Source organism: Schistocerca nitens, chromosome 8 (genome assembly GCF_023898315.1).
Source record: "Schistocerca nitens isolate TAMUIC-IGC-003100 chromosome 8, iqSchNite1.1, whole genome shotgun sequence".
Lineage (NCBI taxonomy): Eukaryota > Metazoa > Arthropoda > Insecta > Orthoptera > Acrididae > Schistocerca > Schistocerca nitens.
Window position 1 is genome coordinate 555445889 of NC_064621.1, and position 144179 is coordinate 555590067.

The 144179-nt window shown below is 39.6% G+C and overlaps 1 protein-coding gene across 2 annotated transcripts; it reads left to right on the top strand.

The window, feature by feature from the left end:
- Positions 1 to 23068: 23068 nt before the first annotated feature.
- Positions 23069 to 104051, top strand: LOC126198741 (protein AMN1 homolog). 2 transcript variants are annotated; one of them, XM_049935291.1, is made up of 6 exons: positions 23069 to 23248; positions 49537 to 49814; positions 63588 to 63802; positions 82430 to 82595; positions 102962 to 103035; positions 103161 to 104051. In XM_049935291.1, the coding sequence occupies exons 1-5, from the start codon at positions 23223 to 23225 to the stop codon at positions 103027 to 103029; spliced, it is 753 nt and encodes a 250-aa protein (XP_049791248.1). In that variant the 5' UTR covers positions 23069 to 23222; the 3' UTR covers positions 103030 to 103035; positions 103161 to 104051. The 2 variants fall into 2 exon arrangements, with proteins under 2 accessions (XP_049791248.1, XP_049791247.1); XM_049935290.1 differs by having other exon boundaries at positions 102962 to 103030; positions 103161 to 104049.
- The last annotated feature ends 40128 nt before the right edge of the window (positions 104052 to 144179 follow it).

Below are 144179 nucleotides of genomic sequence, written 5' to 3' on the forward strand. Positions count from 1 at the left end.
ATTATCTAAAGATTTTAAATACAATTTCAAGATAAATAAAATTGGGAGTATATTTTAAAATATCAAGAATTACTGAATTATTCAAACAAAAATATCTAAAACATGTGAACTAATAGAACAGTCTGAAGATTAAGAATGTTTTATATGTTTAAATAATGAAAATCACCAATCTGTAAAAACAAAATGTAACATATGTTTCATGAAGAGTGTATCGATGACTGGTTAAAAGGAAAAGTTATTTGTCCATTGTGTAGAAATGTTATTAAGAAAATGCAAATACAATTTCTCATGCCTAGATTCAACATATCATTACAGATACTGGGTACTCATAAATGGTGGAAAAATCGAAATTTTTTATGACTTTACTAAATTCTGTAGTCTTTCCTGATTAGATTGATATACACATTACAAGGTTTCTAAAGAAAAATGACCTATATATACCAAAATTTCAAATTTACAGTCATGTATACTGCCACACCTTCTTTGTATCTGTTACAGAAACCAGTATTAAAGCGAAAAGAACTGTGAACTTTCTGTTTCCTGCGATTATACGTGTGATTCACTGTATATGTTGGTAACAGTGCAGGTTTCTAGTACCTGTAAATGATTATCTTCGCTGGTATTTACCTTTATTTCGCTGCAGCTGTTTGTTCACGTGTTCTCTGTAGTGGATTTGTTGTTGTTGATGTGGGCATCTTCTTTGATCAAGGAAGTGGCGAAATGGAAACTATGTGTTGTTGTAGGCTGTCTGGAAATAACTGAACAACAAAGTAACAGGAAAGGTTTAGCGTCAAAATTAGTTGTTCTGTGTAGATCCTGCGATAAATCTACCTCGAAAATGACTTCGAACATTGTGCATAATTCATATGATGTGGATTGGAAGTTAGTGTATGCAATGCGAATAATAGAAAATGGAAAAAGGCGTTTTGTGGTTTAATGGACCTTATGCCTCCTCTGAGTAGGTTCAGCAAGTACATAAAAATACTTTTAGGTGCCTTGAGGGTTGTGTCTAAAGCATCTATGAAACGTGCAGGAGAAGAAACTGTAAATATTAGTGGAACCAGGGACACTGCTGTTGGACTTGATGGGACATAGCAACGTCAAGGATATTGTTCCTTGAATTGTTTTATAAGTGCTCCTTCTCTGGAAAAGTTGTTGATGTTGAGTGCTTATCTAAGTACTGCCACACCTGTCATGGTAGCACTGAAGGACATATTGATCATGAGTGTTCTAAGAATTATGATGGTTACAGTGGAGGTATGAAGAGTGATGGAGCTCTAAAAATACTTCAGAGGTCAGTGCCTGTTAATAACGTTAGAAATACGAAGTACCTAAAGCTTGAATAAAATTAATGAGTTCAATGTTTATGACGATACCTTGGTAACAAAACTGGAGTGTTGACATGTGCAAAAGAGAATGGATGCTAGAGTGAGGAAGCCACGAAAAGAATTGGAAGGAAAGTTGCTAATGATGGAAAATCTCTGTCTGCCGAGGCAGATTGACAGAAACTGAAATAGACCTTCTTCAGAGTTATTATGGCCTGGCCATTAGACAAACTGGACCTCTGAATGATTTTACATCAATGAGAAAAGCTGTATGGGCCACCTACTTTAATAAGTTGTCCATAGATGACCACACTGTTCTTGGACTTCTCCCTGAAGGAGCAGATTATTGGTGTGATTACCAAAACGCAAATCAAAGTGATCAAATATGCTGTCATAAGTATTCTTTTACTAAGCCTGTTATGAATTAAATAAAACAAATATTTAGAGACCTGAGTGACCCTGTTTTACTGAGTAAATGTCTTCATATGGGCACTCAGAATACAAATGAAAGTTTCAACCATTGCATATGGGAAAGATTACCCAAGAATGTTTTTATAGAACTTGTAAGTAGGCTGTTTAGGTTTTTTTATTGGTAACGCCACCTCAGTATGAAAATCACTGGCTGTGCTGTGTGCAGTCTGTGGCTGCTTTGCATTGTTGTAATACTCGCCATTGTAGTGTTAGGCAGCTGGCTGTGAACAGCGCGTAGCGTTGGGCAGTTGGAGGTGAGCCGCCAGCAGTGGTGGATGTGGGGAGAGAGATGGCGGAGTTTTGTAATTTGTCATGAACTGCTATATATATGATGATATCAAGGTAAATACAGTGTTTGTTCTCTATTAATATCTTTCATTTGCTAACTATCCCTATCAGTAGTTAGTGCCTTCCATAGTTTGAATCTTTTATTTAGCTGGCAGTAGTGGCGCTCGCTGTATTGCAGTAGCTTGAGCAGCGAAGATTTTTGTGAGGTAAGTGATTTGTGAAAGGTATAGTTTAATGTTAGTCAGGGCCATTCTTTTGAAGGGAATTTTGAAAGTCAGATTGCGTTGCGCTAAAAAAATATTGTGTCAGGTTAAGCACAGTCGAGTATAAATTGTTAGAAAGGGGACGTTTCATATGGCGACCCTTAGCCTAGGATACCTCACTGGAATCTTCTGATTTTTTCTTGTAGTTTGTGTAATTAGTGTAGATTTTGTTTATTGCTAGCGCGTAATTGTAGAGAGGATCTCCTTTGTAGTTGCAGTCTTTCATTGTTGTACGGTAAAACAGGTGTGGCACGCATGTAGATTTGCACCAAGTATTTCGCAGCTGCAATTAACTAGATAATATTTTCAGTGTTATGTTAATGTGTTCTCTTATTTTTGCTCTTCAAATTGTGTTTTTCTGTGTTGTCGTGTGAAATACTGTGACAATAATGGCGTGTGAAAAACGTAATTCTAGGCTCCAAAGTAAACTGCGAAATGACAGTGAAAACGAAAGCAGTGTGTTAGCGCCACCGAGTAAAGAATTAACTGATGTTCAAAGTAATAATATGGTACTTGTGCATAGGGAAATGGAGCGGGCGGCAAACAATGGCGTAGACAGTGAAATAATTAGTGAGCAGGGAAGCATTATCGATCGGTCGGTCGGCAACAGCTCGCCCCAGGAATCCGAAATGACAGGACACAATTTCGCAAATACTGTTGATTCAGGTTTTGGGTCATCACCGTTTTCTCAAATAAGTCAAAACACATTTTCTGCTTGTCAAAATGTGAATGTTGCCGGTGCAAATTCACTGCCGAAAAGTGTAGAGAAACAGATTCCAGACACTAACACATTATTATTGCAATTAATGCAGCAAATGAAACAAAATCAGAGTCAAACACAGCAACAGTTAGACGCAATGGGACAAAATCTTCAAAAGTTAGACACAACACTTGAACAAAATCAGAAACAAATGGGACAAAATCTTCAAAAGTTAGACACAATGGAACAACACCAGAGACAAACACAGCAACAGTTAGACACAATGGAACAAAATCTTCAAAAGTTAGACACCACACTTGAACAAACACGTGAGGATTTAACTAATGAGTTACATCACATTGAATCGAAATGTCAAAAAGTCTGTAACGACGTAAAAACACAAATTTGTGAGCATTTTCAACCTATTTTTTCGCGGCATGAAAATGCACTACAGAATCACGAAGCAGCCATAAAAGAACTGCAAACTACTGTTCATGAAAATCACGAGACCTTGCAAGCTAAATTTGACTCAGTTGCATCTACCGATTCGGTTACGCAACTTGCAAAAACTCAGGAAAACTTGATGGACACAGTAGATTCGATTTCAACACAAATGGACACTCTGAAACTTGGTTCAGAAAAACACACTGAGGAAATGTGTTCACTATCGGAGAAAGTAGCCGAACTTTCGGATCAGGTCACTAACTTATCTACAAAGGTAGATGATGATCTGAATGACACAAGACCTGTAGCCTTCACTGACACAGAAGAGTATGAACAAATTAGAAAATTCAAACAAAATCAAAATCAAGTCAATACACAGTACAAAAGAGAAATCCGGGAAGTACAAGATCAGCTGACTCAGGTAATACAAGAATTACGTATTTCAGAGGCCACTCGCGCTCCAATACGGGAAGAGGGACTTAGAAATACGGAAGAACCACAAAATAATAACACAGGACACTTCGGAAATTATGAAAGAAATTGGCAAGGCACACCGAATTTTGAGATGGAACCGCCGAAACGACGTAATAGTGACCGACATGCGACTCGCCGACATGATGATTTTGACTATAAGCTGTTTATTACTACACGTAAATTCAAAACATTTAAGAATTCTGGCAACGACATTCATCCACAAGCGTGGCTCCATCAATTCTCTCATTGTTTTCCTCCCAACTGGTCATTGGAGCACAGGTTAGAATTTATGTGTGGCTACTTGGAGAATGAACCAGCTGAAAGAATGCGATCGGTCATTCACGATTGTCACAGTGAAGGAGATTTTTATCATGCCTTCCTCTCAGCATATTGGTCTCAAGCTACACAAGACCGAGTAAAACATAGCATCATAATGAGGAAACATTTCGAACAATCTGAATTCTCCAGTCTTGTGAAATATTTTGAAGACATGCTGCACAAGAATCAGTATCTTTCAAACCCATACAGCCCCTCAGAACTCATCCGAATTTGCTTAATCAAATTATCTGAACATTTACGGCATATTATTTTAGCAGGACGTTGCAAAGACGATATTGAAGCATTTCAAGGACTCTTACAAGAACTGGAAATTGACACTGACAATCGCGGAACGCACGAGCACAACAATTACAGATCACATCCGTCGCAATTCCGCGATGAAAGAAATAATAACTGGACGCAACAAGGCTGTTCTCACAACACAAATCGTGACCGAAACAGACACCACCCATATAACAACCGTTGGCAGAGTAGTAATAATTACAGGGAAAGATCACCTCTCCGCAGTAATGACTATCACAGAGACAATCAGAGAAACAGGCAATATGGGAATCAAAACAATTATTATCAAGGGAGACAGAATAACTTCAGACGCAACAGTTCGGCGCACAGTTACGATTCAGGGAGAAATTCTCCACCACGTGACGGACAAGGAAGAAACTATGGAACCTACCGACATGACGACAGACGATATGATCGTAACGACAGACCTGAATTGCATCAGAACTGGTGGGATTTAAATAGGGCAGGGCCCTCTCGGCAAGGCGAATTTGTAGAAGTTAGGTCTCCAAATCCCAGTAACGACGCGCGCCAACAAAGAGACAGACAATGACTCGCACAGCAGGCAGCCGCGTGCGCCCGCTGGCTCAGGGAAAAATAACATAGACGCTAACCTTGAGAAAAATTCCAGTATTCTTAACCGACGTATACCACTTGATAATTGCGTTAAAGTTGAAACTCTGAGTACTAGGAAGAGCAAAGGTTTACAAACACATTTCACACACAAAACCGTTTATTGAGAGATAATGTGCTTTTTTAACTTGAGATTTTAATGCAACATTTTGGTTTACTTGAAAATACATTCTGGATTTAAAGTACTTTCAGTGAGATACCAGATGACACAGTGGTTAGTTTATTTGACAGCTACACGACTATATCACGACGCTACTAATGAGTGACAATTTACAATGTTGCTTTTGCGGTGTATTTGTTTTATATCTGCACAGTTTTTCTGAATTCTTCTGGAAAGTAAAACATGTTTTAGTAGTAACTTTTGTGGTATAGCAACAATGAGACAGCCTTTTTCGTGGCACAACAATACGTTACAGCACAGTACTTCCTTCATCACAACAATAAGCGTAATAACTAAGATATCTATACGCAAAGCATTTCACTTTTGTGTATCATGAGGTAAGTACATTGACTTCTGCAGAACTTAGCTTTCGGAGGACGATAACTACGAGACTTCCACAGAGATTATCTTACAACATGATGCACAGTTTAGCGCTACAGTACACGTATTTGAGTGATTAATTTCGCACTTAAAACATTTTTTTAAGATATTTGAAGTGCAATGATACAAGGGTTTTCCGTCATACATTTCATTCCATTGCTGTAATTTGTAACACCTGAAGGTATAATTACATTAACGCTTACTTTGTGTACCATGTGTGTGGCAAACACAAGGAGCCCTAGCTAATATGGTATTTGCTTATACAACTTTACACATCGGTACCATATTTGTCCAACACAGAATTACACAGCTATCTGATTATTTAACTGAGAGAGACAAACTTTTTTACTACGGCAGTGACAGATGTTTACGTAATTACACAGTTGAATAACTTCACACTTATGAAATTGCATTTTGTCAGTACTTTGTGAACTGTTCATATTTTTTCGGAGCCATTGTGGTACTATAAGAGCTTTGAATGATGTATTTGGTATGAGATCATGATTTTTAAGGTACGTTTGAGGTAGATGACACTATTGAAATGAGCAGAGAATATTTTTTAGGGTTTTGAAATTATTCCAGGAAGCTACGACGATTTTGAGATTTGGCTGAGGTTTTATGATGTTATGATGACGATGTGTATTATGCTGCTGAGGTATGTTTATGGTCAAGAAGCTGATGCTATATGAGGAATTTGAATATGCTACGTATTTCATATGATGAATTATTAAAGAAGCGTCGACGAATATATATATATGTGTAATAAGGTAAGGAGTAATGAGTAGCGGTTAGGAACTCTGCCTTGTGAAGACGTATGTTGGAAACCAAGAATCGTACTTTAAGAGTTATGAAATGTGTGTAAATGCGTGAATGTACCACAATGCCTACGAAAATTTTTCGGACACTGTTATATTCATACGATTTTGTTTCTACAGATTTGTAACGCAAATTCTTGACCTATGAAATTTTTATATGAGACTGTCACTGTAGCGAAAACTGCTGTCGTAAATATTTCGTTAAGAAAGGTAAGTGACCGTGAAGTAATTCGTTGTGAGCGGCCAGGTGTGCCAGCCGCCTTGAGAAAAAGCCATTAGTGTGTGGCGCAGGTGGAGAAGAAGACAAAAAAAAAGGGGAGGCCATTATCCTCGCTATTGACGTTCCTTTGTAGAAAGCATCGCAAATGCGACACGCTCATTACTTGGAAACATATCGTACTTTCTGATATTTACTGAAATGCCTAATGAAATGACAAGAAATAGTTTGTCTACACACCTGATTATGACTACTGTCTTTCTAGATGAGATATTTTTTTACTACTTATGAAATGCCACATGGCTATTGAACGATGTTCTTATGCTTTGCTTTGTACATAGTTGTTTATTTCATTTGATATCTAGTTTCCAGCTGTGTTGCAGCATTGCTTTTATAAAATAAAATGCATTTGCTAATGTGAATACTTTCTGTCAACAGATCTATTAAATAATAATTTTGTAATCCACATTCTTAAAAAAAAGGAGCACTTGGAAAGGAAAGAACAATAAGAAGGGACTAGTAACAGTAACTGCATATATAATTTTCTTTTCAACTACTTGGTAATTTTTTTTCGTAGAGTAAGTTTTTGTGATGCATCACTCTAGTGTTAAGATGTGACGTAAGTTTTAAACATGGCCATTTTTACTGTAATATTTTTTCTGCTTGAGCTATGTCATGTTTAGGTATAAGTTGCTGCTGTTTGCCAGGCATAGTGTTATTGAATTTGACTTTGTATTATTCTGTTACGCCAGTTTTACTAATGATTTATTTTTATTGTTGCTGCACAGTGCCTTAGATTAGTTGTAATATTACAATTGCTTTGCTAATTTCTTAATGCTGCTTGCTTCGCAAATCTGCGTTTTTTTTTTCATTGCTGTTTATATTAATTGTTTTATGTGATGCTGCATTGCCTCGTCCCTTAGTTTAGCATCTGAGCTCAGTAGATTTAAGTTAGCTTAAGAGGGGGTAGACTATATAAGAAACTAGCTATGATGGATTGGAAGAAATGCATTGAGAAGCTTAAAGAAAATGCTTTGGCCAAAAAAAAGGGTATTTTGAAAGAGGATATGAACCAAAAAAAGTAGGGTTTAGGGACAACAGATATAGGTAGGATTTTCTTGGAAATAAATAATGAATTAAGAAATATGTGAAATAAATACAGAAAGCATGCTTGGATAGGATTTTTTTGGTGGAAGCAAAGGTTGAAATAAGACGAAAGATCTATGGAATGACGTTTTGGGTTGGACTGCAGTACCAAAAGTTACACTGAAAACGAACCCTGTCCTTTCCATTGTGTTATCCCACTATGTGTTTGTGTACCCTTGTGTATTTGTTTTCTTCCTGTCTTTGTGTAGTTTCATAGAATTTTTTTCTTCTAATACTCAGCTACATTCACTATGATGAGGAATACTGTTATCCTCAAATATAATTGGTATTAATAATATGTTATTTAACTTGTAAATATGCTTAGATATTATTTATTATGTTCTGTTTTAATGCTCATGTGTAAAGTTGATGTTTCAAAAGCTATTCTGATCTTTTATGTATGTACTCATGTCATAATTCCTGTAACATTGATGTATATGTTTATTTCTATTGTGTTGTAAAGCCTGTACTACAAATGTTATCTGTATTGTTATGTTCTTTAATGATGTATTTTGTACCTTTGTAATTGTACTCTCATGTTATAATATTGTAATTGACACCAATTCTTCAAATTAAGTATCATTTCACTGCACACGCTTCTGTTGGCCATAGTATATGGACAATATGTGAGAAGTAGGGACTGATAGTGTTTGCACGTGTGTTAATAATTCAGCAAGGGACTGGATAACAGCATTGCTGGTTCTAAAGACAATTCCAAAAACTTTGTGAGTGCACAAGTGGTGGTTATGGACTTGCTACATTATCCGCAAGACTCTTCAATGGTGATTGTGCACCTGATAGTCACAACAGATGGCTGCTGGCCATCTCTACAAGGACTACAGTGGGTCTGCACCTCTGGTGGCCCACCAGTACCGTCATTTCTACAAGGACTACAGTGGGTCTACACGTTTGATGACTCACCAATACCATTATTTCCACAAGGACTGCAGTGGGTCTGCACCTCTGGTGGCCCACCAATACCGTAATCTCTACCAGGACTACAGTGGGTCTGCTCTGTGATGATCTACCCACCAATACTCTTCAAAACGTCGAATGACTCGGCTGTGGGTTTGCTCTGTTGTGGCCCATTACCTGTCAGCATGTCAAGAGTCAGCACTGTCTTTCCGTTGGAAGGGCAACACTACTTCTTCAAGACTGCATGGAAAGCCACTACGTCTATGTGCATTGTCTTTTACTGCTCAGATTTTGTGAAAAACACGGCAATTTTACTGTGATCAACGATCAGGACTGTCTTTATGGACTGTGAGAAAATTTTTGCTTTTGACCAACATTGTATCAATAAGTGTGTGCATTTGATTTCTTTGTTATTGTAATTGTGAAAAAAAATTTTAACAAATATGTATTGGCCAGTGCCCAACAAAATTTGTAAAATTTTTTGTGGGGAGCATGGGGGCTATGTAAGTAGGCTGTTTAGGTTTTTTTATTGGTAACGCCACCTCAGTATGAAAATCACTGGCTGTGCTGTGTGCAGTCTGTGGCTGCTTTGCATTGTTGTAATACTCGCCATTGTAGTGTTAGGCAGCTGGCTGTGAACAGCGCGTAGCGTTGGGCAGTTGGAGGTGAGCCGCCAGCAGTGGTGGATGTGGGGAGAGAGATGGCGGAGTTTTGTAATTTGTCATGAACTGCTATATATATGATGATATCAAGGTTAATACATTGTTTGTTCTCTATTAATATCTTTCATTTGCTAACTATCCCTATCAGCAGTTAGTGCCTTCCATAGTTTGAATCTTTTATTTAGCTGGCAGTAGTGGCGCTCGCTGTATTGCAGTAGCTTGAGCAGCGAAGATTTTTGTGAGGTAAGTGATTTGTGAAAGGTATAGTTTAATGTTAGTCATGGCCATTCTTTTAAAGGGAATTTTGAAAGTCAGATTGCGTTGCGCTAAAAAAATATTGTGTCAGGTTAAGCACAGTCGAGTATAAATTGTTTAAAGGGGACGTTTCATAAACTAAAGACATTAAAAGTTGGTCTACTAGATGCAGTGATATGTTTCAGTGATGGAGCGATAGGAAGGTTGGAAGTTCTGAGACATTTAGGCATAAAATGTGGCTTTAATATGGAAGATCAATTGCTTGCATGTGACAGACAACAGGTGCATCTAGCTGAAAAATTCGCTCTTCGAGTTACCAAAAAAGCAAGAAGTGCTAAAACGAATGCCAGGAGGAAGCTTGAAGATGAAAAAATGCTGCAGTATGAACAGTATGCATCAGGAATATTCTGAGGCCCAGTTTTATTGGATTCTTATCTTCAAATGCAGTTCCTGCAAGTTGTATTTTTCGGAATACAGGTACAAATATGTCGTAAAGTTTATAAAGCATTGCTCTAATTTTTTCTGTAACTAGCAATATTCCGTACTTATATAGTAGACCTAAGCTTTATTGCATAATCACCTAAATTATAGAAAAAGTATCACTTTTATTAGGAAAAATGTTATAAAAATTAAAATGTGAGATGTGATTTTTTTATCCTAGTTATATACATAATAGGTGGAATTAAATAGGAATAGTACCTCAGCCATCATGTCATGCATATCTGGTAAAAATTTGTTTCCTTCAAATTTATGACCTTGAATTAAATGGTACCTCAATTTGAGGAAGCATTTTGGAAAAATTTGCATCAGTTTTTTTTGTATTTTTTCAATAACCCAACTAGATTTAAAAATATTCAAAATACTTCTAATTTGTTTAGAAAGTGTGATGCATTACCTGATATCAACAAAAAATATGTGAAGAATATACATTATAAACAGTGCGTGAAAGAAATAGGTGTTGATTTTGGCATGATATTGAGCCAGAAAGGTAAGTTGTATGCTTAAACAATCGTTCTTGAGTATAATAATTTAATATGTTAAAATAATTGTGTCAACAAATGATACTTTAAGTTTCTTTCATTCATTGATATAAATTTATAGAATTAGGATTATAACTAAGTCTTAACATTTCTTCACAATTAGGATGTCTATCTTCGATTCTATACAATTGTTTTTGTAAATTTATTCATTATGTTCTAATGACATAATAAGAATATTCAGAATCATTGTCAAACACTTTTAAAAGAATATAAGTAGGTCTCAAATTTTCATTTACTGTTTGATAAACAACATAAGGTAATAAAGTATTTATTTCTTTGTTGCTTTCATATATAGTTACTGAACCAATATAAAGTGTTTCTCTCAAATTTAATATTTGTTCCTCCTCTAATTTAATGATTTCTTCATTTTTATATAATTTTCGTAGTTGTTCTCCACCATAATTTTTATGATTTTTCTGATCTTTATAGGAAGGCATTACTTCTTTTCTAATTTAATATTCTCCATATTTTCGAATTGATGGCAAAACTTCTTGATAAACCCAATCTTGAAAATTTTCTGCTGATCTCATTCTTGATTTCATGATTAATGAATATAGTTCAGTTTCATTAAAGAATTTTGTTTCAGAATACAAGGGGAACGAATAGTTCCCCTTGAAGTTATTATAATTAATATGATGTTTTTCTCTAACATGATCTCTAATTGCCTTTCTTGTGTTTGTAAATTCAAAAGTTAGCAACATCTTTTGCTTTAAACCATGGATTACTCTTTAATCAATAATGATAAACACTTCCTTATTGTGACATGTAAGATTGCTGATGAATATGTCCCTAATCTACTCCATTTAATAGAAAATTTGTTATTACATTTTTTATTTCCCTAATAAATATTTTCTATGTAAATGTATAGTTTTAACATCAAGGAGAGCGTCTTGTATCAAATTCATATTTTGCAAATGTTGTAAGACTGAGAAGTGAACTGATAATTTTACTTCACAGACACATACAAAAATGGATATAGAACAATATGTAGACAAGTGTAAAGGAATATCATGTAAAAAAGTATAATAGTAAACAAATTCCTTGTGTATATGGTCAAAAATATTTCTAAATTTTATAATACAAACCATTAAAAATTCTGAGTGAAGCACATTCGAAAATATTACTATCGATGAATAATGGTCAAAAACAAGACATTGATACATCGACAAAAAGTATGACAAGCTTGTCAAGCAATTAAAAGCTTAGATTCTTTCTATGTTAATCCATCACATAAAGATAATCACAACAATAAATGTACAAATGTGCTTAATATTTAAATATGTATTAAATAATATATCTTAATAGTCGACATTTTGGAAGTTATATTTTACAAATATAATGAGTTTTTCCCTATAGATAGGAAATCCAAATAGAGAAATTAACAGTTGTTTGACTTCGTGATTATTGTAAAAGAAATAATTTATGATGTTATAGTTAATCAAATAAAGGTGATGTAATTACATTTATTAGTAGACATCAACTAATGCAAGCAAAAATTTAAAGGGATGATGATTTTTTTTAATTATGAAGGTAAATCTTTAACAGAAATATTTCCAGTTTCTAACGATGTGTTTGCGAAAAATTAGGACTACCGTTTTATATTGATTTAGTTGAGAATTCAAGAGACAGAAGAACAGTTCACGATTATCTAGGTGTTAATACATTTGGAAGCAGATTACAAACTACAAATTTTCCAAATAGTATAAAATCAATTAAACCTAATCATTTCTTTACCACCGTAACACCAAAAATTATGAAAATTGTAAAAGGCATTTAAGAATACCGTGTGGTCTGAAAGTAACATTTAAACTTTTTTTGTGAGTACCAAATGCAGACAATTAGAAATAGTATGGAATCTCATATCGAGACAGATAACTATAAGATTACAAATGAAAGAGAATTAATTAAAAAATTTAAATCTGGTAAACAAAATATTTTTTGAAGAATAGGTTATTGTCAAGTGGGTTGATCAGGATGGAAGTTAAACAAAATATCAGATTACAGATAGTAATTAATAGATACTTTCCATTGAGACCACCATCTCACATTTAATTTCCAGATCAACTAAAAAATAAAAATTCATGTATTAATGCAAAAAACAAAGATGAAAGATGTTTTGTGTGGGCTATAAAATCTTTTTATATCCTGTAGCTAAAAATTCAGAAAGAGTTACAAAATATAGAAATGTTGGTCTTGATCTCGATTAGAAACTTGAAAAATTTTGAATTTCCTGTAGTTGTTGATAATAGTTCAAAATCGTGTGTACAATTAATGTGTTTATTAATGTTTATTCATTTGATAGGATATAAAATGCACCCATTCAAATTTACAAAATGTAAGAGAGAGAAACATGTAAATCTCCTTTATTTCCAGGATGGAATTAATTCACATTATTGTTATATAAAGAACTTATCTAGACTTGTTTCGAGTCAAATTAGTAAACATGAAGAATCAAAATTTAGGTCTGATTTATGTTTACTGCCTTTCACTGGTAAAGAAAAATTAGATAATCACACATAAAACCTGTTTAATTAACAAACCATTAAAAGGTAGATATGCCAAATGAAGATTCATATGTTCTTTTTAAAAATTATCGACATGCACAAAAAGTTCAATTTGTTATTTATGCTGATTTTAATGTTTATTGTTGAAGATGAACAACTATCAACCGAATCCATAAAATTCATATACAATAAAACATAAAAAACATGAAGCAAGTGGATTCTGTTACTATATTAAATATATAAGTGTACACTATTAAGATACTGCCATTTATAGAGGACAAAATTATCATAAGATGTTTACTGACTGTAGTCAAAAAGATGTTGAAGATACTGGAATAATTTATTCTGAAATTGAAGAAATGAAACCGTTAACTCCTGCCGAACAATCAAGACATAAAAATATGAAGTTTACATGCTGTGTAAATGCCATTGTTCACAGAAAAATAAAAAAGTTCAACATCATTATCATTTACCTGGAAAATATATTAGTCCATTATTTAACAAATGAAATTTACAGTTAAATCATACGAGTTTTGTAAAAATTTATTAACATAATTTATCAGGATGTGATTCGCACCTGATTGTGAAAGAACTTGGTTATGAAAAAAGAAATATATTTAATGCCAATTAATGAAGTGTGCTAAGAGAGCGGAAAGTATGAAAATTAGATTTATTGACACATTTTAGTGTATGGCTTCTTCACTCGATAAACTTTCATAAAATTTGAAGAAAGACCAAATGAAAAACTTTAGAAATATTTTACAGAAGAGTTTTTTAATCTCATGATCAGAATCTGATTCTTGGAAGAATTTTGAAGAGGCACAATTACCAACAAAAGAAGAATTTTATAATAAACTGAATGACTGTGAAATAAGTGCTGAACCTTAAAACATGCAAAAATGTCTGGGAAAATTTAATGTTAAAAGTTTTGGTTAATATCATGATCTGTGTCTTAAAATGGATATATTGTTATTATCCACTGTATTTGAAAATTTTAAGAAAACTACTATAAAAGCATGTGATCTTGATCCCTCTTGAAATTTTACAGCATCAGAATTATCTGGGGATGGAATAATAAACATGACTAAATAACCATTAAATTTATTACATAATTGTGATGTGATTTTAATAGTGGAAAAGGGAATAAGAGGAGAAGTATCAGAGTGTTGTAAAATAGAAGTTAAAGCAAACAATAAATATATGAAGGATTTTGATAGTAAAAACATATCAAATTATGTAGCTTCTGTAGATGCGAATAATTTATATGCTTATACTATGAGCCAATATTTACCATATTGTGGATTTGAATGGGATGAACCAAATCATTTCGATTGTATAAAAAGTAAGAGAAACATCAGATACTGCTAAAATTGGATATGTTTTTGAAGTAGATTTAGAATGTCCAAAGGAATTACATGATTTACATAACGATTTACTATTAGCTCCTGAAAATAATATTGTACCAGGATCTAAAGTAAGCAAATCGCTGACTACTCTGAATGACAATATAATTATGTAGTTCACTATAGAAATCTTAAATGGTGTCTGTCTCTTGGAATGAAGACTACAAAAATACATGGAGTACTAAAATTCAATCAATCGAATTGGTTGAAGAACTATAGAGATCTAAATACAGAAATGAGAACTAAAGCCAAATATGATTTAGAAAAAAAATCGATAAACTGATGAATAATTCAGTATTTGGTAAGACAATGGAAAACATTAGAAACAGAATTGATGTAAAATTAGTATCAGATTTAGATAAATGTGATCTCACAGATAAACAAAACTTTAAAGGAAGAACTATATTCAATGAAAATCTTGCTGCTATTCATATGAATAAAACAAAAATTATATTTAGTAAACCAGTCTATGTTGGAGTGTGTATACTTGATTTATCTAAAGAACTGATGTATGATTTTCATTACAGAATAACGAAAGCAAAGCAATATTGTGTTGAGTTATCAAGATGTGGACAAGTATCTCTACAAGTGAAGATTTTATTGAAGACATGAAAACAATGATTGATAAATTTGATGCTAGTGATTATGCTAAAAATAATATTTATGTTATTCCACAGGTTAACAAGAAAGTTTTAGAAAACTGAAAGATATATAATGGAAAAGTAATGGAAGAATTTTGTGGTTTGAGAGCAAAAATTTACACTTATAAAGTTGGTGATAAAATAGAGAAGAAATCGAACGAGTTAAGGGATGTGTTGTTAAAAATAGAAGAAGCTTAGAAGATTATAAAGATTGTTTGTTTAACAGTAGAGAACAGTACAGAAAAAGGAATATCATTTGAAGTTCAAAACATGAAAGATAGACAGCTGGAATAAACAAGGAAGTGTTGAGTCCTCGTGATGACATCAAATTTGTTTTGGAAAATAAAATAGATACGTTACCAGATTGGCATTACAAATTTTAAAAATTGTAATAAAAATTTTTCAATGTAAATGGAGACTCTAATCAAGAAGTTCAACAATGTAATTGTCTTTAAAGAGATTCAAAAATTAAGTCACTCAGAGATGAATGTTTATATAACATTACTGGATGTGAATCTTTAAATTCTACATATGTAGAAAAAAATTTGTGGAACTTAATTGTGAGGTTAAGATTATGTTACCACAAAAGTTTTACAATACTGATTGGGACCTTCAATTAACTGAAGTATTATAATATAATTACTGATTGGTACCTTCAATTAATTGAAACAGAATTGATGAAACTGAAATATAAATGAATGAAGAAATTAAAAATAGAAATAAGGAATTTCATGATTTGGAGTTCATTCTGTGATTTTTTTTAAATTTTATTTTTCCTATTAAATTTTATAATATTTAACTGGACAGTGTTTTCTGTCTATAGAGAAAGAATATTAATGACCTTCATAAAGATAAGTAGCGAAAAGATGGATATCATTGGACTTGTAAGGAATGTGCATGTTATTACCAGATAATTAAGTTTAGATGTGAATGTGGTAAAACTGAAAGTAAGTCTTATCTCTTACATTCACCTTTTATAACAAAATACACTGTACTGGAGAGCCAGTAACATTTTAATATGAATTATTGTTAGTGAGAGAGAATTAAATTTTTTCTTACATGCACCTTTTGTTTTAAAAAATATATAATTTATTTTCTTACATTCACCTTTTTTATGAAAAAAACGATTATTTTGCAATAGGTGAAAATGATAGGAAAAATACCCATTTTTATTAATTTTCTAAGTAATATATTATAATTAGTATTTTTAAATGAAATTAAGTGAGTTAGAGCTAAAAATGTGATCTATAACCTACATACCAGTACCTGTATATTTACTAGGATTACCACATATGCTTAATGTCAGCATGCAGGCGGTATTTGTTTTTGATATATCAGAAGAGAGGGATGTGGTAAAATCTTACCGTATTTTCTACCAGGTGATGTTAACTAAGTTTTAAGAGTACATAGTTTTTCTGTGTTGGATGATACAAAATAACAAGGAGGGAGAGAATGTTTGGGTGACAAAGATGAACCCAACCTGAAAACGCAGATATCCTTCAGACTGCAGAACCTATATAAGAAATACCACTATAACTGCTCATACTGTCTTTTCTGCTACCTCGTGTTGCAGGACAAAGATTCGTTTGGCGCTGGCCTTACACATTGTACACCGCGCAACGACAACTGGTTTCCATTTCCACCTAGTGGTCAGAACACGGTATGTCCACATTAACTAAGTTCCAGGGGGATGCAGTAGGTGGTAGATATAGCGCTTTCCGATTTCCACTCAGTTCCGACTTAAACTGGAACAATCATATAGATGAAGTTGCACAGCAGGTGGGGCAGATACTGAGGAATAGTTGAAAGATGCAGAGAGATTGTGTAAAACCACAGTAGAGTTTCGCTCTATCGGGTCCTTAGCTGATAGCTTTGGAAAGGTGACTCATTTCAAGATACGATTGTGCCACAAATATGATTCACCAGTGGCTGTAATCTTTAAACGACATCTCCATAGGATCCAACGCAACTGTGTGGTTGAATGGAGAGACCTGATTCCAAATCGCAGACAGAATTTCTACCAGAACGTGTAACACTATAGATCCGAAAAGCCAGTTTACATTTCTTATAACTTCAGTCTAGCGTTGCATTTAAGCGAAACCTCACATAGCATGCCATCTACTGTATATTATCATTCTCACTCAACTGTCATCCTCTCTCACCTAGAATCCTGTGGATGTATCGCAGAACCTCTGTTACACAGTCTACATGGTATACGTTACAAATGTTGTTTGTTAGCGTGGGAAATATCTAGCAGCAGCATGAGGGAGTAGCAAATATTGGCTTAATACCACATTCCTTACCCTAATCACTTTCTGAATTCGGTGAGAAGTTCATTTTATTACAAGCTTTCACCGGTGGCGACGTGCACCTGCACTTTCAGTCTGTTGATGCACACCCCTGTGAGCACTGTCCATATTCAGTGTCGCAGTATTTGTGTGGAACACCATCTCATTCAGAAGCAATACCATACCTCGATTTATAAACCATGTATAGTTTTTAACATGGATATAATTAACTATACTTGTGTTCCCAGAGCACCAAGACCGCTTTTTATGCAGGGTAACAGTAACATAGTCGTTACGATCGTGTTTCTAACAGCTGGTCGCTTATAAGACGATTACCTCTCTCTTCCTAAGACACACTGGAGCGTGTAAATCAATTGCGGATTTTCGCTCAGTGTTGTTTCGTGCCACCAGCGTTCAGTTCTTAGCAAAGTATCGTACATAGTAGGGGAAGTGTAAAGATTTGCTGTGATCAGCAGGCTTATAAAGTATGTGTTGGGTTGTCAAGTTACTGTGGTCAGTCTTCCGATATGTGCAAAGATAATGACTATGTCCGGTGGTATGAGAGGTATGGATTTGATGTGGAAAACTACGATTTCAGAGCATCGATAACCGTAAGGGAAATGAAATATTTTATGTGGAAAATTATGACCACTCATAAGGAGGATATAGATATTGATATCTCAACGTGAGATTCGTCCCAGAGCCACATCCTTCAGGGGGAGGTATTTCCGATACTTTTGCTCATTATAGAATGTCACCAGATTGGGGTTATAATCGTAATATTTAATTGTAATTATAGTGATGAACTATAGTATAGTAGATTCTGCCATTCATCTGGGTACATGTCGGAGGTAGCCAGTGACCAGAACGAATTGTCATTTCTGGCTGGGGCTGTCGCGATTGGAAAGTACAAAGAAAAATTCTGACTGGCCTGCTAGTCGGTTCTTGCCCACAGCCATGGGGATAACTCCTGGCGGCGGCCCTCACGGCGGCCTCTGGATAGCTGAATAGTGAACTAATACTCAGGATGTGTTGGGCTGCCTCCGCGATAGTGTATATTGTATGTATTCTCCCTGGAAAACTGAGCGATTCGATGTAGATCACTACTAAGTGTTGCTGCTGGCTGTATTAATAACATCCGAATTTCTACCACTCCAATCATCCCTGGATGCCCTCCATGGCCTTGGTGGTGCACTCAGGCAGACAAGTGCGTTCACAATTGCGGCTATAGTTCATGGCGGCAGTAGACTCCAGCCTCTGAGCGTTGGTGCTGACAGTGTACGAGGGGACAGGTGTGCTGTGTGTGGACATCTGGGAGGTGAGTCGGCTGTATGTAGGAGTGCTTTCAGCGATCTCAGCCATCTAGCCACGACAACTACTAGGATCGTGGTTTAGTGCTTCTCAGTACAGTGCAGTGCCTCTGTCTTGTAGTGGTATTTGTTGTTGTTAGTATCCTATCACGTGGTAGACCCTTTCCTCCTCTGTCCTCTTCCTTTTGTATCTGAGAGAACAAACTTATGAATTCTACAGTGCTTTATAAAAGCCAGTGACCAGAGCGACTTGTCGTTTCTGGCTGGGGCTGTCGCGGTTGGAAAGTACAAATGTGACACGATAAATTCTCCCAAAATTTGATATTCCAACTATCATTTTACACAGCATTGCTTCCAATCAACATGCCAAATTCCCTATTGGTCAATTTATTCTTTCAAATAGTGGTACTGCGAGCACACACATCAACCAATTCCTCTGCAGATTGTATGAGGACATAGCATGCAGTTGAGCTGAAATCTGAAATTCTCAGCTTCCTCCAACATAATGGACTTCTTACCAAACGATGTAACTGTGCCAGTATCCACCAACATCTACACATCTACACCTACATCTGCGTGGTTACTCTGCTGTTCACAATAAAGTGTCTGGCAGAGGGTTCAATGAACCACCTTCAAGCTGTCTCTCTACCATTACACTCTCGAACGGCAGGCGGGAAAAATGAGCACTTACATTTTTCTGTGCGAGCCCTGATTTCTCTTATTTTATCGTGGTGCTCATTTCTCCCTATGTACATGAGTGCCAACAGAATGTTTTCGCAATCGGAGGAGAAAACTGGTGATTGAAATTTCATGAGAAGATCCCATCACAACGAAAAACGCCTTTGTTTTAATGATTGCCATTCCAATTCATGTATCATGTCTGTGACACTATCTCCCCTATTTCGCGATAATACAAAAAGAGCTGCCCTTCTTTGTACTTTTTCGATCTCATTCGTCAGTCCCACCTGATTCGGATCCCACACCACACAGTAACACTCCAGAATAGGGAGAACAAGCGTGGTGGAAGCAGTCTCTTTAGTAGATCTGTTGCACCTTCTAAGTGTTCTGCCAGTGAATCACAGTCTTTGGTTTACTCTACCTACAATATTATCTATGTCATCGTTCCAATTTAGGTTATTTGTAATTGCAATCCCTAAGTATGTAGCTGAATTTACAGCCTTCAGATTTGTGTGACCTATCGTGTAATCGAAATTTAGCTGATTTCTTTTAGTACTCAAGTAAATAACTTCACACTTTTCTTTATACAGGGTCAATTGCCACTTTCCGCACCATACAGATATCTTATCTAAATCATTATGCAAGTCGTTTTGATCATCTGATGACTTTACAAGACCGTAAATGACAGCATCATCTGCAAACAATCTAAGACGGCTACTCAGATTGTCTCCTATGTCGCTAATACAGATCAGGAACAATAGAGGGCCTATAAACTTCCATGGGGAACGCCAGATATTACTTCTGTTTTACTCGATGACTTTCCGTCTATTACCACGAACTGTGACCTTTCTGACAGGAAATCACGAATCCAGTCACATAACTGAGGGAGTTCAGTTAGAAGACTCTTGTGAGGAACGGTGTCGAAAGCCTTCTGGAAATCTAAAAATATGGAATCAATTTGACATCCCTGTCGATAGCACTCATTACTTCATGAGTATAAAGAGCTAGTTGTGTTTCGCAAGAACGGTATTTTCTGAATCCGTGCTGACTATGTGTCAATTAATTGTTCTCTTTGAGGTACTTCATAATGTTAGAATACAGTATATGTTCCAAAACCCTACTGCAAATCGACGTTAGTGATATAGGCCTATAATTCAGCGGATTACTCCTACTTCCCTTTTTGGGTATTGGTGTGACTTGAGCAATTTTCCAGTATTGAGGTACGGATCTTTCAGTGAGCGAGTGGTTGTACATGATTGCTAAATATGGAGCTATTTTATCAGCATACTCTGACAGGAACCTGGCTGGTATACAGTCTGGACCGGAGGCCTTGCCTTTATTAAGTGATTTAATCTGCTTTGTTACACCTAGGATATCTACTTCTATGTTTCTCATCTTGGCAGTTGTTCTTGATTGGAATTCAGGAATATTTACTTCGTCTTCTTTGGTGAAGGAGTTTCGGAAAACCATGTTTAATAACTCTGCTTTAGTGGACTGTCATCAGTGACTTCACCGTTGTTATCGCGCAGTGAAGGTATTGATTACGTCTTGCCACTGGTGTGTTTTATGTATGACCAGAATCTCTTTGGATTTTCTGCCAGATTTTGAGACAAAATTTCGTTGTGGAAATTATTAAAAGCGTCTCGCATTGAAGTACGCGCTATATTTCGACCTTCTGTAAAACTTTGCCAATCTTGGGGATTTTGCGTTCTTTTAAATTTGGCATGCTTTTTTCGCTTCTTCTGCAACAACGATCTGACATGTTATGTATACCATGGGGGATCAGTACCATCATTTATTAATGTATGTGGTATATATCTCTCAATTGCTGTCGATACTATCTTTCTGTAAACATTCCACAACTTTCCTACACTTACATGATCAGATCGGAAGGAGCGAAGACTGTCTCTTAAAAAGGCGCTAAGAGCATTTTTATCAGGTTTTTTAAATAGATATGCTTTGCGTTTCTTTTTGATGGTTGTAGGTGTTACGGTATTCGGCCTAGCAGCAACTGCCTTGTGGTCGCTAATCCCTGTATTTGTCACAATACTCACTATCTGTCCAGGATTATTTGTTGCTAAAAGGTCAAGTATGCTTTCGCAACCATTTACGCTTCGAGTGGGCTCATGAACTAATTGTTCAAAATAATTTTCTGAGAAAGCATTCATTATAATTTCGGATGACGTTTTATGCCTGCCGCTGGCTTTAAACGAATAATTTTTCCAGCATATCGAGGGTAGATTGAAGTCACCACCGACTATATTGTATGAGCGGGGTACTTATTTGAAATGAGACTCAAGTTTTCTTTGAACTCTTCAGCAACTATATCTTCTGAATCGGTGAGCCGATAAAATGATTCAATTAATAGTTTAGTCCAGAACGAGATTTTCACTCTGCAGCGGAGTGTGCGCTGATATGAAACTTCCTGACAGATTAAAACTGTGTGCTGGACCGAAACTCGTACTCGGGACCGTTGCCTTTTGCAGGCAAGTGCTCTACCAACTGAGCTATCCAAGCACGACTCACGACCCGTCCTCACAGTTTCAATTCTGCAAGTACTTCGTCTCCTACCTTCCAAACTTCACAGAAGTTCTTCTGCGAAACCTGCAGAACTAGCACTCCTGGAAGATTTCAGCATTAATAATGAGGCCCAATTTCATGGCTATTGTGACACGCAAGAAGAAATTCATTAACTTCTGATGGAGCTGAAACGGAATGGCGAGTAGTGAGAAGTAGCACTCACCTGTCAAAATATCTAGTGATGCGTCCAGAAGTAAGTTATTAACTGTCTCACTTTATTTCTGTCGGAACTGTGTTGCCCTCTGCAGACAGTATGTTTACAGTGATCTGTTCATCGCGTCCTTCCACTCCGTTGGCGGTCTGTGCGAAGGATTTCGTAAACCGACTTCCCACTACCGCTTTTTTCACTCATGTAAACACTTCAAAATTAAATTAATTCTGGAATTACGCTTCTAGTAGCCGGTTTTCCAATTCCGCAATCGAGTTTCGTTCCCATGTAAACACATCTGGTTTTGAAACTTGTTTGGGCTGTCAGGTTTTGTCTTGTTTTTTTAAAAAAAATCGGCTAATATGGACGGAGTGGCTTTGTGTACAATGCAGCAGAAATAGAAATACTGGACTGAAGCTGTTTACATCTCGTCTATCTGAAGAGAAATAGCGGTTGTGCTGACTAAATCATAAACTGCAACAGCTGTTTTCCAGGCGCTATAATTAACTGGGCTAGCAAATCCGCTTCCGTCCTTAACATGTAAAGACGACAGCGGAAAACAGTTTCAGAAATTCGGTTTTCGTCGTCTGGAAAATGTGTCGCATGTAAACGTAATGCATTTGTAAAGTATTGTTGAACGTTTAAAGGATCCGTCAAGTGTGAATCCAAAGATGTTCCCTACCTCATATTTATTCCACATCTCTGACTTGTTGTTGGTACATTGTTTGAAAAGTAGCGCTGTATGATAGTTGTTGGGCATTGTTTAATTAATAGATCAGTCAAACCATTCATACGTTCATGAGACAGTGTATTAAGATACTAAGGTAAAAAGATTTTGCCCTGCACTGTCATCGTGACCAAGAATGCAGATCAGATCGCTGCTTCAGATGTAAGCAATTCATATTTCTCTGAACTGAAAAACTTGTTTATTTGTTTTCGAATTCTAATGATTTACGGTGTTGTAATTAATAATAAAAGAATTAACTATAGGATGAAGTGTGATGTTCACCAGAACACTTGAAGTAAGAGCAATCCTTGTGTGTTACTAGAATTATATGTTCAACTGCGAACTTGTTCAATTTTAATAATTTACGCCTAGACCTCGGACTACGCTGCAGATTAGTCTGTTGTGTCAACCAAAATGTCGAGTACATTGGTGTGGCCCTGTTTTACATTCTAGCCATGTAACTGATATGTATTGGTTATCGATCTGTGTAATGTTTGTTGATATCAATGAATTTAATATGAGATGTGAAATTCATCACACTGCTATAAGGAGATACAATTTCGATGTAGTCCCAGGTCTCTGTCAAGGATTCAGAATGGAGTTTCATATTCTGGTGTAGAGAGAAGCCCTAGAGTAGCCTGCAGTAGATTGGAAATCTGCAGATGTTGAAAAACAGTAAAAAATTATCATATTAGTCGCACCAACTATAAGTTATCGAAATAACTGGACTTTCGGCATAGGGGTTCTGGTTAACACTAATGTGCATGTTTGCAGTAAATAGAAAGCTTATAATGGTCGCTGCAGTTAGTAATGTTACATAGTGTAGTCATTTGCATGTTCTGTGGATTGTTGTACCATGTCGTAGGGTTTCTTCCCGTTCCGCACAGATATTTGGAGCACAATTAGCCTAATCTGGACTTCACAATCCCATGAGAGTGGCATGTAAAAGAGTTGTCACACATTCCCAGAGTACTCATTTAATTATTGTTCTTGAAACTTTGTAAGTAGGCTTGTTGTGTCTATCTTTACGTGTCTGCCAGTTTAGGTTCCCAGCATCACTGTGACACTCTTCAGTGGGCTGAACATTCTTGTGACCACGTGTGTTGCTCTTTCTTATATTTGTTTAATAGGCTGTCCCTCATAAGCCCTGTTGGGTAGTGTCCAACACACTTGAGCAATAATCTGCTTGTGCTTGGCCACTCATGCAGAAACATTTGAACTTCTTCCTGAAACATCATTTCTCAGAGCTTTTGCAACCAGAAACACAGTGACAAATGCTTGTTTTGTATCGTATTGTACACTTTGGTTCGTTATTGGACTTACATGAACTATTGTTATTGGGCTATAAGAACCGTGTCTCCTGTACTGCCTTATACTGCTAGTAATTGTTTCATTAACATCTTTGTGTACCTGTTAGTTTATGTAATTTGTGATGTACCAAAGCCACATTTTTGTTTGTATTACTTTTCTATTTCTTTTCAGACCATGCCCTCTTATTTTGCAGTTTCACAACTCTTTCTCACCACAAGTGTACAGTGTTAGTTTTGCATGCATTACTTTTCATTTCTGAGGACTTCTTCATGACACACTAAAGCACATACACTAATATGCACAGATAATGAGGTCCAACTGAAGTATTCGGCACTGTGTCAGCATTCACCAATGATGTAATCCTGCTGTACATATTCTGTCATATGTGAACAGTTTATTTGGATATTTGTGTGTGAAAAGAGGGCACTATGAAGCAGATATGTCACTTGAGGTGGCATTCTCATATGGTAAATTTTGATGTCAGGAAAATTGTTATGTTAATGTTTTATTTGTAAAACGCCATTGCATATGCTGGTTGTGTGGTGGTTCTAACACTGAAATTTAACAGCCGTATGGTGATAGAAGAGGTGTGTGATGTACTAAGCACCATAACTTTCCTTCAGTAGTATAGTGTGTTGAAGAACATGTTAAATGCCAAAAATGGGTGAAGTCTGTGTGAAGGGTTAAAGTTCTTCCTTCCTGCAGCTGCAGTAACATTGTATAGCATTGTTGTGGGGACAATTTGTGACATTAGATTTGGCAGGGAACCTGATTTGAAAAATCGAGACAGGTGATCCACTGTATTGATTGACTTATTGTTTGTGTCAGGCACTACCTCTCGTACATGTTGTTTTGTGTTCATGGAATGAATGTCATTGACTGTAGACATAGTGGTCCAGAACTGTAAAGGTATTCTGCCAAACATTTCCTGCGCAGACATGCTGGTATATGAAATTTGGCTGCATCTCTACTCTTCTTTACAAGTTCAGCCATCTACTAATCAAAAAGGCGAATCACAATCGGAAGTGTTTTTGACAGTACCAGACCGTAAGATTTGGACTGCCTACAGACATCCAGAGTTGCCACCACATGACTTATTCATGTTTAGGCTGCTTGAGGAAGCTTTTGGTGTAGAACACTTAAGACTGATGCAGAGAAGCGACACTTCATGCCCGATGGTCTGAGGTCATGGATCATATTTTCTTTGAAAATGATGTTGAAAATTATTTGCCTGGAGACAGAAGTGTGCTGGTAAGATGGGTGGTTGGTATAAAAAGCAAAACGAATAAGTTTGCATTAATTTTTGGTAGTATAAATGTTGTTAAGCACGGCTCAGTTGTCATTGATCGAACCTCATATAACGTAGCTTCTCTCAAATGTGACCCTGACTTTGACGTCCTAGGAAATACTATGGGAGTCAAATGCACTGCATGGTTGTCAGAGGCAGATCTTTCACTGCTTCCTTCCACTTATATATAACCAGGGTTTTAAGGAATTCTGCAGCTACATCAACAGAAGTACTTTCCAAGCTACTGTGAAGATCATGGACGAGAGTAGTACACAGCGCGTAGCGATGCTAGAAACAGGACAATAATCCACAGAACAGGATGACATCAGTGTTTAACTGAATGGAAGGCCGATAAATGATGAGTCAAGCAGACATATATGTCTGCTTGTGTCTGTGTATGTGCGGATGGATATGTGTGGGTGTGCGAGTATACCTGTCCTTTTTCCCCCCTAAGGTAAGTCTTTCCGCTCCCGGGATTGGAATGACTCCTTACCCTCTCCCTTAAAACCCACATCCTTTTGTCTTTCCCTCTCCTTCCCTCTTTCCTGATGAGGCAACAGTTTGTTGCGAAAGCTTGAATTTCGTGTGTATGTTTGTGTTTGTTTGTGTGTCTATCGACCTGCCAGCACTGAAATATATATATAAATATATATAAATCACAATAGCACATCTAAATAGAGCAATATTTCAGCTACAGACTGTCATTCTTCCACAGAGTCACCACCATTTATTACGCACTTTTGCCAATGATGAACCAGAGCCTGCATGCTGCGCTTGTAAAAATCGAAACCAGCTGAGGCTAACCATTTCCTTACAGCATGTGAATCTTCAAAATGTTCATCACATAGTCTTTCTTTCAGAGGCCCAAAAAGATGGAAGTCTCAAGGCACTAAATCGGGAATGTATGGTGGATATGATAAGACAGTCCAGCTGAATTTTGCAATGAGTTATTTGGTCGCAGAACTGGTGTGGGACCTGGCGTTATCATGTTGCAGGTGGAAGTTGGCCTTCTTCTCTGACCTTACCCTGGAAATTCAGGCTTTCAGCTTAGTCTCGTCTAGTAGCGTGCTTAATTGACAGTTTCTCCAGGCTCCAGAACATCCAGAAGAACCACACCCTGACTGTCATAGAAGGCTGTGCACGTCACTTTGCCTGCAGACAACTGTATCTTCAATTTCTTCTTTGACGGAGAATTCGGATGTTTCCATCCCATGAACTGTCTTTTGGATTCCAGCTCATAGTGGTGACACCATGTCTCATCTCCAATGATGATGCCACTCAGGAAATTGTCACATTCAGCCGCATATTAGTCCAGCAGGTCCTGACAGATTCTGATTCGATGAGTTTTTTGTTCTCCTGTTAACATCCATGGGACCCGTGTCACACACACTTTGCGATAACCAAGGTGTTCCATCACTGTTTCCAAGGCATTACAGCTGACATTCAGCTTTGTGCACAATTTCCTGGTCATTATCCTCTAATCAGCACAGATGAGTTGATCAAGATACTCTTCATTGCGAGGGATGACAGCTGTGGTTTGCCATGCACACCCTTCTCATTACCTTGAAAATGCCATACCCATCGTCTCACACAGCTCATCTCTGTTGTATCATCTCCATACACCTTTAGCAACCATCAATGCATTTCAAACAGCACAACTTCTTCAACAGTGAGGAATTCATTCACACATCACTGTTTTATAAGCACGTCTGTAGCAGACTCCAGTTTGGGACACTCCTCTGCTGGTGCCAACTACCACATAACAGGTGAACCACTTGCAAATGAAAGAGAAAGGTCAAGAATTAGCACTACACTGACGGCATTGGGCATGGACTTTTGAACTCCCCACAAAAAATAAAAAATAGGAGGATTACTTTCGAGACGACCTTCATACAGAAAGGTGTGTGCAGTACTGCAACAAAAATTTTCTATAACTAACTCAGTGGTACAGAATATCATAGGGAGGAAAGTAAAATTTTGGAAAAAAAGAAACAGAAAAAAGTTACTTTGTGACAATTACTATTTCATAGAAGAATTTCTATTATTGTAATGTAGAAAAGATGGTGGGCAGAATTATGAACGCACATCAATACATTTAACAATAATAATAAAAAACAAAAAACTTACAAATCTTCAGGATGGAGCCATATTTACAAATTAATTTGCCACGTGAATGTAGAATGACTTATTCCACATCATTATGATTTATCATCAAAAGCGTCCATCAGACGTGACACTAAGTAATTACACATTAAGGTTTCTTCCTAGGAGAGTGTTTGTGCCGGATAAGCAGTTGTTAGCATCTCACTTAAAACAAAGAACTGGCATCACTTAGTTCCAGTAAGATTGATGTAGAGGAATTATGGGCAAACTTTAAGGAGATTGTAAATTGAGGTCTAGAGAATTATGTACCAAGTACGTGGATTAAGGACGGAAAAGATCCATGATGGTTTAATAATGAAATTTGCCAGTTGCTGAGGAAGCAGAGGCTGTGACTCTCTTGGTTCAAAAGAGAACTTTCAAATTATGACGAGCAAAGGTTAATAGAGTTTCAAGCGTCTGTGAAAAGATTTACATGGAAAGCATACGGCTACCACCACCATCATCCCTTAGCAGAAGATCTGGCAGAGAACCTGAGAAAAATCTGTCCAATGTAAATCTCCAAATGGGTCTAATGCTTACTTGTTGAACAGTCTGGTGTGGCAGTTGAAGATAGCAAAACAAGCCGAAGTTTCAAAGTTCACATTCTAGAAATTGTTCATGAAGAAGAATGGTACAAACATACCATCGTTTGACCACCAAACAGATGCATAGTAATAAACATCCCTGGCCTAGAGAAACAGCTAGAGGAGTTGAGAAAAAATATGTCACCAGGTCCAGATGGAATCCCAATTTGGTTATTCAAAGAGTACTTTATGGCATTGGCCCCTTACCTGAATTGCATTTATCGTGAATCTCTCATTCAACACAAAGTCCCAACTGACTGGAAAAAATCACAGGCGATTCCAGTATATAAGAAAGGTAAAAGAATAGACCCGTAAAATTACAGACCAATATCCTTAATGTCAGTTTTCTGCAGAATCCTTGAACATATTCTCAGTTTGAATACAAAAAAAATTCTTCAGACCAAGAAACTTTTGTCCACGAATCAGTGTGGTTTTAGAAAACATCACTTTTGTGAAACTCAGCTGCCCTTTTGTAACCTGATATACTGTGAACTATGGATAAAGGGCCACAGGCAGATTCCATATTTCTAGATTTCCGGAAAGTGTTTGACACAGTGCTCCATTTCAGGAGGTTAAAGAAGGTAAGGGCATATGGAATAGTTTAACAGGTATGTGAGTGGCTCGAAGACATCTTAAGTTATAGAAATTGATATGTTGTCCTCAATGGTGAGTGTTCACCAGAGACAAGGGTATCGTCAAAAGTGCCCCAGGGAAGTGCGACAGGACCGCTGTTATTCTATATATACATAAATGATATGACAGATAGGGTGGGCAGCAATCTGCGATTGTTTACTGATGATGCTGTAGTGTATAGTAAGGTGTCATCGTTGAATGACTGTAGGAGAATACAAGATGCCTTAGACAAAATTTTTAGTTGGTGTGGTGAATGGCAGCTAACTTTAAATGTAGAAAATCATAAGTTAATGCAGATGAGTAGGAACACAACCCTGTAATGTTCAGATACAGCATTAGCAGTGGCCTACGTACTTGACACAGTCACTTCGTTTAAACATCTGGCCGTTATATTGCAAAGCAAAGTGAAATGGAACAAGCATGTGAGAATTGTAGTAGGAAAGGTGAATAGACAGCTTCGATTCATTGGGAGAATTTGGGGAAAGTGCGGTTTATTTATTTATTTAATTTATTTATTTATTCCATGTGATCTGATGGTAGACAGTGTGTTGCAGATGTCGGAAAATATCAGTTAACATTGTTAACATATATTAACATAGGCCTATAATATCCTAATGTATCGTATTGCTCAGTGTTTTCAATTTAACACAAATAGCAAGATTACTGTTCTAAGTATTCATTTACAGAGTAAAAACAGTGGCACAACAAATATGACTTCACAGTTTTGCTAAGTTTTATGTTGTCTTCAATAGACTTAATACTAGTGGGAAGATTGTTGAACAGTTGGAGACCCATGTGGAAAGGTCTCTTTTTACACAGTTGAGTGTTTGTATGTAAACCATGCAGATTTGTGTTTTTCCTGGTGTTGTGTTCATGTATTTCATTATTTTTTACGACTGCTTATAGGATGCTAGTGTGACCTATTCTTGAGCACTGCTTGAGTGTTTGGGATCTGTGCCAGGTCAGATTAGAGTAAGAGATAGAAGCAATCCAGAGGCAGGCTGCTAGATTTGTTACTGGTAGGTTTGAACAACGAGCAAATGTTACGTAGGTGCTTCGGGAACTCATATGGGAATCCCTGGAGGGTAGAAGACATTCATTTTGAAGAACACTGCTGAGAAAGTTTAGAGAACTGGCATTTGAAGCTGATTGCAGAATGGTCCTACTGCCGCCAACATGCATTTTGTGTAGAGATCACAAAGATAAGACACGAGAAATTAGGGCTCATACAGAGGCTTACAGACAATTGCTCTTCCCTTGTTCTAATTGCGAGTCGAACAGGAAAGAAAATGACTAGTAGTAATGTGGTTACCCGCCACGTGCTGCAAGGTGGATTGTGAAGTATCGATGTAAAGGACTTTCTAATTTTGCTTTGTTGCCCCCAATTTCATTTCAATTCCTATGTCCTCCGTAAGTGTTTGCACACTAACTTGCCACTGACAGCATCTACATATGGCTAGAAATTCTTTGGTTTTTGTGAGAGATCCTATAATGAAGAATTTCATGAGTGAATGTCTTAGTTGCGGGTGAGTCTCCCAGGTTGTACGGCTGTGGTCCACGAAACTTTTTGGTTCCTCACATTTAATCCAGAACTCCACTGGACGTTTTTGGAGGTGCTCCTGGTGATGCTATCTTGCCCACTGACAAATTGGACATAGGGGAGCGACATAGCATTTGTAAAGAGGGCGTGGTCAAGTTTGCATGTGATCAGGAGAGAGAATCCTTGCCATAGTTAAATTTTAAGTATTGATCGTCACCTGTCGAGCTTAATAACTGATCTATCAATTCTACAGAGCCGCTGTTCATATATCACGAAGTTTCATAGCATCTTCTTTCCTGCCAAAATTGTACCCATGCTTATATGGTTCATGGTGTGGGTTCCTTGTATCATGTCCTAGTTCATGAACCACGGGCAACGTATGAGTGGCCAAGTAAGTGGTCCTGACAGTCGGGATACCAGTTACTTTGGAATAAGGCTGGGCATCTCGGACGTATTCCGAGTCGTGGCCACCTTTGTGCTCAGACGGCAAAGACTACCAAATCCACCAGTTAGTCCCTCAACCGTTAGGGGTAAAACTCAATGGGACCCGGGTACTATAAATATGATGCTGGCAACAATCAGAGCAAAATGCCTCGGACCATTGGAGGTGACGGAGTCCCACCTCTAATTGACAAACCAGGGACTCCTAAGACGACTCGGCAAACGAATGGTAACGAGATGGGGAGCTATTAATATCAATGGGGGCTACTCTGGGAAGAAGGTAGAGCTGGCAGAGGCTGCAAGTAAGATGGGGTTGGATGTTTTAGCTGTTAGTGACATTCGGGTAAGGGGTGAGAAAGAAGAGGAAGTGGGAGAATACAAGGTCTACCTGTCAGGAGTCAAAGCAGGAATAGCACAATGGGGTGTAGGGCTTTTCATCAGGAAAGAAATGAACCCAGTGTAGTTGCAATAAGGTATGTAAACGAACGACTGATGTAGATAGATTTGACAGTGTCTAGCAAGAAAATTAGGATTGTGTCAGTATATTCGCATTGTGAAGGGACAGATCAAGATAAGATGGATAGTTTCTATGACACACTCAGTGATGTAGTTGTTAGAGTAAAGGACAAGGACAGTGTTCTGCTCATGGGTGATTTTAATGCCAGGATTGGAATTCGAACAGAAGGGTATGAAAAGGTTACGGGTAAATTTGGAGAGGATATGGAGGCCAACAGGAACGGGAAACAGCTCTTGGATTTCTGTGCGAGTATGGGCTTAGTAATCACAAACTCCTTTTTTAAACATAAGAACATTCACTGGTATACTTGGAAGGCAGGGGAACCAGATCTATCATTGACTATATAATAACAGATCAGGAATTCAGGAAGGCTGTGAGGGACACACGTGTATTCAGGGGATTCTGTGATGACACTGATCACTATTTAATCTGCAGTGAAATTGGTATTGTGAGGCCGAAAGTGCAGGAGGTCAGGTCCATGTGTAGGAGGATAAGAGTGGAGAAACTTCAGGATAAGGAAATCAGACACAAGTACATAACAGTGATCTCAGAAAGGTACCAGTTAGTTGAATGTAGTCAATTGCAGTCACTGGAAAAGGAATGGACAAGGTACAGGGACACAGTACTAGAAGTGGCCAAAGAATGTCTTGGAACAGTAGTGTGTAAAGGTAGGATGAAGCAAACAGCTTGGTGGAATGACACAGTCAAGGCAACCTGTAAAAGGAAAAAGAAGGCATATCAAAAATGGCTACATACTAGAACTCAGGTAGACAGAGAAAGTTATGTTGAAGAAAGAAACAAAGCCAAACAGATAATTACAGCATCCAAGAAGAAATACTGGGAAAACTTTGGAAACAGGTTGGAGACCTTGGGTCAAGCTGCTGGAAAACCATTCTGGAGTGTAATTAGCAGTCTTCGAAAGGGAGGTAAGAAGGAAATGACAAGTATTTTGGACAGGTCAGGAAAACTGCTGGTGAATCCTGTTGATGCCTTGGGCAGATGGAGGGAATATTTTGAAGAGTCGCTCAATGTAGGTGAAAATACGATCAGTAATGTTTCAGATTTCGATGTACAATGGGACGGGAATGATGATGGAAATAGTATCACATTTGAGGAAGTGGAGAAAATAGTAAGTAGATTGCAGTGCAATGAAGCGGCTGGGGTGGATGAAATTAAGTCGGAACTCATCAAATACAGTGGAATGTCAGGTCTTAAATGGCTACACAGGATAATTGAAATGGCGTGGGAGTCGGGACAGGTTCCATCAGACTGGACAAAAGCAGTAATCACACCAATCTTTAAACATGGAAACAGAAAAGATTGTAACAACTACAGAGGTATCTCTTTGATCAGCATTGTGGGTAAAATCTTCTCAGGCATTGTTGAAAGTAAAGTGCGAGTATTAGTTGAGGACAAATTGGATGAAAATCAGTGTGGGTTTAGGCCTCTTAGAGGTTGTCAGGACCAGATCTTTAGCTTACGGCAAATAATAGAGAAGTGTCACGAGTGGAACAGGGAATTGTATCTATGTTTTATAGATCTAGAAAAGGCATATGACCGGGTTCCTAGGAGGAAGTTATTGTCTGTTCTACGTGATTATGGAATAGGAGGCAAACTTTTGCAAGCAATTAAAGGTCTTTACATAGATATTCAGGCAGCAGCTAGAGTTGACGGTAAATTGAGTTCATGGTTCAGAGTAGTTTCAGGGGTAAGACAAGGCTGCAATCTGTCTCCACTGTTCATATTATTTATGGATCATATGTTGAAAACAATAGACTGGCTGGGTGAGATTAAGATAGGTGAACACAAAATAAGCAGTCTCGCATATGCGGATGACTTAGTTGTGATGGCAGATTCTATTGAAAGTTTGCAAAGTAATATTTCAGAGCTAGATCAGAAATGTAAGGACAATGGTATGAAGATTAGCATCTCCAAAACAAAAGTAATGTCAGTGGGAAAGAGAGATAAACGGATTGAGTGCCAAATAGGAGGAACAAAGTTAGAACAGGTGGACAGTTTCAAGTACTTAGGATGCATATTCTCACAGGATGGCAACATAGTGAAAGAACTGGAAGCGAGGTGTAGCAAAGCTAATGCAGTGAGCGCTCAGCTACGATCTACTCACTTCTGCAAGAAGGAAATCAGTACCAAGACTAAGTTATCTGTGCACCGTTCTATCTTTCGACCAACTTTGTTGTATGGGAGCGAAAGCTGGGTGGATTCAGGTTACCTTGTCAATAAAGTTGAGGTTACGGATATGAAAGTAGCTAGGATGATTGCAGGTACTAGTAGATGGGAACAATGGCAGGAGGGTGTGCACAATGAGGAAATCAAAGAAAAACTGGGAATGAACTCTATAGATGTAGCAGTCAGGGCGAACAGGCTTAGATGGTGGGGTCATGTTACACGCACGGGAGAAGCAAGGTTACCCAAGAGACTCATGGGTTCGGCAGTAGAGGGTAGGAGGAGTCGGAGTAGACCAAGGAGAAGGTACCTGGATTTGGTTAAGAACAATTTTGAAGTAATAGGCTTAACATCAGAAGAGGCACCAATGTTAGCACTGAATAGGGGATCATGGAGGAATTTTATAAGGGGGACTATGCTCCAGACTGAATGCTGAAAGGCATAATCAGTCTTAAATGATGATGATGATGATGATGATGCTTATATATTTTGATGGATTGCATGTGTAGCTGTGGATAATAGTTTGCCGATGACCTAAGCTGTTAAGTCCCATAGTGCTCAGAGCCAATAGTTTTCCATTGTAGATAAAAGTTAGGTTTCAGAAAACTTCACTTCATGATTTCCTGACCTGAGAGAATCCTCTATTATAGCTGATTTTTCTGTGTTTCCTAGTTGGCAAAGAGGGTTACTTTCTTTCAGTCTTGTCTTCACATTTGTCTTGATGGTTCCAATCTTGATTTTCCACAAGTTCACGGAATCTTAAATATTCCACATTGCCGACAAATGGAGGCTTTCATCCTCTATAGATTGGAGTTCTTGACATATTTTCTTGTTGTTTGTTGTTGTTGTTGTTGTTGTGGTGGTGGTGGTGGTCTTCAATTAAAAAGACTGGTTTTAATGCAGTTCTCCATGATGCTCTATCCTGTGTCCTATTCATCTCCGAATAACTGCTGCAACCCACATCCTTCTGAATCTGCATACTGAATTCATCCCTCTGTCTCCATCTACGATTTTTGTGTCCTCTTCATCTCCGAATAACTGCTGCAACCTACATCCTTCCGAATCTGCATACTGTATTCATTCCTTTGTCTCCATCTACGATTTTTACTCCCTACACTTCCCTCCAGTACTAATTTGGTGATGCCTTGATGTCACAGATTGTGTTCTTTCAACCAATCCCTTCTTCTAGTCATGTTGTGCCACTCCTTTTCTCCCCAATTCTGTTCAGTACCTCATATTAGCTATGTGATCTACCCCTCTAATTGTCAGCATTCTTCTGTAGAACCACATTTCAAAAGCTTCTATTCTCTTCTTGTCTAACTGTTTATTTCCCATGTTTCACTTCCATACATGGCTACATTCCATACAAATACTTTCTGGAAAGACTTCATGACAATGAATATATAATTGATGCTAACAAACTTCTCGTCTTCAGAAATGCTTTTCTGGCCATTGCCTGTCTGCATTTTGTATCTTCTCCATTTCGGCCATCATCAGTTATTTTACTGCCCAAATAGTAAAAGTCATCTATTACTTTAAGTGTCTCGTTTTATAATCTTATTCTCGTAGCATCACATGATTTAATTCAGCTACTTTCCATTATCCTCGTTTTTTATTTTGTTAATGTTCATCTTATCTTCTCCTCTCAAGACCCTGCTCATTCAGTTCAACTGCTCTTCCAAGTCCTTTGTTGTCTCTGAGAGAATTACAGTGTCATTGGCAAACCTCAAAGTTGTTATTTGTTCTCCATGGGCTTTAATTCCTACTCCAAATTTTTCTTTGGTTTCCTTTACTGCTTGCTCAATTTAGAGATTGAATAACATCGGCAATAAGCTACAATCCTGTCTCATTACCTTCTCAACCACAACTTCCCTTTCATGCCCCTTGACTCTGATTTCTGTACAAGCTGTAAATAGCCTTTCACTCCCTGTATTTTAGCCCTGCTACCTTTAGAATTCCAAAGGGAGTATTCTAGTCAACATTGTCTAAAGCTTTCTCTAAGTCTACAGGTGCTATAAACATAGGTTTGCCTTTCCTTGACCTGTCTTCTAAGATAAGTTGTAGGGTCAATATTACTTCACATGTTCCTATATTTCTCTGGAATCCAAACTGATCTTCCCCAAGGTTGGCTTCTGTAGAAATCTCATTGTTCTGTAAAGAATTTGTGGTAGTGTTTTGCAACTGTGATTTATTAAACTGATAATTTGGTAGTTTTCACACATGTCAGAACTTGCTTTCTTTAGATTTGGAATTATTACATTCTTCATGAAATCTGAGGGTACTTTGCCTGTCTCATACATCTTGCACACCAGATGGTAGAGTTTTGTCATGGCTGGCTCTCCCAAGGCCATCAGTAGTTCCGACAGAATGTTGTCTACTCCTGGTACCTTGTTTCGAGTTAGGTCTTTCAATGCTCTGTCAAATTCTTCTCACAGTATATCATATCTCTCATCTCATCTTCATCATCTATGTCTTCCTCCAGTTCTACAATATTGCCTTCACCTTCCATGTATAGACCCTCAAATACTCCTTCCATCTTTCAGCTTTCCCTTCTTTGCTTAGGGCTGGCTTTCCATGTGAGCTCTTGACATTCATACAGTGGCTTCTCTTTTATCCAGAGGTCTCTTTAATTTCCCAGCAGGTGGTATTCATCTTTCATCTAGTGGTATATGATTCTAAAACCTACATTTGTCCTCTAGCCATTTTGCACTTCCTGTCAATCTCATTTTTTGTACATTTGTATTCCCTTTCACCTGCTTCATTTACTGCATTTTTATATTTTCTCCTTTCTTCAGTTATATTAAGTATGCAAGAATTTCTACTAAGCCTTGTATTTTTACCTATTTGATCCTGTACTACTGTCACTATTTTTTTTTCAAAGTTACCCATTTTTCTTCTGTTGTATTCCTTCCCCCTGTTCTTGTCATTGTTACCCAATGCTCTCTCTGAAATTCTTAACAGCGTCGGGCTGTTTCAACTATTCATGGCCCATCTCCTTAATTTCCTACCTTTTTGCAGGTTCTACTGTTTTAATCTACGGTTCATACCCTATCAATTGTTGTCAGAGTTCATCTGCCCCTGGAAACGTCTTACAATTTAAAATCTGGTTCCGAAATCTCTGCCTTACAATTACATAATCAGTCTCAAACATCCGGTGTCCCCAGGTTTCTTCCACATGTGCTACCTTCTTTCATGAGTCTTAAACCAACTGTTAGTGATGATTGAATTATGCTCTGTGCAAAACTACTAGGTGGCTTCCTCTTTCATTCCTTTCCCCCAGTCCAAAGTCACTTACTATTTATCCTTCTCTTCATTTTCGTAGTATCAATTCCATTCCCCCATTGCTATTACATTTTCGCCTCCCTTAACTATCTGAATAATTTCTTTTATGTTGTCATACATTTCTTCAGTTCCCTCATCATATTTTGAGCTAGTTGGCATACAAACATGTACTACTGTGGCGGGTGCTGGATTTGTATTTATCTTGACTACAACAATGCATTCATTGTGCTGTTTATAGTAGCTTACCCACATTCCTATTTTCTTATTTGTTATTAAACCTACTCCTGTATTACCCCTATTTGAATTTGTATTTATAACCCTGTATTCACTTGACCAAATGTCCTGTTCCTGTCACTGAACTTCATTAATTCCTACTATATCTAACTTAAACTGATCCATTTCCCTTTTCAAATTCTCTGACCTGTCTGCCCAATTAAGGGATCCAATACCTGGTTGTATTTCAGAAGGTTTTGGCATTGTATTGCACTAGAAAATAATCATTGGATTAAGTTTAGTACTGTCAAGACAATATAAAAGAACAACAGTGAAGATCATTTTTTCATGTCCACTTGTTTGCATAGTTTTAGCACCTTTCATGACAACAATTCTGTCACTCAGCACATCAAATTTTGGAGGAGTTTCATACATATCTGCTATTTTGCTTATTTCTACACTGGTTTTCTTTTGATGTCAAATAATAAAGCGATGGAAAGACAATATTTTCTCTTCATACTCTTGTGCCATTTTCTGAGATATTTTGGTTTTGGTTTGCATGATAAGTCCATGATACTTCTTAAACCTGTAGCACCAACCAACTCCACCCTTAAAGTCTGCTAAGTTCTGCTGTAGTGCTAGGTTACTAGCATGTATTTGAATCATCTTTACATTAATTCCAATGAAATTTTGATGGTATCCTTCAATTCATTTCAATACATCATCTTCCAGTTGTGGCCATTATGCATTCAGTCCTCTATTCGCACATTTAGTTTCCTCATTTTTTCAGTTCTTCTTTACTAGTCGGCCAGCCGCAAATGGTTTTTTTCTGTTGCTGGAAGGCCGAGGTGCCACTCAGTTGCTGTGTTTCCATATTCTTCTGCATATGCTATTATTTTCAATTTACAGCCCGAATCCTCTGAATACCTTTTATTTTCTTCCTTTACAAAACTACCTACTGACAAAAATATTATAATTTTACACATAACATAAATCGCTTTCAGTTCAAGTACACTGGCACTGTAGACTGCAATGAGACATCATAGGGTAAACAGTGTTCTGGGTTTGTGATTGCGGGGTGGAAGGGAGACAGTGTTGGCAAGCTTTTAAATCTCCGCAACTCATGTTCATTGGACCTGTGCACCGCTGCTGCCAAGGTTTCCTGTGGCATCAAATATATGGCCATTTTTAAGACTGGGGGGGGGGATTTTAAACCAAATACTGGACATTTTTATATTAATTTTGATTATGAAATGGACTTGAATTTTGGAAGCAACTTTTTGAAGAAGAAGAAAGTGAATCTTATTCCATAAAATACAGTATGTGATGTTGGCATGATCACTGGTTTTCGGGCCAAGGGTATAAATATTTCCAAAATGCTAAGTGTGTAAACTGTTCGCATGCCACCGTGATTAAAAAGTATACCGTACATGACAAAATAGTGCTATCCAAAACCAGCACCGAGCAACTGTGGTGCATCACTGACCGTAATGGTAGGAGTGAATGATAACTGTTGTGATGTATACGGGCGACTAGATGTGCAACTGTTCAGCAACTGACTGCCCAGATGAACCAAGGTACTGCTAACAGTGTCTCCTCAATGACTGTTAAGTGAACGTTGCTGCGTATGGGCCTCCACGGTAGGCGCGTGGTTTATGCACCCATGCCGACTGCTGTTCATCAACGACAAAGGCTGGAATTTGCATGCCATACCCCAACTGGACGTACACTGAGGGGCAACAGGTGGCCTTTTCTGATGAATCGTGTTTTATGCTGCATCGGTGGAACCATATGAAAACAGTGAAAACAGACACTCTGCAACAACATTCGGAAGGGTCCAGGCGAGAGGAGGGAGCATTATGATCTGGGAAATGTTTTTGTGGCCATCCCAGTGGATGAACACAAATATGCATCTATCCTTGGGCATGCAGTTTGTTTTTCCTCAGCATAAAGGCATCTACGTCCAGAACAGTGCAGTACATGCATGTTTGAAAGAGCACCAGGATGCATTTAACATATTCCACTGGCCACGAAACTCCTTGGATTTTAAATGCAGTTGAGAATCTGGGGAACAACCTCAATTGTGCTGTTTGCGCCTTGGATCTTCGTTTGAGAAACCTAGTGCAGCTGGCCATGGTACTGGAGTCGGCATGGCTCCATATCCTTATTAGTACCTTCCAGAACTTCATTGACGCTCTTAATGCCCGTCTTGCAGTGGTCTGCAGTGCAAAAGGTGGCTAGTCAGGCTTTTGACAGGTAGTCACATTAATGTAACTGGACGTTACCTATTTGGAGGTACCTATTTGCGATGCTACTCGAAGTTTTGTTTGAACCTTGTTTGAATCTCAGTCAAGATTTGATAAAAGAAACCAATTATTAATTTATTCTGATTGTCATGTATAACCTCTACCCATACTGGCAGGAATTTGTACTCCAATTTCACCACAAGAAAAACTACTTCTGAAAGCAACAAACGTGCCACCAACTACTGTTTTAATCTATGCTTTCTGAACACTTTTAGGTTCTTTATAAAAATTTTGGCTGAATTTACCTTTAACTATTTGAGCTTCAGTGCGTACTATGAGGGCCATCCAGAAAGTAAGGACTGTTACTGCATACTGTCTGTGCACCTTTCTTATGGCAGCAGCTCACTGGTTTCTGATGTTCAGTGTGATGCAGACAGGTACCATATCCAGTTGTAGGTCAGGCCCTATCATTTGATAAGTGCAGAGGTAGCTTTGACCATGACTGTGCTGATTCCTAATCCCACCAAGTGTGAGGTGCAAGGTGTTATTAGTTTTCTGCAGGCAGAAAACATTAGACCTTGTGATCTTCACCACCGACTTGTTACCATTTGTGGTGAAGGTTTAATGAATGCTCCCAGTATTGGAAAGTGGTGCACAATGTTTAAGAATGAGAGGACAGGTGTTCATGACAGAGATATCAGGACAACCATTGTCACCATAGATGCGCTGAAAGAAAATGTGGATCGTGTCGTGTAAGAGTAGGTGATTCACGATTAGCGACATGCATGAAAAGTGTCAGGAAGTGTCTTGTCCAGTTGTGCACAAAATTGTCACTCAGCACCTTGCTAGTAAATGCTTCGCAAATAGTGAAGACTTGAAGGTTGCTGTTGTGTCAGGGTTGAATAGACAGGCGACCACAGGGTGCATGATGGGTGCCACACAAGATCATAGATGACCAGAAAGCTGAGAGTGGGTGCTGCATTATATTTCTTGGAGCATTTGCGATGGGTGCCAACACATTCCTTGACCAGATTGTTACAGGAGATGAAACATGGATTTTTTATAACACTTTCACAAAAAGCGACAATCTGTGGAGTGTCATAATCCGGAGTGTCGTCATCCTCGGGAACCACACAAGGACAAACAAACTGCATCAAGTCAAAAACTGATGGCTTCTGTGTTCAGGGCGGGGAATGGATCCCACTCATCAATTTCATGCCCTGCAACACAACATTCAATAGTGATGCTTAATGTGCTATCCTTGAATGTCTTCATTGGGCTATCCAGAACCACTGAAGAGGCAAGTCCTGGCATGGAATAGTTCTGTTTCACAACACTGCATGTCCACATACTGCCCAGCTGACACGAGCCATGCAGTGTGAGGTATTCCGGTGGGACATCTTCGAGAATCCTGCATACTGTTTGGACCTGGCTCCATTGGACTTTTTCCTGTTTCCTGATTTGTAGGAACACCTTGCTAGTAAATGCTTCGCAAATAGTGAAGACTTGAAGGTTGCTGTTGTGTCAGGGTTGAATAGAAAGGCGACCACAGGTTATGCAGAGAGTGTACACAAACTGGCACCAAGGCATCACAAGTGCCTTAATGTCTAAGGCAACTATGTGGAAAAGTAGACAAACTGTGTGCCAGAATGTGTGTTTCCAATTTTTGTGTGTTATCGTAGACTATGTTGGTACAATGAAACTTCTGTTACTGTCTGGATTGCCCTCGTATTAGTACTTGGAACTCGTGTTCTTTCCCGACACAGCTATGACAATTTATTACGAAATTACAATTAAATGAACACCCTTAGCTGCTTACAGGCGTTGACATACGTCAACGGGGACAGATGAAAATGTGTGCTCTGACCGGGACTCGAACCTGGGATCTCCTGCTTACATGGCAGACGATCTATCCATATGAGCCACCGAGGACACAGAGGATAGCGCTACTGCAGGGATTTATCTCTGGCACACCTCCCGCGAGACCCACATTCTCAACGTATTGTCCCGCTCTACATTCGTAGTGCCCCCGCCCGTTATACTGATTACTCGCGGCGCATTGCTGATTCCCATAAGAGTTCGGGCACTGTTTGTGCATTCGCACAGAAGAAGAAGATGGTTAAGTGGCCGGTGAGCTTTATATATATATATATATATATATATATATATATATATATATAGCGCTGGCAGGTCGATAGACACACAAACACACACACAAAATTCAAGCTTTCGCAACAAAGTGTTGTCTCATCAGGAAAGAGGGAAGGAGAGGGAAAGACGAAAGGATGTGGGTTTTAGGGGAGAGGGTAAGGAGTCATTCCAATCCCGGGAGCGGAAAGACTTACCTTAGAGGGAAAAAAGGACGGGTATACACTCGCGCGCACACACACATATCCATTCACACATATACAGACACAAGCAGACATCTCACAAACAGACATATTTCACAAAAACATGCCTTGGTGCACGGCCAGCACATCTTGGCACAGTGTTACACCGTCCGGGTTATCTGGATACTTCCCACCAACACCAACCTATCCGAACTCCGGAGATGGGAACTTGCTCTTCAATATATCCTCTCTTCCCGTTACCCACCAGGCCTCAATCTCCGCTAATTTCAAGTTGCCGCCACTCATACCTCGCCTGTCATTCAACATCGTCTTTGCCTCTTCACTTCCGCCTCGACTGACATCTCTGCCCAAACTCTTTGTCTTTAAATATGTCTGCTTGTGTCTGTATATGTGTGTATGGATATGTGTGTGTGTGCGAGTGTATACCTGTCCTTTTTTCCCCCTAAGGTAACTCTTTCCGCTCCCGGGATTGGAATGACTCCTTATCCTCTCCCTAAAAACCCACATCCTTTCGTCTTTCCCTCTCCTTCCCCTCTTTCCTGATGAGGCAACAGTTTGTTGCGAAAGCTTGAATTTTGTGTGTGTGTTTGTGTTTGTTTGTGTGTCTATCGACCTGCCAGCGCTTTCGTTCGGTAAGTCACATCATCTTTGTGTATATATATATATATATATATATATATATATATATATATATATATATATATATATATATATATTATTTCCACGTGGGAAAAATATATCTAAAAAGATGATGTGACTTACCGAACGAAAGCACTGGCAGGTCGATAGACACACAAACAAACACAAACACACACACAAAATTCAAGCTTTCGCAACAAGGCAACAGTTTGTTGCGAAAGCTTGAATTTTGTGTGTGTGTTTGTGTTTGTTTGTGTGTCTATCGACCTGCCAGCGCTTTCGTTCGGTAAGTCACATCACACACTAAGATGGTATCTGTTCTTTCGGACATGTCCGAAAGAACAGATACCATCGGTGACCATGCAGCTCATTAGAATGAAATTACAATGAAATGAACACCCTTAGCTGCTTATAGGTGTTGACATATGTCAATGGGGACAGATGAAAATGTGCTCCAACCGGGACTCGAACCCAGGGTCTCCTACTTACATGGCAGATGCTCTATCCATCGGACATGTCCGAAAGAACAGATAGAGGGAAACATTCTACGTGGGAAAAATATATCTAAAAACAAAGATGATGTGACTTACCAAACATACACATAAAATGCAAGCTTTTGCAACAAACTGTTGCCTCATCAGGAAGGAGAGGGAAAGACGAAAGGATGTGGGTTTTAAGGGAGAGGGTAAGGAGTCATTCCAATCCCGGGAGTGGAAAGACTTACCTTAGGGGGGAAAAAGGATATATATATATATATATATATATATATATATATATATATATATATATATATATATAAATTAATAGAGGGAAACATTCCACGTGGGAAAAATATATCTAAAAACAAAGATGATGTGACTTACCAAACGAAAGCGCTGGCACGTCGATAGACACACAAACATACACACAAAATTCAAGCTTTCGCAACAAACTGTTGCCTCATCAGGAAAGAGGGAAGGAGAGGGAAAGACGAAAGGATGTGGGTTTTAAGGGAGAGGGTAAGGAGTCATTCCAATCCCGGGAGCGGAAAGACTTACCTTAAGGGGAAAAAAGGACAGGTATACACTCGCACACACACGCATATCCATCCACATATTACAGACACAAGCAGACATATTTAAAGTTTGGGCAGAGATGTCAGTCGAGGCGGAAGTGAAGAGGCAAAGATGATGTTGAATGACAGGTGAGGTATGAGTGGCGGCAACTTGAAATTAGCGGAGATTGAGGCCTGGTGGGTAACGGGAAGAGAGGATATATTGAAGAGCAAGTTCCCATCTCCGGAGTTCGGATAGGTTGGTGTTGGTGGGAAGTATCCAGATAACCCGGACAGTGTAACACTGTGCCAAGATGTGCTGGCCGTGCACCAAGGCATGTTTAGCCACAGGGTGATCCTCATTACCAACAAACACTGCCTGCCTGTGTCCATTAATGCGAATGGACAGTTTGTTGCTGGTCATTCCCACATAGAATGCATCACAGTGCAGGCAGGTCAGTTGGTAGATCACGTGGGTGCTTTCACACGTGGCTCTGCCTTTGATCGTGTACACCTTCCAGGTTACAGGACTGGAGTAGGTGGTGGTGGGAGGGTGCATGGGACAGGTTTTACACCGGGGGCGGTTACAAGGGTAGGAGCCAGAGGGTAGGGAAGGTGGTTTGGGGATTTCATAGGGATGAACTAAGAGGTTACGAAGGTTAGGTGGACGGCGGAAAGACACTCTTGGTGGAGTGGGGAGGATTTCATGAAGGATGGATCTCATTTCAGGGCAGGATTTGAGGAAGTCGTATCCCTGCTGGAGAGCCACATTCAGAATCTGATCCAGTCCCGGAAAGTATCCTGTCACAAGTGGGGCACTTTTATGGTTCTTCTGTGGGAGGTTCTGGGTTTGAGAGGATGAGGAAGTCGCTCTGGTTATTTGCTTCTGTACCAGGTCGGGAGGGTAGTTGCGGGATGCGAAAGCTGTTGTCAGGTTGTTGGTGTAATGCTTCAGGGATTCCGGACTGGAGCAGATTCGTTTGCCACGAAGACCTAGGCTGTAGGGAAGGAACCGTTTGATGTGGAATGGATGGCAGCTGTCGTAATGGAGTTACTGTTGCTTGTTGGTGGGTTTGATGTGGACGGACGTGTGAAGCTGGCCATTGGACAGGTGGAGGTCAACATCAAGGAAAGTGGCATGGGATTTGGAGTAGGACCAGGTGAATCTGATGGAACCAAAGGAGTTGAGGTTGGAGAGGAAATTCTGGAGTTCTTCTTCACTGTGAGTCCAGATCATGAAGATGTCATCAATAAATCTGTACCAAACTTTGGGTTGGCAGGCCTGGGTAACCAAGAAGGCTTCCTCTAAGCGACCCATGAATAGGTTGGCGTATGAGGGGGCCATCCTGGTACCCATGGCTGTTCCCTTTAATTGTTGGTATGTCTGGCCTTCAAAAGTGAAGAAGTTGTGGGTCAGGATGAAGCTGGCTAAGGTAATGAGGAAAGAGGTTTTAGGTAGGGTGGCAGTTGATCGGCGTGAAAGGAAGTGCTCCATCGCAGCGAGGCCCTGGACGTGCGGGATATTTGTGTATAAGGAAGTGGCATCAATGGTTACAAGGATGGTTTCCGGGGGTAACAGATTGGGTAGGGATTCCAGGCGTTCGAGGAAGTGGTTGGTGTCTTTGATGAAGGATGGGAGACTGCATGTAATGGGTTGAAGGTGTTGATCTACGTAGGCAGAGATACGTTCGGTGGGGGCTTGGTAACCAGCTACAATGGGGCGGCCAGGATGACTGGGTTTGTGAATTTTAGGAAGAAGGTAGAAGGTAGGGGTGTGGGGTGTCGGTGGGGTCAGGAGGTTGATGGAGTCAGGTGAAAGGTTTTGTAGGGGGCCTAAGGTTCTGAGGATTCCTTGAAGCTCTGCCTGGACATCAGGAATGGGATTACCTTGGCAAACTTTGTATGTGGTGTTGTCTGAAAGCTGACGCAGTCCCTCAGCCACATACTCCCGACGATCAAGTACCACGGTCGTGGAACCCTTGTCCGCCGGAAGGATGACGATGGACCGGTCAGCCTTCAGATCACGGATAGCCTGGGCTTCAGCAGTGGTGATGTTGGGAGTAGGATTAAGGTTTTTTAAGAAGGATTGAGAGGCAAGGCTGGAAGTCAGAAATTCCTGGAAGGTTTGGAGAGGGTGATTTTGAGGAAGAGGAGGTGGGTCCCGCTGTGACGGAGGACGGAACTGTTCCAGGCAGGGTTCAATTTGGATAGCGTCTTGGGGAGTTGGATCACTTGTGACAGGATACTTTCCGGGACTGGATCAGATTCTGAATGTGGCTCTCCAGCAGGGATACGACTTCCTCAAATCCTGCCCTGAAATGAGATCCATCCTTCATGAAATCCTCCCCACTCCACCAAGAGTGTCTTTCCGCCGTCCACCTAACCTTCGTAACCTCTTAGTTCATCCCTATGAAATCCCCAAACCACCTTCCCTACCCTCTGGCTCCTACCCTTGTAACCGCCCCCGGTGTAAAACCTGTCCCATGCACCCTCCCACCACCACCTACTCCAGTCCTGTAACCCGGAAGGTGTACACGATCAAAGGCAGAGCCACGTGTGAAAGCACCCACGTGATCTACCAACTGACCTGCCTGCACTGTGATGCATTCTATGTGGGAATGACCAGCAACAAACTGTCCATTCGCATTAATGGACACAGGCAGGCAGTGTTTGTTGGTAATGAGGATCACCCTGTGGCTAAACATGCCTTGGTGCACGGCCAGCACATCTTGGCACAGTGTTACACCGTCCGGGTTATCTGGATACTTCCCACCAACACCAACCTATCCGAACTCCGGAGATGGGAACTTGCTCTTCAATATATCCTCTCTTCCCGTTACCCACCAGGCCTCAATCTCCGCTAATTTCAAGTTGCCGCCACTCATACCTCACCTGTCATTCAACATCATCTTTGCCTCTTCACTTCCGCCTCGACTGACATCTCTGCCCAAACTTTAAATATGTCTGCTTGTGTCTGTAATATGTGGATGGATATGCGTGTGTGTGCGAGTGTATACCTGTCCTTTTTTCCCCTTAAGGTAAGTCTTTCCGCTCCCGGGATTGGAATGACTCCTTACCCTCTCCCTTAAAACCCACATCCTTTCGTCTTTCCCTCTCCTTCCCTCTTTCCTGATGAGGCAACAGTTTGTTGCGAAAGCTTGAATTTTGTGTGTATGTTTGTGTTTGTTTGTGTGTCTATCGACGTGCCAGCGCTTTCGTTTGGTAAGTCACATCATCTTTGTTTTTTTTATATATATATATATATATATATATATATATATATATATATATATATATATATATATATATATAAGGCTCACCAGCCACTTGACCATTTTCTTCTTCTGTGCGAATGCACAAACAGTGCCCGAACTCTTACGGGAATCGGCAATGCTCCGCGAGTAATGAGTATAATGGGCGGGGCACTACGAATGTAGAGCGGGACAATACGTTGAGAATGTGGGTCTCGTGGGAGGCGTGCCAGAGATAAATCCCTGCAGTCACGCTATCCTCTGTGTCCTTGGTGGCTCAGATGGATAGATCGTTTGCCATGTAAGCAGGAGATCCCGGGTTCGAGTCCCGGTCGGAGCACACATTTTCATTTGTCCCCGTTGACATATGTCAACGCCTGTAAGCAGCTAAGGGTGTTCATTTCATTGTAATTTCATTCTAATGAGCTGCATGGTCACTGATGGTGTCTGTTCTTTCGGACATGTCCGACTACAATACCTGCGGTTCTAAATCTAACCTCATCCTTTATTTGATATGCATCCTTTTTAGGCAAACAGCAAGATGTGAGATGTTTGATAGAAAGGGTAGGTCTTTCAAAAGTACATTTTGTACTAGCTCAGCAATTATTCAATACATGTGAAATAAGGGATTCAATATTAGAATAGTGATAACTGCAATAGGAAATTTCATTTACTGGGTAATAGTATTGGAGATATTTCCTCTTATGGAGACAAAAATATGATGGTCACTGTTTTTGGATGCTATTGCGAGCTTGGATTAATTGTCACCGTTGATGAACAGAAGTTGATGAACGGAAGCAGAAGCAGTTGCTGTTTGACAGTGGAAGAATTAGGCTTTCAGATCTGTGTATGACTTTTTAGTGGAGTGAATAGAAGATACTTATTTAGCACCTTAAACAAGTGTGGTTTTGTACCTACAAAACAACATTTGCAGGAAGTGTTGCTCTTCTGTTTTCATCTCAAAAAGCCTGTTGTGGAAAGTCTTTGTTTGCTTGTGGAAGTGTATGGAGAGCTTGAACTGTTGGGAACAGCTTGCAGAGATTGATTTTTGCAATTCAGAGACAACAATTTTGAGGTGAGTGACAAACTGCATACTGGTGCCTGTGGTCTAGCGTGAGCTGAGCTGGGTTAAATGGTGAAATGCTACAAAGCACAGTTACCCAGTTGGAATAGTGCATTTAAAAACTAACAGCTGCAATATGCTCAGAGACACGACAATCATCCTGCTTTATGACAGTGCAGACCACATGTTGCAAACTGAGTGAAGGAAACTTTGAAAGGACTTTGATGGGAGATCCTGCTCCACCACCATATTCACCAGACTTTACCCCTTATGATTATCGTTTGTTTCATGTAACATGGCGTATCTGAACAATGTAACACATCTTTTAATGATCTCGAGAACTTTCTCCATGTTTGGGTCACCTCAAAAAACCTGAACTTTTTGAACAAAACCACTTGTTACCCACAAAACTGGAAAAAGATTATGGCTGCTGAAGGAAACTAGTCTCATTAAATTATCTTATACCATGCTAGTAAAATAAATGTATTTTCTGTCCAGCAGACAGTAAGAATTAATTTGAGTACCCAGTACATAGATCAGGTTGGAAAAAAAGTTCCTTGTTAGTTGTGGGCCCCAGGTGACAAACCTTTATCGTATTGGTAAAGGCAGTGACTATGAGTATGAGGTGCAGATCATGTGCTTTGTGAGTGGTCAGTGTATGAACAACTCATCTCTGTGAGGAGAAATTTGTTACACAACCGGCATCTGTCTGACATGAAAACAAAGATAAATGGAGGAATAAATGGAATATAGTGAACTGCTTAGTAGCACTTCTCACAGGGAACAAAAATTAAGAATGTCAGCCTATGCAATGAGGACATTGTCACAAATTCTGTGTAGTGGGCAAATACACTTGTGTGTCCATATCTCATACTGTGTATGGAATTGAAGTGTGGGAAGGCACAGCAGCCTGACACATATATAATAAAAAAGCAGTAAGAATTCTAAGAAATCGCAGTGATAGTGTGTCGCATAAAAGGATGTAAGAAATTACTCATACTGATATCACTAAATACTCATAAAACTGCCCAACTGATTTTTAAATGCAATAAGTACAATAAAATTTTCAAAGACATTCATATTTATAACACTAGTAGAGGGTGTGACTATCACATGGCAAGGCTTAATACAAAAGCTGCAGACAACTCCAGTTAAAATGGGGATCAGATTGTGTGACAGAGTCCTGGATATGTAAAAGGTTCTTTTTAGGCAACTGCATTGAATGCATTTTCATAATATTTGAGATTTCCGTACAGAGAAGTGTGATTTGTTCACGCTGGTATCATATTTATTAGGTGATTGAGATAGATCACATATTTGTACTTATTTACACCAGATTATGACATGAATTGTTCACATGTCCAAAATCTGGAATAAATCTTGTCTTAGTCTGAGGATAATAAATGAATAAATTTCTAGACCTCCAATAGAACGAACTAGTTGCAAAATAACATAGGAAAAATCTATGAGTGAAGCCTCAGATTTGATGGTTGCTTCCCCATGTATCCATTGATATTCAGATTTATTTTGTAAATTATTATATTAATTATTCAAGAATGTTAGCCAATTCCCAGACAGTTCTTTTAAAATGGCCTCATCCTTGTTAATCTGTCATTATGCTCTGCCCATAATCATATTGAACCTTGTGCTTTTATTTTATTGTGGTAAATAGACTGTAATATGTTATTCCTGGGAATTCTATGTATTTATTGGTTTTGTTTCCATGTTTCAGGTGCATTGAAGCTATAGTGAGCAGCAATAGATGCGATTGTGGCTCACTAAAATTATTACCACCTAATCTTAAAACTAGGATTCTTGTTGTCTTCACAAAGAGGGGTAACATTAGTAATAATAGTTTATCCTCTTTGTTGCATCCAGGAATTACCAAACTAGATTTGAGTGAATGTGAAATTGACAATAAATCCTTGGAAGCTGTTTCAGTCTGTCAACAGCTCAGAAAGCTCGACCTCAATCCTGGTCGTAACCAAATAAGAAACTTGTCAGTAACAGGTAATATGATTTCATTACAGATTTGTAATTTAAAAAAAAAAAAAAAGAAAAAAAAAGAGTGAGGTGACATATCTACAATGCAATGGTTAAAAATAATGCCTCTGAATTTTTTATTTGAAAACTCTGAAAGCTTTTTAATAAAAAGAATGTTATTAACATTCTACATCTTTGTTCTGCATGTCTACATATTTATTTCTCAACATAGTCTCCCTGACAACTAACACATTTCTACCTACAAGAGACCAGTTTGTTTATACCATCTGTTCAATTGTTGGAGTTTGTTGACAGAACCACAGCCTCCCATCTGCTTGCACTGCTTAATCACTGTCAAAGGGAAGTCCTCGAAGGTGATCTTTAACTTCTGGAAACAGATGAAATTTGGATGGGGATAATCTGGAACTTTGTGGAAGATGGTCAGGTACAGTTCGGAGCCCTCTAGAGGCAGAGAGCTGCAAGCAAGTAGACATAAAAAAAGAAAGATGTTGATTGTTAATAACATTTGTTTTATTTATAAAGCTGTAAGAGTCTTCACATAAAAATTCAGAGGCATTACTTTTCAACAAGCCCTCGTACAAGGGTCATACTAAATCATGAGCAACCCATTGTTATGAATATTAATTTTTTTAAGACAAGCTCTGTACTTCCTTTTAGTATACAGACTGTTCTGCCATATTTTGACAGTCTCCACATGTTTTCTAACATTTTCCCCACTATTCTGGAAGTGGAAATTTCCTTGTTGCAGTCATTCATTCCAGCTGTCCAAAGACACTGACACCATTTTCTGGATATCATTTAGTGTCCTGTAGTTTTGGCCTCACAGCTGTTCTTTTACAGAAATGATAAGAAGACAGCTGGAGGGCGCCAAGTCAGAGCTATAGGGAGAGTGGGAAATACGGTACCAGACTGATGTCCTAATGTAGTGCAGTGACAGAAGCTGTATGAAGCCACTCATTATCATACTGCAGGATGATCTTCCTGCAGTGTTTATTGCTCAATGCCTGATGGAGCTTCAAAATCTTCTGCTTGTTGGCAGACAGCATTTATGGTCAACACAGGTTGAAGATAGATGAGAATACAGTCCACTGTAGTGCCTATAACTCTCCCGGCAGATCATACTGTCCTTGCTTTCTCTTTTGATGGGAAATCAACGTGGGGCTATTCCATACCCAGGCATTTTGTTTCAAGCTCGTATTGTTGGAACCAGCTATAATTGCGTGGCACAATACTCAACAAATCATGTCCTTCATTTAGAGCTCAAGAAGAAAGCTGTGAGTGGGACTTCTGTTTTAAACTTTGTGATACTTGGTCAATAAATATGATTCAGTGGGTAAAATTTTTTTAACAAGACAGATTCTCTAATCATTTTCTACACAGGATGATGTTCGACTGCATTTTGGTACAATTTTATTTACAGTGAAAGGTCTGCTTATTCTGATGATTTTATGAACTCTTTGCTTGTTGGATACAGTGGAGAAGTTTGAGGGCAATAATTATGAAGCCCATCTACAGTGCTCGTCTCTTAATACTCCTGATACCCATGGACACATCTCCATATGCACAGTGAAGTCTGAGAAAATATTAGCAGAAGATTTTTACTTTTTGCATAGCTCTTCTATATATCCCTTCCACCATACAGCTTTCCTTCCTTTGCTTAATACTGGCTTGCTACTGAGCTCTGGATATTCATACTGCCATGTCTCTTTCTCCAAATCTTTTGTTTTTGTTGTGGTCTTCAGTCCTGAGACTGGTTTGATGCAGCTCTCCATGCTACTCTATCCTGTGCAAGCTTCTTCATCTCCCAGTACCTACTGCAGCCTACATCCTTCTGAATCTGCTTAGTGTATTCATCTCTTGGTCTCCCTCTACGATTTTTACCCTCCACACTGCCCTCCAGTACTAAATTGGTGATCCCTTGATGCCTCAGAACATCAATCGTCTGAAATCCAGAAAATGCAATGAAATAGAAGCCTCAAAATCAGTCCTGGATAACACAAAAGATATTGAATGTAACCGATGAAAGAAGAAAATATAAAATGCAATTAATGAAACAGTCAATACACAATACAGACATCTATAAAATTAGGTGGACAAAAAGTGCAAAATAGGTAAGCAGGAATAGCTAGAGATGGAATGCAAAGCAATAGAAGTATGCATGACAATGGGGAAGACAGATACTGCCTATAGCAAAATTGGAATGCAATCCAGTATTGAATGGGGTTCTGCTATATCTAACTTCAACCTACCCATTTCTGTTTTTAAATTCTCTAACTCACCTACTTGTTTAAGGGACCCAACATTCCACACCTCCACTGCTAAAATGTCAGAATTGTTTTTCTGATGTAGTCCACACCTCGAGGTCTGAATGGGGGCACTATTTTACCTCTGAAATATTTTACCCAAGAGCAGGAAATGTAATGTTTGTACTTTTTGTATGATATTTCTGCCATTTGATTGTAAATTTATTCCACAAAATTGTGATTTTGGCTTTGTAGCCCTTATCAAGTGCAAGGTGAACTGAAAATCAATAAAATGTACAGATCGTACAGTGCCGGGCATAATTTGAATAACATATATAAGTCATTAAATGTTTGAAGAACATTACTTACGTATCACAAAATGTCCAACATTCTGGCATGACATGGAGTAATTTTGATTTTCGTGTATATATATATCTGTGTGTGTGTGTGTGTGTGTGTGTGTGTGTGTGTAGTACCCCTCTCGTGAAAAATCTAAGTTAAAACTAAAGACCTTCTCCCCCTTGTTTGTCACCCGCCGTCTTGTAAAAACCGCTAAGAAATTTCACTTCTTTCAGTTTCTCCTCAGCAACTCACTTCCAGTTCATTTTAGACAGAAGTATTCCATTAGCATACAAAATGTAATGGAAAATAGCTACTGAGATATAAAGCTTTGAAAATCTGCAAAAATATCAAGAAATTGCAAAAATATAGAGATACCAGTGGTTTCACCTTAACATCATTTTTTGTAGCGCAGATTTCTGCAGAGTGCACAATAATAAGTATTGTAGAGGATTTAATTTCCTTAAAGATTTGTGCAGAATATTTGTAATTACTCCCTCTACTCACTGAGGAATGTTGCATTAACAATTTTAATGAAAGTGGGCACGAAACTGAAAAAGCACCATCCTTAGTCAAAAATAGTACTCATCAATACACCATCATCTTTAAGCCATTATGTATACAATGTATACATGCAGTTTATGAGATTCATGTAATTTTAGGGGAATAAATATTTTCAACACTTTTACCTATACTTATATTCCAACAAAATACGTTTTAAGAATAAATCTTAACTTTTATTTTAACGATATACACAAAATGTTAGGTGGAAAATTCATCAATTTCTGTTGCTTTGGCTCAGATGTGGTTAACGTGCACAGTTCAGTACATCAACTGATAGGCAGCAGTCCATGTAACTCGCCTTCTTCTGTGATGAATTGAACCTCTGTTGCCTTACTGTATGATTCAAATCCACAGTGAATGCATACAGTGGAGCATCAAAGTCCTGCTTTTTTGCAGCTGTATTTGTTGCCACAAGTCTTTCTGCATTTGCAGTTCAGTACATCAACTGACAGGCAGTGGTTCATGTAACTCGCCTTCTTCTGTGATGAATTGAACCTCTGTTGCCTTACTGCACGATTCAAATCCACAGTGAATGCATACAGTGGAGCATCAAAGTCCTGCTTTTTTGCAGCTGTATTTGTTGCCACAAGTCTTTCTGCATTTGCATGAAGTCGTGTTTAACAATGCCTGTGGAGCTGGTTCTTTACTCGTTGGCACTGGCGTTAGACCGCCAGTATACTCCTTCCGGAATTGCTCGAGGACATCTTTTTTTGTACCTCGTCCTCATTTGAACTTGCTGGTAAATTCTATATGCATGATATTGGACTGCATCCCCTGTTGGAGATAGGCATGCCAAATCGAATTTGGTGCTTGTAGCAGCTTTAGAAAAGCAAAGATCTCACAACTTGTCCATAGAAATGTTAGAGACACCCATAAAGTGCCACAAGCAAATCTTCCGTTGCTTCCGCGATTTTCTCTTTTTCTGCAGCTCGATATTTGAAAATAGAAATACTTTTACTGTGGGAAGCATCACTCTCGAGTGGGGTGCAAAATTTAGTTTTCCCGCATCCAAACAGAGTGGAGGTAGTATCGCAACTGCTTATTGTGTGGAGAAATAGAATGTTTTCCACAGTATCTATGTATGTGAAGGATGTTTTTGATTACAGTGCATCTCATATGTTACCCCATCTGTCTTTACAAAAGCACTCATTGTTTGGCACTAGAGCCATCTCCAAAACAGAAAGATCAATGTCTTCTTTAATGACAACAATCTAATCGTATTTGGAAGACAACTAAATTGCGGTTTTCATATCTGCTTCTCCTATTGCCTGCTTAGTTACCATTTACGCTTGCTGTAATTCTTTCTGAAACAATGAGATGAAGTGGGATTTGCTTTTTCCACGTGATAACTATTTTGTGGCATCAGCGGAAACATGATACCATCAAAAAGAACTTGCGCACAGTATTGTAGCCTGGAACGATGAGCTCTTGTGGTGCTTATTGTGCTCCTTTTATTTTGTACCCATCGAAGACTACCACAGCATTTTGACCGTAATGTTGCTGTGCATAGGTCACAAGTCTTTTAAAAATGCAGAAAAACATTCACACCAATTCCAGTGAACTCCGTGTAGGAGGTAGCCACCATCTATTACATCTACTTTGCTCTTTTCTTTTTCTACATTACTCGATAAGGATGTGAAGGCAGAGTAAAACGTAGACTTCTGAATGACTTCCACAGAAAAAGGTGACTGTGGAAAGGGAGCAAGTTTGTACTCAAAGTATTTTATTGAGTCACCGTCAGACTGCTTAGAGACGATCACACTATGGAAAAAAATGAGACAATCCGAGGTGCTTTTCCTCTCTTTGTGTTTGTACGCTTAGCGACTGTTACCAGAGACACGACTGCACCTTTACGTCAGAAACGCGTGTTTTCGAAATTGCTGTTTATGATGTTATTCATTCCTTTGGAAGAAACCTCCCAGGACAGATGGCAGTTGATGTCTTCACCTCTAATTACTCCATTATGTATTGAAATTTTGTTGAAATATATGAAAAATTGTTGAAATTTTTTCTCCTTTCAAAAATACTTATTCCCCAGAAATGACACGAATCTCATAAACTACATATACATATTGTATACACAATTCAGGAGTACTACTTTTGACCGAAAATGGCATTTTCAGTTTTGAACTCACTTTCACTACAATTGTTAATGCAACATTTTTCGACCTATGTTAGGAGTAATTACAGATATTCTGTGCGTATCTTGAAGGAAATTAAATCCTCCACAATGTCAGCTGTCATACACCGTGCCCAAAATTGCACTAAAAAAAAGTTTTGACGTGAAACCGATGACATATATAACTTTTTGCGATTTCTTGACATTTTTGCAGAATTTTCACAGCCTCAAATCTCAGTAGCTGTTCAAATTTTCCATCGTGGTATATATGAAACTTGCAGAAAATTTACTGTTGTTTAAAATTGATAAAGGCATATTTACACCTAAAATGCACTGAAAGTCGGTTACTGAGGAAAAACTGAAAAAGTAACATTTCTTCGCAGTTTTTACAAGATGACAGATGAGGCACAATGGGGAGAAGGTCTGAAACTTGAATTTTTCACAAAAAGTATAATACTTCCAACATACTGGAAAATCAAAAATTATTCCACCTTTTGTAACCCAACCCATTTTTCAGAGATGTCTCTGTTGGGCTAATCCTTTAGCCATATGTGTTGGCATTGTTACACACATCATGAATGCCTTTTCCTTTATTCTACTTGATAACACATTTGAAAACAAAGATGATGTGACTTACCAAACGAAGCGCTGGCAGGTCGATAGACACACAAACTAACACAAACAACCAACAAAATTCAAGCTTTCGCAACAAACTGTTGCCTCATCAGGAAAGAGGGGAAGGAGAGGGAAAGACGAAAGAGTTTATATGTCTTTAAATACACTCCTGGAAATGGAAAAAAGAACACATTGACACCGGTGTGTCAGACCCACCATACTTGCTCCGGACACTGCGAGAGGGCTGTACAAGCAATGATCACACGCATGGCACAGCGGACACACCAGGAACCGCGGTGTTGGCCGTCGAATGGCGCTAGCTGCGCAGCATTTGTGCACCGCCGCCGTCAGTGTCAGCCAGTTTGCCGTGGCATACGGAGCTCCATCGCAGTCTTTAACACTGGTAGCATGCCGCGACAGCGTGGACATGAACCGTATGTGCAGTTGACGGACTTTGAGCGAGGGCATATAGTGGGCATGCGGGAGGCCGGGTGGACGTACCGCCGAATTGCTCAACACGTGGGGCGTGAGGTCTCCACAGTACATCGATGTTGTCGCCAGTGGTCGGCGGAAGGTGCACGTGCCTGTCGACCTGGGACCGGACCGTAGCGACGCACAGATGCACGCCAAGACCGTAGGATCCTACGCAGTGCCGTAGGGGACCGCACCGCCACTTCCCAGCAAATTAGGGACACTGTTGCTCCTGGGGTATCGGCGAGGACCATTCGCAACCGTCTCCATGAAGCTGGGCTACGGTCCCGCACACCGTTAGGCCGTCTTCCGCTCACGCCCCAACATCGTGCAGCCCGCCTCCAGTGGTGTCGCGACAGGCGTGAATGGAGGGACAAATGGAGACGTGTCGTCTTCAGCGATGAGAGTCGCTTCTGCCTTGGTGCCAATGATGGTCGTATGCGTGTTTGGCACCGTGCAGGTGAGCGCCACAATCAGGACTGCATACGACCGAGGCACACAGGGCCAACACCTGGCAATATGGTGTGGGGAGCGATCTCCTACACTGGCCGTACACCACTGGTGATCGTCGAGGGGACACTGAATAGTGCACGGTACATCCAAACTGTCATCGAACCCATCGTTCTACCATTCCTAGACCGGCAAGGGAACTTGCTGTTCCAACAGGACAATGCACGTCCGCATGTATCCCGTGCCACCCAACGTGCTCTAGAAGGTGTAAGTCACCTACCCTGGCCAGCAAGATCTCCGGATCTGTCCCCCATTGAGCATGTTTGGGACTGGATGAAGTGTCGTTTCACGCGGTCTGCACGTCCAGCATGAACGCTGGTCCAACTGAGGCGCCAGGTGGAAATGGCATGGCAAGCCGTTCCACAGGACTACATCCAGCATCTCTACGATCGTCTCCATGGGAGAATAGCAGCCTGCATTGCTGCAAAAGGTGGATATACACTGTACTAGTGCCGACATTGTGCATGCTCTGTTGCCTGTGTCTATGTGCCTGTGGTTCTGTCAGTGTGATCATGTGATGTATCTGACCCCAGGAATGTGTCAATAAAGTTTCCCCTTCCTGGGACAATGAATTCACGGTGTTCTTATTTCAATTTCCAGGAGTGTATGTCTTTAAACTTGTCTTTAAATATGTCTGCTTGTGTCTGTATATGTGTGGATGGATATGTGTGTGTGTGTGCGCGAGTGTATACCCGTCCTTTTTTCCCCCTAAGGTAAGTCTTTCCGCTCTCGGGATTGGAATGGCTCCTTACCCTCTCCCTTAAAACCCACATCCTTTCGTCTTTCCCTCTCCTTCCCCTCTTTCCTGATGAGGCAACAGTTTGTTGCGAAAGCTTGTATTTTGTGTGTTTGTTTGTGTTAGTTGTGTGTCTATCGACCTGCCAGCGCTTCGTTTGGTAAGTCACATCATCTTTGTTTTTAGATATATTTTTCCCACATGGAATGTTTCCCTCTATTATATTGATAACACATTTGGTTGTTCATGCTGCTGTCAGTATTGAGCAGAATGGCTGGTAAGTTAACACAGTTTATCTTCTGCAGTCTTGTTGGTGGTAGTGGCTTCCATTTTATCACATCTCTGTAAATTGTACTTAACAGTGCACACTATTTCATTGTTTTTGATGCAATTGTGGTAGATTAATTGTATAAAAATGTATATGGATGATAAACTATTTTACTCTTTGGCTTAAGTTTGTTATCTATTCCATAATTTACAGTATAATTTTTTTAATCACAAAATTTCCTCTCTCTCTCTTTTCTTGATCCCCCTCCCCATTTTCCTTTGGTACCGCTCTCCCTTTCATTTCTTATCCAATCTTCATGTACTATCTTTGACCACCTAGTCTCTCTGATACCCGTCCCCTCATATTTGTCTCCTCTTGTCCTCACAACAGAAGGGTCCCCCTCAATAAGGGATCTGCGTGACCTACCTCTCATTTCCAGCCTTCCCCAGTCTATCCCTCTTTTCTCCCTTAGGCAAAAACTTGCAGTCCAGAAAGTTGAGCAATATATTTTTCTGTTTTTATGGGGCACTGTATATCATTATCCGTGAGAGGTGACTACTGAAAGTGACCGATTCAATACACTATGAGTTGAAGCCGCCCTCCTGAATGAGTTGTCCTTTGCCAGGCAGTTTTCAGTAGTGTTGTCAATATTCGATTCCCAGAACAATAATGTGAATGCAGTGATCTGGACATCCTCGTTCTCCATAGAGTGGCCTTTCTTGATGCAGTGTTCAGCTGCTACTGATATGTCAGGCTGTAGCATCAGTGGTGGGTGCAGGATTAATATTCCATGGATCATTCGTGAACAATTCATACTGTTTTTTCTGAAAATCCATCCCCATACAAGATGTTACACATGCCTGCCTTATGAAGCACCAGATAACCTTCAGAGAACTGAGCAGAGCAACCCATCTTGAGTGGTATGCGTAGATTACTTTCACTTTACATTTGCTGAGGATCTGACCATTATTGAAGACAGATCCCCAACATAATGCAGGAAGGTAACATATTGAAACCTTTATTAATGAGCCTCTTAATATTTGGACATTCACCTTTGGTCTGCATTATAATGCTGTATGGATTTTATATATTGGGTAGGCATTATCTTCAAACACTTTGCTCAGTAAAACGGTTCTGTTCATGGAGATATCAATTAAAATTTACAACTGGGCTTGTATTTTAATACTTTATATAAAAATTCCATGTATCAAAAAATTGACTTAAACAAATGGCCATTAGAAAAGAGAGTAATGAAACAGATATATGCAGGGTCAACACAAACTGACCTAGTGCTTCATCTGTCAATCAGCCATTAAGTTCAGATTTTAAGCCTCCCTAGTGATTTCTGTCATTGCTAATATCTCTGCTTTCTCTTTGACATTCTTGTCCAGAAAGTATAAAGTTATCTCCAGGTTTGTAAGTTTCTCAAGCAATTAGTCCTCTCACCAATAATTTGTGTGTGTGCCATGCACAAGTGTTCAGACGACACCACCCTGCTGCTTACAAGTGGCCACTTCCAGACAGAAATCCATGGTTGTAGGTAGCACGTCCAGGTAATGAACTACAGCATCCAACAAAGGGATTTATCAAGCCTCTTCTGTCTCCATAGTGAATGAAATGTTTTCTTTCATCATCACAAATTGTCATTATAGAGTGCTTGCAGGCTGCTCATACCTCTACTGCCCGAGTGGCATTTTGCCAGCCGCTATTGCCAGTGGTTGCATACGTACTGGCACAGTCTGTGGATTTATAAGACAGGTGAGAGGGCTTTAAAGTCTTTAACAGGTGGTTGAGAAGATGGCCAGATGTTTTGCATAATTGGAGAACAATTGACTATTTACTGCTGCATTTGCAGAACTTCCTGCATTGAGAAATGTCTGCATCTATATCTACATCCATACTGCACAAGCCACCTGACGGTGTGTGGCAGAGTGTACCTTGAGTACCTCTATCCGTTGCCCCTTCTATTCCAGTCTCGTATTGTTCGTGGAAAGAAAGATTGTTGGTATGCCTCTGCGTGGGCTCTAATCTCTCTGATTTTATCCTCATGGTCTCTTCGCGACATATATGTAGGAGGGAGCAAGATATTGCTTGACTCCTCGGTGAAGGTATGTTCTCGAAACTTTGACAAAAGCTCGTACCGAGCTACTGAGCATCTCTCTTGCAAAGTCTTCCACGGGAGTTTATCTATCATCTCCATAACGCTTTCATGATTACTAAATGATCCTGTAACGAAGTGTGCTGCTCTCCGTTGGATCTTCTCTCTCTCTTCTATCAACCCTATCTGGTACAGATCCCACACCGGTGAGCAGTATTCAAGCAGTGGGCGAACAAGTGTACTGTAACCTACTTCCTTTGTTTTCGGACTGCATTTCCTTAGGATTCTTCCAATGAATCTCAGTCTGGCATCTGCTTTACCGACAATTAATTTTATATGGTCATTCCATTTTAGATCACTCCTAATGCATAACCCCAGATAATTTGTGGAATTAACTGCTTCCAGTTGCTGACCTGCTGTATTGTAGTTAAATGGTAAAGGATCTTCCTTTCTGTGTATTCACAGCACATTACACTTGTCTACATTGAAATTCAATTGCCATTCCCTGCACCATGCATCAATTTGTTGCAGATCCTCCTGCATTTCAGTACAATTTTCCATTGTTACAACGTCTTGATATACTACAGCATCATCCGCAAAAAGCCTCAGTGAACTTCCGATGTTATCCACAAGGCCATTTATATATATCGTGAATAGCAACAGTCCTACAACACTCCGGTGCAGCACACCTGAAATCACTCTTACTTCGGAAGACTCCTCTCTGTTGAGAATGACATTCTGCGTTCTGTTATCTAGGAACTCTTCAATTCAATCACACAATTGGTCTGATAGTCCATATGTTCTTACTTTGTTCATTAAATGACTGTGGGGAACTGTATCAAACGCCTTGCGGAAGTCAAGAAACAAGGCATCTACCTGGGAACCCGTGTCTATGGCCCTCTGAGTCTCATGGACGAATAGCGCGAGCTGGTTTTCACACAGTCATCTTTTCCGAAACCCATGCTGATACCTCCAGAGTAGATTTCTAGTCTCCAGAAAAGTCATTATACTCGAACATAATACGTGTTCCAAAATTTGACAACTTTTTTGAGCTATTTTAATTGTTTTTCTATCCCTCTGTCATCTATTTCGATATCTACCATTTTGTCATCTGTGCGACAAACTAGAGAAGGAACTACAGTGCATTCTTCTTCTGTGAAACAGCTTTGGAAAAAGACATTTCGTATTTCGGCCTTTAGTCTGTCATCCTCTGTTTCAGTACCATTTTGGTCACAGAGTGTCTGGATATTTTGTTTTGATCCACATACCGCTTTGACATAAGACCAAAATTTCTTAAGATTTTCTGCCAAGTCAGTACATAGAACTTTACTTTCGAATTCGTTGAACGCCTGTCGCATAGCCCTCCCCACACTACATTTCGCTTAGTGTAATTTTTGTTTGTCTGCAAGGCTTTGGCTATGTTTATGTTTGCCGTGATGTTCCCTCCCTTTGCTTCCGTAGCAGTTTTCTAACTCGGTTGTTGTACCACGGTGGCTCTCTTCCATCTCTTACGATCTTGCTTGGCACTTAATCATCTAATGCATATTGTACGATGGTTTTGAACTTTGTCCACTGATCATCAACACTATCTGTACTTGAGATAAAACTTTTGTGTTGAGCCGTCAAGTAATCTGAAATCTGATTTTTGTCACTTTTGCTAAACAGAAAAATCTTCCTACCTTTTTTAATATTTCCATTTACGGCTGAAATCACTAATGCTGTAACCGCTTTATGATCGCTGATTCCCTGTTCTGCTTTAACTGTTTCAAATAGTTTGGGTCTGTTTGTCACCAGAAGGTCTAATATATTATCGCCATGAGTCGGTCCTCTGTTTAACTGCTCAAGGTAGTTTTCAGATAATGCACTTTAAAAAATTTCACTGGATTATTTGTCCCTGCCACCAATTATAAACATTTGAGTCTCCCAGTCTATATCTGGTAAATTAAAATCTCCACCCAAAACCATTACATGGTCTACTCGAAACATTTTCCAAATTTTCCTTCAGATGTCCTGCCACAACAGCTGCTGAGCCAGGGGCCTATAGAGACATCCAATTACCGTGTTTGAGCCTGCTTTAACCGTGACCTTCACCCAAATTATTTCACATTTTGGATCTCCTTCAATTTCCTTCAATACTAGTGCACTTTTTATCACTATAAACACGCCTCCACCTTCACTGTCCAGCCTGTCTGTGCAGTATACATTCCAATCTGAGTTTAGAATTTCATTACTGTTTACATCTGGTTTTAGCTAACTTTCCATCCCTAGTGCTATGTGGGCATTGTGACCGTTTATTATTGAGAGCAGTTCTGAGACCTTTCTATAGACACTCCTGCAATTTACTATTACCACATTAATATTGTCATTCCCTGTTGCGTTTTGCCTGCTGCTACCTTGTCGCATCTGAGGAGGCATCTTGTCGGGTCTAGGGAGGGAATTCTCTAACCTAAAAGACCCACATGTGCACTCCACACGTACGCTGCTGCCCTCGTAGCTGCTTCCTGCTTGTAGTGCACGCCTGACCTATTCAGGGGGACCCTACATTTCTCCACCTGATAGCGGAGGTTGAGAAATTTGCACCCCACATCTCCGCAGAATAGTCTGAGCCTCTGGTTTAAGCCTTCCACTAGGCTCCAAACCAGGGGACCGCAGTCTGTTCTGAGAACGATACTACAAATAGTTAGCTCAGATTCCACCCTGCGAGCGAGACTTTCCGCCTTCACCAAATCCGCCAAATGCATGTATGAACTGAGGATGACCTCTGAACCCAGACAGCAGGAGTCATTGGTGCCGACATGAGGAACAATTTGCAGTCGGGTGCACCCAGCGCTCTCTATCGCCGCCGCCAGGGCGTCCTCCACATCTCAGATGAGACCCCCTGGCAAGCAGACAGAGTGAACACTGGCCTTCTTCCCCGACCTTTCTGCTATTTCCCTAAGGGGCTCCATCACCTGCCTAACATTGGAGCTCCCAATCACTAATAAACCCCTTCCCCTGTGTGCCTGCTCAGACCTTGCTGAAGGAGTGGCCACATGTCCACTCACAGGCAGAGCGAGCGACGCCACACGGCCAGCATCCACATTGACCCTCCGCCTCGTGCGATGCGAACAGCGTTGAACCTGCCACACCCCTTGGGGAGAGGGTGGCTCCATCGCGCGAAGATGTCTCGACAGCAGGGACCGTGGGTGAAGCATGTAACACCTGGGGTGTACCATGGGATGCACCAGACTCCCCACTGCCGCTACACTCTGAGGCAGCAGCCTGAAGATGGCTGACTGCGGTCATCATCACGTTCAGCTGTTCGCGAACAGTGGCCAGCTCCTCCTGCATCTGTACACAGTAGTCACACATCCTGTCCATCGTAAGAAATCAACAAACATGGAAATACTCAACTCTAACCTTCATTCCAGCCTCTGTAATATCTTAGTCCATCCATATACCACTTATACCCCTCTCGCAGTCCACGACCCAGATGCAAGATCTGTTCTGTACACTCTTCCTCAAAATCCTATTGTGGTCTAGCCACTTAACTAGTTTTCTCTCTGGCCATCCTCTACCCACTCTCTCAGCTTCACGTTCTTTATTCTTCCCTCTTTCACTTTGTTCCTCCAATGTGGTCATGTAGACAGCAGACTCCCCATTCTTGTCACTCTCATACTCTGCTTCTCAATAATGGATTTAGGAAACTAGTTTTTTTTTTCCCCCACCTGTGCATTACCTGCATTTCATATGTAGATGAGTGGTTGTCAACTCCTTTTCTTGCTTCTGTGCTGGAATTTACATTAGGATAACATTGTTACTCTTTGTTTTTTGCAGCTCTGTCCCAGTTATTTCAGAGTCTTCCTTACCTGTCAAAACTGTCCATGAGAAGAATTTTTGCAGTAACTGATGAAGTAATTATTTCTGTCAGCCGATATTGCCCATTGTTAAGCGAACTGGATGTAGGGGGTTGCACCCACATCACAGATGAGTCCCTCATGGCACTCCGAAATTTAAATTCACTTACTGCTATAAATATAGCACATTCAGAGGTAGGTGCACAAATGATTTATTCATAAAAGTATGTTAAGAACATTAGCAGAAGTAAAAACAATAACATAATGTGGTTCTTGTTGAAGAGTTCAAAAATTTTCACTCTTGCCTTTTTAAAGAAAACTTAAGACTGAGAATGGTGTGATGTTATTCGATAGGAGCAAGATTTATATTCTCATTTAGTCATCTTGATTTAAGGTCCTTCAAATCACTTCGAGCAAACACAATGATGATTTCAGAGATAAGGTACTTTCCAATACAGTCCACTGTGCTTAATAATTTGCAACTTACTCATCCACTTACTGATTTCTGACAAGCCTCAGGACTACTTAGACTGGTGCTGTGTCACTACGAGGTGGGAATGGATACTATATAACACCCCTTGGCATGTCAACATTGCTCTCGGCTTACTGTTCTCGAGTTACCAAGCACTAGCAAAAGATTTTAATGGTGTTCTAGCATGTAATTTAGGCAAAGTAGATAGTGCAAATAGGACAGATACCTATGAGGTCGATATTTTGTGTAAACACTTCTTTTCTTGGCATGACTAATGTTTCCTTAAATGTATTATACTCTCCATTATGGCTTTTTTAGTATAGTACACACTTAGAGACAATCACAGTGCACTATGGGCTATCAGTTACGAGATTGTTTATGAGTTCTCATGCGGCTTTGGTTCTAAAGGAGGAAGTACTTACATCTTCTTCAGTATATTCTATTTGTTTGCTGTCACACAGATTCAAACAAAAATTTCATCAAGAAACTGTTACAAATGTTAGGTTTGGCCTGAATGTACCATTTACACGTAACTTTGTTCTAGCTTCTTTGCTGTCGAGCAACTACGGGATCTGTATGAAATAAAAGATAAAAGGCAGTAGCCCACTGATTAACAGTAAAGTCAGCAATTGTGACAGGCTCCATCTGTGTTCATCTTTTTGCCCCTTTTTTCCTCTTACCTGTTACGTTCACGAATGATGCATGGGAAGAATGAACGTCAATAAACTTCCATGTGGGCTCTAATTTCTCTTATTCTTTTCTTCTTCATTTTGCAAGACACGTATGGGAGGAAGTTATATGTCGCCCAACTCTTCTCCAAACGTAGACTCTTAGAATTTCAGCAGCAACATTCCCCCATTATACACAACACCTCTGTCTTGTAGCAACTGGCACTGACATGTTGAGCATCACCGTAACTTTCTCGTGTTTACTAAACAATGCCTCGTGATCTGTGGGTGAGTACTTATGTTGCTTCTTTGGATCTTTGCTGTGTTTACATTCGTTTCTACTCTGTATATTCTTATGCTGAATATGACCAGAATTTTCTTGTAGTATAGGCAGTATTTTACATCACAATCAGTAATTAATTTTCTAAGACCATTGGTGAGCAGTAAAAAGAAATAGGTAGCATTATTTGTTGGCACAGAGTGGCCTCGTCTTTTCCAGGGCCTATCATAGCAGAGAGACTGTGCAACATCTTTCTTTCCAGCTGAAATTTGTCCACAATGGGTGCTCCAGAAAAGCTTACAGGATGTTAAACTCGCCCGGCCTGCCTTTCCATACTGGACAATGAAAGTTGGTCAATAAATAAACACATAAACAGTCTCCACTTTGCTCAGTAAAACATTTCTGTTCTTTGAGATGTCAATTAAAATTTACAAAGAGCTTGTATTTTAATAATGTGTATAGAAATTCCGTGTATCAAAAGTTTGACTAAACAAATGGCTATTAGATAATGAGTAATGAGACAGATATACAGGGTGTGATCAATAAGTAGTAGGATTGAATTTCTGTAGCGCGAATGGAGCGGTGGAGGGGGATTGGACTGCCTGGGCATGATAGTGGGGAGCCTTCCGGAGAGACCGATATTTTTTCCAGTTGCGTGCAGGGAACCAGAGGGTGAGCACGTCGATTTTTGTGGTCCTCTGTTTAGCAGAGCGGTCGCGTTTCAAGATGGAGGAAAACCTCGAGCAGCGCTGTGCCATCAAATTCTGCATTAAATTAGGGAAAACCATGACAGAGATCATTGGAATGATTAAGGACGCCTACAGAGATGATGCTCTGAGCCGCTCAACAGTGTTCGAGTGGCCCAAGCTGTTCCAGGAGGGGCAGGAGCTCGTCGAAGACAACCAGTGCGCTGGTCACCCATCAGCTTCAAGGATTGAAGGATCACTCTCCCTACAGTCCAGATCTGTCACCAGCGGACTTCTTCCTCTTTTCCCCAGCTCAAGGAGGACCTCAAGAAATTCTGCTTTCGCAACCAACGGTTGCTTCGTCAGGAAAGAGGGAAGGAGAGGGAAAGATGAAAGATGTGGGTTTTCCCTCTCCTTCCCTCTTTCCTGACGAAGCAACCGTTGGTTGCGAAAGCTAGAATTTTGTGTGTATGTTTGTGTTTGTTTGTGTTTGTTTGTGTGCCTGTCGACCTGCCAGCACTTTCATTTGGTAAGTCACATCATCTTTGTTTTTAGATATATTTTTCCTACGTGGGATGTTTCCCTCTATTATAACCATCTATATATATGTAATCAGTCCTATTACTTATTGGTCACACCCTGTATTTGGGGTCAGCACAAACTGACCTAGTGCTTCATCTGTCAATCAGTCGTCAAGCTCAGATTTTCTGCCTCCCTTTTGATTTCTGTCATCCCCAATATCTCTGCCTTCTCTTTGCAGTTTTTATGCAGAAAATATAAAATTATCTCTATAAATGTTTGCCAGGTAATGAAGGTGGCTAAAAAATGTTATCATGACGTACGTAACGTGCTATGATGCCTGTTGAAATTAAAATTATATGTAGCAGAGTTATTGTTATTTATTTGGTTTTCTAATTACCGATTAAAATTTTGCCTCTCACACGATTTCCATTCTAAATGGGAAGGAATTTTTTCTCCTTTTGTTCGTAGTGGTGAGCTTAATTCTTCAGTTTTCTCTGTTTTCAGCTGCTCAACAGAACACTCTACTGAATATTCTCATTTGTTATTGCATGTTATTACATGCTACTGTATTATGCTGCAAAGATACTGCTGGCAGAGACGCACTCAGCACTTGTCCCAGAAAGAAAAACTATATATGATACAGCTCTAACAGCCAAGTTGTGTGCAGGGAGGGCAGTAATGGGGAAGGTAGTGAGACTAGCTTATAGCCTATCCTCCATGTTATTTAGTGTGTTCATTGGACAGCCAATAAAAGAAACCAAAGGTAAGTGTGGAAAAGGAATGAAAGTTCGGGACAAGACACAAAAACTTTTAAGGTTTGTCCATGACGTTGTCATTATGGTAGAGATAACAAAAGACTTCCAAGAGCAGAGTTGTGGATAGTGCCTTGGGGGGGGGGGGGGGGGGGAAGTGTGTATAAGGTGAATGTAAATAAAAGTAAAATAAAATTATTTGAGTGTAGTTCCCCTAAATCAAGCATGCTGAGGAAATGAAATTTGGAATTGAGATGCTGAAAGTAGTGGAGAAGATCTGCTCTTGGTGGTGCAAAGTAACATACCTAGCTGTGCCAGATGTAAAATGCAGGCTGGCAACGGCAAAAAAAGTTTCATGAAATAGAAGAATTTGTTAACATAAAATATAAATTCAAGTGATAGGCAGTATTTTCTGAAGGTATTTTCTCTGGAGAGTAGCCAAGAAGGGAATACAAGCTTTAGAAATGTGTTGTTACAAAAGAATGCTATAGATCAGATAAGTAGATCAGATATCTAATGAAAAAAATTTATGGCACAGCTTGACTAAAAGAAGGAGTAAATTGGTTAGATATATCCTAAGCCTGCAAGATAATGTTAACTAGTTAGTGTGGGAATAAAACTGGTGGCGATTAAGACTTGACTTCAGTTAACAGTTTCAAATCGATGCAGGTTCTACATCTACTTCTGTATTCCACAAGCCACCTTATGGTGTGTGGCAGAGGTATCTTCTGGTCCCTACATGCCCTAATTTTTTCTCATTTTCTGATCATGGTTGTATAACAAATCAAATGTGAGGTAAAGGAATGTGTTGTCCAGCTCTTCTTCGAACACACACTCACAGAATATCAACAATAAACCTCTTCATGATATACAATGCCTCACTTGTAACATTGGCCACTAAACCCTTAAACCAACCAAGTGCATCTAGCCCCCTCCCCCTCCCCAGTTTTTTCCCCATATCAAATTGGTAATGAGGAATTTTTCAGCCCCAGCAACACCATCATCTGCCCATTCCCCAACCTCTCTCAGTTCTTATCCCACCATTTGGTGACAAGTAAATGTTTTTACTGGCTTCAGTGCTGCCTTTACAAGTTTCGTCTCACCATTGGCGACAGCTTCTCTGTTTTGCACAATCATTTGAGTATGAGTAAACATTTTCACCTACTCCAGTCCCACCTTTCCAAGTTTCGTCCTTATCAGTTGGCGATAAGGAATTTTTTCTCTCCCTTCGATACAAGACAGCAACCTGTAAACCTTCAACACAATTGCATCTTGCAGGTGGCTCAGGCATTGTTTGCCATAACAGGCACAAGTGCCTGAATGCTGAACACTGATCTGTGCTTGTCCTGCATGTTCGTAAATCTACTGTACAACAACAGCCGCATGCCGATTTGTTGTCCATGGAGTCTCTTCTAGCCACCACGAGAGGCGTGAAGTCTGCTGCTGCCAGTAGAGCACACTTCCGTGACCACAGCGCTGTGATCATGGGGAATATTTTCCTACAACACGTCACACACCTGCCAGCAGCTAACTCTGAATCTGTGTGCCATGACAGTATCTAGGCAGGCGTTCAACCTCGGATCAGAGTTTCGTCTCAGCTGTCGATCTAGCTGCTCATTCTAACTCTCTGGACCAGGTGCTGGCTGCATCTGCAGTCCGTCAGTCTCACAAAGGAATCGTCGCTGGACAGTCGCCATGCCGTGTTTATCTTCTAATCTGTACTATGGTTAGTTCAGTGGCTTTTCTCCCTTCAGGCTATGGCCTTATGCCAATCAAGTGCATCTACTCTTCCTTTGCCAAGACTCTGACTGATTGTGTCGTTCACTAACTTCTTAACATTCTAAGTGCTCCTGGACTTTAACCTTTCTGTTAGTCACTTTGCCCTTTGACCACTTAATCATTATGTGTCTTTCTTGTTTGGGACTCAAAGTACCAGACGAACTTTCATTTGAATTTAACCTAACACTCCATGACAGGGACTTGCGTTCTTTAATATTCAAGTAAAAAAATGCAGCACTTGTCCCTCTCACACTAACAGACAAAGAGAAAGAGGAAGGATGAAGAATTTATGCTGAACTACCGGATAGAGTCAGATGTGATGCCACATTTCTGTCAAATATTATTGTTGGTGATGAAAGCTGTGCTACCAGTGTGATCATTACATGAACCATCAGAGTACTGAATGGCAAAGTCTTGGATCTCCAGCCTTGAAAAAAGTCAAACGACAACCTTCAAGAACGAAGACAATGTCGATTGCATTCTTTGATTAGTAAAGGATTAGTTCACCATGAGTATTTCTTCCATGTCAAACAGCAAACCAAACTGTTTACATCAAAGTCTGGAAATGTTTGCATCGGGCAAATCAGTGTTTCCGTCCTGAATTGTGGCTTACTCAGGAGTGGTTCTTACTGTATGACAGTGCAAGGCCCCATACTGCTTTATCTGTTACCAAGTATCTGGCTAAAAGTTCTGTTATTGCCATCACACATCCACCATATTCGCCAGACCTCTCACCTTGCGATTTTTTCATGTTTTCGTGAGTGAAAAAGCACCTGAAAGGTGTCAATGAGCTGTGACAAATGAGCTTACAAGCATTGCAGTTGAAAATTTCTCTGCTTGTTTCGAACACGTTTAGAAATGTTGGCAACTGTACATAGATAGCCAAGGGGACTACTTCAATGGAGCTAGGATCATTACTTTGTAAATGATATTTTCTATTTTTTTTATTTTTTTTAAAAAACCAGTTCTGGATTTTTTCTGACAAAGGAAGTATCATGTTGCTTCCTGGAGTTTATCAGTAGTTTAACAATAGTGGATCTCCTCATTTGTTTACACCCAATATGTTACATGTGTTTGTACTTAGGATCAGCTACCAGTCCCTGTGTGAATCGTCGTTCCTTTTTGCAAGTCTTCCTGCATTTCACCAAAGTCTTCTGACATTACAACCTTCCCACAGACAATTAACATAATCCATGAGTAGTCTCACATTGCCTTTAACATTTACCAGTTGATCATTAATATAAATTGTAGGTGGAAACAGTCCTATCACACTTCCTTTGGGAACTCCTGAAATCACCTCTACCTTGATGATTTTCTTCCATTAAGAATGACTGTTGAGTTCTATCTGCAAAGAAGTTCTGAAGCTAGCCGCAAATCTACTCTGGTACCCTGTAACCTCATATTTTCATCACTAAAGTACAATGCCTTCCAGGAGTCAAGGACCATGTCATCAACTTGGGCATATTTGTCTGTGTCATTCTGGAGTTCAAGAATGAGCAGAGCAAGCTGATTTTTTGCAAGATCTCTGTTTTTGGAATCCATGTTGATTTTTAGAGAAGAGATATAACTTGACAAAAAAATTGACATCAGCATTATATGCCTGTAATTAAGTGCATCTGTCCAAAAACCTTTCTTGAAAATACGTATGTTCTGCACTTTTTCTAGTCACTAGGCATCTGTCATTGCTCATGCAACCTGCGATAAACTACTGCTAAAAGGGAATTAAGTTCTTACACATAACCTCTGTAGACCCTCACAGGTATTTTGTGTGGTGCAGATGCTTTCACACTTTTGAGCAATTTTAGTTGATTTCCTATTCTGCTGTCACTTACCTCAATATCTGCCATTTTGGCTTTCTTAGGACGGTTGAAATAAGGATCTGTATTACAGTCTTCTGCCATGAAGTAATTTGGAAAGACTGAATCAGTATTTCAACCTTCTCCCTGTCATCCTCCCATTTTGTTGCCATTATGATCATTGAACTTGTCAATATTGTCACTGAACAGTGGAATAGTTGGTTTCAATCCACTTAACGACTTTACCTGATACCAAAACTTTGTAGGGTTTTTAGTGAGATCATTTGACAAAATTTTGCTTTCAAGTTCATTGAAAGCTTCTCATATTGCTCTCCTTACTCTTCTCATTTTCGTGTCTTTTAGCTTATATCCAAGCTAGATTGTAACGTTGCTTGATTGGAGATGAACTTTCTTGCTTTGGTAGCAACTTTCTGATAATGACTATTGAACCATGTGGGGGTCTTTCTCATCCCTCACATCCTTGAACCATAAATATTGGTCTCAGGCATATTGTGCAATGTTTTTGACTTTTATCCATTTGTGCTCTACATCTTTGTCCTCAGAGCTGATGGTGGCTACTCAGATGTGTCGCAATTTGTATCCTGTCACTCTTACTAAGCAAATATATTTTCCTGTTTTTCTTAATATCCTTTGTAACACCCATAGTTGATCAATGCTATTGGAGCCTTATGATCGTTGATGACCTCCTCTACATTAGCCGATTATGAAAGTTTGAGCCCGTTAGTTACTAGGAGGTCTAAGGTGTTGCACTCCACATTAGTTCTCCCTGCCTGCTCAAGGTAATTTTCAGAAAAGGCTTTCAGAGCAAATTAACCCTTGTTTCTGATGCCAGTTGTTATTGGATGACTCTCTTATTCTATTGCTGGCAAATTGAAGTCAATCCCTACTACAGTAGCATGATCAGGAAACGCAATCGCAGTCTCCAAGTTTTCCCCAAAGTGCTCTGGCAGTACAGCTCCATACTCAGGTGGTCTATGAGAGCATCCATTACCATGTTTTAATCACTTACGGCCTATCCTTGCAAAATATTTTACAAACTGAATTTAGGATTTCACAGCTATTCACTTCCAGTTTGCACTAACTTCCTTTTTAGTACTACGTGGCCATTATCATCATTAATAAGCCATAGTATTTTCTTTCACTACATTAATATTTTATTTTTCCAATCAGCAAGGATGCTGCTCTGAAAGCAATGTTACTGATATGTCTTTGGTTTCAGTAGGCAATTCATTATTAACTGTAAGGAGAGGCTCCCCTAACCTTAAAACCCTCAGGTGGACATCTCATATATGCAACTACTTGATTAGCCACTCCCTTTGTGTAGTGAACATCTGAACCACAGTTCTCCAACAGGTAGTGGTTGTTGAGAAATTTGGATCTTATATCATTGCAGAATTGTCTGAGTCTGTAGTGTGACTTGGCACCAAGCCAGAGGACTTGGTATCATGCTGCAAATTGAGTTTGCACCCTGCATGTGATGCCAGTTTACTTCACTGATCCATTCAAGCATCTAAAGAAACTGAGTGTGTTCTTGGAACCGAGATGACAAGCATCATTCATACATCTTCCTTATGCTAATGCAGTTTTTCCTACGTCTTAGCATAGACGTTGAAAAGTGTTGGTGGCAAACTACACCCCATTGACTATTAATCAACTGTGAATGTTTCAAAAATATGAAAAAGTTTTCAGATATATCTAACCAGTCACAAAATTTTTGTTGACAACTAAATTATTTACGTAGTGACATGTTTCGAAGATTATACCTCATCATCAACCTATTATTAGCATTACAAAAACATGTAACACATGCTTGTACAAATACTAAAGCTTCTTTAAATAACTGCTGTGATCGTCCTTTAAGGACAGAGAGAGAGAAGGATAGCCAAGTAAGAGTTGTAGTATTGGTCGTCTGTTCAAAGAAGGGCAGCACGTTTTGTTTTATCGCGAAATATGGGAGAGAGTGCCACTGAAATGACACAGGTGAACTAAAAGAAAGGCGTTTTTGTTGCGGCGGAATCTTCTCACAAAATTCCAATCACCAACTATCTCCTCTGAATGTGAAAATATTTTGTTGACACCGACCTACATAGGGAGAAATGATAAAATAAGAGAAATCAGAGTTCGTACAGAAAGATATAGGTGTTTGTTCGTTCCACATGCTATACATGATTGGAATGATAGCAAATTGGGAAGTGGTTCGATGAACCCTCTGCCAGGCACTTAAATGTGATTTGCAGAGTATCTATGTAGATTAGATGTAGACATGAAAACTTTATAAAATGGTCACTCACTTTGTTCTTGTGGAATGGCAGTTTTCTTATGATGTGTTGAGGCATCATTATTTCCACGGTTCTTTTGGACTTCTTCACCACACACAAACTTTAGTACGGTGTTTTTTAAGTTCAATATACAAAACAAATCAATAGCACAGAAACACAATTTGGCGGTCAAAACAAGGTTAGTTTCTTTTTGACTATCGATATGTCAATCCTGCTGTAGCATTGTCTTCTGAATGTCTTGCTATTGATGTTGGTTGGTGTTATACATTACAAAATGAATGACTGTGACAGTTTAATATAATACAAGGGACAGTATAAATACTGTTTATTTCAGAATTACAAAGATATTTCTGGGATTTATGATAACATTGGTGTCATGTAATTACTCTTCTAAGAGTACTGAATTAAATTCGTAAAGACGTGTGGATTTTTGAACTCAAACTGACAACACCAGGATCAAAATATTGATAGTCAAATCAAAACCAGCCTTGTTTTGACTGCGACTGCCAACTTGTGTTTGCACTGCTGATTTGTTTTGTGTAAGTTCCTTTAGGAACACCATTGTGAAGTTTGTATGTGGTGAAGTCCAGAAAAACCATGGAAATAACATCTACATCGATACTCTGCAAATCACATTTAAGTGCCTGGCAGAGGGTTCATCAAATCACCTTCACAATTCTCTATTATTCCAATCTCATGTATTGTGTGGAAAGAACAAACACCTATATCTTTCCATACATGCTCTGATTTCCCTTATTTTATCATGGTGGTCGTTTCTCCCCATACAGGTCGGCGTCAACAAAATATTTTCGCATTCAGAAGAGAAAGTTGGTGATTGGAATTTTGTGAGAAGATCCCTCCACAGCAAAAAAGTCTTGTTTTAATGATATCCATCCCAAATCCTGTATCATTTTAGTGACACTCTCTCCCCTATTCCGCCACAATACAAAGCCTGCTGCCCTTCTTTGAACTTTTTCGATGTACTCCGTCACTCCTATTTGGTAAGGATTCCATGCCGCGCAGCGGTATTCTAAAAGAGGATGGACAAGCATAGTCTAGGCAGTCTCCTTAGTAGATCTGCTACATTTTCTAAGTGTCCTTCCAATAAAATGCAGTCCTTGGCTAGCCTTCCCCACAACATTTTCTGTGTGTTCCTTTCAATTTAAGTTGTTTGTAATTGTAATTCCTAGGTATTTAGTTGAATTTACAGCCTTTAGATTTGACTGATTTATTGTGTAACTGAAGTTTAACGGATCCCTTTTAGCACTCATGTGGATGACATCACACTTTTTGTAACTTAGGGTCAATTGCCAAGTTTTGCACCATGCAGATATCGTTTCTAAATGGTTTTGCAATTTATTTTGATCTTCTGATGACTTTACTAGTCGATAAACGACAGCATCATCTGCAAACAACCTAAGACAGCTGCTCAGATAGTCTCCCAAATAGTTTATGTAGATAAGGAACAGCATAGGGCCTATAACACTACCTTGGGGAATGCCAGAAATCCTTGTGTTTAACTTGATGACTCTCCGTCAGTTACTATGAATTGTGACTCCCCTGACAGGAAATCATGAATCCAGTCACATAACTGAGATGATATTCCATAAGCACACAATTTCACTACAAGCCGCTTGTGTGGTAAAGTGTCAAAAGCCTTCCAGAAATCAAGAAGTACAGAATCAATATAAGATCCCTTGTCAGTAGCACTCAACCCTTCATGCAAGTAAAGAGCTAGTTGTGTTTCACAAGAACGATGTTTTCTAAATCTGTGGTGACTGTTTGTCGATAGACCGTTTTCTTCGAGGTAATTCATAATGTTTGAACACAGTAGTGTTCCAAAATCCTGCTGCATGTCGATGTTAATGATATGGGCCTGTATTTTAGTGGATTACCCCTAATACTTTTCTTGTATTTTGGTGTGCCTTTGCAACTTTCCAGTCTTTTGGTATAGATCTTTCATCTAGCGAATGATTGTATATGATGGTTTAGTATGGAGCTATTGCATCAGCAAACTCTGAAAGGAACGTAATTTGTGTACAGTCTGGACCAGAAGACTTGCTTTTATTAAATGATTTAAGTTGCGTCACTAGTCCGAGGATACCTTCGTTTATGTTACTCATGTTGGCAGCTTTTCTTGATTCGAATTTCGGAATATTTACTTCGTGTTCTTTTGTGAAGGCACTTCGAAAGGCTGTGTTTAGTAACTCTGCCTTGGCAGCACTGTCTTTGATAGTATCTCCTTTGCTAGCGTGCAGAGAAAGTATTGATTGTGTCTTGCCTCTAGCATAGTTCACATATGACCATAACCTCTTTGGATTTTCTGCCCGGTTTTGAGAGAGAGTTTCATTGTGGAAACTATTATAAGCATCTCACATTGAAGTCTGCGCTAAATTTCAATGCCTCAACACATCACAAGAAAAATGATACCCCATAAAAGAACAAAGTGAGGGATAATATTATAAAATTTTCATGTGAATGGAAGACCAGTACACAAAGTGACATCGTCTCTTACCAGGTTATCCTTCTCACACTTCAAAGGATTGTCACACCAGTCATTTAAAGAAGCTTTAATATCTGTACAAAGGTTTTAAATGTTCTTGTAATGCCAATCTAGCCTGATGATTAGGTATAATCCTCAAAACATGTCACTAAATAAATAATTTAGCTGTCAACAAATTTTGTGACCGATAACGGCATTTGAAAACCTTTTAAAACTAAAACCTTCTGTGACAACGCTTCCCATACCTGCCTACTTATTGAAACTTACTGCTAACATTTTTTGTCTTGCGTACTTTTTCTTTATCAGTCTTCTGTGTATGTGCTTATTTTTGACAACTTTCCGTGTACAGTAAGAGGCATGAAGTATAAAGCAATGAATGGGCACAGAGAGAATACAGAAAATTATCCCATACTTCTCCTTTGGAGTGGTTGTTATCCTTTGAAAAGGAAGAAACACACACACACACACACACACACACACACACTCTTTTGTTGAGGGATTAGAAGGGATCTTGATGGGGTAGGACGTTTAGATGCATACAGATGCCGGTTAGGGACTACTAGGAGGCACTGTGAGAGAAGAACACGTATTGCAGTAGGAAGGTGGCAGAGACATATATGGAAAGATTAAAATGGTTGATTTAGGTTAGGATAAAATAGTAACAGAGGGCGTGGGTGGCTGGTGTTGGGACACGGGTTAGGAGTTAAACTGGGAGAGAAAAGGGGAATGAGAGGGGGGGGGGGGATGCAAGCTAGTGGAGCTGAGGATGTGCGATTGCAGGAACAGAGAATGTGTTGCAGTAGGTTTAACAAATGCACAGTTCAGAAAAGCTGACATGAGGGGCAGAAACCAAATGGTACACATTGTGTACCTGCTTAGTGCCTGACCGGTGTCTCTCTTAAAGTTGTCACTCAGTCTTAAGTTCAACTGCTTTCTGAATCACAGAGCCCCATTAGTTCAAAATATGAACCAAAATCCCTATCTGCTCAAACATAAATTCCTTTTGGAATGGTTACAGGTGTGGTTTCGATTTAGTTATGACATGTTCCACTCTTTGGATGGTCTGTCGCCCATTTGATATACATGCCACCTTTTACCTTATAATTATCTTCTGGTCACTATTTCTGAAGTTGCATTATGTAGTTGACCTGCTATGCAATGCCACTGGACAGTGATATGTAATTTCTTCAACTTCTGCCAAGGGTGGGCGCTGAAAAAGAGCTCCAATCTATTCTAGCTACTAAATGATGCAAACAATTTTACGGTAACCCTTCTGTATTGTAATGTCTTTGTGAAATGATTCTGTGCAATTGTGGGTGACCAGATCTCTCTTAATAAGAAGCTACACACTGAGCACAACATGTGTTTATCTACTGATTTGACATTTCAGAACAGCTGTTCGGGCATCGACATTGTTGCCCACTTCCTTTGCTCCATGGCTTCCAAGGCACCACCAAGCCATGACACCAAAGCATAAATGAGCCTCCACGGCAGGTGGAGACGTGCACCCATCATCATGCCTTATCAGTGATCTGAGTTGCCATCTTTTAAATCCACCTGCGCATTTGGAAAACCAGAACACACATAGTGGGATGTCCAATGCTTAAGAACTACTGAAACATTGTTTTCAGTTTATACAAACATCTTTTGCTGACATAAGTGGTTAGAATTGGAACATGTTACTCCTTGGAATCGACATGTTTCACCACATTGTTCATCAGATGTTGCGCTAAACATCTCCCCAACCCAGATATTTTTGTCTTCTGTTTGGTAATATCTGGAAATAAGATTCATTGTTGAATAAGCTACATTTTTTTTCTGAAGGATTCTTGCAAAATTGTTTTAATATCAATAATGCTTGAGTCACAGGATTCTCGTAGTTTATAGAATACTGTAGCTGCAAGTCTTAACTTTTTAAATGCAGAACATGAGAATATGAGAGGTTTTTATTATTATTATTATTATTATAAGGAGACTGCTAATTTTGTGGGAGTTGCCTCTGTTTTATGCTCTGTACTTGAATTGTCTAAATTTACCTTGGGTGTAGTGTTGGGAAGGAGCAAACTGCCACAATTTGTTAACATTACATAGTGAAACTTAAATGTTGAGGATTACAATTTTATCTTGAAGTCAACAAAGAGAGGACGGCAGTTTTCCCTTGGCTCAACACTGCAGAGTATTCTAACTGTGGTGATACAAAATCTTCTGGCTGTTAGCACGAAATATCCAGCTCCCGCAGCCAAGTTTTCAAGCTGTCACTCATGAGACCACTACTGTGAGTAATTTCCTATTATTGTTTTGAGAGTTTAGTGTTTTAGTGAAGTTTGATTGAAATTGAGGTCAGCTCCAGGTAAAAGCTACGAACACCAAATTATGTTTGTGGAGTTAGTGATTGGAACAGTAGTTTTCGAGTTATTCATGTTTATTTCCATTTTTGATCAAATCATTGTAGGTTATCTAGTATCAGGTTTTACTCACCATATAGCGGAGATGCATTAAATTAAATTATAATTTTAAATTATTTACAAGGTTTGTCAACTACAAGGGGTTGTGGGGAAGGTTTGGAGGTTGTTGTAGAAGTGGTGGACAGTGGTACTCAGAGGCGGGATAAATTATATATATATATATATATATATATATAAAGGGAAACATTCCACATGGGAAAAATATATATAAAAACCAAAGATGCTGTAACTTACCAAACGAGAAACCGCCAGTATGTTGTTGTTGTTGTTGTTGTGGTCTTCAGTCCTGAGACTGGTTTGATGCAGCCCTCCATGCTACTCTACCCTGTGCAAGCTTCTTCATCTCCTAGTACCTACTGCAACCTACATCCTTCTGTATCTGTTTAGTGTATTCATCTCTTGGTCTCCCTCTACGATTTTTACCCTCCATGCTGCCCTCCAATACTAAATTGGCGATCCCTTGATGCCTCAGAACATGTCCTACCAACCGATCCCTTCTTCTAGTCAAGTTGTGCCACAAACTTCTCTTCTCCCCAATCCTATTCAATACCTCCTCATTAGTTATATGATCTACCCATCTAATCTTCAGCATTCTTCTGTAGCACCACATTTCGAAAGCTTCTATTCTCTTGTCCAAACTAGTTATCGTCCATGTTTCACTTCCATACATGGCTACACTCCATACAAATACTTTCAGAAACGACTTCCTGGCACTTAAATCTAAACTCGATGTTAATAAATTTTTCTTCTTCAGAAACGCTTTCCTTGCCATTGCCAGTCTACATTTTATATCCTCGCTACTTCGACCATCATCAGTTATTTTGCTCCCCAAATAGCAAAAACTCCTTTACTACTTTAAGTGTCTCATTTCCTAATCTAATTCCCTCAGCATCACCTGATTTTATTCGACTACATTCCATTATCCTCGTTTTGCTTTTGTTGATGTTCATCTTATATCCTCCTTTCAAGACACTGTCCATTCCGTTCAACTGCTCTGCCAAGTCCTTTGCTGTCTCTGACAGAATTACAATGTCATCGGCGAACCTCAAAGTTTTTATTTCTTCTCCATGGATTTTAATACCTACTCCGAATTTTTCTTTTGTTTCCTTCACTGCTTGCTCAATATACAGATTGAATAACATTGGGGAGAGGCAACAACCCTGTCTCACTCCCTTCCCAACCACTGCTTCCCTTTCATGTCCCTCGACTCTTATAACCGCCATCTGGTTTCTATACAAATTGTAAATAGTCTTTCGCTCCCTGTATTTTACCCCTGTCACCTTCAGAATTGGAAAGAGAGTATTCCAGTGAACATTGTCGAAAGCTTTCTCTAAGTCTACAAATGCTAGAAACGTAGGTTTGCCTTTCCTTAATCTAGCTTCTAAGGTAAGTTGTAGAGTCAGTATTGCCTCACATGTTCCAATATTTCTACGGAATCCAAACTGATCTTCCCCGAGGTCGGCTTCTACCAGTTTTTCAATTCGTCTGTAAAGAATTTGCATCAGTATTTTGCATCTGTGATTTATTAAACTGATAGTTCGGTAATTTTCACATCTGTCAACACCTGCTGTCTTTGGGATTGGAATTATTATATTCTTCTGGAAATCTGAGGGTATTTCGCCTGTCTCATCCATCTTGCTCACCAGATGGTAGGGTATGGTCAGGGCTGGCTCTCCCAAGGCTGTCAGTAGTTCTAATGGAATGTTGTCTACTCCCGGGGCCTTGTTTCGACTCAGGTATGTTGATAGACACAGTAAAAAACACACAAACACACACACAAATTTCAAACTTTCGCAACCCAAGGTTGCTTCATCAGGAAAGAGGGAAGGAGAGGGAAAGACGAAAGGATGTGGGTTTTAAGGGAGAGGGTGAGGATTCATTCCAATCCCGGGAGCAGAAAGACTTACCTTAGGGGGAAAAAAGGACAGGTAAACACACACACACACACACACACACACACACACACACACACACACACAACCATCCGCACATATACAGACACAGGCAGACATATGTAAATGCAAAGAGGTTGGGCAGAGATGTCAGTTGAGGTGGAAGTACAAAGGCAAAGATGTTGAATGACAGGTGAGGTACGAGGGGCGGCAACTTGCAATTAGTGGAGGTTGAGGCCTGGTGGGTAACAGGAAGAGAGAATATATTGAAGGACAAGTTCCCATCTCCGGAGTTCTGATAGGTTGGTGTCAGTGGGAAGTATCCAGATAACCCGGACGGTGTAACACTGTGCCAAGATGTGCTGGCCGTGTACCAAGGCATGTTTAGCCACAGGGTGATCCTCATTACCAACAAACACTGTCTGCCTGTATCCACACTTCTGAGTGTCCACTGGATGGCCTGATCTCCTACTTGGAAACCTCAAGTAACAGGAAAAGGGACAAGAGAACAGGATCACCTAGACAACAGAACAAAAGAGAAGCATAACTAGAAAGGAGCCCATCAAGAATTTGAGAAATAACTTGTCAAGGTTTTAAATTCATAAAACAACAGAAAAGAGGAAATTGCAGTGAGGATATACCAGTGTTTGGGAGCAAGGGAGTTAATTAACAGTGAAGCTATGCCGAGTCCATGTCACTCAGTTCCCTGTTCTGCGGAGGTTTACAAAGTTATGGACTTACAATATCTTCATCCAAGCCACAACGTGTTTTAAAAGTAATTTAAAATTTTTACAGTGCGATTCGGACTCTGTATCTGCAGACTTGTACTGTGTAGACACTTTAAAGTAATTATGTCCCATGAACAATGCTGACAAACTGTAACTTTCAATTGTGTGTTAGCCTTCAATTTTGAACAGTTATATTGAGTTACGATTTCAAATAACTTTGATTAGACATGTTCAAGTGTGGTACTATGAACATTATTGTATGCATTCTGCTCTATACTATAAAATTATGTGGCAGCACAAATGCATTTAGGACATTTGAGAGAGTGTGTGTTTCAAGGTGAGTGAACATTTCAAGAACTGTTACTATTTTTCATTCTTCAGCTGATGGGCTGTAGGATTTTTATAGATTGTATATTGAGTTGTTCTGAGTAAGAACTCACACATTCTGTAGAAGAATATGTGAGCTGATCGATCATAAACTGTGTTTTCCATTGCAATGCTATGTGATTATCTGCATCCAGTTCAATAAATTTTAGTGCAAATTTGGATGTGCTGGTGGCTAGGCCAATTCTTCCTACGTCTTTGCCATAATTCAGGCAGCATATATCACACACATATGGGGAGTTGAAGATGAACTAAGAGAATAAGCATTTATAAGAGCTACAACTGCACCCCTCCCCACTACCTTATTTTGTATCTTTAGACTGAGTAAGGTGGCACAGTGGTAAGACAGTGGCTCAAGTTCCCATCCAACCACCTGCATTTAGGTTTTCCGTGACTTCCATAAACTGTTTAAGGAAAATGTTGGAATGATTCTTTTGAAAAGGCCATGGCTGATTTCCTTCCCCAACGTATCCCAGTCCAAGCTTGTGCTCCTTCTCCAGTGACCTCTATGTTGACAAAATGTTAACTCCTAATCTTCCTTATTGAATTGTTAGAATGTCTGTAACATGGATGACTTGAGTGTCCCTATAGCAACAGGGTGCACAAAATGACTGAAAGAAGCTGAAGTAAGCTGTGCTTAGCTACTCATCAGTGGCTAAACCTATTAGTTTGTGCACCATATAGGACACTTGTGCTGCTTTCCTGCAGAAACGGTAGGACACTCATACTGCTTTCCTGCAGACACCGGTAATGTGTTGTCCTTAGTACAGATTTTAAGAAGTATATATTCCTAAAAGTTTTACTGATGTGCTTTCTATGTTCACAGTAGCTGAAGCAGATGATGATGTGTTCCTTTCTGGGTTGCAGAGCAGTTTGTTAGATGCAAACCAGTTAAAAGCTAAGAGCCTAGGACATCCAGCATAGGATGATGCAACTCTGTTACTCTGTGATGTGCATTAACTGATGTTGTATCACCTGCAGGGCAGAAAACTGACTGCTGCACTACATAACTGGATAAATAATTTGTTGCAGCTATGAAGAAGAGCAGGCTCAAGACAGCCCTGGTGCACGTGTTTTTATTTCATTAACAGCAGAATGCCTGTTGTGGCTGAGACAAATTGCCTCATGCATACAAACTGCTGAGGATAAGTTATATATCCCACAGTTTTCTAGCTGCGCACAGTAGTAACCTATCTGGATATTAGTGAATTAGCACAAAGCAACAGCAGCTGAGCTTATATTAGTGAAGTAGTAATTAGTATGCCAAAGCAAAAGTTGCTGAATTTAGCTGTCTTAGAACCTCTGTAATATGTTCATGGTATTTTTAAAAAAATTGTCATGATTTCCGAAAACTTGAAAACATTCTGTACTATACATTGTCTCATATGCTATGACTGGTTTGTTACATTTGCTGTACAGGTGTGGCTATAGAGCTATAATGACGCGTTGTGTGATTTCTGTTTATGGATTCATATGAATTCCGTGTAAGAGAAAAGAAGGCTTCATCCAGAAAGTGGGATTTCTATGTTAACAGATGTTAGATTGTTTGCTATTCTGTTTTAGGATAGAAATAATGGATATAACTTACATTGCAGGTGACTGATGCAGGCGTGATAAGCCTTGTATCTGGAGAGAGCCGTGAAACTCTTTCAGAATTTCGCTTGGAAATGTGCAAAAAGGTTACTGATGATTCCATCGAAGCTATCATTTATAACTGCAGAAATATTAAGTACTTAGTCTTTCATGGCTGCTCTGTAATAGGTGGGTAATTTTTTCCTTAGTAAAATGCAAAATACATATTTGAACATCTGTTCATGCTCATTTCTCTCCTCCCCTTTTTTTTAGCTTATATACTTCTTGAAATGCACATATTAACTTTGTGTGTGTGTGTGTGTGTGTGTGTGTGTGTGTGTGTGTGTGTGTGTATATGTGTCTTTTGGTTTGGTGGGGGTTGTGGATGTGGGTGATGGTCACCAGTTTTCTGACTGACTTTATGAGGCATGCTCCCATTTTATTTCCTCTGCCAGACTCTCTGTCCCAGAGTAGCACCTTGTTGCAGCAGCCTGACTTATCTATTATCTAATAACCTGTTACCTGTTGTCTGCTATTTTGTATGCAATGGTGAGGTGAGATGGACTACAGAGTTTGTGTGGCAACTATTGTCATAGATAATGTGGATGGGAGCAGGAATGATTAATGAAATAATTAACACAATAAACAAAATATTTACCTAACTTGTATTTCTCCGTGCGAATGAAGACATTACAAATAATGCAGTAAGAAACAGAGTCCAACTATTACAACAGTAACAACGAGGAATCAGAGCTGTGACTAGGTGGCATCTGCATAGCTTCATGTAGCAATGTGGCTCCGAGCACAAGTGGGCTGAATAGCTGCTGCTGGTTGTCCTATATTGCGGTGGCAAAGGACGCTCAAAGTACAGAGCTGCTGAAGGTGTGGCTCAGCGGGCGCACACAATTGGATCTGCCAGATCGCCCTCAACTACTACCGTTGTCAGGAAGAAACTTGCAATTCCGTTGCTATGATGCCCATGGGGTGGTATCGACACATGATACTACATTGTGTACATTTTGTTGAACTGACTGCTTTATAATCGACAGTCTTAGTGGAATGAGGCTGTATCCCTCAAAAGTGTAATTCTGAGATATTTAGCATTTAATTACATTGCCTATACCTTTATCAAAACAATAAGTATCAGAAAATGTTTTATGAAATAAACTATGTAGGTTCTCTATCAACTTGCTGCAAATACGGGACAGAATATGTTGATTGTTGTTGTAAAATCTTTCACATTAACACCCGGTAGATTAATATGTTTGCCCATGTGAAAGTGAGGCTTTTCAGGAGCCCAGTACAAATAGTTGTGGCAGTTTACAGGAACATTCAGTTTGAATTGTGCCTCATCAAACCATCACTGCAAACTTTTCATCCTCACAAAGCATGCCGTCAAACCCCTCGCAGTACTCCATCCTTTGATCCGGGTCATCCTCATTCGTAGCATGCCGCTATCTTGGAAAGTACACTTTCCACTTTGCAGCCTTCAGAATTCGTCGTATGCTTGATCAGCTTACCCCCTTTTCATGTGCACCCTGCTTCAGATTTTTGAGGTGACTACTAAAATGTTGCAACACAGCAGTGCTGGAAGCTGGACTGTTGATGTTTTTGGTCGGCCAGACCTTTCCTTATGCACTTCCTGAACAGTTACATTGGCTTCAAATTTATACTGAATACAGTAAATTGTTGTAGGTGTTGGTGGATTAGTTCCATACATATTATGCCATTGCTGTTGTGCCTCTATCTTGTTTTTGTACTTCCAGTACCACTTCAATATGGCCTTGCATTGCTCAAACAACAGTCTTGCTTCATTCATTGCTGCACTGTCATCTGCTGGAAAACACACACCAGTATCTGTTGAGAAAACAATGAACTATGCTACCATGCAAAATGCAACAATATGTCATTTTGTTCCAAAGACATTAACTATCAGAGTGTGTGTACATTTTTCTGGACCTCTCTGTATATCACACATTTTGGAACCTTTGATGGGCCTTAGATTCCAAGATAGTGACATTTATTTTTGTGCCTTATCTTTTCCCTTCTGCAGAATTAGTGTAGTATAGTGGCTTATATCACTTTATTTGAATCATACATGACTTTATGCCATCTGTGGTATCTTAATACTGATGCTTTTTGGAAGTTCATGCTTATACTAGAAGGGTTCTTACTAAATTTTTTGTTAACGGATTCTAACCAACAAAATATTGATTCTGCATTTCTGATACTTTGAATGGTTGTTTTTCCTTGCATTTTGGATCTGATTTGCCCATTTTTGATGGGATTAAATGTACTGTGTGTGTCGCTTTAACTTTTCAATGATGCCAAATCTGCATCGCAAAGTAAATAGGTATGGCTGGACACCAAAAATTTATGTTCTATGCTCTCAAAACATCCCATTTCAATCTCTCTCTCTCTCTCTCTCTCTCTCTCTCTCTCTCTCTCACACACACACACACACACACACACACACACAGTGAGGAGGAAGTTCTTATTTTGTCCCACACAAGAATAACAAGAAACAATAAGGTATTTCATGTGGCCTGTAATTCTGGGGATAGCTTGCCTGTAATTCTGGGGATAGCTTGAGGCAAACAAATACTTATTTTATCTGCTCCCCTTTCTGTGCAAATATGCACAGATGTATCACTGGTATTGTAAAGATTAAAACCAACATTGTAGGTCTGTAGTTGTCTCAAATAAAACATAACTTCAGGTGAAATCTATTGCAATAACCAGCGTGTCACACACAGGATTGAGAGACTTTTCTTTGCTTCAGACAGACTTTGGTAACACATGTCAGCTGTCTAGATGTAAACAGTGACTTAGTGCCATATCGTACAGTAGGATATATGCAGCTTCACCAGTTTTAAAGGGACAACCTGATGCTCAACAGCAGTGTGTGACAGACAGTCGATATATTTCCTTGATTGAACTACACTGAGAATATAATGTATATTTATATTCTGTGTAAGTGAATAATTAGGTCTGTATCTAGACGCAACGCCATGTATTTCTATGCAAATTCGACAGACATCATAACCTTTGCACTCAGTGAGTTTTATTTTGAGGAACATAACCATTACTTTTGATGACTGTATTCTGTTAGTAACTATAATGTGTAAACACATTTAATGTTATTTCAGAAATGAGCTTTGTACTATGTTGGATTAATCTTGTGTGTATGAATATAGTTGTGATAACTTTCGTTTCAGTTTAAATTTTTTAATTAGGAAACTTCAACTATTGTTAAAAAAATAAAAGTAGTACATACCTTGTAAATAATCCAATCGTTTCTTTGAAATCCCATGCAGTGAACATAAATGTGTTTTTGCACAACCTGATCTCAGAGCTATATGTCTTTTTAACATAATATTCAAAGCTCTTACACCTTCTTAATGCTTCAGCATTTAGTCTGTCATTATGGTAATGTCTCTTACAAGAAAGAACTCTGAATAAGTAAAAAAGATAAGCATTTTGATCTCTTAATTTATGAAAAGTATTGGAAAAGTCATCTTCTTGTCTTCTCTCGTGTTTTTGTACCTACACCATTCCGTTGTGCAGCACTGGATGCTGGTGTACAATTTGACGGGCATAATTTTCCCTATGTGTGTAATATATTCTTGTGTACTATTATGAGCTTACTTCCTGGTATTATCTTTCCTGTTTTCTGAATTTCTTTTCCTTTTTTACCTTTAATTCTACATAAAACTGCTCTCCTGTTGGTCGATTAGGTAGCTGGTTAGCCAATCAGAACTCAGGGAGAATACCACTTATTCAACTCAGAAGTTAGAGACTGCTTTGTAAAGCCTGGTATCTTATCCTTTGTGGTATTAACATTTCGCTATCCCATACTCTGATAGTTCAGTAAATTGACATCAGATGGACCCAGCTCATATATTATGTACCTAGTTCAGTTTTCACCAAACTGATGAATACCTCCTTATTCCACTAGGCCTTATAATAAACAGGTTCAAGTGGACATAGGTCGCAGTAGTTACGTAGAGATGAAGAGGCCTTCAAGGGATAGGCTCGCTAGGTTCAGGTTGTGAGAATGTCCGCCACCAGAACTGGCAAACAGTCGGTTGAAGCTGTTTACATAAGTTTAATAACCGTGGATATAGTTCAGAGACTGAGGGATTGCACTTACTCACACAGTCCTCTAACAGTAGCATAATAGGGAAATTTATACATAACATCACACAGGTTTTTTTATGCATTGTTCCCTCCAGGGAATAGTTACTAGGTAATTTGGTAAGGGAGGGCATTGTGTGTGTGTGTCGGGGGGGGGGGGGTGTTTTGGGGGGGGGGGGGGCAGTAGAAATTGTAGGGGGAACCAAGGCTTGACTGCAGTGAACAGTTTGAAATGGACAAAAATTGCAGTAGTTATGCAGAGGGAAATACACTGTGGAGGACACACAATAGACTAGCTTGGAGAGTGCACTAAAGCACTTTTCAGACTAATGACGATGACACTTAATCAGTATTATATTATAAAAGTAAGTGTAACACTGTGCATACTACTAAAACTCAGAAATGAGTCCCAATATGATCACGGTCGTCATGTGATGAGGTAGCCCTCTATCCCCCATCCATGAAGAAGGTTCTGGTTTTTGCCTTAAGGGTACACCTGTCAACTACATTATTTAAAGTAGTCAGTGTTGTACTTCCACACCCCATTTTTCCGCTCATCACAGTATGTCAACACTGAGGGCAACAAAGGAAGGAATAAAAAACAGGCGAACCGCCACAAATCTGAGGTGGAGCAGAATGCAGCAGCTTAAAAAGCTGTACAGACCAATCACAATTGTACAAAATGAGGTGATGCTCACTCAGCATCCTTCGGTGGCTTGTGCAGCAACGCCTGGTGATGTCTGGCAAACCATCTCTAGCAGTGCCCCTTGATGTCGTATTTAAATGTTTCTTCTGTGGTGATGGGAGCAGCTTGCAATGTGCTGAGCATGATCGGTACTGCATTCCCTCCTCCCAGAATTGTACACTGTGGTTGCATAGCATGTGTGCAGGTGGCAGCATGATGGAGTCTGTGCTGTGGTGCTGCTAATGCAGTTGGCTGTGGCACAATAGCAGATGGCAGCAGCCAACCGATGTCCCAACTTTCACCTTGCAAACCACCAGGAACATCTCCAACAAACTAGATGTAGGACACTGGTGGGTCCAGCATTAATGCTGCTGTGGATGCTGAAGTCCTTAACAGCTGAGGTACGCTTGATGTCTACGATGGATGTAACTGTGAACAGAGACAGAAGCTGCAGGGGCATCAGCAACTGCACTGGTGGGCAGGGCTCGACCTCCATGACAGCGTCACCTGATGAACCATGCACCAGAGTGTCAGGCACTGGCAAGGGGCTGGTCTGGGGCAACAGTCTGGGATGCAGGCATTGTTCCTGAAACATGAAAAATCCCTGGAAGGAACACAAAAATCTCAAAATCATAGTTGAGTTTGGTACAGTCGATAGGTGCCTGATATGTTGTGAATGGTATAATGAACTCGGCCAGTCTTCTGAAAGACGATCCTGAATTCCCAGCTGTTAGGCCTGTTAACTTTCGAGTGGTGCACCATTTTTCATAACACGAGTGAACGCGTGGTGCATTTCGTACACGTGTGAAGAATAGCTGTCTTTATGTTACCAAGCATGTATGAACAAAATTACAGTTCAATCTTATTTTAAACAATGATAAAATAAGGTAACATTATATGAGCTAAACGGTATTTAATAAAACAGTAATAAAACAAACCTTTCATTGTATCACTTTCATCACACGCAAGTGCTTCCCCTCAGTAATGACCCACTCGAAGCATTAAAAAATTCAGTTGCATCAGATACCTGCCAAATGCTTATTGATTACCAAATATCTCGTACATAACTGCCTCATTGTGGGTTTGTGCCGCTAGCTTGAAATCTGGTTCGTTTTCTTGGACGGATCCCGAATTTTTTTTCACCTAGCTTGCTTTTTTGTTTATATTGCTACTGTTCACATGGAGTATGACAACACAACTTATTACTGTGTTTGCTGAAGCAATAATGAAGGAATAGATATGGGCTCACAATTGTAAAACAATAATGTAACAGTACAAAACATTGTTACTTGCGATTGTCTCACTTTATATGCAGGTGTGCCTACTTGAGCATTAAAGATACAATAGAAAACTTTTTGCAGTACTAACTTGTAAAATTGGTGTCTGAAGCAGGCTGTCAAAAGTGAAAGAGATGCAGCGGAGTGCGATACCGATGACCGTGTAATAATTCTGCTCGCAAAGTGTTGTCAAAAGGCAGAGTGTGGTAGGTACTGAGAAACAACAACAAACCATTTTCCCTGCGGGGTGAAGCAGGTGAAGCACAAAGTTTGGGCACCAGTCCCTTGAAAGTGCTAATGAAATGTTTGGCTTCACCATTCCATTGAGGAGAGGACGGTGCCATTTGGATATCGTGAACCCAATTTTGTTGGTGAAATTGTTAAATTTCCAACAAAGAAAACTGTGGACTATTGATTGAAACAGTTGTTCATGGCAAACCTTCAAACAAAAGACAGGAGTGAGGCCTTTTATAGAGCTATCAGTAATTGTCAAATTCATTGGAATGACAAATATCTACCATGCATTGATGATAGCCTCCATGATGTCTTCCAGAAAGGACCAGCAAAATCATTGTGGATGCATTGCCAAGTACCATAAAGTTTATGCCAATTGAAAAATTCCGGGGCGTGTTGCCTAGTTATCCGTGCTTGGATGACAGTGGGCAGTCACTTGTTCTGTCTGCTTCTAAAGACTGAGCTACATTTATTACAATGTTGATGCACTAGCTGCTTTGTTCTAATGATTCCCAAATGTCCTTTATGTAATAGTTTTGAAACATGTTCCTGCAGTGACTGGGTGTTGTGACTTGGCTTTATTCGTTAGGAGTATGCAATAAAATGACACCATTCTGAAGAGAACGTCTATTGCATTGTTTATAGTATTTGCATACTACTGCATCTGAAATTGATTTTGCATTACGAGACCAACCCATTTGAATGTAATACTTGAGCAATCATAGTGATTGAAGCTCTTTAGTAGCTTGTGCAATCTGCCAAAATCAGTGGGAAAAGCTTGAAGTGTTTGTGAATTGAATTGATCAATTTGAAAACAAGAAGCTTCTGATGCATTGAATTCTGGGTCATTTCCCTGAGGTAAGTGAGGCAAAGTGTCTGTGATCGCATGCTGTGCTCCAGGCTAATAGAGAATTCCAAAGTTGTAATTTTAAGGGGTAGTGACCTACATAGCACTTTCTGTGCTGTATGATCAGGCACATCTTTCATTGAATGAAAAAGGGCTGTCACTGACTTATGGTCTGCCACGAGAAAAAATTGTCTATCTTGCAGATACTGATTACACTTACTGACACCACAGATCATGACTAAGGCTTCCTTTTCCAGCTGACTGTAGTTGACGTGGACCTTGTTATACTACAGGTCATTCATTGTTGCCAACTTTTTGAGCTAAAACTGCCCCTATTCCACACAGTAATGCATCAGCTGTTAAGTACTACCTGTTTTTGTGGATCAAAATGAATGAGGCATGGTCAACTAAGCATGGCATGTTTAATGTTTAGAAGTTATTGTTTGCATTATCCAATCCATTGGAAAGCAACATTTTTGCACTGGAGGTAATGCAGAAGTGCAGCATTTTGCATTCGGAATCTTAGACGGCCTTTAAGTGCTTTGTCGAGGGATGAGTACCCAGGGGAATCAATAAGAAGCCCCAAATTTTTGTGTTGAAGAATGAACACTTCTGTAAATTATGCTTAAACCTTGTGTCAGTTAAAACTTGAAAAAGAGATTCAAAATTTTTGAGATGCTGTTCTGGTGTTTTTCCGGACACAATGATGTCATCCAAATAATTTGAACATGGTAAAACTTTCACTAGTTCAAGAAATTGTTGAAATTACGCAGGAGTAGATGTGCTTATGGAGGGAAAGGGCTGGTATTGGAACAAGCTGATGTGTGTTGACCACCAGAATTTTTTTTTCTTCCCCCCCCCCCCCCCCCTCATGCAGGAGAAGTTGAAGGGAAGCATCAGCTAAGTTGATTTTAAAAACAAATGTCTACCTTTTTGCCAGGTGATCCATAAGTTCCACAATAAGTGGAAAGAATCAGTAAACATTTGAATGTTTACTGTTGCTTTAAAAATGGCACAAAGTCTGATTTTCTTTTGATAACCAGAGGAGGTGCGCCCATTGACTAACAGAAACATATTTCTAGAGTTCAGAAGCAACTTTATGGTGAATGGTGTGAGGCACTGGACATGCACGGTCAAACTTTCATTGACCATTGTCTTTGATTGTAATGTGTGCTTGAAAATTCTTTGCATGTCCCAGAGAGCCTTCAAACAAATGTTCTGTTCTTGACACAGTTGATGAACAATGCCAGGGGATACTTATGTATCAAAAGCACGCACATTGTCATAAATATCTAATTTACAGCTATGTGATTACTCTGCTGTTCACAGTAAAGTACCTGGCAGAGGATTCAATGAACTACCTTCAAGCTGTCTTTCTACCATTCCATTCTCGAACGGCATGCGGGAAAAACAAGCACTTAAATTTTTCTGTGCGAGCCCTGATTTCTCTTATTTTATCATGATGATCATTTCTTCCTATGTAGATGGGTGCCAATAGAATGTTTTCGTAATCAGAGGAGAAAACTGGTGATTGAAATTTCATGAGAAGATCCTGTAGCAAAGAAAAATGTTTTTGTTTTAATGATTGCCACTCCAGTTCACATATCCTGTCTGTGGCACTATCTCCCCTATTTCGCGATAATACAAAACGAGCCACCCTTCTTTGAACTTTTTCGAAGTCATCCATCAGTCCCACCTGATGCGGATCCCACACCGCACAGCAATACTGCAGAATAAGGCAGACAAGCACGGTGTAAGCAGTCTCTTTAGTAGACTTGTTGCACCTTCTAAGTGTTCTGCCAATGAATCACAGTCTTTGTTTTGCGAACTTTAGCAGATTTCTTTCAGTACTAATATGAATGACTTCACATTTTTCTTTATTCAGGGTCAATTGCCACTTTTCGCACCATACAGATTTCTTATCTAAATCATTTTGTAATTTGTTTTGGTCATCTGATGACTTTACAAGACGGTAAATGACAGCATCATCTGCAAATAATCTAAGAGGGCTACTCAGATTATCTCCTATGTTGTTAATATAGATCAGGAACAACAGAGGGCCTGTAACTCTTCCTTGGGGAACGCTGGATATTACTTCTGTTTTATTCAATGACTTTCCGTCTGTTACTACGAACTGTGACATTTCTGACAGGAAATCATGAAACCAGTCGCACAATTGAGGCGATATTCCATAGGCACGCAGTTTGGTTAGAAGCCGCTTGTGAGGAACGGTGTTGAAAGCCATCTGGAAATCTGAAAATATGGAATTAATTTGACATCCCTTGTCGATAGCACTCATTACTTCATGAGTATAAAGAGCTAGTTATGTTTTGCAAGAACAGTATTTTCTGAATTCGTGCTGACTATGTGTCAATAAATCGTTTTCTTTGTGGTACTTCATAATGTTCGAATACAGTATATGTTACAAAACCCTACTGCAAATCGACTTTAGTGATATGAGCCTGTAATTCAACGGATTACTCCTACTTCCCTTTTTGGGTATTGGTGTGACTTGAGCAGTGAGCAGTTTTCCAGTTTTTAGGTACGGATCTTTCTGTGGGCGAGCGGTTGTATATAATTGCTAAATATGGAGCTATTGTATCAGCATACTCTGAGAGGAATGTGACTGGTATACAGTCTGGACCAGAAGCCTTGGCTTTATTAAGTGATTTAAGCTGCTTTGCGACACAGAGGATATCTACTGCTATGTTTCTCATCTTGGCAGTTGTTCTTGATTGGAATTCGGGAATATTTACTTTGTCTTCATTGGTGAAGGAGTTTCGGAAAACCATGTTTCATAAATCAGCGGCACTGTCATCAGTGACTTCACCATTGTTATCACGAAGTGGAGGTATTGATTGCATCTTGCCACTGATGTGCTTTATGTATGACCAGAATCTCTTTTGGTTTTCTGCCATATTTCGAGACAGAGTTTCCTTATGGAAATTATTAAAAGCATCTCGCATTGAAGTATGTGCTGTATTTCGAACTTCTGCAAAACTTTGGCAGTCGTTGCGATTTTGTGTTCTTTTAAATTTGGCATGCTTTTTTTGCTGCTTCTGCGACAGTGATCTGACCCGTTTTGTGTACCATGGGGGAGCAGTACCATCAGTTATTAATTTATGTGGTACATATCTCTCAATTGCTGTTGATACTGAATCATTCCACAACTTTTCTATGCTTACATGATCAGATCAGAAGGAGTGAAGACTGCCGTTAAGGCGTTAAGAGCATTTTTATCAGCTTTTTTAAAAATAGATATACTTTATATTTCTTTTTGATGGTTGTAGATGTTATGGCATTCAGCCTAGCAGCAACTGCCATGTGATTGCTAATCACTGTGTTCGTCACGATACTCACTATTTGACTAGGATTATTTGTTGCTAAGAGGTAAAGTATGCTGTCGCAACCATTTATGCCTATAACTGTATGAGTGGGGTACCTATTTGAAATAAGACTCAAGTTTTCTTTGAACTGTTCAGCAACTATATCTTCTGAGTTTGGTGAGGGGGGGGGGGGGGACGGTAAAACGATCCAGTTAATAGTTTAGTACGATTGTCAAGTATAATCTCATCCCATACAATTTCACAAGGACTATCTACTTCTATTTCACTACAAGGCAAACTACTTCTGACAGCAATAAATACTCCACCACCAACTGTATTTAATCTATCCTTTCTGAACACTGTTAGATCATTTGAAAAAATTTTGGGTGAACTTATTTCCGGCTTTAGCCAGCTTTCTGTACCTATAACTATTTGAGCTTCAGTGTTTTCTATTAGGGCTCGGAGCTCTGGTTCTTTCCTAACACAGCTATGACAATTTACAACTACAATACCGATAGTTTCTTGGGCACTAATGACCATAGAAGTTTTGCGCCCTAAAAACAAAAAAACAAAACAAAAAACCGATAGTTTCTACAACTAACTTACTGTGTTTTACCTGTCCCCTTTTTGATAGACGCCCTTTCTGTGGTTCCCTGGGACCCTTTAACCTAAAAATCTGCCCAGTCCCTTCCACTCCTGACCTATTAAGCAGAACCTGGAAACCCACCAGCCAACGGCGCAAGTCAAGGAATCTGCAGCCTACGCGATCACAGAACTGCCTGAGCCTCTGATTCAGACCCTCCACTCAGCTCTGCACCAGAGGACCACAGTCGGTTTTATCAATGATGCTACAGATGGCGAGCTCCGCCTTAATCTCGCAAGTAAGACTGGCAGTCTTTACCATTTCCACTAGCCACTCGAAACCAGAGAGAATCTCCTCCGATCCAAAGCAACATACGTCATTGATAGCAACATGAGCCACCACCTGCAGTTGGCTGCACCCTGTATTCTTTGTGGCATCTGGAAGCACCCTTTCCACATCCGGAATGACTCCCCCCCTCCTTGCCAGTCATGTTCCTAGGGGGCCCCATTACGTGCCTAACGTTGGAGCTCCCAACTACCAAGAAGCTTGCGGGCCAAGAAGCTTCCTCTGGAACAGGGTGGACAAATGCATCTGGCTCAGAGACATCATCAGCCACAGATAACGCCGGAATCCTGTTCATCAAATGAACCTGAGAGGCCCAACAATCGGCCCCTTGGAAAATTTTTCGCTGACTGCCAGACTTTGGAATGATCTCCCACTCAACCATGGGTGAGGTGTCAACCGCAGTGCAGGCAGTACCCGGGGCGGTCACAGCAGTGGACCGATCAGGGGACACTTGCTTCGTGCTTGACGTTCCTCACATCCCTATGTCCAACCCCCCTCCAAACAAATCAGATGATCCATGCCAAAAATATTGGAACTCGAATATGATTGAACTACTGTGAATGTCACTGATAGAATTGTATTTTGATATTTTGCTTGCAAAATGCACATCCCAAGAGCACAGGTATGTTTGCTGTTGGCTATGAGGCGCAGGGGTGATTTTCGGAGCCGAAAATGTCCCGATTGCTTGTTTGTGTGTTCCAGCTTATGACAATGTTGCCATTCCATTTGGTGTAGAAAGCAGTGTTTGTGATCATGTATGACTTAACATTTGACACAAGACTTTGGAGTGCACGAATTTGCAGTATCAGTGGCTGGGCTGCCATTCCCTGCTTAAGCCATGGCTTGTGGCTGTAGTCAATATAAGCAATGTGGGGTGGAGTTTGCTTGGAACTGGGTTCGGTCAGTGTTTTGACAACAAGCACATTAAAGTCAAGATCTGCAGAATCTTGTATTTCCTGAGCTTTGATTACTTTAAGAATATTTTTAAGACAATGACTGCAATTCTTTAGAATCTGTCTGCATTCTGTGATCTGCAAGGTTCTGATAATTGTATTGCGAACCATTTCATCTTGAAAAGGAGTTCCTCAAGTGCAGTTGAATTTGCAGTTCCAAATCATGCCCTTGAATTCAGCTATCCATTTCTTGTAAGACTGATTACTAAGAAGACACTTGCGAAACATTCTGAAATGAGCTGCAGCTACTTGAATCTGTGCTTCAAAAAATTTCATCGAGCTTCCAGATGACTTCCTCATAGGACAGGGTGTGGAATTCTACTTCAACACAGGCTAAGGATTGACACTAGCCAAGGAAAAAAGAAAGATAATGAGTTTCCTGTGGTTTGGGCTGTGAAGTTAACAATAATGGAAAAATGAATAAATCTAGACACTTTCCACTCACGACTATTCCCAGAAAAGAAAAATTTTAATAGTTCCATTGACATTGAAAGAAATATTGATCACATAAAACAGTTAAAACATAAATCTATTTATTTACAGTATACTTTCTCAAGCTAGGCTCTTCAGTCACAAGATCTGATTGCACTTTCATCTGTACACTCAGTGTGATCAGAGAATAGTTTGAAGATAATCTGTGAACAATCTGAGGCGGAGCTCAGAGTGCAGATAGCCCTCTCGAGCAGTGGCTCGCAGCAGTGGATTTAAATGTTTCTTCTGTGGAGATGAGAGCAGTGTGTGACATGCCTTGTGTGGCCAACAAAGAGACGTTCAGTGCCACATTTACAGCATAGAGTGTTTTAAACAAATTGCATAATAGTGCAAAACATTCTTAGATTTGTTGGCTTTTTCTGCGAATTTAGAGATGACATCTGTATAAAATGTTGCAACACACTGTAACTTCAGAAAATAACCCCTTTTGATTTTGTATAGAACATTTCAAGTTATGAAATGCCTTTCAACAGTAGGTTTTATTTATTCGTTCATTCTGTTCCGTAAATCCCATTGTGTTGGAGAGCATAAAATTACAAGGAAGCAGAATCGCTGTCCAGCAGGCTTCCAGGAGTCAAAAATCTATGTGCCACTGGCAGGCACACACAAAAGTAGAAACTGCTATTCCAACTTTCAGAACTGAGGTGTGGAAACAGAAGAAGGAGCAGGTCACTCAAACCTCAGACTGAGAGCTGACTGTCCAATCAGCTGTTTATATACCGGGGAAAGATAAAAACCTGTTTAATGTGAATAGAATTTGTTGTTGTTGTTGTTGTTGTTGTTGTGGTCTTCAGTCCTGAGACTGGTTTGATGCAGCTCTCCACGCTACTCTATCCCGCGCAAGCCTCTTCACCTCCCAGTACCTACTGCAGCCTACATCCTTCTGAATCTGCGTAGTGTATTCATCTCTTGGTCTCCCTCTACAATTTTTGCCCTCAACGCTGCCCTCCAATACTAAATTGGTGATCCCTCGATGTCTCAGAACATGTCCTACCAACCGATCCCTTCTTCTAGTCAAGTTGTGCCACAAGCTCCTCTTCTCCCCAATTCTATTCAACACCTCCTCATTAGTTATGTGATCTACCCATCTAATCTTCAGCATTCTTCTGTAGCACCACATTTCGAAAGCTTCTATTCTCTTCTTGTCTAAACTATTTATCGTCCACGTTTCACTTCCATACATGGCTACACTCCATACAAATACTTTCAGAAACGACTTCCTGACACTTAAATCTACACTCGATGTTAACAAATTTTTCTTCTTCAGAAACGCTTTCCTTGCCATTGCCAGTCTACATTTTATATCCTCTCTACTTCGACCGTCATCAGTTATTTTGCTCCCCAAATAGCAAAACTCCTTTACTATAAGTGTCTCATTTCCTAATCTAATTCCCTCAGCATCACCCGACTTAATTAGACTACATTCCATTATCCTAGTTTTGCTTTTGTCGGTGTTCATCTTATACCCTCCTTTCGAGACACTGTCCATTCCATTCAACTGCTCTTCCAAGTCCTTTGCTGTCTCTGACAGAATTACAATGTCATCGGCGAACCTCAAAGTTTTTATTTCTTCTCCATGGATTTTAATTCCTCCTCCGAACTTTTCTTTTGTTTCCTTTATTGCTTGCTCAATATACAGATTGAATAACATCGGGGATAGGCTACAACCCTGTCTCACTCCCTTCCCAACCACTGCTTCCCTTTCATACCCCTCGACTCTTATAACTGCCATCTGCTTTCTGTACAAATTGTAAATAGCCTTTCGCTCCCTGTATTTTACCCCTGCCACCTTCAGAATTTGAAAGAGAGTATTCCAATCAACATTGTCAAAATCTTTCTCTAAGTCTACAAATGCTAGAAACGTAGGTTTGCCTTTCCTTAATCTTTCTTCTAAGATAAGTCGTAGGGTCAGTATTGCCTCACGTGTTCCAACATTTCTACAGAATCCAAACTGATCTCCCCCGAGGTCGGCTTCTATCAGTTTTTCCATTCGTCTGTAAATAATTCGTGTTAGTATTTTGCAGCTGTGACTTATTAAACTGATAGTTTGGTAATTTTCACATCTGTCAACACCTGCTGTCTTTGGGATTGGAATTATTATATTCTTCTTGAAGTCTGAGGGTATTTCGCCTGTCTCATACATCTTGCTCACCAGATGGTAGAGTTTTGTCAGGACTGGCTCTCCCAAGGCTGTCAGTAGTTCTAATGGAATGTTGTCTACTCCGGGGGCCTTGTTTCGACTCAGGTCTTTCAGTGCTCTGTCAAACTCTTCACGCAGTATCATATCTCCCATTTCATCTACATCCTCTTCCATTTCCATAATATTGTCCTCAAGTACATCGCCCTTGTATAGACCCTCTATATACTCCTTCCACCTTTCTGCTTTCCCTTCTTTGCTTAGAACTGGGTTTCCATCTGAGCTCTTGATATTCATACAAGTGGTTCTCTTTTCTCCAAAGGTCTCTTTAATTTTCCTGTAGGCAATATCTATCTTACCCCTAGTGAGATAAGCCTCTACATCCTTACATTTGTCCTCTAGCCATCCCTTCTTAGACATTTTGCACTTCCTGTTGATCTCATTTTTGAGACGTTTGTATTCCTTTTTGCCTGCTTCATTTACTGCATTTTTATATTTTCTCCTTTCATCAATTAAATTCAATATTTCTTCTGTTACCCAAGGGTTTCTACTAGCCCTCATTTTTTTACCTATTTGATCCTCTGCTGCCTTCACTATTTTATCCCTCAAAGTTACCCATTCTTCTTCTACTGTATTTCTTTCCCCCATTCCTGTCAGTTGTTCCCTTATGCTCTTCCTGAAACTCTGTACAGCCTCTGGTTCTTTCAGTTTATCCAGGTCCCATCTCCTTAAATTCCTACCTTTTTGCAGTCTCTTCAATATTCTGGTAAATTGTATGAGGAGTGGCTGATAAGTACTCTTTTATTTAATTTTTAATATCTGAGGATTTTCAATTACATGGCTGTGTTCCCAGGTAACATGTTGAAGGGGGCTTTTGTGCCAGAACTCCTTTCTGAATGGTAGACAGGGATGCATGATCTTTGTGGAAACTATTTTTACTTAAAATGTTGTAGTCATGAATTACAGAGTTAATACTTAATACACTCTTATACACAAATACCATTACCAGAGTTAATATATTGGCATTAACAGCTGAGAATCCCGAGTTTTTTGAAGAGGATTCTGCAAGGTAATCTGCTGTCCACTTTGTGCAATATTCTCATTGCACATTTCTCTGGAAGAAATAATGTTTCAACCTAAGCTGCGTTGCTCCAGAAGATTATGTTTTAGGACAGTATTGAGTGAAAGTGTGCAAACATTTCTGCCTGCAGCTCAAAAAAGTGAGAGATATGTTTGTAAATGCGAAACCGGCAGAACTGAGCTTTTTAGTTAGCTTATTTGTGTATTGGTGACACATGTATTATCCGTTTGTATACCCCAGTGAACCATGGACCTTGCTGTTGGTGGGGAGGCTTGCATGCCTCAGCGATACAGATAGCTGTACTGTAGGTGCAACCACAATGGAGGGTATCTATTCAGCGGCCAGGAAGTTGTGTGGTTCCTGAATAGGGGCAGCAGTCTTTTCAGTAGTTGCAGCGGCAATAGTCTGGATGATTAACTGATCTGGCCATGTAACATCAACCAAAGCGGCCTTGCTATGCTGGTACTGCAAACAGCAGAAAGCAAGGAAAAACTATAGCCGTAATTTTTCCTGAAGGCATGCAGCTTTTCTGTGTGGTTAAATGATGATGACGTCCTCTTGGGTCAAATGTTCCATGTATTGGAGTGTGGTATGACAGATCCCTTAATCGGGCAGGTAGGTTAGAAAATTTAAAAAGGGAGATGGATAGATTAAAGTTAGATATAGTGCGAATAAGTGAAGTTCAGTGGCAGGAGAAACAAGGTTTCTGGTCTGGTGAATACAAGGCTATAAATACAAAATCAAATATGGGTAATGCAGGAGTAGGTTTAATAATGAATAAAAGAATAGGAACACAGATAAGTTACTATGAACAGCATAGTGAATGGATTATTGTAGCCAAGATAGACACGAAGCTCTCCCCTGCCACAGTACAAGTTTATTTGCCAACTAGCTCCACAGATGATGAAGAGATTGAAGAAATGTGATGCAATAAAAGAAATTATTGAGATAGTTAAGGGAGATGAAAATTTAATAGTCGTGGCGGACTGGAATTCGATAGTAGGAAAAGAAAGAGAAGGAAAAGTAGTAGGTGAATATGGACTGGGGGTAACGAATGAAAGAAGAAGCCGCGTGTTAGAATTGGTTATGAACTGTTGATTAAAACTGAAGATACTGCAAAAAGGTTGGAGTTTACGGGAATGGAACCTGGATAAACTGAAAGAACCAGAGGTTGCAGAGAGTTTCAGAGAGAACATTAGGGAAGGGTTGACATAACAGGGGAAAGAAATACAGTAGAAGAAGAATGGGTAGCTTTGAGAGAAGAGATAGTAAAGGCAGCAGAGGATCAAGTAGGTAAAAAGACGAGGGCTAGTAGAAATCCATGGGTAACAGAAGATATATTGAATTTAATTGATGAAAGGAGACAATATAAAAATGCAGTAAATGAAGCTGGCAAAAAGGAATACAAATGTCTCAAAAATGAGATCGACAGGAAGTGCAAAATGGCTAAGCAGGGATGGATAGAGGGCAAATGTAAGGATGTAGAAGTATTTATTACTAGGGGTAAGATAGATACTGCCTACAGGAAAATTAAAGAGACATTTGGAGAAAAGAGAACCACTTGTATGAATATCAAGAGCTCAGATGGAAACCCAGTTCTAAGCAAAGAAGGGAAAGCAGAAAGGTGGAAGGAGTATATAGAGGGTCTATACAAGGGTGATGTACTTGAGGACAATATTATGGAAATGGAAGAGGATGTAGATGAAGATGAAATGGGAGATATGATACTGCGTGAAGAGTTTGACAGAGCACTGAAAGACCTGAGTCGAAAAAAGCCCCCAGGAGTAGACAACAATGCATTAGAACTACTGATAGCCTTGGGAGAGGCAGCCATGACAAAACTCTCCCATCTGGTGAGCAACATGTATGAGACACGCAAAATACCCTCGGACTTCAAGAAGAATATAATAATTCCAAAACCAAAAAAAGGAAGTGCTGACAATTATGTAAATTACCGAACTATCAATTTAATAAGTCATGGTTACAAAATATTAGCCCATATTCTTTACAGACGCCGACCTCGGGGAAGATCAGTTTGGATTCCATAGAAATGTTGGAACATGCGAGTCAGTACTGACCCTATGACTTATCTTATAAGATAGGTTAAGGGAAGGCAAACCTACGTTTCTAGCATTTATAGACTTAGAGAAAGATTTGGCAATGTTGACTGTTACACTGTCTTTGAAATTCGGAAGGTGATGGGTGTAAAATACAGGGAGCGAAAGGCTATTTACAATTTGTACAGAAACCAGATGGCAGTTATGAGTCGAAGGGCAGCAGTGGTTGAGAAGAAGGTTGTAGCCTATCCCCGATGTTATTCAATCTGTATATTGAGCAAGCAGTAAAGGAAAAAAAAGAAAAGTTCGGAGGAGGAATTAAAATCCAACAACATTGTAATTCTGTCAGAAATAGCAAAGGACCTGGAAGAGCAGCTGAATAGAATGGACAGTGTCTTGAAAGGAAATAATAACATGAACATCAACAAAAGCAAATCAAGGATAATGGAATTTAGTCGAATTAAATCAGGTGATGCTGAGGGATTTAGATTAGGAAATGAGACCCTTAAAGTAGTGTAGTAGATGTGTTTTGCTCTCTGGAAAGCAAAATAACTGATGATGGTCAAAGTAGAGAGGATATAAAATGTAGACTGGCTATAGCAAGGAAAGTGTTTCTCAAGAAGAGAAATTTGTTTACATTGAGTATAAATTTAAGTGTCAGGAAATCTTTTCTGAAAGCATTTGTATGGAGGGTAGCCATGTATGGAAATGAAACATGGACAATAAACAGTATAGACAAGAGCTTTTGAAATGTGGTGCTACAGAAGAATGCTGAAGATTAGATTGGTATATCACGTAATTAATAAGGAGATATCGAGCAGAATTGGGAAGAAGAGGAATTTGTGGCACAACTTGACTAGAAGAAGGGATCGGTTGATAGGACACATTCTGAGGCATCAAGGGATCACCAATTTAATATTGGAGGAGAGTGTGGAGGATAAAAATTGCAGAGACGAATACACTAAGCAGATTCAGAAGGATGTAGGTCGCAGTAGTTATTTGGTGATGAAGAGGCTTGCACAGGATAGAGTAGCATGGAGAGCTGCATCAATCAGTCTCTGGACTGAAGACCGCAACAATAACAACATGTTTAGGAATTTCACACAAACCCTTGCTACACACATCACTTAAAGTGGTCTACATGGAAGAAGGTGGCTGTGTGCTGCATTCAGCCCAGAGAGAGAGAACACTTTCTGGTCTCGCCACTGACTGCACTCTCTCTCTCTCTCTCTCTCTCTCTCTCTCTCTCTCTCTCTCTCTGTGTGTGTGTGTGTGTGTGTGTGTGTGTGTGTGTGTGTGTTTCTCTGGAATTCTGGGTGAGCACTGCACTGGCCCAGTGTTCTGCTTTTGACTCTTCCCAATAAAATTTATATGGTCAGGAAACAATTCGGTGTTAGTTCTTAATGTTATACTTTTCATATTTGTTTTTTTCCATGTATAATAAATACTTCATTGACTAGGTACTCTCACCATATCTAAAATAAAATTAAAATCAGTGTTAAATGCTCTACACGCGCCCCAAAACATATGCTTACACACAGAGGTGGTGGAATGACAGTATTGGCTGGAGTGTCACGTGGTTCATTGCTCCTTGCCACTGCGCATCACCCCACCATCTGCCTTCTTATGTGCAAACCACTATAGCACGTGGCGGCTGGTGGGAAATTTGGTTCTGGCAACAACTGAATGACTTCTGGATTGTGTGTGACTCCATTTACATATCTATGGTTGGTTTTTGCATCTACTGTAAAAAATCCTCTGGTCAGAAATGTGAGTTGTCCATCAACTGACTGACATTGCTCTAGCAGTGTCTGAGAGCGTTTATCTTACACTCAGTGTGTAGGATTTGTTTTGAAGATCTTCCTCAGTAGTTCTACTTATTATCCATTCACTCACAGCAATTATCTTTGGCAATGACTGCCTCAGAATCTGCAAAATCACCACTTGAGCTCTTTTGATGACTTCAAGGGTCCTTACAGTGTGGACTTGCTAGTGAGACTTGAAAATGTAAAAATTTTTAATAGTACTTGAATTTAAAGCCAAAATAAAGATAATAGGAGATAAGGCTAACACAACTTAGTTCAGTAGAGAACTCTATAATGTGTTTGCTTGTGAAGGTCATACAAATTGGGAGATTATCCAAGTTATTCATTTTTCTAAATAATTCACTTTGCTAATATCGTCTTAAAGCAGATGTTTCCCACATCTCACTCTACATCAGTAAAATATGTGATCATTTAAAACAGTCTGAATGGAACAGTTCGAGAGAACATTTGTAGCATTAACTGTATGCTAACATTTCTGTATGCTCTCTAGAGAGTGTGGCTCTGTACATTTTTTATATGGACTTGACGATTTCCATTTGTAGCAGTAACTAAGAAATTATGTTTCTTGTTTTCAGGAGACTGGCATGAAGCTATGGAGGCTATGGGATGTCATGTTAAGGATTTGCGATGGACGGTATATTGAAGTAAGGTGTTACATCTATATTTAATTATTTTAATGAAGAATTTTTAACATGTTTGTCTGTAGGTTTTGCTGAGTATTCTGCATTTTTTGAGAATTACTTAGTTAAGAGTTCTGTTTTATTTTCTATTCAGTTTGCAGAATATAACCTCTGGCACAATTAGACGTAGGAGGTGTCTGTTTCGACTGAAGAATGGTGGATTGCATGCGAGACACGTCCTTGCCTGTCTTGCTTGTATTAGAGTTAAAATTGCACAGCTTCCCAATCCTTTTTCACTCAGTGCTTGATTTAACTTCTGCTTCGAGTACAAACTGTTTCTTGCATTTCTATTCCTGCGAAGTCAGAGAGATGGTGCTTTGTTGAGTTTTCCTGCATTATGTACAAAATGTTAATAATTGTACAAATTATTTAAGAAAAAGAGGTTGCACTTGACAGCTTCCTTGTGACTCATTAAAAAAAGAAATCAGACTGTTTAATGTTTATTATGCAGGCAGTTAAACTGCCTCATTACAACTGATAATGAATATGCAATGCAATAGTGACTTAAAGAAACAAGTTAAGTGTAATTCAGAATTATATTTCTCTGATCATGCAATAGAAATTTCTGAGTGGTGATTCAGTTTCCTGTACTTTGATGCTTTGGGATCTCCACATGGGTGGAAACTGTTGAAAAAAATTATCTCAAAATTCTACAACCATTAAACATTTCTAAACAAAGAAGTTGAAGGAAAAGGAATAGGTAGTATGCTTGTTTGTACAAAATAAGAGTTGGCCACTTGAGGGACAATCTGTCTAACTGATTGATTTGCTGCCTTTGTTTTGGCTCTCTGCTCCTCATGATGCTTGTACTGTTCTGCTAGCTGCCTCTTGGCCCGCTCACATAGTTCTGCCACCTGTTTTTGCTTATTGGCCTCAGACAACATTAATAAACTGTTTTAAAAAACCCACACACAAAACTAGTTTTTATAATGCATTAGTTAGCCTGCACAGTATTACAATATTGTTGATGCATGGCTCTGAAATATATAACATGACCAGTACACTTTAGAGTTCATACAAAAATCATACAGTGACTTTTGTTTAACAGAAATAAATGTTGACAAAACAACTCAGAATGTGAGCTTTAAAGTTAATAAGAGCTGGATGTAAGTAGCTCCGCAGTCACACTTACGACCTGCATTCCTTAGCTACCCACTTATGCCATAATCAGACATGCCAACTCTCCAGATTTAAGCGGGAGACTCCCAATTTTTCCTTCTTCCTCCCGATCTCCTGAGCATGAAGACTGATCTCCCGATTTTCAGAGCAGTTTCAATACTTTTCTTACTTTTTGAAAATCCTGCGCCTTTGATATATTGGTGGGTGGCAAGCTATGGCTGTTACTTGTCTTTGTTAACTTGGAAGATTCGTGTGGTGGCTGTCAGGAGCGGAAGTAGGCAAAGCTCGCGCTTTGTATGTACAAGAAAGTAAGGAACTTACCGTTGTCAGCGTTTGGAGACAAGTGAATATTTTTCAACTAGTACCAGTTTCCTCCACCAGCTCAATCATAAAGTTATCATGGACAAGAAGTAGCCAGCCAAGCGAAGTGACTAGCGTTGTTGTGTCTGCAAGGCAGTGTTGCCAAGGTGGGGGATTTCCCCCCTAAATTTAGGGGGAATTGAGCTGCCTAGGGGGAAGTTAAAGGGATAAATGTTTCAGGGGGAAAATATTTAGGCTTACTATCCTCCCCTCCCCACCCCTCCACATGACAATTTCATTCTTGACTCCCTTTTACTGCGCCCCCCGCTCCGTACCCTACAGTGTGAGAAATTATTTAGGGGAATTTAAGTGTAATATAGGGGGAAACTGTGTGCCAGGTTGGCATCACTGCTACAAGACCATTGTCTAGAACGTAGGACCATTGTGTTCTCGGTTCTGCTGCACGATTTGTGTACTCTGTAGTAGTTGTTGGCTGCATATCTTGGAGGTGTTGATTATTTTTTTATGCAGAATGGCGAAGAAATACAATGCAGTGTTCAGAAACATGTATAAGGAAGAGTTTCCATTTTTAAGTGAATCGAGGAAGGGATAAACTTACACATTTTGTAGTGTATGTAGATGTGACCTTTCAGTGGCTCATGGCGGGAAATGTGACATTCTTAAACATGTGCAAACTGAAAAACACAAGGAGAGTGCCCATTGTGTAGAATGGAACCAGAAATTTAACTTCTCGTGTAAATCCCAAAATGTACATTTTGTGACGAATGCCGAGGCTTTGTTTACCTCATTTATTGTAGAGCATAACTTGACTATAAACTGTGCCGACCACGCGGGGCCTTTGTTTCGCAAAATGTTTTCCGATTCTGAAATTGTGAAACGATATGGGTGCGCCAGAACAAAAACAACCGCTATCCTTATGGAAATGTGCATGGAAGAAAAAGCGAAAATTATTATGCACTTGCAGTTGAATCCATTTGCTATTGCTACCGATGGTAGTAATAAAATGGACTTTAAGTTATATCCTATTATTGTATCATTCTTCAGCCACCTTGAACTCCGTGAAATTCGAAATTGCCTACTCTCTGTACCTAATTTTAAAAGGGGATGCCACTGGCGCTAATATTGCAGATCTTCTACTTCTACAGCTGGAAGAAACCAACTTGGCAGCAGAGAGAATTGGTGTTCAGTGGGCATTGCTAGGTCAGATGAAATCGGCTGATGGGGTTCTTCAGTATGATAAACTTGCAAAGGTGATGCTGGCTGTTTTGTCAATTCCACATAGTAATGCGGAATGTGAGAGAATTTTTAGCACAGTTTTCCTTTCAAGTTTTATGCCTATCTTTGAGAGCCCAAATGAAGCTCTTTCGTCAAGTGCCCCACATATCGACTTACTGAGGTCAATTTTGGAGGAACTATTGAAGAATGTGATGCCAAGATTTGTGAGACCACTCATTATTAAAACCTCCAGCTCTCTTATTGATGTAAATTGTCACACCAGCAAATCGAAAGGTTGATTGTGATATGATGATAGGGAATTCTACATTTGCTTTGGTGACCACTTTAAGTCTGTAAGAAAATGTTTCTTATCATCATGTGATTACATGACACGCAAATTTCCATTCAGAGATAAAGTTTTAATGTATGCAGAAGTTGCAAATATTTCTACAGTTGGCAAAGCATCATTTTCCAGCCTTAGATTTTTCATAAACAGATTTCCTAAGATTTCCTAGTGAAAGTGGACACTTAGATACAGAAGTTGATATCCTCCACTCTCAGTTCTGTAACTTTCAGCTGGAAGAAACCAACTTGGCAGCAGAGAGAATTGGTGTTCAGTGGGCATTGGTAGGTCAGATGAAATCGGCTGATGGGGTTCTTCAATATGATAAACTTGCAAAGGCGATGCTGGCTGTTTTGTCAATTCCACATAGTAATGCGGAATGTGAGAGAATTTTTAGCACAGTTACAAAGACAAAACTCAGTTCACATCCATGCTTTCAGAAACATCTATGGAGAAATTTGTAATTTTAAAATCAGTTCAAAAAGGTATGTGCTTTGAGCAGAACTTTAATTCAGAGTTTTTGAAGAAGGCTAAGTCAGCTACGGGTGTGCTGAATAAGTAACTACCGTAATCAGACGAATTCAGACTGATAAAATATTCAGATTATTTGCTAAGCCTAACATGTACATCCCTTGATTTAAATTTGGCAAAGATGTCTTACAGATATAAGATGCCATGCAAATGTGGGTTACATTATGAAATGGAAATGTTTGATCATTTAACACGTTCACTGCCATCGGCGCACCAGCGCGTCCGGCCGATACTAGTGCATATGCCGTCGACGCGCCTGCGCGGCGAGACACTCAGCTGTTTCTCAGCGCCACAGTTTAGTCGGGCACAGCCATTCGGTGTGGTTCATTGCGCAGGCACTCTACGAACGTATTGTTTTCAATTTTTGCGGGTGCGGTTCGTGTGTTTTCCCTACAGTTTTTCTCTGTTGTGGGACTGAAAATGGAAGACAATCGTGACACGGCGGGCCCTTCAGAACCTAAGAAACGTAAAACACAGGACACAAGAAACGTACAAAAACTAACGGATGCGGAATTATTACGAATATTAGAAGAAAGCGATTCGGAAACGGAACTGGCCAGTGAGGAGGACGGCGTGGAATCCAGTGAAGAGTCTGACGGAGCCGAGTTTGTTTTAGATGAGACTGTAGAAATGGCTGTGAATCCTAGCGACAGGGAAATGGCAGAAGGAGTGGTAACAAGAGATAACGCAGCTGATACAACTGTTGCGTGGGAAAGAGAGCCAGTTGGAATGATAAATTGCCCATTTATAAAAAAAGAGGGACTGCTTATTCAACCGACGGAAAACACTCCCTTAGATTATTTTCGTCTTTTGCTGACGGACGAATTTCTATTGACAGTTGTAGAAGAAACAAATCGAAACGCGATTGAATTATTCCTTTCTGCGGGAACCAAAGGACAATCACGAATAAACTGTTGGAAAGATGTGACTGTTGGCGAATTGTTAGTGTTCTTGGGAGTTTTCCTGCACATGGGAAATGTAAAGATGAGGAATTTGCAGGACTATTGGAAAAAGGACGCTTTATTCAACGTGAAAGGAATTGCCGATAGTATTTCACGAAATCGTTTTCTGCTAATACTACGTGCATTACACTTTTCTGAAAATCCAAAACAGGGCAAACCAACACCATCCGACAGGTTGTATAAAATACGTCCCGTTATCAATTTTTTCAATGAAAGGATGTGCCAAGTTTACTACCCTGGACGGGAACTGTCTCTGGACGAATCAATGATCCTTTGGCGTGGACGATTACTTTTCCGCCAATACATCAAAAACAAAAAGCACAAATATGGCATAAAGCTATATATTTTGACAACTCCCACTGGAATGGTCCTAAAATTCGCGGTATACACTGGCATGCTGGACGATTTAGGAGGAAGAGGCCATGCGCAAAAAATTGTTCTTCATTTACTAGATGAAAAGTTGAATGCTGGTCACCATGTGTACATGGACAATTACTATAACAGCTTCGCATTGGCAAAGCTGCTCCTGGATAAGAAGACCCACTGCACGGGAACTCTGAGGGCGAATAGGAAGGATACACCCAAGGAAATACAGGAAGCAAAACTACGAAAAGGTGAAGCCGTTGCCAGATTTGCGGAAGGAGTTATGATAGGTAAGTGGCGTGATAAGAGGGAGGTTTGCTACATTTCTAATGCATTTACAAATGAAATGGTTGAGGTTGAAACCAAAAGAAAGGAGAAGAAATCTAAGCCCTTGGCCATTGTAAACTACAATAAATTTATGGCGGGAGTTGATCGGCACGATCAGATGTTATCATATTACCTCTCGGAACGCAAAACCATACGCTGGTACAAGAAACTTTTTATCCACGTTGTGGAAATGATACTGACAAACGCACATGCCCTACACAATAAATATTGTGGCACAAAAATGCCCCTCCAAGAATTTAGACTCAGTATTATAAGAGCACTATTGCCACGAAAGCAGGTAGAACGGCCAGTCAGAAATCCCCAACATGTTGTGGTAAAACGAGAATCAAATGGAAAATCAAAAACACCGCGAAAAAAGTGCAGATCATGCGCCAGCCGTGGACAACGAACAGACACGATTTACGAGTGCCTAGATTGCCCAAATAAAGCAGGATATTGTTTGAATTGTTGTGTTATTCACCACCTCTAAAGGCAGATAGCACTTTCGTTGCTCATTTATTTTTCGACAGTTATGTGTCGGTACTATTCTTAAACTTTGTATTTATTTTATTTGTTTGAGAGTAATGGATAAAGCTCTAGATTGTATTTTTCTTAGATTTGACATACATTTTATTTCAGAAGTTTCTTCGAGATCTTGTGTTTGTATTTGAATGTTTCTACTATATTTTTTGTCCAATAAATATGTCGTTTGTCAGTAGGATGTTTCGTTTCATTTATGAATATAAAATGAAATTGTAGTAACCTAAACTGTCACACTAACCAGGAACAATACACTAGACGCATTGGCGCGTCCACGGCCACCCGCTACAGAATATGGCCTGATATGCCACTGACGCCTTAGTGCGCCCCAAAACAACTTTGATTCACGAGAGTAAATTTGATTGTGTACTTATAAAATAAATACATGTTATATTACTTTTAGCAATATATTTTCAGATTCTATTAAGAAAAATATTGGTTACGTGGCAAAGCAAGGCCAATTACAGTGGCAGTGAACGTGTTAACAGTGATTTATTCATGCAAAAACAGTGCTAATGTCAAAACAGAAATCTAATAGATGTTAATTTGTTTCCTCGGATCGTAATTTCGAACTTTAGTTCTCTCGAAAGTGCTTCACTTGAATGTGTGTGGATCCAAAGAAACCTTCAGAGCTCATCATTCATGTTGTTAAGCGTGTTGAATGATAAATTATACAGTCCAAAGGCTCAGGTATGTCCATTATTTAGTATATACATGTAAATAATAAAGCAAATGTAATTGAGTTGTTACAGATATTGAATTACACTCCTGGAAATGGAAAAAAGAACACATTGACACCGGTGTGTCAGACCCACCATACTTGCTCCGGACACTGCGAGAGGGCTGTACAAGCAATGATCACACGCACGGCACAGCGGACACACCAGGAACTGCGGTGTTGGCCGTCGAATGGCGCTAGCTGCGCAGCATTTGTGCACCGCCGCCGTCAGTGTCAGCCAGTTTGCCGTGGCATACGGAGCTCCATCGCAGTCTTTAACACTGGTAGCATGCCGCGACAGCGTGGACGTGAACCGTATGTGCAGTTGACGGACTTTGAGCGAGGGCATATAGTGGGCATGCGGGAGGCCGGGTGGACGTACCGCCGAATTGCTCAACACGTGGGGCGTGAGGTCTCCACAGTACATCGATGTTGTCGCCAGTGGTCGGCGGAAGGTGCACGTGCCCGTCGACCTGGGACCGGACCGCAGCGACGCACAGATGCACGCCAAGACCGTAGGATCCTACGCAGTGCCGTAGGGGACCGCACCGCCACTTCCCAGCAAATTAGGGACACTGTTGCTCCTGGGGTATCGGCGAGGACCATTCACAACCGTCTCCATGAAGCTGGGCTACGGTCCCGCACACCGTTAGGCCGTCTTCCGCTCACGCCCCAACATCGTGCAGCCCGCCTCCAGTGGTGTCGCGACAGGCGTGAATGGAGGGACGAATGGAGACGTGTCGTCTTCAGCGATGAGAGTCGCTTCTGCCTTGGTGACAATGATGGTCGTATGCGTGTTTGGCGCCGTGCAGGTGAGCGCCACAATCAGGACTGCATACGACCGAGGCACACAGGGCCAACATCCGGCATCATGGTGTGGGAAGCGATCTCCTACACTGGCCGTACACCACTGGTGATCGTCGAGGGGACACTGAATAGTGCACGGTACATCCAAACCGTCATCGAACCCATCGTTCTACCATTCCTAGACCGGCAAGGGAACTTGCTGTTCCAACAGGACAATGCACGTCCGCATGTATCCCGTGCCACCCAACGTGCTCTAGAAGGTGTAAGTCAACTACCCTGGCCAGCATGATCTCTGGATCTGTCCCCCATTGAGCATGTTTGGGACTACTAGTGCCGACATTGTGCATGCTCTGTTGCCTGTGTCTATGTGCCTGTGGTTCTGTCAGTGTGATCATGTGATGTATCTGACCCCAGGAATGTGTCAATAAAGTTTCCCCTTCCTGGGACAATGAGTTCACGGTGTTCTTATTTCAATTTCCAGGAGTGTATTTGCAACTTTAATCGTCAGGGATGTGTTCTAATTCACAATAGTACACCGTTAAAATTCTCCTGATTTTTCACTTTTTTAGTGGTTATTTAAAATGTCCCAGTTAATTGAAAAATTCATTCAGAGTGAAATATGTGCAGTGATTAGTTTTCTATCCGCAAAAGATGTGAAAGCAGTAGAAACTAATCAGCACATTAGTGAAGTTTATATGGTGTAAAGTATATGAGCAATAGAATAGTAAAAAAAGGGGGGTCAGAGTATTTGAGGAGCTCAGAGTACAAGTGGTACAAGTGACTGATCCCAAGAAAAGACCTAAATGCACATTTGGAAAGCAAAAATGTGGGTCACTTCTAAGTAAAAGAACTACAAGTGATTTCTTGCATAGTGCCACACGTTGTCATGATAAAGTTTAAGCTCTAAATCAATGCCTGGATTGCATTTAGGATACAACTAGTAAAGTACACCAATACCCTGATGTATATGCTTTTAAAAATACTTGTAGTAATATTTAATACATGTTTAAATAGGCTATATTTTGAAATACCGCTCATACATCTTGAGGCAAAATTAGCATGGCGACACAATAGCTCATGAGGTCCTTGAACCTGGCCATGCATATATGGAATGTGATAAAAGATTTTGGTCCCTCTGAAAAGGCAAAGAAACACTTCAAACATGTATTTGTTTCTCAAGACAGGATGGAAGCAGGTCAGCAGAAAGTTTTCCATAGTGGACACTAAAACAGAAAACTTTCTTTCAATTAAAGCCACGGATTACATAGCAAAGGATAAAGTTTCTAAAGACACAGAAGGAAACAAAACACGATGGAGGAATACGAGGTGGGTCTGAACCAGGAAAGGAAGTCCTCTAACAGTGCAGTTTAAGTATTCACTGAACCTAGATCTTGAGTTTATAGAAGCAGATTTTAGGAGGCCAAATATTGGTCTCTCAGCAATACCTCTTCTACAGCATTTGCACTAACAAGGGAAAACTCCCCATCGCATCCCTCTCAGATTTAGTTATAAGTTGGCACAGTGGATAGGCCTTGAAAAACTGAACACAGATCAATCGAGGAAACAGGAAGAAGTTGTGTGGAACTATGAAAAAAAATAAGCAAAATATACAAACTGAGTAGTCCATGCGCAAGATAGGCAACATCAAGGATAGTGTGAGCTCAGGAGGGCCGTGGTCCCATGGTTAGCGTGAGCAGCTGCGATGTATTCCGTGGGCAATATGAATCCAGCAAATATAGCTCGCGACTTCAATAACAAGGTCAATGAATATTTTCCGAACTGTAAGGAATCGGAAAGTTCCTTAAGGGATCGAACGATTGTCGAACATTTGTATGATTATTTCCCACATTTGTTGATAAACAGTATGTGTGGTGGTGATGATACCTTGCTGATTGCTGCGGGGCTGTATGTACCAGATGATGTTGTTGACGATCCGTACGAAGAACACGAAGAGGAAATACTGTGACTTCAATCTGATGGTATTTCTTTGGGTTACACGAAGGAAATGCTCCAATACAGGTTACTGTCCAACCAATTAAAAGACACAAATATAGATTATGGAGTGAAGTTACAAATAAATTTAAAGGGATGGAGGAAAAAAGCACAATTAAATATTGCAAAGAAGTCGTGGAACAAGGTGGAACCTGAAGACAGAAGTTCAGTGAACTAGAAAACTATGTATACTGACAATTTATTAAAGCCAGAAATGAATTAAATGCATTGCATGATCCAGACCTACAGATTTGGGGATTGCTTTATGCTAAACAAATCGGCCAGGACTTCAAGGCTTCATCTCATTGGCTTGTCACGTTCAGAAGAAAATACAAAATTACGAGCAGGAAGATTACGAAATATGTAAGCAAGAACTATGTGAATAAACTGGAAGAACTTTTAGAATGTTCCAAGACGTTTGTTACAGAAACTAACATCATATTCCAACAGTATGAAGACGCATATATTATCAACACAGATCAGTCCGGTTTCAACTATGAAATGAAATCGATCCGCACGTTATCGTTAATTGGAGAAGGCGACACGGAATGTACTGTAGACCAGCTGCATGCCACTGCACATAGTTATATCATACAATATGCTCTGAACAAAGCAGGATTTCTTTTACCTACATTTTATTTATGTTTGCAGGAAAAAAAACGATGTATTTGGACTGCAAGTTCAGCAACAGGTGAATAGGGTACTTGCGCAAATGCAGAATGTCATTGTGAATTGCAGTATGTCAGGAAAAATGGAGAAAAGACTACTGAAAGACTTTAATGAACGTATGATTGCTCCTTACGTGGGCAAAGATTTTGCCTTACTCCTTGACAGCTATACAGGACAGAAGGATCAGGCATTGTACAATTTTAGTTTGGGAGTAGACGTGATTACCATTCCTCCAGGTTGTACACCTCTTGTGCAACTGTTAGATGTGTTTGGTTTTCGGGAAGTGAAATATTTTATGAAAAGATTCTATGATTTTGCTAAGCTGCACAGGTACACAGAGCAATATTGTTTACGTGATCGTGTGTCAATTATCAAAGTTCAGGCACTCACACATAATCAACTTCGCTCTCCAAAATTCCAGGACATATGGACATATGCAGGATTTGACGGTCTACACACGGAAAAATTTGAAAACGTTAAAAACATATGTTTTGACAGAGCACAGGGAAAACTGTGCAACTGTGAAACTGTTGCATTCATTTGTTGCAGTTTATATGACAAACTCTTATGTTTTCATCACTTTTTTGGGAGTGATTATCACATCCACAAGAAAACATAAATTGGGCAAGGTAGAAGAACTTTTTACCCATTCACCAAGTGTACAAGTTAGGTGGGTCGACAACATATTCCTGTCATGTGACGCACATGCCGTCACCAGTGTCGTATGGAATATATCAGACGTGTTTTCTTGTGGAGGTATCGTTTGACCTATGACCTTGCAATCAAATGTTTTTGGTTCCCATTGGAGAGGCACTTCCTTTCATCTACTAATCGCACAGTTTTGCTGTGCGGTCACAAAACACAGACACTAAACTCATTACAGTGAACAGAGACTTCAATGAACGAACAGACAGATCATAACTTTGCAAAAATAAAGAAAGTAAACTTTTCACTCGAGGGAAGACTTGAACCAAGGACCTCTCGTTCCGCAGCTGCTCACGCTAACCATGGGACCACGGTGCTCCTGTGCTCACACTATCCTTGATGTTGCCTATCTTGCACATGGGCTACTCAGTTTGTAATTTTATATATATATATATATATATATATATATATATATATATATATATATATATATATATATATATATATATATATAGTTCCACACAACTTCTTCCTGTTTTCTCGATTGATGTGTGCTCAGTTTTTCAAGGCCTATCCACTGTGCCAACTTAAAACTAAATCTGAGGGGAGTGCGATGAGGAGGTTCTCTTGTAAGACGAGTTTGAAATAAATTTTGAAAAATGGTCAGGAGATCAAGAACTACATCCGTCCACATTATCATGAGTTCTATAACAATATATCTCATTCCCGGACAGTAGTTACTGTGGGTGTAAGCAGAGGGAGTGGAGAAGGAAGAAAATGTGGTCAAAGAACGGGTCAAGGAAGATTGAAAAATGTGCAATATAGTGGTACAGCATCTCAATAGTTGCCCAGGAAGGACATTTGAAGATACCACAGAAGTAAATGATTCTGATTCTGCATTAAGGCACAGATTGCAAGAGGATTATAGAAAATGACAATGAATGATCTCTCATATGTGTTAGAACCACACCAGTATATTTTTGTTCTGATATTTTTATTTTATTTGCTATTTACCTATTTTTTCAGCTTGTTAGATTAATTTCACTTTAATTACACACCTATCTTGTTTTACTGTAGCATGTATTATACAAATAATGCAGGTTGCACTACAATCCCTAACCATATCTACAACTACACTGAGGTTACAGAAGTCATGGCTACCTCTAATATCATGTTGGACCTTTTAGCTGGTGTAGTGCAGCAACTTGATGTGGCATGGACTCAACAAGTTGTTGGAAATCCTTTGCAGAAATATTGAGATATGTTACCTCCTTACCCATAATTGCGAAAGTGTTGCCGGTGCAAAATTTTGTGCATGAAATGACCTCTTGATTATATCTCATAAATGTGCGATGGTATTTATGTTGGGCATTGTGGGTGGCCAAATCATTCGCTTGAATTGTCCAAAATGTTCTTCAGACTCATTGCAAACAATTGTGGCCCAGTGATATGGCACATTGTCGTCCATAAAAATTCCATCATTGTCTGGGAACATGAAGTTCATTAATGACTGCAAATGGTCAGTGATTGGTTCAGTTGGACCAGAGGCCCAGTCCATTCCATGTAAACACAGCCCACACCATTATGAAGCCACCACCAGCTTGCACAGTACCTTATTGACAACTAAGGTCCACGGCTTTGTGGGTTCTGTGCCACACTCGAACTCTACCACCAACTCATACTAACTGCAATCGAGACTCATCTGACCAGGCCATGGTTTTCCAGTCATCTAGGGTACCAATATGGCCACAATCCCAGGAGAGGCACTGCAGGTGGTGTCATGCTGTTAGCAAAGGCACTCGCATCAGTTGTCTGCTGCCATAGCCCATTAACGCCATAATTCGCTGCACTGTTTTAATGGATACATTCGACATAAGTCCCACATTGTGGTTATTTCATGCAGTGTTGTTTTGTCTCTTAGCAGTGGCAACTCTACTATACAAACGCCGCTGCTATCTGTCGTTAAGTTAAGGCCATTGGCCACTGAATTGTCTGTGGTGAGAGGTAATGCCTGAAATTTGTAGTCACAGCACTCTCTTGAGACTATGTATTGAATAGAATTCCCTAATGATTTCTGAAATTGAATGTCCTATGCATCTAGCTCCAACGTACCCTTCTGTGTTCAGAGTCTGTCAATTCCCAGTTGTTTGGCCAGTCACATTGGACAACTTTTCACATGAATCAACTGAGTACAAATGACATCTCTGCCAATACATTGCCCATTTATGACTTGTGTATGCAATACTACCACCACGTGCATAGTGTCATCCCATGGCTTTTGTCGCATTCATTTACTTCAACATGCTCTTGTGCCACTTGAACACTCAGACCCTGATTTGAAGATAACAGCACATAATTTCATGATGAAGTGTGAAGTGGGCAACCATATGTCATCACTGTAAACTTGGGGCAGAGTGTTGATGCAAAGGTTCAAGAAGACAAATGCTTCACCTGTAGTTTCCTGAACAGATTCCTGCAAGTGTGTCTCAGATGAACACCACTTATAATGAATGAGATTTTCACTCTGCAGGAGACGAGGTACTGGCAGAAGTAAAGCTGTGAGTACCGGGCGTGAGTCGTGCTTCGGTAGCTCAGTTGGTAGAGCACTTGCCCGCGAAAGGCGAAGGTCCCGAGTTCGAGTCTCGGTCGGGCACACAGTTTTAATCTGCCAGGAAGTTTCACCACTTATAATGTATATCATTCTCTTCTAAGCAATATGTGTGTGGGAGGGAGGGGCAGTCCCCCCCCCCCCCACACACAGGGCTGATTACTTCAAAATATGACACTATAAGGCAACGATGGCTGGAAGTAGCCAAAGTAATCAGCTGTGTTTGCAACCTTGTGAGCACATGATGCAGTTATGTGTTAGAAAAAACTTACAGATTAAGTTATTTTGCCTGATCTAGGATATGGCATGACTGATTTCGTTTGCTAGCAGTGTACATATCCAAGAACTTAACAAAATCCACTTACTGTATTGGTTGTCCGTTACATTTTATATTTATGTCCACTTGTTCTTTCTATCACATGAAATTGTACTAATAAGGTTCCTTTTATCGTGCAGATAGTGCATTTGTAACAGTTAATTCTGTTGAGGATATCATTGAATACACTGTTAGCAGAACTTCTCAGGTTTTCCATTGATGTTTTATCCATTAGGAGAGAAGTATTGCAATGAGGGTGAACTTGCTCACTGTAGTGTAGTGAAATGAGTGGGAGATCATTTTCAAACACAGGAAACAGAATGGTCACCAGCATCGAGGCTTGTGGCACTCCAGTGTTCACTGTGCTCCACTTAAAGAATTTGGAATTTAATTACTGTTTGTGATTAGTATCCTAGGCAACCTTATAAAAATCCATGTTCTCACTATTCCATTTAGCCCATTAAATTCTGTTTTATTTAGCAGAAATTCATCATTGACCTAGTTGAAAGCCTTGGATACGTCACATAGGGTTGTGACTTGTGGCAATTTCCTGTTAAGAGAATGCAGACTTTGATTGGTGGAGGAGAAAACATCATCTATTGATAGGCCTTTCCAGAAACGAAATTGACATTGACTGAGAATATAGTGGCTGTTCGTTTAACCAGCAATTCTCTCAACCAGAAGTACCTCTAGGGCCTAATGAGTCTAGGATTCTAATGAGTATCCTCAAATTTCAAGGAAAAGCAATAGGAAGTTAGCACCACAATGACAGCAATATATCAAAATTGGTATTTAGGAGTGATTTGCAGGAGTTGAGAAGAGAGTGAGACAGGATTGTAGCCTATCATCAATGTTATTCAATCTGTACATTAAACAAGCAGTAAAGATAACAAAAGAAAAATTTGGAGTAGGATATTGTAACTCTTCCAGACACAGCAAAAGACTAGAAGAGCAGCTGAATGGAATGGACAGTATCTTGAAAGATGAGTGTCAACAAAAGAAAAACGAGGATAATGGATGTAGTCAAATTAAATCAGGTAGTGCTGAGGGAATTAGATTGGGAAACGAGTCACTTAAAGCTGTAGATAAGTTTTGTTATTTGGATAGCAAAATAATTGATGATGGCCGAAGTAGAGAGGGTATAAAATGTAGACTGTCAATGGCAAGAAAAGCATGAAATTTGTTAACATCAAATGTAGATTTAAGTGTTAGGAAGTCTCTTCTGAGAGTATTTGCATGGAGGGTAGTCATGCACGGAAGTGAGACATGGATGATAAACAGTTTAGACAAGAAGAGAATAGAAGCTTTTAAAATGTAGTACTATAGAAGAGTGCTGAAGATTACCTGACTAGAAGAAGGGATCGGTTGATGGGGCACATTCTGAGACATCAAGGGATCACCATTTTAGTATTGTGTGTGTGTGTGGGGGGAGGGGGGGGGGGAGATCATAGAGGGGGCCAAGAGATGGATACAGTAAACAGATTCAAAAGGATGCAGGTTGCAGTAATTATTCACAGGTGATGAGGCTTGCACAGGATAGAGCAGCATGGAGAGCTGCTTCAAACCAATCTTCGGACTTACAAGCACGACAACAGCAACAACAAAAAATAATGCTGTTAATTCTTACAAATAGTGTCTTAATACTTGTGAAAATTACATTAAATAGTAGATTAAGGTATAGAGTTTCCTTTAATATAAAACAGTATTTACTTGGAAAACACTCTTTTATCTAGGCAACTTACAAATTGTGATACAGACTTCTGTGTGTAGTCAGAATCCTTCTGATTTGATATTTCATAAAACACTGTATACAAATAAATGCAATTTATATTTCTGTGATATGTAGGTCACTTAATGTTTCTGCCAAGCTTTCCACGAAATAGACAGGAAAAATATCGTGGCCAGCTATGACATATCTGAGATTTTAATAGGTAGTGATCTAAACAAGATTTAAAACTAAAATTAAACCTGAGGAATTGTATAAAAATTTAAGATCAAATACAAAATGGGGCACCTACTTCCAGTTTTGAGGAAGAATTATGGTGAATTGTGGGAGAAAGAAATGTTAAAAAACATACATCAGCCTTTCTCCTTGGGGCATTTCTTATGTTCTTTACTCCATTTCTTAATTTTTATTCTGGTCCTTTTTGTACAATTGGTTTTGGAGCTACTGATACCAAAAGTTTTTCTAGAAGAAATACTAATAATGTTTTGAGGCACTCATTAACACACAACCCTAGACAATTTACAAACAGACTGAACAAATGAGATTTGGTTCTAAGTATAGCTTCTACTTTCTCCAATCCAGTCCAATTGCAGACAGTGGCCCAGCTCCCTACATCACAAAATGAAATTGCTCATTATAGTGAAAACAAGAATAGGTTAATCAACAAATACTGTTGTCACCATTAAACATCAATATGATGTAATCTACATCTTGTGTGTTAACAACAGAAATAAGAAAAACAAATGCAAGATTTAGAATATCATGCTCAGAATGTGAAAAATGTTCAAATCTTGACTTAAGGGAATTAAATAAAAGCCTGCACACCAAACATGAATTACATTAGGATTAAGCCCACCATGAAAAACATTAATGACACTCTTAAAAGATTACAGTGGTCAGTGTAAATGAAGATGAATTGATACCAGGCCGTCATGTGACCTTGCATTACTGACATGAGTCTTGGCACTGAAGTGGTGCGTACATGCGAGTTGGTTATATGAAATCGACACAATTAGTTGTGTCGTCATGGAGAGGTGAAATAGTGATGGAGAGTGGCTGTCTCATCTGGATGTGCCTGTGACCACACCGTGATGAAATTGCTTGATTTGTTGGAGCCGACTGCCGAATGAGGCAGGTACCCTGCAGTATATGAAGGGTGAAGGGTGTAGTTCAGGCCAGAAGTGGTTTTGTGATGTTTTTTGTATTGTTACTTGGGTCCATTCATAAAGCTATTGTTAACATGTACAAGGATATTTATTTCAACATTCTCATTGAGTGTTGCCTTTTATTATACATCCACATGATGAGTATGCTTTCAAGATGACAACAGCTGTTTTTGTAGGGTTGCAAGCATACATTCCTAGTTTCATAAGCACCCTGGCACCCTGTCACACCTAGACTAGACTGCTACATCACTTGTTCTTTATCTTGTAGAACATTTCCGAGACTATTTGGAACAGTAGTTAAATATTAGCAGTCATTGCCCTCACAGTTTGATAGCTCTATGAGATCCGATTATTGATGACTGGCTTTAGCTGGACGCCGTGTATGAGAAGAAACTTATGAACTCTGTTCTTCACCGAATTGAGGCCCTTATGGGGGCTAGGGGCAGCGTTACACAGTATTGGTATGTCATCTTCTGAGAGGCTAATTTTGATTAGACCGGACAACATAAACAAAGTTAGTGAAACTTTACTCAGTTTCGATTCTGTGAATCATTTGGTACGTTTTTGCTAATTAGAAACTTCCCATATAAGTTATGAAGTAGTACTAGATTTGATAAACCTGAGCTATGTTGCAAAAATGAAGAGAAGATCTCAACAGTGAAATCAGCGTCCAAGATACTCATTTGCAGGGTCCCATATGAAAGTATTCCTGGGCCATTTATGTTTCTTCCATATATTAATTATTTGATACTCACGAAACTGTTCGTGAGCTATGTTGGCGATACATTCTTTATCAGATGGTTCTGTGTGGAACAGTTAGCAGTGCAAAACAATAAAGGGAATTTTGGTCTAATCATAGAATATATTACATGCATAAACCTGTGTTGTGTTAGGATAAAACAGCACCACACACACACACACACACACACACACACACACACACACACATTGAAAAGTATTTGCCACATGTGAAGTTGACACGTGAAGTTGTGTCAACTTCACATGTGGCAAATACTTTTTGGTGTGTGTGTGTTGCTTTGCACAATGTTGTGATATGCAAATCATTTAAGTGCTGCATATACTTTATAATATTTCAAAAATACAAACCTGCAACTTTGCAACAAAATTTCGTGAAATTTTCGATGGCACCAACACACCAAGAATATTTCGCTACAGTGGGAGAATAAAAATCATAAACTGAATGTAAAGTGGATCTTGTGAACAGCCGTCTTATAATGAACTTGTCAGTTTGAAACTGGTTACAGTGCTATTTATTTAAATAAATAACATTATTAATAGTGGCTGGTTGCTGTCTTCTTCTTTGTAAGAATCAACCTACATTAATTGTACGCAGCCACTGTCTCACCATGTCAGCTTTAAACAAATGTTGCTGTAGAGACTACTTTACTAAGTTAAATTTACAATTGGTGTACTTTTTGTATATTCTTAAGAAACTTATTTTTATAGAAGAGAATTTAGAAAATAGCTCAATGCATAGAGACAGTCGTCATTACAATATGTAAACCAGAGATGATTATCGTATAACTTTAAGTAATGTAAGAGCTACAGATAATTAGGAACATAAAAAAACATAAAACCTTTATGTTTGAAGACATTTCATTAACAGGTTGCATAACAATATAAAGCAACCCCATGGAAACATTTTTTAAAGAGAAGTTGAAACAGTTATTAATGAAAATATGTTTACACTCACTTGGATATTTCTGAACTCCATTATCCATAATACTATTTCTAGTATGTGATTTTGTATTAGTGGTAGTGCGTGTATATATATAACATAGAATGTTTCCCTCTATTATATTAAAATATTTATTTAGTAATATCTAATGTGATACTTTCTCTTATGCATTCATAATATTTGTGGTGTGGTTTCATTAATGTAAATGAACATGTAAATGAACAAAAATTGACAGTGTCCAAGACTGTGAAGTTATTATGGGCAAATAAAGATTATTATTATTATTATTATTATTGTTGTTGTTGTTGTTGTTGTTATCATAGAATGGTTGGTAAAAGTAAAATGATGACAAGAACACAAATTACTGTTTATGAGTGTGTTTTTATTTTTTTATATATGTGATTTATTATTTGAGAAAAAAAATGTGTGTGCCATTAACACTCACCATAGGGGTTGGAAGCTGTTGACAGCTAAAAATATCTGTGAAATACCAATGTCAACATCATCTGATATTCATATGGCTGTCTGTATGGAAGAAGTACTGCAAGGTTTAACCTCTAGATAGAAGGGGAAAGGTATCACTTGTAGAAATAATCAAAGTCTACTAACATTATTATTGAACAGTGAAAATTCCAGTGCTACAGCAGCTTGGGGCGGAATGAATTCCAGTCCTAACTGGCAGAGATGGTGAATGTGTGTGTGTGTGTGTGTGTGTGTGTGTGTGTGTGTGTGTGTGTGTGCGTGCGTGCGTGCGCGTGTGTGTGTGTTTCCTTTTCTGAGGAAGACTTTGGCCAAAAAGTTAATGTTTAAGTGTCTTTTCATTGTTCCTGTCTGCATCTCAGCATTTCTCCTTTATGGTGAATAGCAATCTGTCTTTTCCTCATGTTGTTAACATTATTGTTCAGTTACCATCCTTTGGGTTTGGGCTGCTGGGCTGTCAGTGAGCATCTGGACGATATTTTAACCAGGGAATGAGGATAGAGGTGGGAATGGAAAGAGGGTTATATGTGAAAATAATGTAAAACAACGTACTTAATAAATGTTGAATCCACAGTGTTGGGGGTGCTGGCATGAGTGATGGGAGCCATGATGACATTTAAGTCTGTGTAACCAGGTGAGCAGTTAGTAGTATTTGATATTTTCATCCTTAAATATGTTTCATAACTCTCATATATTTGGTCGCAAAGTTTTTATAGCTACCACTTACTAAGTTCCTAATTGATATTAGACAATACACAACTCACAATTCTTTCAGCAGGCCCTAAAGTGAAATGTAACAGTAAGTAAGTAAGAAAGCCTGAGAATTATTCCATATGGACACATGCTTGGACAGGACAGGGATACAGAAAAAAACTCACTCTTTTCATAAAAATTGTTCTGGTATTCACCTTAATCAATTTAGGGATTCAATCAAAACCTAAATCTGGATGGCCAGGTAGGAATATGTACCCTAGTCCACAGCACCACTCCGCTCTGCAAGTGGGATGAAGATGCAGTTGTCAAAATACGGTTGAAAGTACGTACATATCTTTACATGAAGGGCATCAAAATAGGCCAAGAAGTATACAAACTTATCAGCATCTCTCTAGAATATGCTACTGTGTAGTAATAAATATTTAGTAACATATATTTCACGCCTTTTGTACAACATTTTAGCAGCTGACACAAAAACTTAATTTTAATTGTGTTTCTATTCTCGACCAAGTTATTCATCATTTGGTTTAGATGTGTATTACATACTGAAAGATGAATTAGTGACAAAATACATTAAATTTGACATACTTGTGAAGGTAAGTTCAATTGTATCTGTAAAGATGAATTCAGTCGGCAAAGATCAACGCAGGATGCATTATGGAATAATCTAAGTTGATGGAAAAACAAAAAAATTTATGTACAGGGTAAAGCAAAATGTACAGGGTGAAGCAAATAACTTTTGTCCCCTCAAACTATTATTTTTGATTGATTAAAGATCTTTATAATCTATTTCTATCTAGACGAATACTCTCTCTGTCCTTAATTTTCTTCCTCTTCTACTTCTTCAACTTCTTGTTCTTCATGTTTTCCCCCGTCAGAATAATGAGCCTCTACATGACAAATATATTTCTTATGCAGGTCTAACAGCAAATCATGGAGTAAAAATACATTGAATATTTCTGTTTTTGTGCTGCTGTTTTCCCATTTGGATGATCCGTCATCCTGAAGTTAACACCCTTCTCCTTGCAAATATGCCCTACTGGAATGATACATGAAAGAGAATGTTATTTCACTGAAAGTCATTCAGCCTGACAAAGTACCTCTTGTCTTAAAAACACAGGATTGCATTGAGCGAGACATAAACATCACATATTGCTTCCTATAGTAGCTCCAATTTCCATGAAGAGTGGAATAAACTTCTAGTCAACAAACCGTTCAAATCAACAAAGCAACAACAGCACAAAAATTACTCTGTAATTGTTTCTTAGGTTGAATATGCTTCAAATGTCAAAGATTTGGTCATACCACTGTGGCATGTAACAGGAGGGCTACATGTAGAAATTGTGGAGTCTCAGCTCACAAATCAGGTGAAAACTTATGAACCAAGTGATTCTTGTACACTTCCTTCAAAATCTATAAACTGCTCCAGGGATCACCCAGTGTGGAGCAGAAAGTGTGGGATTTATAATAAAGAAAGGAAAATTCATGAGTTAAAAGATCGTACCCTATGGTGAAGCTAAAAAAGCTTTTAAAGCTGTGCAACCTCCAATGTTTGCTATGTCCTTTGCTTTGGCCCTTAAGAAGCCAGTCATCAAGTGTGATGGCTCCACACAAACCAGACCACAGATTCAACTAAGAGCACATGTGCTAGTCAGTGCACCTGTGAGTGAAAAGCTACACTTGAACCTGAAGTGTTTCAGCAACTGTCAACGATGGACTTGGAACCTTGTACACGTGCCACTGCTCACCATCAGAACCCCACTAAGCCACCCTCTCTACTCATGCAAGCGACTCCTCCATAAGCAAGGAAAAGCCACACAAAAAGTTGTTTGAAATCATAGGAAGTGGCAGCTAAACCTTCAGATAGGTGACCTCATTCCGATGGTGGTTTTACTGTCAAGGGTATTGATACCCACGTGCAGAAACCAGAGAGCTGGGCACCATCTACTGTTCCCCCTGACCTCTCAGGTAAATCACCTCCACTGAGGAGGGAGGACAATGACAACCATCACTAATCAATAGTTCCCCCAGGACTTCTGTGTTGCAGAGGAAGTTAAATGGGTACCAGTCACATTTAGAAGGATTATGGCTCCTGGCCCAAGAGAGACCATTCTGCATCTGCTTACAAGAAACCCATTTTAAAGTCGCCCATAAACCTGCATTAAGGGGTTATCACCCCTACAGGAAGGATGATGTTACTGGAGGTAGGGTTAAGAGTGGAGTGGCTGTTTGCATTGATGTTAGATGCCATTCCTCTCCTGTCCCCCTTACCATGTCTGTACAAGCACTTCCAGTGGAAGTTCTCACAACGGTTGAATTCAAAGTGTTCTTTATACCTTTCACCTCATGATCCTTTGAATGCAGAACCTCATGATCCTTTGGATGCAGATGCACTGACAGAACTTTTCTGGATACTTCCCGCTGATCCTCCTCATGGATAATTTCAGTCTGCACATTGCTGTGGGGCTCAGCTACCACATGCTCATGGAGTCGAATATCAAATGGTTTGTCCATTCAGTGAAGATCTGCCTTTGGAACTCTTTCAGATGACACACCTTTCTACAGGCAAAGGGTCATCCTTAGCCACCGACCTTTTAGTTTTGCTGCCCAGTTGTTGCAGGCACAGTTCAGTGGGAAGTGGCCACAGATTTGCATGTCAGTGACCACTTTCCAGTGTGGAGCTGTCTGCTGACATAGACAGAGGTCAACAGAAGACTGTAAAGATGGATTTCAAAGTGTAAATCGGTCACAATACAGCCAACAGGCCCTCACATGACAGCTTGTCCCTTCGTGGAGTGATGAGAGTCACTCGGCAGTCAGAGCCAGGCATACAGCTTAGCAGAAATTCAATCACACAACTACAGAAAATCTTTGTGCTTTCAGAACTGCGAGAGCAAAAGCAAGGCATGTGATAAAAGAATGAAAGAGGAACTCCTGGAAGGAATTCGCAACTTCCTTCTATCAGTCCACTTCCACTGCACAAGTTTGGGACAATACAAGGTAGATTACAGGCAAAAGCAGTACACCTCTCATTATGGTCTTGGTGGATGCACCATAAGACGGGGATCAGGTTTTAGCTGAACATTTTTTTACTAACATTGTGTCATCTAGACAAACTCCTGTGTTCCATGTGTTCTGTAGGAATGTGGAGATGAGGAGACTGCATAATGAGGGGGTCTACAACCTTCCATTCTCCAGGTGGAAATTGGAATCAGCTTTGTCTGCGGCCAAAGACACTTGCTACAGCACCTGATCAGATTCATTATGCCACGCATTGTCATCTTTGCCATGAAGCCAAAGGCAAGCTCTTATCTTGCTTCAGTCAAATCTGGTTTAATGGACAGTATCCTATGACTTGGAAGGAGGAAATATTAATTCCACTATGGAAACCAGGCAAAGATCATGCTGACCATAACTGTTATTGGAACATACTCACCGTTACCTATTGTATGGGTAAAACTCTTGAACGCATGGTTCAACTGCTGGCTCCTCGAACTCTGAGGTCATCAGTGCCACTCCCAGTGTAGTTTCAGGCATTACCGTTCTACCCTTGACAATTTAATTCTTCAGAATACAGTAATATAGGATTACTATTTTCTCCATTATCACGTGGTTGATGTGTTTTTCGAACTCAGAAAGGTGTAAAACACCACTTGGAGATACATCATCCTTCACCAACTTAATGAGTGGGAACTACGAGGATGTCTGCTGTGTCTTATCCAATACCTCCTCAAGGACCGGTGCTTTCAATATTGCTTAGGTGGACGCTGTCTGATTATTATATTCAGAAAATGGGGCCCACCAAGGCAGTGTACTCATTGTCACTATGAATGGCATTTCTTCCACAGTCAGGAGCCCTGTTAAATGCTCTTTGTTTGTAGTTAACCTTGCAGTCTTATACTCTTCCCCTCCCCAATATTACAGTGACTATTGAGGCGACTTCAGCTGGTCATCAGGAGGTTGGAAGCTAAAGCCAATAAAACTGGTTTTAGGTTCTCACCAGAGAAGACTGTGTGTCAATTTTAACCAGCCACAGCTCACAATGGGGACAGTACTTAACATTTAAAGCACTTTGTGCACTTCTTGAGCCTAGTATATGACTTGAAATTAACCTGGCTGCAGAACCTGAAAGATCTATGGACAAAGAGCTTCAAATTTTTGAGTATTTTGGAATTTCTCAGCACGGGGAGTTGACGTGTCCCACCACCTGCATTTGTCAGATTATGGCAGTGTAGTCTATGGATCAGACCATATTTCCTACTTCAAGATGTTAAGACACTGTTGTTTCAATATGTGGGTATTCAGATGTTAGACACTGTCCACCATATGGGTATTCAGATGTTGATTGGAGCCTATCGGACTAGCCTAGTTCAAAGTCTTTGTACAGAAGCTGGTGAACCATCTCTCTGGATTAGACAGTGCCACCTCCTGGTTCAACAGGCCCTGAAAATCTCAGCATTCCATCAGTCACTGTGTTTAGTGGGTCATCCATTCCAGCTTTGAGCAGCTGTTCAGGAATTGTCCCTATGCGATCAAGCCACTTGGGATGCATGCTACTGACTATTTTATAGATCTAGACACACAGCCAGGGATGGAACAAAGTGGCACCTTGCCGTCTTCAGAAGCACAAAGTGGTTGTAAGCTTGATGTAGTACAAAAAAACCTTTTACTCCAGATTGTTTTTACAACTCTATTTTCTTCCATTTTAAGTACGTACCACAGTTTTTTCATTGTTAATACAGATGTATAAGAGAATACCTTGGTTGTTCAGCTGTTTTCAAAGTGCAACTTCTGGAACCATTAACATATTATATGGAGTTATGGGGCATTATGATGGCACTGGAGTGGATTCACAATGTCACAATATAAGGTTCCTCATCTGTTCTGACTCGCTCAGTGTGCCATAAATGATCTGCAAAATGTATCTCAGTTGATTCAGTTCATCCATGACTCCTTACAGGGTCTCCAACACTGTGGCAAGAAGATGATCTTTTGCTGGTTTCGTTTTTCCCACGCGCCATTCGAGAGTGGAATGGCAGAGTAGTAGTATGAAAATGGTTTGATGAACCCTCTGCCAGGCGCTTAAGTGTGAATTGCAGAGTAACGATGTAGATGTATGATGACACAATGGGATGCAGGAACTACATAGCCTAAAAACAGCCAGGGAAGCATGTTGGGTTGGTGGTGTATATCGATTGCCACCCCCTTGCATTCCGTCATCTCATTACCTGACAGATGAATCGTGTATCAGTGGAAGACTGCACGGCTGGAGGTGGTGGAAAACAAACTTATGCAAATATTGCAGTGACAGGTTCAGTGTTCAAGATAATAATAGATCGAGATGCAAAGCTGGACAAGGACGCCTATACTGCTGCTTTCACATTTGAAATCACGTTTCAAGATAGTAGTTCCAATGCTTTTTATACATAATTTTGCAAATAATTCTTCTCTCACTGGTGCACTCTTTGGCATATTGGATAGAGTGTTGTGTTGGCGATTTGTTTAAGTTTATTCATTCAGGTGGTCTCTGAACAGCATACTGTGAATTTATTCGGGTTATTCCTGCATCTAGTACCTCATATGAGAAACGCTTTAGAGCCCTAGGAAAGATAAATGACAATGCACGTTGTTCTCAAACTCAGGAATGGCTTCGTAACTCAGCTCTGTTATCAAATGAAAAGCACTTCCTGCAGCAGCTGTGGTTTGAATCATTGACAAAATTCATTATACACCTGTTAACAAGGGCATTTTTGCAGCACTAGTTTTCCATAGAATCTGAACCATAGAGCAACTTGAAATTTTTCATACAAATAAAAAATGCCAAGGATGTAAGCTATGTTAGCCTGATAAAGAGGGTAAGGAAACGGGTGAGCAAGCATTCAATTTCAGAACTTGGAATGTGTGTTTTTACAGATACAGCCATCAGACTGAACACCACCCAGACCTCATCAGCAGACTTATGTTTGATTGGTAAAATATGGCATCTAAAATTAAGTCACATGGGCAGCTAGTTTTTGTGCAGAGTGTCTTGCCTTATTTATAGCTTTGGCCCTGAGTATAGCACATAAATTTTTACCATCTTTATTATTAGATTGCAAAGGCCGACTAAGGAAAAAAAAAAACGAACTGACGTTAAACATCTCCTAAGATAGTCATCTGAACTTTCTTCTTCTTCCTCCCTTTCGTCGTCATCGTTATCCTCTAAGGATGATCTTCACTGCCATCGGGAGCGTCAGTTACGCCCCACTTGTCGAAAGATTCAACAATATCTTCTCTCACTCTGGGCCACTTATTTTACTGTAGATCGTTTTAAAGCTCTCTTCGGCGTGAATTCATCTAACATCCATTTGTTCCATTGCTCTCATATTTACTTTAAATGGTTTATTTGTCGACACGTCAATAGGTTGCAATTGTGAAGTAATTGATGGCATTTCCAGCAAAATACTAAAAGCTTGTTCTCAACAGATAAGTAAGATTCTCAGCCACCTGTGTAATAGCTCTCTGGAACAGGGCATTTTCCCTGATAGACTGAAATATGCTATTGTTATACCTTTGCATAAAAAGGGGGATAGATCTGATGTCAACAATTACCGTCCAATCTCCCTTCTAACAGCTTTATCCAAAATTTTTGAGAAAGTAATGTATTCAAGAGTAGCTTCACATATCTGTAAAAATGAAGTACTAACAAAATGTCAGTTTGGTTTTCAGAAAGGTTTTTCAACAGAAAATGCCATATATGCTTTCACCAGTAAAATTTTGAATGATCTGAATAACCGAACACCACCCATTGGGATTTTTTGTGATCTCTCAAAGGCTTTTGATTGTGTAAATCATGAAATTCTGCTAGACAAGCTCAAGTATTGTGGCATGAGTGGGACAGTGCACAAATGGTTTAATTCGTACCTAACTGGAAGAGTGCAGAAAGTTGAAATAAGTAGTTCTCGTAACATGCAAAGATCAGCACATTCCTCAAACTGGGGAACTATCAAGAATGGGGTTCCACAAGGGTCAGTCTTGGGTCCTTTGTTGTTCTTATTATATATTAATGACTTGCCATTCTATATTCATGAAGAGGCAAAGTTAGTTCTCTTTGCTGATGATACAAGTATAGTAATCACACCTGACAAACAAGAATTAACTGATGAAATTGTCAATACTGTCTTTCAGAAAATTACTAAGTGGTTCCTTGTAAACGGACTCTCACTGAATTTTGATAAGACACAGTACATACAGTTCCGTACAGTGAATGGTATGACACCATTAATAAATATAGACCTTAATCAGAAGCATATAGCTAAGGTAGAATATTCCAAATTTTTAGGTGTGTCCATTGATGAGAGATTAAATTGGAAGAAACACATTGATGATCTGCTGAAACGTTTGAGTTCAGCTACTTATGCAATAAGGGTCATTACAAATTTTGGTGATAAACATCTTAGTAAATTAGCTTACTACGCCTATTTTCACTCATTGCTTTCATATGGCATCATATTTTGGGGTAATTCATCACTGAGGAATAAAGTATTTATTGCACAAAAGCGTGTAATCAGAATAATAGCTGGAGTCCACCCAAGATCATCCTGCAGACATTTATTTAAGGATCTAGGGATATTCACAGTAGCTTCTCAGTATATATACTCTCTTATGAAATTTGTTATTAACAACCAAACCCAATTCAAAAGTAATAGCAGTGTGCATAACTACAATACTAGGAGAAAGGATGATCTTCACTATTCAAGATTAAATCTAACTTTGGCACAGAAAGGGGTGAATTATACTGGCACTAAAGTCTTTGGTCACTTACCAAATAGTATCAAAAGTCTGACAGATAACCAACAAGTATTTAAGAAGAAATTAAAAGAATTTCTGAATGACAACTCCTTCTACTCCATAGAGGAATTTTTAGATATAAATTAAGAAAAAAAAGAAAAAAATATTAAAAAAATAAAAATAAAAAATAAAGAAAAACAAAAAACACAAAAAAATAAAGTTGTTATATTAACTTAAGTATGTTGTTAAATTAACCTAATTATGTCATGTATTGGAAAATTCGACTCGTTCCACATCATTACGAAATATCGTATTCATGATCCATGGAACTAGTATTAATCTAATCTAATCTAATCTAAGCTCTCCCAGCATATCTGCAAGCTCTGCATTTCAATTTCTTTTTCACAGATTTTTTCAATTGACTACTAAACTGATCTAGCGCAACAACAGAATTCTACTTTAATAAAGCATCTTTCCTTCTGTTCCACATTCTGTTAATCCATAATTTCATACCAGCCTCGTCCATCCAACCCCTATTACGTACGTGAACAGCACCACCTGGCGGTGTTTCAGAATGTTTTGTGCTTGAAAATGACCATTGGATTAATTTCGTACCGTCAGCTCAACAGGAAAGCATAACACTATAGTGCATTTTTTTCATGTTCACTTGTTTTTGTAGTTATAGTTTTGACATCTTTAGTACATTGTGTAAACTTTTAGATGGCAGACCTCTCCCTAGTACTGATGGGGAGCTCGTGAATGAGTCGTTCAAATGAACGCTTCACTCCAGTGAAGTGTTGACTAACCGCTCAGTTTCAATGAACTGGTACTTCAAACTCTTCACAGATAGCACACTCCACACTTTTTTCTAGTTCGTTCACTCACACTCTTCCCCTCTCCCACTACATCGGCGCTGCGTCACTCATCCTCCCATCACTTCAGTCCTCCCTCTACTGCCTGTCGACGAATCGCGCGGCGTTTGTAGGGAACGATACGTTTAGGAGTGGTTGGGGTGGTGAGGGGCGAGGAGAAGGTAGCGCCAGCTGCTTCCCGCAGTGCTGACATCTTTACCCGTGAATATTTGTGCAGTTTAACTTCGCGTCTACGGGTAGCCTGCTGTTGACAGCGCTTGCAGACAGGTGAATATTAAAGATACAAACGAAGAACTTGGCTGTGTGAACACGCTGTGCGTGTTCACACAGCCAACATGAAAATAAAAGTTTTGTTAATAACAGTGAAAGAGGGATTTTACCTGAAGTCGTACCAATGACTACAGGTGACTGTTTACGTTTTGAATCTAGGGGGTTATTATTCTCAACAAAAATAAAATCTACAGGAAAACTTCTGAATAATTACTTAACATAGGTATATAGACTTTGTGACAGTGGTAAACATACTCATTCTATTTTGGATTAAATTTTAAAAGGAACTTAAAATTGGACTGCATTTCGTTGGTAGCCCTAGTTTTCAGTCCATGAATGAATGGTTCAAATAGCTCTGAGCACTATGAGACTTTAACTTCTGAGGTCATCAGTCGCCTAGAACTTAGAACTAATTAAACCTAACTAACCTAAGGACATGACACACATCCATGCCCGAGGCAGGATTCGAACCTGCGACCGTAGCGGTCGCTCGGCTCCAGACTGTAGCGCCTAGAACTGCACGGCCACTCCGGCCGGCAGTCCATGAATACAACAAATAATGTTTCATTTGGCAGATAAAGACTTTTTTGGGTGCTTCATGAGGAAATGTCTAGCAAGATTAAATGTAATAACTTCTTTATATGTGACAGGCTTATCTGTTTATCTTTCCTTTGTCCCCTTCGAGCATGCTCTATTTAAGTTAACTCAGACGCTGTAAGAGCGTAAAACGTTGCGTGCACGTTACTACATAGTTCGGACATCTGTTGGTAAAATTATGAAGTATTACAAAGCTTTATTGTACGAGCGAGCGAAGCCGCGGCTGAGCGGCGAACGGAGGAACTTCGCTAGGCTACCGTACTTCATGAATGAACTACTTCATTTTAACGCTTCACGGCAAAGAGTGAAATGAATGAAGTAGTTCACGGCAATGAACGAGTTCAACCCATCTCTACTCCCTAGTCCTGAATCGGTAGAAGTCGGTAAACGTCGGGAGGCTCGGTAGGCACGCAGTTTCGACTGCTGCCAATATTATGTAGCTGACTGTGTTGTATAAGGTAGCCATTGTCGTCTGCTTCGTTATTGTTTTGCGCTGTACTGTTCTGCGTGTTTTTATTGTGCAGTTGTGCTGAACATTATCAAAATGAGTGAAGAGGCAGTTGCTGGCCCAACTCGGGAGTCGCCAACAACCCCTACCGGTAGGCCTACGGTTAGAAGGATACCAGTATTACGTAGCGATGCTCGCAAAATTATCGGATGAATGGTTTGTGAGCGCATAGTAGACAAACATACATACATTCATTTTTGTATATATAGATTTTAATGTACATGGCGATTTCAGTTTCGTTTACGAACAACATTTAAAGCGAGTTTTACTTCCAAGCCTTTCGTCTGCTTTCGTGTAAGCATGACGCGCAATTTGTAGTGCCAGCAATGCAAATGGTAGGCGTGCCTTGTCCCCCCCCCCCTCCCAACGGCTCCTCTCCCCTCGCCAGCCAATGCTTGCTTCCTCTTCTCCCCGCACTCCCCTCACAACTCTGCGTCTTACAGTTAACACACTGTATCAACAGTTCTGTTACTCGTCACATCAAATGTAAGAGGAGTTTCGTCCATATTCGCGATTTGGTTTAGTTCCACATTGATTTTCTTTCGATGTTGAATAATAAAGAGATGGAAAGATGATATTTTCTCGTAATTCTCCTGTCGCAGTTTCTGAGATATTTTGGTTTTGGTTTGCATGCTAAGTCCTTATGCTTAGCACCAGCAACCCTACCCTTAAAGTCTGTTAAGTTCCATTGTAGCACTAGCTTACGAGTGCGCATTTGAATCATTTGTGTATTAATTGCAATGCAGTTTTCACGGTCTACTTATATCCATTTCGGTACGTCATCTTACAGTTTTGGCCACTTTGCATTCAGTCCTCTACTTGCACATTTAGTCTTACTAATTTTTTTCAGCTCTTCTTTACTTACCCGCCAATCGCGAACAGTTTTTCAGTTGTTGCAGGGCCGAAATACCGCTCAGCTGCTCTGTTTCGATCTTCTTCTGCGTATGCTATTACTTTCAATTTATAGCCTGCATCATATGAATACCTTTTACATTTTCCAGTACGAAATAGCTACTAACAGAAATATTGTACTGATACCGATAGCACAAATCACTTTCAATTCAAGTTCACTGGCACCGTAGACTACAATTACGCATGATTGGTTAAATAGTGTTCTAGGTTTGTGATCGTTGGGTAGAGAGAAACAGTGTTAACAAGCTTGTGAATCCCCACAACTCATGTTCTTCACATCGGTGCACCGCTGCCAGTTGTATCCAGTGTTGACATGTAGAGGTAGGTTTCCCACTGCGTCGAATATAGGATCATTTTTAGGACTGGCAGGAATTTTAAATCAAACACTGGTCATTTTTATATTAAATTCGAGTATAAAACCGATCTGAATTTTGAAGGCAGTCTTTCGATGACAAAAGGACGTTTTACAGTCTGTACAGGAGGCTGTATACATGGAAGAAGCCTGGAGATACTGACAGGTTTCAGATAGATTATATAATGGTAAGACAGAGATTTAGGAACCAGGTTTTAAATTGTAAGACATTTCCTGGGGCAGATGTGGATTCTGACCACAATCTATTGGTTATGAACTGCAGATTGAAACTGAAGAAACTGCAAAAAGGTGGGAATTTAAGGAGATGGGACCTGGATAAACTGAAAGAACCAGAGGTTGTAGAGAGTTTCAGGGAGAGCATAAGGGAACAATTGACAGGAATGGGGGAAAGAAATACAGTAGAAGAAGAATGGGTAGCTCTGAGGGATGAAGTGGTGAAGGCAGCATATGATCAAGTAGGTAAAAAGACGAGGGCTAATAGAAATCCTTGGGTAACAGAAGAAATATTGAATTTAATTGATGAAAGGAGAAAATATAAAAATGCAGTAAATGAAGCAGGCAAAAAGGAATACAAACGTCTCAAAAATGAAATTGACAGGAAGTGTAAAATGGCTAAGCAGGGATGGCTAGAGGACAAATGTAAGGATGTAGAGGCTTGTCTCACTAGGGGTAAGATAGATACTGCCTACAGGAAAATTAAAGAGACCTTTGGAGAGAAGAGAACCACTTGTATGAATATCAAGAGCTCAGATGGCAACCCAGTTCTAAGCAAAGAGGGGAAGGCAGAAAGGTGGAAGGAGTATATAGAGGGTTTATACAAGGGCGATGTACTTGAGGACAATATTATGGAAATGGAAGAAGATGTAGATGAAGACGAAATGGGAGATAAGATACTGCGTGAAGAGTTTGACAGAGCACTGAAAGACCTGAGTCGAAACAAGGCCCCGGGAGTAGACAACATTCCATTAGAACTACTGATAGCCTCGGGAGAGCCAGTCATGACAAAACTCTACCATCTGGTGAGCACGATGCATGAGACAGGCGAAATACCCTCAGACTTCAAGAAGAATATAATAATTCCAATCCCAAAGAAAGCAGGTGTTGACAGATGTGAAAATTACCGAACTATCAGTTTAATAAGTCACAGCTGCAAAATACTAACGCGAATTCTTTACAGACGAATGGAAAAACTGGTAGAAGCGGACCTCGGGGAAGATCAGTTTGGATTCCGTAGAAATGTTGGAACACGTGAGGCAATACTGACCTTACGACTTATCTTGGAAGAAAGATTAAGAAAAGGCAAACCTACGTTTCTAGCATTTGTAGACTTAGAGGAAGCTTTTGACAATGTTGACTGGAATACTCTCTTTCAAATTCTGAAGGTGGCAGGGTTAAAATACAGGGAGCGAAAGGCTATTTACAATTTGTACAGAAACCAGATGGCAGTTATAAGAGTCGAGGGGCATGAAAGGTAAGCAGTGGTTGGGAAAGGAGTGAGACAGGGTTGTAGCCTCTCCCTGATGTTATTCAATCTGTATATTGAGCAAGCAGTAAAGGAAACAAAAGAAAAATTCGGAGTAGGTATTAAAATTCATGGAGAAGAAGTAAAAACACTGAGGTTCGCCAATGACATTGTAATTCTGTCAGAGACAGCAAAGGACTTGGAAGAGCAGTTGAACGGAATGGACAGTGTCTTGAAAGGAGGATATAAGATGAACATCAACAAAAGCAAAACAAGGATAATGGAATGTGGTCGAATTAAGTCGGGTGATGCTGAGGGAATTAGATTAGGAAATGAGACACTTAAAGTAGTAAAGGAGTTTTGCTATTTAGGGAGTAAAATAACCGATGATGGTCGAAGTAGAGAGGATATAAAATGTAGACTGGCAATGGCAAGGAAAGCGTTTCTCAAGAAGAGAAATTTGTTAACATCGAGTATAGATTTAGGTGTCAGGAAGTCGTTTCTGAAAGCATTCGTATGGAGTGTAGCCATGTATGGAAGTGAGACATGGACGATAACTAGTTTGGACAAGAAGAGAATAGAAGCTTTCGAAATGTGGTGCTACAGAAGAATGCTGAAGATAAGATGGGTAGATCACGTAACTAATGAGGAGGTATTGAATAGGATTGGGGAGAAGAGAAGTTTGTGGCACAACTTGACTAGAAGAAGGGATCGGTTGGTAGGACATGTTTTGAGGCATCAAGGGATCACAAATTTAGCATTGGAGGGCAGCGTGGAGGGAAAAAATCGTAGAGGGAGACCAAGGGATGAATACACTAAGCAGATTCAGAAGGATGTAGGTTGCAGTAGGTACTGGGAGATGAAGAAGCTTGCACAGGATAGAGTAGCATGGAGAGCTGCATCAAACCAGTCTCAGGACTGAAGACCACAACAACAACAACACAATGCGTTATTGTTCGCCACAAATAAAGACCTGTATGATTGAAGGAGGTAACCTGAAAACTGTTGTACCTGGTAAATGATTACCACTAGTGTGCATACAGATCAGAATCAAAATCTTATTTATAGTTATACTATGTACACCTTGTCCCAGTATCAGTCCGACTAGTCAAACAAAACGTTTAGCTTGAAAAAAGTGGAAAGTTTAATGCTTTACTCTCCATTAAAGCAGGATAGTATAGTGTTTCTTCCTCTTGTACTGCTTCTCCTCCTCAGCAGGTTCAATCAGTTTTCAGAAAAGCAAGCCAATTTGTAGATCAGTATCTGCAGGAGACGAATTCCAGTTGGCAGCAATGCCCTGTCACCACACTCAAAATCTTTCTGCCTTTCTTTTTTAAACAGAATCAAATTCTTTCAGACTACATTTCAAACATTAAATAATAATATACTAAGGGCATGAACTAGCGATAGGAGTACGAATACAAACGAATAACACTGTTCGACATGGGTTCTATTTCTGATATTAAAGTACAGTATGTGCTTCTAGACCATTTTACGGTAGGAAATTCAAATATGTAAACAAAATATCGTTGTCAGGGATACGTTTTATGTAATACGTATATATATGTATATTCACAATTCATGGCAAACACAGAGACGTTATAGAGAAATACGGTTATGTTGCTGCATCCAGTAGTGATAGAACGTGATAATTTCTTGTGCAACAGTAGGTGGGAAGAATCAGACATCATTAGGTTACCGCTGCCACACCTATGCCATTAAGACCACCTGAAACATCTCATTAACTCGAACGGCGACAGCCGGTCGCTACCTCGGCAGTAAAGCTTCACGCCTCCTAGGGGCAGGTGCATCGAGTTTACAAGAGTGGTGTTAGCCGCAATTTGTGTCAGTCTTAACGAGTGGGTGTTTTGGCTGACAAGTGACTGTCTGTCATATTTCTGAGCACGGTTGAATTTTTTAGTTTTGAGCCTGGTGCTGAAGGTAAAACGACTGCATGCTTTTACACATCAGCGTTCCTCTAGTTCCCAACTATTAATTTAATACAGGTGTATTACCAAAGTGGTATTTTGAAATTTGCAGAAATGCCACGTCATCGTGGATGTCGATATAAGCCGGAAAACTTCTGCTACATCTGTGGGAAGTTCACTTTTGCCAGAAATAGAAAGAAAATTTCTTGAGTCATAAAGAAAGCATACAAACATTTCTTTGGAGTAGAGGTAGGAGACCAAGATAAAGAATGGGCACCACATTTCTGTTGTGCTACATGTTACTGCAAACTAATTCAGTGGTGGAAAGGTAAAGAGAATGTGGCGTTGTTTGCTGTTCCCATGGTGTGGAGGGAGCCTAAGGACCATGTTACTGATTGTTATTTCTGTCTAACAAAAATTCAGGGTTTTACAAGCAAAAAGTCGAAGAGGCACATTGTTTACCCAGATCTGCCTTCAGCGAGAATGCCAGTTCAGCATTCCGACAACCTTCCAGTACCTTCAAGAGCTCGAGGTCAAATTCTGAGTGACAGTGAAATAATTAGTACTGAAGAAATCACAGATGATGATTCTTTATATCACTGCACAAGTGAGTCATCGCCACATTTGTTAACACAGGCAGATTTAAATGATTTAGTACGTGATCTAGGACTAAGTAAACAAAAGGCGCAGCTGCTTGGTTCAAGATTACAAGAGTATAATCTACTGCACCAAAGTACTAAAATCAGTGTGTTCAGGCACAGAGAACATGCCTTTATTTCTTATTTTTCAACTGACGAAGTACTAACATTTTGCAGTAACGTTGCTGGCCTGATGAAAGTGCTGAACTTCACTTATATTTCACTGGAATGGAGACTTTTCATAGATGCATCGAAAATAAGTCTGAAGGGTGTTTTGCTCCATAACGGAAATAAAATACCCTCTGTTCCAGTATCTTACGCTAGTTTGACAAAAGAGAATTACGAATTCGTATAAAAGGATGCTAAATTCATTAAAATACAATGAACACAAATGGAAAATATGTGCAGATTTCAAGGTAATTGCTATGGAACTGGGAATGCAACAAGGCTACACAAAGTATGCCTGTTTTCTTTGCGAGTGGGATAGTCGAGACCAAAATTCTCACTATGTGAAAAAGAAATGGCCTAGGCGAAGAGGGAAAGTTGGCGAAAAGAATGAAAGTCTGGTAGCTCCTGAATATATACTACTTCCACCGCTTCACATCAAACTTGGTCTGATGAAACAATTCGTGAAGGCCATGGATCCAACAGGCTGTGGGTTTGTATATCTAGCTACCAAATTACCCCGTCTTTCAGCTGCAAAAATAAAGGAAGGTGTATTTGTGGACCCACAAATCAGAGAGCTGCAGAAAGATGCAAATTTTGAAGCATGTTTAACTGATAAAAACCGCATGGGACTGTTTCAAGATGATGTCGGAAAACTTCCTCGGAAGAAGAAGAGCTACTAAATACAAAGCAATGGTGAAGGATATGATCAAAGCATATCAGGATTTGGGGTGAAATATGTCTTTGAAAGGTACATATGATGGACTCTCATCTGGACTACTTCACAGAGAGTTGTAGTGACGTATCGGATGAACATGCGGAATATTACTGCAGAAGTTGGACCATTATGGAGTAAGGGGAGTAGCTTACAATTGGTTCGCCTCCTACTTTAAGAACAGAAAGCAGAGGGTAATTCTCCGCAATATTGAGAGTGGTAGTGATGTTCAGTCCCAATGGGGCACTGTTAAGTGGGGCGTTCCCCAAGGGTCGGTGCTGGGGCCACTGCTGTTTCTTATTTATATAAATGATATGCCTTCTAGTATTACAGGTGATTCAAAAATATTTCTGTTTGCTGATGACACCAGCTTGATAGTGAAGGATTTTGTGTGTAATATTGAAACAGTAACAAATAATTTAGTTCATGAAATAAGTTCGTGGCTTGTGGAAAATAATTTGATGCTAAATCACAGTAAGACTCAGTTTTTACAGTTTCTAACTCACAATTCAACAAGAACTGACATTTTAATCAGACAGAATGGGCATGTTATAAGCGAGACAGAACAGTTCAAGTTCCTAGGCGTACGGATAGATAGTAAGCTGTTGTGGAAAGCCCATGTTCAGGATCTTGTTCAGAAACTAAATACTGCTTTATTTACCATTAGAACAGTATCTGAAATAAGTGACACTTCAACACGAAAAGTAGTCTACTTCGCATATTTTCATACGCGTATGTCGTATGGTATTATTTTTTGGGGTAATTCTTCTGATTCAAAAAGGGTATTTTTGGCTCAAAAACGGGCTGTTCGAGCTATATGTGGTGTAAGTTCGAGAACCTCTTGTCGACCCCTATTCAAAAATCTGGGAATTCTGACATTGCCCTCACAGTATATATTTTCTTTAATGTCGTTTGTTGTTAGCAATATTAGCCTATTCCCAAGAGTTAGCAGCTTTCACTCAGTTAATACTAGGCAGAAATCAAATCTGCATGTAGAATGCAGTTCCTTGACTCTTGTGCAGAAAGGAGTGCAGTATTCTGCTGCATCCATTTTCAATAAGCTACCACAAGAACTCAAAAATCTTAGCAGTAGCCCAAACTCTTTTAAGTCTAAACTGAAGAGTTTCCTCATGGCTCACTCCTTCTATTCTGTCGAGGAGCTCCTGGAAGAGCTAAAAAATTAAGCAAATTCCAGTGTTACATTGTTGATTGTCTTCATTTAAACTTATGACTTGTCACCTGAATATGTTTTTTTTCTATATTTCATTTTATCTGTTTCTAATATCGTGTTATAATTTTATGTATTGACTCGTTCCATGACCATGGAGATTTCTCCTTAATTTGGTCCCACAGAACAATAAATAAATAAATAAATAAATAAAGATTCCATAAAGACATTTCTATCATAGAAAGGCACTATGAAGGGAAGTGGTTACCTTATATGTTAGCAGATTATTGCTGGAATATCATTCGAGAGAAGAAAGATTCACAATACAAGAGAAAAAAGTGATGTGCATTACAAGGCAGTGGCTCATTGTTTGTCAATTTTCTGTAATTTCTCATGTCAAATAAATGCTTCAAAGTGTGTACACAAAGGTTACTGTGTTATATGTTAGATCCCTCCCTCCATTAATGTGATGAACTTATAACATCATAAAGATGTGCATTTGTTTGTCGAATTTCACCTCACGTTTGCTACAGTATATCAGAAACTGAAAAGAGAAATAAAATTGCGATTACTCATAAACTATCCCTGACAGAAAAAAACAGAAACAGTTTTCAATTCAGCACTCAAATTACAACTAGGATCACAATACTTTTTATCAGAAATAGAAAAAAAGGTTTTTTTTGTAGATCAGTGTAATTTAAGAAAGTTCGTTGCTAATAGTAATTATACCAGTGCTGACAACATGTTGATCCAATAGTTTATTAAACATGAATGAATATCACTTGGCAGTCTCTTCTGACATATTAGCATTTATTTACATTATAGTCAAAATTTCTGCCTATGAATATTTTTTTCCGTTTACAAATTCAATATCTGGTCGACTACACTCAAAGGTGAAAATCGTTAATTATTAGTCCTTTCGATGTGAATTAAACGGATATGATGTTTGAAATGTTTACTTAGCTCTCGTTCACTTGAGAAAAACAGGAATTAATTTTATGATAGAGGGAAATCTTGCTCTGTTCGTAATTTTTTATTGCTAAAAATAAAGGCTGTCAACACTGATTATGCCATGCATTGTTCCTAGAGAAGCCCTCGTATTTGCGTAAATATCCTTTGTTGCATTTAGAGAAACTATCTGCACTCGTTTATAAGTAATTTTCTGTGTCTGAAGTTACATTTCCACAGGCAAATAAGAAATGAAGCATAAACCTTTATTTATTTTCATGGGTGCATAAGACATTTGTGGGATCACTGTTTTGCAAAATAAAATCGCTGGCGGTCGCTTTGGCTTCGGTGCCAGAGACTCATTGAGATCAGTCAGTCGAGGACTTAACTGTGTTCGATTGCTGAATTGTGATGTTCGTTTCGTCAGTAAAAATGGTAGCTATTGTGCGGTCAGTCGGCATCGTGGCAGTCGGCGCGGCCGTAAACAAAAGTGAACTTCGACTGTCCGAGGTGAGAGGAGTGGTGCAGGTGAATAAGCGCCTCCTCCCTCTCGAATGGCTGCCATTCTACGTCCGCGTTCTGTGCTTCCACGAAAGCAGAACTGACATAATAGTCATCGGGATCGCTGATTTCCTTTTTTGTGAGAGCCTTAGTCTAATCCCTTTATGTACCAGGATTAGTCTCCCCAAAACAAGCAATTCACAACACAAAGTAAATTGGAGCACACAAAGCATTTTGTAGTGGCAGTTGTTTGCTGCAGTTGTCAGTGGTAGTTAATGTCCACCCTCTACTAGTATCTTAGGAAACCATAGTTAAAACACTCCCCACGTAAAAGGACCATGATATAGTGTCCACATAATACGACAGAGTATTAGAACTGTGTGTTTACTTGGTATAACCATTTTCTATAACCTGTGTAACTAAATTGTTGACGATTGCAATTGGGTAGAAATTCATAATTTCCAACAATGGCGCAACGACGATGCTGCCAACATGCTAACAGTGGCTGCACAGTTTTCATTGATAGTCACCGTCTCATCTTCCACGGTGTGAGTCACAGTGGGAAACACTCCAAATGCAGCCCATGTGATAAAATGTGCTATGTGAGTGTGCAACAGCATTGAACAATGGAATGTGCCAAACAATGTGCTTTGTTATTTCACTTGGAACTCTGCTGCTTTTCGAAACCAATTCACACCCAAGTCAAGACAATCCAACTGATTGAACACATGTTTAATGGCATCTGATCAGTCACCCACGTCACTCTTAAATATGACTGCACTGCAACTCCTGTAGCTGGCTGAGTCACCTACCAAGCCATATACTGCCCATCACATCATGTTGCTGTCAGACAATATGTACATGGCTCTACTTACAATGCGAACATTGTCGCGGAACCCATCTTGAACAATCGCCTTGTGGACCAGACCAACCAGCATTGTGGTTCGCCACTGTGGATAATAGATTTGCTCAGAACGATACAGTCAGAATCGCCACCTAGTTCATTATGCTCCCAAGCCGCGTAAGAGAAAATACAGACACAATAAGTGATATCACCTTTGTGCCACCAGCAGCATATAAATACGAAACTATAAAAGCTGCTCAATTTAGTTGCCTCAACCGCTTCCCAGAGGAACAAATTCACTATGTCATTTAAAATGAAGTGTTTAGTGGTAAAACACCATCACAATTGTGGTGACGTCTTCATACACAGATTAACATTCATCTCATGCCTGACCACATGCTGTGGACTCTGTGGGCTGTGAAATTTCCTCTGCAGATATAACTGGATAATGTCACCCATGAGCATTAACCTCCAGATGCTCGTCTTAAACTAGTGGCTCGAATGCATTCAATCAGGCGACATAAACAGTACATAAATAATGCAGTCAACATTGCAGTGGGCATGATACACACCACAAGTTGAGCCAACCCTGGCCGACTCTATCTCTGATGTCACAGTGCCTGGCTGGAGCGAAGACTTCTGCCTGCCTGTCATCCATACTGCACTAGCCGGCCGCGGTGGTCTAGCGGTTCTAGGCGCGCAGTCCGGAACCGCGCGACTGCTACGGTCACAGGTTCGAATCCTGCCTCGGGCATGGATGTGTGTGATGTCCTTAGGTTAGTTAGGCTTAAGTAGTCCTAAGTTCTAGGGGACTGATGACCACAGATGTTAAGTCCCATAGTGCTCAGAGGCATTTGAGCCATACTGCACCCACAGGTGTGCAGAGCACTGTCAATTGCATCACATCTGCGCAGCTGAGACATGCTGCGCTCAAACTCTGCACAGAACGCCACCAACTTCATCATGCCAATGCAGCTGCGACATGTAACTGATTGCACCAGACCTGAGCAGAACTGCTTCTTCTGGTAACATGCAGCATACATTGCCACTGCCTGCAACTGCAGACAACAAACCACTTTCCCAAACTAAATGCATGGTTTACTGGAGGTGCACTGAACCATGTTGCATATTTAAGTCACATGAACACCCACAGAGATGGCGACAGATTACATGCATTGTGCCTGCTATATAATAACAGACATTTTGTGTGCAAGAACACCAGTGGTTAACTATACCTCGTTCACACAGGTTCCAGGGTAGCATTGAACTTCTATCTTCACCATATGCATCACATGTCTACATATCTGTTCATCTCTGCACAGCAAATGATTCAACAATCCATGTTCACAGGTTCACACACTCGATCTTAGCCTCACTGAACAACTCACCTGAACATTTATTGTCACAGCTGTGGCAATATCTGTTATCAACGCCGATTTTCCCCAGTGCTCAAACTTGATTCCAGACCTCCCTAGCAACAGGCTCACCCATATGATCAGAAGCTGCTCCACCTATAGTACCTTTGGCTCAACACAATGGCAAAATGCTCATCACACCCTGATCTCCTCACCCTGAGGACACTCCCAAGCACTATCAGATATTTCAGGAGAGAATTGAGTAATTGTTACACATCCATTAACTTTATTTTGATATGCATGAAGTGAATCTTCAATTACATCACAGCAATGGCACCATCAGGGAAAAGGTTAAAAATGTCTAACACCAACTCATTGCACGGCAGCATCTCGACTGTCTACACCATCACCTCCACTCATTACCTCCTCCTTGCTGCCTTGCACACAACACACCAACCCAGTATACCACCCACAGAGAAACTCACATCATCATCACTTCCAGCAGTTGCTTCAAAGCTTCGTGCACTGGAGCTTTTTTGTTCATTCCCTCCGAGTTTTTGTGTGATCCTCTGCAAGTGTGTGTCAGACAGTGTGTCATTGCGAATGGAACAGTCCTTAAAATCACCACCACACCTGGGCCCACAATACATCACCAACCACACTGATAGACTACTTCTTGAGCTGTCATATTCTTATAACTATCTTAATTTTCTCATCCCACGAAGTATCACACAACCACGACCTCAAACAAATTTTCGACATCCTCTCAGAAAACTATGCATAATAAACGAAGACAAACGCCAAGTTCATCACAAAGAAGTCGTAT

Bases quoted from the DNA above. Each gene is read 5' to 3' on its own strand.
- LOC126198741 (XM_049935291.1), top strand. From the start codon at position 23,223: ATGCAGATCAGATCGCTGCTTCAGAT. The intron at 23,249-49,536 runs GTAAGCAATTCA...TCCATGTTTCAG, and splicing joins ATCAGATCGCTGCTTCAGAT to GTGCATTGAAGCTATAGTGA. The intron at 63,803-82,429 runs GTAGGTGCACAA...CTTACATTGCAG, and splicing joins TAAATATAGCACATTCAGAG to GTGACTGATGCAGGCGTGAT.